The sequence below is a fragment of the Ascaphus truei genome, chromosome 4, assembly GCF_040206685.1.
Source record: "Ascaphus truei isolate aAscTru1 chromosome 4, aAscTru1.hap1, whole genome shotgun sequence".
Classification (NCBI taxonomy): Eukaryota; Metazoa; Chordata; class Amphibia; order Anura; family Ascaphidae; genus Ascaphus; species Ascaphus truei.
In genome coordinates, this window is record NC_134486.1 from 313,608,517 (window position 1) to 313,726,016 (window position 117,500).

Here is a 117,500-nt window from a genome sequence, read left to right on the forward strand (position 1 = left end):
TCCGAAACGAAAAATTACATTCGTTTTACTTTTGTTCCCGTTTAATAAAAATAAAATCAGTTTGTGAGAAAAAAAAGTTTAATCTTAAACCAAAACTTTGAAAATCAAAAATGCAAATTAGAAAGTTAGTGGCAATCATACTGTAAATGCATGTTTGTTTTTGTTTTTTTTAACTTAAAGCATATATTTTAATGCCAGGCATGCTATTAATTTATATTGATATCTTGTTTTTTTTTTGTTTTTTATTTGTTACTATTGTCTAATTGATACCTTTTGTTACCTGGCTAGCAGGGAAAAGGGGTCGAGGCCGGTCCTGACCTGTTACAATGAAGACTGACTTGCTATGTGGGATTACACCAGAAGCTTGCAGTGGATTAATGGTAAGAAAATCAAGCAACCTTAAAATATCTCAGCTGTATAGGAGCGTATTCTATTGCAGAAGACCTTCCATCGAAGATCATGGATTCTGATATGGGACATTTGAACTAATATGTGGACTTTGATATGAATTCCTTTAACAGTTATTTTTTTTTTTTTTTTTTTTTCTGCAGTGCAAGTTATTAAATTTCAGTTACCCTATTTCCCCAATGTGTTCAACAAAATTACTTCATGACTTCCAGCATGGTATCTTAATAAAGTTTATTCTCTATAAACACAAAATAAAAAATCTGCATTAAGTAGGTTTTTCCCTGTTTTCTTAATGTGGGGGTTCCAATTGTGCTTACTGTGCCATTTTGAGAGAACTATGTAGCTGCTTTTGCCATCTCTAGCTGTGAATATTGGTCCACATGTAATGTGATTTCTCTTACAATGCAGCAATCCTGCTTTCCCTGAGCCTGACTTTTTGAATAGGTCATTCCCAGGAATTGTTCCTGTTGGTTACTGAGGTTCAAATTTTAGCTTGAGGGCATGCAGTTTTGGGGCTAATTAACTCTGAAAGGAATATATTCTTTTGTGTTACAGCTGTTTTAGATGGTCCAAAGTAGCAGTACATAATTTCTTGCCTCAGAGTGGCACAGTGACTGCTGCATTTTGAAGCCTGTTGTTGATGGAGAGAATGTTCCTTCAGCAAAAGGAGATAAAACTTCTATTGTAAAATGTGTGAGGGGGGGTATGTATATCATTATTGATACCCTTATTTTTTTTGTGCTCCCGAAGGTTAATCATGATTGTCTATATCACTTGAATTGTGTTGAAATACAGAAGTTTCGGGTGTAATCATCAGAGCCGGTTAGTCAGGCATTCCAGATAGTGGTTCTTTTCAGAACTTTTTTTTTTTTTTTTTTTTTTTTTTAAAGGGTTGGTTAACTACCTCAATAGCAGAGGATTGAACTTTACCCTGTGTGTACTGTACATAGAAAATCTTTGTTGATAAAAGCCAGACTTGTTCACTGCCATGAGGGAAGCCATTTTAAAACGTACCAAATGTAACATTCTTATGCTGCCTTTAGTGCCCAAAGGCTGGTAAGATTTCCTCATGAGCTCAACAACGAGGCTAGCTTTTGTCGTATTTCGTGGCTGAAAAAGCAGCCTTTGCTTCTTCAGATATTGTAGTTATTTGGATGTAAAATAGTTTAGCAAGATGTTACTTTTCTAAAACATCAAATGTTCCAAAAAGTACATCCGCAACTTGTACTAAATACTGCAGTGTCCCTTTTTTTTTGTCAGACTCAAATTGGCAAGTGTACAGTAATAACTGACATTTGGATATTTGACACTTTTCATAAATTATAGTAATTAGCATATCAGCTGTAGTTTTGCTTTTTAGGTAAAAGGTATATTTTCATTAGTGCATTTCTCATTGCTGATCACGTGCATCAGTATTCAATTTCTCTAAAAGCAGATCATGATAACCAGTAGCGTGCAGTACAAATAATGTTGTGGTATGTTTTTTTTATAATTTTCATTAGCACCTTGATAAGTGAGTGTTTTAGTGGTAAAACATGCTTTAATGGAGCCTATTTTTCACAATACAGCAAAAAATGCCTTTGCCCCAACAATTCACCCTAAAGGGATACTGCAGTTGAACTACATACTCATTAGGCACCACATTAGCTGATCAAACCTGTTAACACAGTAGTTTCATACACTTATTTTCCCCAGTAAATGCAAATTTTAACCAGAATAATTAGATCTGTCATCTGTTCAAAATGCTCATGACAAACAATCATTTTGCATTCCTGCAAATAAAATTGTTTTATACTGTAAGCTGGAGGCGAGTAACTTATTTTTGTAATAAAGTTTTTATTTTTTTTAAGTGTCATTAATACAAGTGTGTGTTTAGTACAGAGATCACTTTGATTTATATTCACACACCTTGCATTATGTTTACGTGTACTGAACATTACTTTTAGTGTAGTGGTTGCCAATAATAAGCCTGTATGTTTAACGTTTTAATTGAACATTTTGTTATCCCAATAAATCATTTTAGTGTATTAAGTAAAGTCGGTTCCTGGGATTGCCATGATTAAATGTCATCAAGGTGTTATTCTCCAGAGTACTTGTTAACAGGGCCTTCTAAATTACATTCAGACAATTATAGATGTTAGTACATTATTTCCCATTCATTCTTTTTAGAATAATTTCATTAGCTAAAGTGTTATTTGGCATTGCAAACTATTACTTCTTGTAGCACATTGATACTTTAATATTACTATTATATAGTATTAAAATTGGAGGTTCTTAATTACTGAACACTTTCTCCTTTTTGCTGTGTTTTACCCAAATATATATGGTTAATACTAGTTGTGATAATTCATTGTCAAAGCCTGTTTCTGTGGTGTTTATCCTTCTAATGCTGCCACTGTTTCTTCAATGCTTAGGTGCCCTTTCTTATGAGTTTCAATCTCATGGGCTCCCAGGTTTTTTTTTAACTGAAAAACACAAGAAGATAAAAGCAGGAAAATGTCATCAAAATATTCTACAGAAGCACACTCATTTATTTTCCCACTTCCACTAGCAATATGTATTAATGTTTTATATGTATTACTTAGATATCAGAGTAAAGCTGTAGAACACATGCAAACCAAAAAAATATTTTGCAAAATGAAATTTTAATTGTTGCATTGAGGTCTAAAATTGCACCAAAAAAATTGGTGACTTCAAAAGAAAAAGTACAGCTGCTCTTACCTTAAATACATTAAGTCTTTAACATGCAAGACCAAAATAATTGGTAAAAATCCTTTTTTCAGTCTTTTGACAAAAGAATAATTTACATCAATAGCCGGCCTCTTCCACAGACTCTAATTCGGTTCACCATAGAGGCACAGTCACAATTTACCTCTAACCAGATGTGCTACAGAGAAATAACTTAATATTAAAGGTAATTATTAGTTCTCATGTAGGGAGCCACACGTAAAATGTCTCATTTTTGTGCTTGCCTGCTGTGTCCATTTGTTCACTCTTGTGCATTATAGTAAACCACTTCATATTACAATTGGAAGAATTCAACACTTAACCAAATTGAAATAGATTTGGGGTTGAATTATTTAAGATTTCAAATTTCAGAATATCAGTTCATTTTGCTTCTTAAATCCACAATTACCTGAACTCTCAAGTCTGGATCTTGTAAATCCTCTTAATTTCGCTTCTAGGTATTCTTGTCGAATATCAAGTTGTGAAGGTTACGACATTGAAAGTCACTATGAGAGAAATAAATGTATATCTTTCTGCCATCACAATGTCCTGGTTAAAACCTAATGCTCAACTTCTGTTCTACTGAAGCAGTGAATCTTCATATTTTTTTTTATATATATAAATATATAAATATACAATGGTTTGGCAGAATATGTAAACTGGATGATTGATAGGTTTATAAATCTCCAAAAAGATTTTACTAGCTGCCTTTTGCCAATGGGGTTGTACAAGTTTATAACATTCATTTGGTTTTGGGATTGCACCAGTGATTTGCATTTTACTGGCTTTGGATTTTCCAGACATATTTTTAAATGTATATAAATAAAGTGATTTACAAATACATAAAGTGTCGTGTGAGTATTTTCTTAGATAGTGATGCTACTTTACAGTTCGTGGACAAGTTCTCCATGGATTGTTCATTTCTGGAGGTCTCCTCTCCAGAGACACCAGAACAATGGAGATGGTAAGGAGTTTACTATACTATTGTAAGGCTTAACATGTAAAGGATTGCAGAGCCTAAACCAAGGGTGGCAAACTCCAGTCTTCAAGTGCTACCAACAGGTCAGGTTTTCAGTGTATCTCTACTTCAACACATGGCTCAATTAGTGGGTCAGTCATAATGACTGACTACTGATGGAGCCACCTGTGCTGAAACAGTTATATCCTGAAAACCTGAACTGCTGGTGGCACTTGAAGACTGGAGTTTGCCACTTCTGGCCTAAACCATACGAAAGTGGACATGTTATACGCTATAAATTATCCTGTGGAATTAACTAACCTACAAAGGAAAGCATATTTCAACAAAGCAACTGTTCATTCTCTGAAGCTAGTGAGTGGGACGTGTTGTAAGTGAGAGGTTTTCAACCTTAAAATGCTTGCGATGGATATGGTTTTCGTTAAAGTTAACTTTGAGTCTGGTTTTCTAGCAAATCGCCCTGTGCTGTCCTTTTCTGTTTCTATATTTTAAGATCATTTTTCTCAAGTTAGATATGGTAAGATGATTTTTTTTGTTTTTGCCTGTTCTTGCAAAGATAGAGATAGATGGCTGTGGTGTCACTCCGTCCGTTTCTACGATGTCTTCTCACAATGTCACTGCTTTCTATTGACTGCCATAGTGAGTCAGACTGCTGGTCATATAGTTTCACCCAACAAGAACTTTTGCAAGCAAATTTGAAAATGAAATCCCCGGAACTGGGAGTGCACTGTTGCCTGGAGAGCTATTGTTCAGCTGCTAATTCGGTTTTAACAAAATTAAAATATATATTAACAATGCAGAATGGTTCTCTTGCATGTAGCTAACTGCTTCTTTATTAAATTATAGCCTAACTAAATCTGCAACGGAGTACCACGGTACCTCCTGAATGGATCACATTATTGCAACTTGCCGATCATGATCAGCAAGTTGCAATCTCCAATAGGCTGCAATAGATCAATTGTTTTGTAGACTTGTGCCTTAAAGCAGGAGTGGCTAACTCGGTCCTCCAAGGACCGCCTGTGCTAAAGCAGGGATTTCCTGACCTGTTGACTCTTGATGACCGGAGTTGGCCACCACTGCCTTAAAGTATAACTGAAAAAATGACAATATCGCACCATGCACACATATATGCTTCATCAATTTATAGTATATATTTGTACACGTATGGCATGTATTAACATTCATTTTCTGTGTGTTTCTAGATGTGTGTAATAGTGTTTCTGTATACAGGCATACCCCACATTAACGTACGTAATGGCTCCAGAGCATGTATGTAAAGAGAAAATGTACTTAAAGTGAAGCACTACCTTTTTCCCCACTTATCGATGCATGTACTGTACTGCAATCGTCATTTACGTGCATAACTGATGTAAATAACGCATGTGTAACAGGCTCTATAGTCTCCCCGCTTGCGCACAGCTTCGGTACAGGTAGGGAGCCGGTATTGCTGTTCAGGATATGCTGACAGGCGCATGCGTGAGCTGCCGTTTGCCTATTGGGCGATATGTCCTTACTTGCGAGTGTACTTAAAGTGAGTGTCCTTAAACCGGCGTATGCCTGTATAGAGTTGACACAGGCACACTCCACATTGAAAAAATAGACCTCTATTCAAGGCTTTGAGGTCATGTTGGGACTTGCATCCTATGACTACTTTTAATGCAGCCACCAAAAGCATATATTTTGCATTAAAAGTAGTCATAGGATTAAAATCCCAACAGGACCTCAAAGCTTTGAATTGAGGTCCATTTTTTCAATGTGGAGTGTGCCTTTGTCAACTCTATACAGTATACACAAATGTGGAAAAAAATTCAAACAAAATTAAGGGGCACTGTAGCGAAGACCACTTGTTGCAACCACCAAAAGGATATTTTTTTGCAACAAGTGTCCCTTATTTTTGTTTGAATTTCTCTTCACATTTGTGTATATAAAGTGCTGTACCCATGCATTTGTTTGTTTTTTTGGAGGGAAGAATGCAGCATATTTTTTAGGGATCAACAAGGAATTCCATATAGTGATTTTGAAGTTGAGCAATGCGATGGTGATAACTGGGACGCTTTAAGTGGTTTTAACCACACTTTATAGTGGAACTTTTTATTGTAATTTAAAATGTTTTTCCTTTTGGTATGTTTGAAAAGGGAACACTGTTTATATGATCAATAAAGACACACATGCAATGAAGAGATTAACTTCTGGTCCTCCAATTTGTAAATCAAATGTTAATAATGTGGGAGGAGAAAGTTGGCTTCTGTTTGTGCAAATAAATTCCCCAATGGGATGTTAATTGTATGTCTTTATATAGCGCCATTAATGTACACAGTGCTTCACAGTAGTAATAATACACGTGACAATCATAAATAACAAATAGATCATGGGAATAAGTCCTTCAGACAAAAATTACCATTTAGGAAGAGGTGTCCCTGCTCCAAAGAGCTTACAATCGAATTGGTAGGAAGAACGCACAGAAAGTAGGTCGGCATTCTGGTAAGTGCATCTGCAGGGGGCCAAGCTTTATGTATCAGGTAAATAGTATTAGCCATGGAGCTACTCATATGCTTCGTTAAGCAGATGTGTTTTTAAGGTGTGTCTTAAAGGTGGATAGAGGGTGCTAGTCGGGTATAGAGGGGAAGTGCATTCCAGAGGAGTGGGGCAGTCAGTAAGAAAGGTTTAAGGCGGGAGAGGGCTTTAGATACAATGGGGGTAGAGAAGACATCCACGAGCGGAATGCAAGTCGGGATGATATAGCGAGAAATTAGGGATGAGATGTAAGGAGGGGCAGAAGAGTGTAAAGCTTTAAAAGTGAGCAGGCAAGTTGAGTGCGAGGTGCGGGATTTGATGGGAAGCCAGGAGAGTGATTTCAGCAGGGGTATACACAGAGACAGATTTAGGAAAGAGTAGAGTGATTCTGGCAGCAGCGTTTAGGATAGATTGTAGGGGAGGCAGGCTGGCTGGACAGCAGGAGGTTCCAGTAATTGAGACGGGAGAGAATAAGGGCCTGTCGGTTTTAGCAGTCGAGCAACAGGGGAAGGGGTGTATCTTTGTAATATTGCAGCGGAAAAAGCAATAGGTTTTAGATACGTTTTTAATGTGAGAGGAGTCGAGTGTTACCCCCTAGGCAACGTGCTTGCGCTACTGAGTGTATGACCGAACTTCCAACAGTAATGTGGAAGGAGGTAGTGGAGCCAGGTTTGGGATGAAATAGGAGGATCTCTGTTTTTGACATGTTGAGTGTGTCTGCGGAGGGCCATTCGGAAACTTTTTGGTCTGTACAGCAGGTGTAAGGTCGGTTTGAAAAGCACATTTGTGTCATCAGCATAGAGGTGATATTTGAACCCAAGAGATGTGATTAAATCATCTAGAAAGTGTACAGAAAAGAGAACAGGTCCCAGGACAGAGCCCTTGGGTACCCCCACAGAGATCGATAGAGGAGGTGTTAGCTGAAGTGACACTGAAAGTACGGTGGGAGAGGTAAGAGGATATCCAGGATAGAGCTTTGATACTAATACTAAGAGTGTAGAGAATGTGAAGAGGGTGGTCCACGGTATCAAATGCTGCAGAAAGGTAAGTAATATAAGTAGCGTCTAAATGACCTCTGTCTTTGGCATTAATTGATGGGTGTCCATTGGTAACACTTTTATGGTCATTAGTAAACTCCTCAGTCTTAAATGCCCAAATAAATTATTCTGTCATAAATCTGATCAGACATGTAAGTAAATGACCAGGCTGAGAGCTATTGCATATGGGTAAAACATAGAATCTAGCGCTATTTTAAAACCACCATGCCTATGCTTTTAAAATTATTTTTTATTGTATGTGTATCTTCTATAGCAGGGGTGCGCAAACTTCTTGAGCTGTGCCCCACCCCTGCCCGGAACCGCAGCGTTCGCGCCCCTCCAATCACTGTGTCAAATTGTCATTTGATGCGTGTTGCCATGGTGACGCATGACGTCATATGGCCCGCGGCGTTATTTGATGCTGCATTGCCATAGCAACGTGTCGCTGAAGGCCTGGCTGGCAGCAGGTAAGTGAGTTTCAGAGGCCTCACGCCTCCCCTGACATTTAATTTAAATACTGGGGAAGAGCTCGGGGCCTCTAACCGCCCGCGCCCCCTTAGATATTCTCCTGCCCCCAGTTTGTGCAGCGCTGTTCTATAGCTCCATCCAAATACATAGCGCATAATAAAGACTTCGATCTGGGGAGTCATTCATAGCTGAACCACGTGCCTTTCTCAGCACCCCCTGGTTCCTCAGATTCTTACAGTTTTAGTTGCCAGTGTTAAAGCTCCTGTTTGGGAAATCAAAATGGCCATCACATCAGCGTGTAACATGGTAAATTGGGAAGTTGTATTGGGTGATGCAGTATTCTATTGGCTGACTGAGTGCCATCGTTGAAAATTAAGGCAGTGAACCGATAAGGTATGTATCATGTACCTGGGTCGCATCCCCAGTCCATAAAATAATTAACATTGGTTCAGTTCTGAGGACCCCACAGTTCAAATTCTGTAATCAAAACAAAAAAAATACATGGAACGCACCAAACTTTTCAAATAGCCAATGAAAAGCAAAGGTCTGCTCAGTTTACATGTGACTACAATAGACTTTAATCGTGCGGTGTGTTCTGAAGACGGGTTAGAGTTGTTGGCCAGTAAAGGTGTCATCTCACCATCGGAGATTATGTAATTCTATTGAGTCATAATTGAGGTTTTGTTTCTCCCTCTATGGATCCTATTGAAATAGTTCCCCTCTATTTCTAACCCCTTCGTAGAGGGGCCTGCTAGGAAATGCATGAATGCATCGTTGGGTCTTTCTGGCAGCGAAGGGGTTATAAAAAAAATTTAAGTTTTTTTTCCCCCCCTTCATTTTGAAAATGCATTTCTTATGTTCTTGCTAGCCCCTACAAAACATATTTAAGTAGGAAAGTCCTTAAAATCAGCTGGAAGACCAGAGAAATCTTTTTAACCCTAGTCTGATAAATCATACTCCTCTATGAAGGAGAACAGGACAAACTGGGAGAATATAGTAGGTAGGTTTGGTCAAAGATGACCAACAGAAAGCAATCCCATTAGTTTGCACTCAACTAAATTATAATGAGTATAAACAAATATGTATCAAACCATATGGGTGCCAGAAGGTTTAAAAACACAAAATTATTTATTACTATATATATATATATATATATATATATATATATATACACACACACACATCTAATTGATAATTACTAAACTAATTTAAAACTAATATAAAATCTCTAAAGATAGCGGTGACGGAGCAGGTCGGCAAACCCCCAAATATGGGTGTATATATGTAAAACCAGTGTGGTATTCAATATACTGTCAGGGCGGTCCTGTAATTAGATAAATGTGCATATATTCAGAACTAATCAATATACGTCTGTATATGGTTAATCCGCTATATGCCAAAGGGCTTGGGTAATCCCGGCTGATTATATTGCATGCACTGACATATATGTGCCCAGGACCGTCTAATATGCGTCACTATACAAATTGCATATATATGCCCTTTAAAGTGTATGCTCCTCAAAGATAGGGCATAGTACTCCATGAGAGTGCAAGTGTCTATAGTGCGCTAAATATCACCCGTTTCCGAGATGTAACTCGTGAGTAGGTGGGGATGCCTCACGCTCCGTCTTCAAGCTCCAAAGAACTGGCTGACGTCATCGGTCTGCGCGTCGCCTTACACCCAACGATCGTTTCACGCCGCTTGGCGCTTCTTCAAGGGGGGAGGAGTGTATCATTACTCCTCTTTTTATGTATTTATACACCTCCTGGGGGTGGGATTAGGGCGTTTTTAAATGAACGCAGAGTACCTATTCGTTAGGTAAACTGATTAGATGGCTCATATTATTGTAGCCATTTCGATTGGTAATGAATAGCAAATCACAGGATTCAGAATGATTGGGTATTACATATGACTCTTAGTGCAGGTGACGTGATAGGTAAGTATAGGAGTGCTACGTGCTTACATGCATATAGATATCTTGGGTCTAATATCTGTGATAGCTATTTGGTTAATCCACAGATATATTTGCAATTTATTAAGTCTATATTGTTGAGATGTATCTCTATCTCTGTTGCGGTTTATATACATAGAAAATATGTGGGTAAGTCTGCAAGCTGGCTAAAATAAGTATGTAATGTCATAATACCATAATTACATACTGGTAGAAATGGAATAAGACATATAGTGGTATACTGTTTGGGGTACATACATATGTCCCTTAATGTAGGGTGTAGGAATGACCTCTAGCTGGTTAGACCGCCCAAAAGGGTCAATGCGGTCTAGCTAGTACTTAAAATATATTTAAGCTAACTACCGAATGGTATATTAATCAGTTTTCCACTATATGTCTAACTGCAATAGCAAAGGAGTTGCATACATCATTACGTGCTCATCTAAATATTTACCTTAACAGCCCCATACTATCATAGAATGCATGCATTTGGAGGGTCTGTTTCTTGATCCCTTTTTGATCATTTTCTGCAACCATACATTTTTCCTCTATTGCACCTTGATTTATCATTACCCTAAGTAATAGGAGAGCAGAATAGAATATATGTTTTCGTTTAGGAATCTAAAGATGCTCCGTATGTTAAACTCATTAAAAATGGCATTACGTTGAGTTTTTAAATACAAAAAGGCAGTAAGTATTACAACAGAACTGATTTATTTAAAAAAAAAAAAAAAAAAAAAACTTGGATATTTCTGGTATTGCTCATATATAGGCTCTTGGTTCTAACTCCAAGAACTCACTGATTTTGGTCCTTGGATGCACACACATCACTGTGATTGTGATAAAAATAAACCAGTAGGCCTTAATATACTGTGACAAAGTCACCACCCCCTACTGGGGAGAAAAATCTGCTAAATTCAAATGCATAGGAATAAAGTAGTTTCCAGTACTGAGCAGTAGTTTCACAGCATGTTGATTAAGTGCCTAATGGGTTATTGTATATTAGGAGTGGCCAACTCAAGGGCCACCAACAGGTCAGGTTTCAAGGATATGCCTGCTTCACCACATGTGCCTTAGTCAAAATCATTGAGCCACCTGTGCTGAAGCAGCCTTAAAACCTGGCCCTCACGGTGGCCACCCCTGGTTCTATATTGTCCATATCGGCTGTTTTGGGGGAGCAAATTGCCATAAATGTGGTTGGGAATATTCAGCAGAAAAGTCCCTCGTCGGCTACTTCGCCATACATAGAATAAGGCCCGTAAAATGCATAAACCAACAGTTGGCAACAGACCAAAGAATTCATTAATAGACCGCCATAAAACAAATAAACGATACCAAGAACATATGAACGCAATTTTTTGTTTTACACTTGCAATAAGCAATGTTATTGTAAATAAAATAACCAAAAAAAAACATTTTTCATTTTTTTATGTATTAAAATGTTTTCAGCTGTTGCTATTTTTAATCTAAAGAAAAAAAAGTAGATCCAGTGCACTACGGGTTTGCTGAACAAGAGAATGTATTTAAAACACACAACGTTTCGACCGTGAATGTCTTTATCTATGACAAGCATGCCTTGTTCAGCAAACACGTAGTGCGCTGGATATACGTTTTTCTAAAGCTCAGACCTGGATAACCATGACAGGCGCCCACTGACCCAACAGCACCGGTAAATTGTATGTATATTCTCCTTATTTGGTGTGCAGCATACCACCTTTTTGTTAAGATATTTTTAATTTGACATGACTGTGGTTAGGATGACAAAGGGCTCTCAGCATGTGTTTAAGGTAGAGACTGCCAATATATAATCTCGGGCATCGCTGCCTCTCCTGTGAGGGAAAGATGCACAGCAGCGCCATTACGTCATAGGTGTCGCCGGCTAACCCAGCCTCCATGTTACTGGGGGTTTGGCCTTAAGCCCCTATGTCCCATAGTAGTTACAGGCGAGAATTATATTCAAATTCCGCTCCCAGCCGGCGCTTCCATGCAGATTACATTGGTAGAGTAGCCGACACTTCGCTAAGGAAATCCGGTCTCCCATTCCTGTCCCTTGCTCTGTATCTGCCCCCCACCAAGATGGCGGCGGCGCGTCACGCAGTGACGTAGATTGTTGTGGTTGCCGGGCCCTGTGTGGCAGTGACAGGGAGAGAGCCCGGGTCAGGGAGCCGCCGCCTCTCACTCGCGGCTCAGTCATGTCCGCGGCCTGGGAGCAGTGGCTGGGCCTAAAGCTGAGGATGGGAGCGCTGCGGGAGACCTGCCGCCAGTACCCGCTCATCTGCTGCTTCCTGGTCTCCCTCACCATGTCCACCATCCTGCTGAACAGGTACTGGGGAGGCAGCTGTGCTAGGGACAGCGGTCACATCTCACTGGCACGCAGCCCCCCCCTCTCTCTCACTTGCACGCAGTCCCCCCCCCCCTCTCTCACTGGCACTCAGTCCTCCCCCCTTCTCTCACTGGCACTCAGTCCCCCCCCCACTCTCAATGGCACGCAGTGTGCCCCCCCCTCTCTCACTGGCACGCAGTGCCCCCCCCTTTCTCTCTCTCACTGGCACGCAGTGCCCCCCCCCTTTCTCTCACTGGCACGCACTGTGCCCCCCCCTTTCTCTCACTGGCACGCAGTGTGTCCCCCCCTTTCTCTCTCTCACTGGCACGCAGTGTGTGTCCCCCTTTCTCACTGGCATGCAGTGTCCCCCCCCCCCTTTTTCACTGGCACGCAGTGTGTCCCCCTTTCTCTCTCTCACTGGCACGCAGTGTGTCCCACTTTCTCTCTCTCACTGGCACGCAGTGTGTCCCACTTTCTCTCTCTCACTGGCACGCAGTGTGTCCCCCTTTCTCTCTCTCACTGGCACGCAGTGTGTCCCCCTTTCTCTCTCTCACTGGCACGCAGTGTGTCCCCCTTTCTCTCTCTCACTGGCACGCAGTGTGTCCCCCCTCTCTCTCACTGGCACGCAGTGTGTCCCCCCCTCTCTCTCACTGGCACGCAGTGTGTCCCCCCCTCTCTCTCACTGGCACTCAGTGTGTCCCCCCCCTCTCTCACTGGCACGCAGTGTGTCCCCCCCTCTCTCTCACTGGCACGCAGTGTGTCCCCCCCTCTCTCTCTCACTGGCACACAGTGTGTCCCCCCCTCTCTCTCTCACTGGCACGCAGTGTGTGTGTCCCCCTCTCTCTCTCACTGGCACGCAGTGTGTGTCCCCTCTCTCTCACTGGCACGCAGTGTGTCCCCTCCTCTCACTGGCACGCAGTGTGTCCCCTCCTCTCACTGGCACGCAGTGTGTCCCCCCCTCTCGCTGGCACGCAGTGTGTCCCCCCTCTCGCTGGCACGCAGTGTGTCCCCCCCCCTCTCGCTGGCACGCAGTGTGTCCCCCCCTCTCGCTGGCACGCAGTGTGTGTCCCCCCCCTCTCGCTGGCACGCAGTGTGTGTCCCCCCCCTCTCGCTGGCACGCAGTGTGTCCCCCCTCTCGCTGGCACGCAGTGTGTCCCCCCCTCTCGCTGGCACGCAGTGTCGCCCCCTCTCGCTGGCACGCAGTGTGTCGCCCCCTCTCGCTGGCACGCAGTGTGTCGCCCCCTCTCGCTGGCACGCAGTGTGTGTCCCCCCTCTCGCTGGCACGTAGTGTGTGTCCCCCCTCTCGCTGGCACGCAGTGTGTGTCCCCCCTCTCTCTTTCTCTCGCTGGCACGCAGTGTGTCCCCCCTCTCGCTGGCACGCAGTGTGTGTCCCCCCTCTCGCTGGCACGCAGTGTGTGTCCCCCCTCTCGCTGGCACGCAGTGTGTGTCCCCCCTCTCGCTGGCACGCAGTGTGTGTCCCCCCTCTCTCTTTCTCTCGCTGGCACGCAGTGTGTCCCCCCTCTCGCTGGCACGCAGTGTGTGTCCCCCCTCTCGCTGGCACGCAGTGTGTGTCCCCTCTCTCTCTCTCTCTCACTGGCACGCAGTTTTCCCCCCCCCCCCCCCTCTCACTGGCACGCAGTGTCCCCAACCCTCTCTCTCACTGGCACGCAGTCGTCCCCTCCCCACCCTCTCTCACTGGCATGCTCTCTCCCTCTGATGCTGACATGCAGTTACCCTGTCACACTCATGCAGTCCCCCTCTGATGCTGACACGCTGCCATGCAGTCTAATAAAGTAGTCATAAATAGTTGTGCTGTGCCTGACAGTATTGAACATTCGGGATAAACTGTGTTTACCATATTTTAAAAAGCTTTATGCGAAATTTATTTTTCAAAATCAGAAATGGAGTGGAGCCTTCTTTAAATAAATCCACTTTCAATGTTAAGAAAATCAGAATTGTCAGTGCGTAAATAAAAATATATTGGCTCTCCTTATGCATGGTTAGTGCAATCAAACTTCAGCCACTGGTATTATTAACTAAACCCCAGACCCAATATCGGGATATAGTATTGTGTTTTTGCCTTGTTTCGGGCCGTCTGTTTGACTTCCCCAATGAATAACCGGCGCAAGCCCCTTTTGCGCACGTAGATATCATTTACGTTGACCACGTGGGCACAAGCAAAAGGGAATGTGCCTGTCCATGGAGCAGCGGGACATATTTCTCCTGTAGTTGCTATTGATAATGTATGTGTATTTACAGAATGGCTAGAACCCTTTTGAATTCATACACTCACAATGTTAGAAAAAATGTACAGTAAAAAAGACCTAATCACCGTTCCTTACGGTGTTTTTTTTTTTTATTTTATCCTGATCAATGCAGTTAATTGTATCTAGAAATATGTGCTGGTAGCATTTACATTTTTGTGGGACGACAAAAAAAAAAAAGGCTTGTGTTTGCTTCAAAGACAATAATGACCTTGCTCGATTAAGGCTTGTTTGAGCGAATGGAATTGGCATGTTCAATAGGTTTAATGCAAGTAATTGACACTGCATATACCATGTGACTTATATTACAAGGCCTTCTAATGACAACTTTATGGCTTAGTACGTCTTTATAAATATGGCCCATAATGTAAATAGCATGATGCTAATGGTTAACTCCGGATCCTCCCTGGATACTGACGTCGAAGCTGGTATTGACGGTCACTTGACGAGAGTTGACTAATTACCATGCGCATTGCACAGATTGCAACTTTTCATGTAAAATGTACTCTTTCAGCTGCATGTAGCATGCATGTTTAGTACAACTCGTACGTACCCAGTTTGGCGGAAAAACTATTTGCTAAGAGTTTGGTTTGGATGAATACGCTTTGTGCAGCTGTATTTCCTGGTGCAATCGCATTGCCATGAATGTATCAAGTCATCGCTAAAATGTCACGCCGTTGATCAGATACTCCAAATATACGGGGTATTAATCAAACAGATTTTATTCAAGAAAGCTAAATCATCCTTCCTTACAATTCAGTAAATAACCCATTTCTGCACCATAACATTGCCACATTTTCTACATTCATCTGCTATTTTGGTTACGGGTAGATGCTGCTGTTTGATACATGGGCTCCTACCAGTTGGCGGTAATTTCTTTTCGAAGCTGCAATCGGCAAATACCTATGTGTGATCGAGGAGCAATCGGCCCCTTTCAACAATATTGAATTACCCCCTTAGTATGTGGCTTTTGTATTAGTAATGTCTTTATGCCAATCTAATGAAGGAAAGTTAAATATAGGGGAAATCTAAATGGAGAATAACTGGTTATTGTGATACATCAGCGGTTGGCAACTCCAGTCCTAAGAGCCGCCAACTGGTCAAGTTTTAAAAAATATCCCAGGTTCAGCACACGTGGCTCAATTACCTTGAGCCACCTGTGCTGAAGCCGAGATCTCTTTAAAACTTGGCCTGTTGGTGGCCTTTGTGAACAAGAGTTGCCCACCGCAGTTGTACATGGAAGGGTTCACATCACGTAAAAATGAAGCCAAGTACAATCTGCTCAAGTTCCAGACCACACGATGGTGTAAATGTAGCACTTTGTGTTTATTGTCTGCAATGATTTGCATCCTTTTTAAATGAGTTGGAGCTGACAGGAAGTAGCTGAACTCGGTCACTTTTGATAGAAATACAGCCTTCCCATAATGCTCTGTCCTTATTGTGATTAACTCTTATGTTCTTGAGTTGCTATTTTGTGGTGTGGAAGGTGATTCTGCCGGCAAAACCCAACCATCCTGTCTTTTTTTCATTGTCTACAGCTTTTCCTGCTGATCAAAGATCTCAAATTGCGCTACTCCATTTGTTTAAAAAAAATATGAATGTGAAGAAAGTTGTGGGTTCTCCTGAACTGTCATCTATCAAATAACATCTTTAAAAATCAACCCTGATCACTGCAAGTTTGACACTGCTGCTGCAGTTCCCTCAGTTGGGAATTGACCTCTAATGCAGGGATTTCCAACTGTTTTTTTTGGTTAAGGAACACTATGTAATATTCTGTGGAGCCCCAACTTTCCCTAGCAGGACGTCTGTGAGCAGATGCATTGTAAGGAACCCCAACCCTCTGTAATAGCACGCCTGAGATCAGATGCATTGTAAGGAACCCCAACCCTCTGTAATAGCATACCTGAGATCAGATGCATTGAGAGAAACCCCAACCCTCTGTAATAGCACGCCTGAGATCAGATGCATTGTAAGGAACCCCAACCCTCTGTAATAGCGTGCCTGAGATCAGATGCATTGAGAGAAACCCCAACCCTCTGTAATAGCATGCCTGAGATCAGATGCATTGTAAGGAACCCCAACCCTCTGTAATAGCATGCCTGAGATCAGATGCATTGTAAGAAACCCCAACCCTCTGTAATAGCATGCCTGAGATCAGATGCATTGTAAGGAACCCCAACCCTCTGTAATAGCATGCCTGAGATCAGATGCATTGTAAGGAACCCCAACCCTCTGTAATAGCATGCCTGAGATCAGATGCATTGTAAGAAACCCCAACCCTCTGTAATAGCGCGTCTGAGATCAGATGCATTGTAAGGAACCCCAATCCTCTCTAATAGTGCATCTGAGAATGGATGCATTGCAAATTCTCTGTGTTTGTTACAATTTTGAAATGACCTGAAAATTGCAGTGAAGCCTTTAGAGATGCCCACGGAACCCAAGTGTACCTAGAAACCTGGTTAAAAAACACTGCTCTAAAATAGCTCTATATTCTGTAATATTTGTTATGCTTCTGACAGCTTTCAGGTGTAAACTTGTAAAGGTGAAAATGGTGGGAAGTGTTCCATGGATGAGTGCCTTCCATTGAATTCATCTCCATTATATGTTGCTACCTTGCACTGCTGCGCTTGTAAGATCATTTATTTACCATTTCTTTTTTACTTGCAGATACCTTCACATACTTATGATCTTCTGGTCATTCGTTGCTGGAGTTGTTACGTTCTACTTCTCACTGGGACCCGATTCTCTTCTGCCAAATATTCTATTTAACATAAAGTACAAGCCAAAGGTAGGAACTCATTTAAAAATGGTGACTTATTTTTGATCTGAAGACCTCAGAGATCACCATGTTGTAGCACTGAGAAACTGACCTCTTCTGCACAGGTCTTTAAATCTGCATCTAAACTATAAATGGCTTATCTTTGGCAGGATTTAAAAAACACAAAGACGGCTTCGGACAGCATATATGAGTATACTAGTGGGTGCCATTCTGAATATAGCCGATGCACAAAATTACCCCAGTATAATGACGTTCAGAGCACATCAAAAAAAATCCATGAAAAGTCATTGCAGGGCGCAAAGTTTCAGTCCACAGAGACCATACATGGTCATGGTTCATACCAAACACGGTGCCAGCTTACATTCTTTTAATCTATATCTTAATTTAATGCTGCAAAAAAAATCTTTCTTATTTCTATATATTCTGCAGAACTTTGCTTAAATTCGACGTTTAGAACTGTCACTAATGTTTTCGTATTTTCCAAAGGTTCTACAATTACACATTTTGACCAAAAACAATGACTTGTCAATACATACAAGACAAACCCAAAAGCACTTTTAACACAAATGTAAAATGTGTACCACATTTAATGCGCTCCTCTGTTTGCATGCTTTATGCAGAATATTATAGGGGAATTAGAAATGAGTTAAATTATAATGAATTGCAGTGTTTTTTATTTTTTAGACAGTATACAGCATTACATTTGGAGTTCAAACGATGTGTGGGTTCAATGTTGCTTTTGTACATGGTTACACCACAGCAGATCTATAGAAATGAGGAAGTTTAAAATTACTATTGAGTGAGATTACAAAAAACAATGGTGTCCTGTTTCCTAGTGCCTCCAGAAAATAACTTTTGTCCTTTGCTTTTTTTGGGGGGGGGGGGGTTGCTATCCACAATGCGGTTTCACAATCATAATCGAGCGCTAGTTTACCCACGAACTGTCAGTTCAGTTACCTGTATTTAATATTCATATTTATGGTGCAAACGACTAAAATGTTGTGTAAGCATCATTCAATCCACCCCAAATACTAGCACGGGGGAAATAATAAAATTCAAATTAAATAAATAATAAAATCTGCCTCTGACCGCATTTTTTATTTTCTATATTTGTGCATGTGGACTATTGAGAAACTGTGGATTTATACTGTATAATTTGCTAACAATTACAGCAGCCCATTTCTACTACATGATTCTAGCAAAATAGAAAGATTGTAGTGGGATGTTTAAGTGACCAGCTCCCCTTTTACATTAAACAATCATAAAACAGGATCATATATTTAAATTCTAAAAGCACTTTAAAGCAGCAGTCTGCACTGATCACCAATTTGTAATTTCACTTAAATTTCTTTTTGCCCTTTCCATCACTGTTTTTATTTATTTTTAAACGACTTGGTTCAGGATATATGTATATTCCATTAATGATTCACCCCATTATAAGCCTTAATAAATTGGTTATTTTAGGAGCCATCTTAAAACGCAAACCGTTTTAAGATGGCTCCTAAAATAATGAATTTATTAGTGTGTGTGTGTGTGTGTGTGTGTGTGTGTGTGTGTGTGTGTGTGTGTGTGTGTGTGTGTGTGTGTGTGTGTGTGTGTGTGTGTGTGTGTGTGTGTGTGTGTGTGTGTGTGTGTGTTAGGTGTCTGGGAGATTAAGGTGCTCCTCGGAGCCTAGTGCAATCTAAAAGTTACCATGGGAACATCAGAAGCTAGAAATGAAGAAAATCAGTATTTTTACTACATTTTTCTCTCCTTTTTTAAACAGCAGGACATGCTTGGGTCAATATACTAACATATCAGTTAAACTGATGGGCTTTTGTTGTAGGAGGGGATTGCTGCTTTAAAGAGCAGTTTATATAGGATTTGATGCACTATGTATTGATGCTTTTACAGCATTGCCTTCCCCAAAACTTCTCAAACACACATGCCTCACATGCAGGGTTACCACCACTCTGGGTTTGAGCCAGTGACTACAGGTTTTGGCCACGTATCTCCGGGCTATGGGTTAACCTTGTGAAAGTGTGGGTGGTGGCGGCGCCTCCCAGAATTCTCTGGCATCTTCCTGCATCTCCCCCTGCAACTCCCGTAAACATGGCTGCACGGCGTCATATGGTGCCACATTGCCATAACGGGACACTATGTGGCGTCACGCTGTGTCACATTGCCATGACAATGTGGCGTCACATGATGCTTCGGCACCATAAGGCATCCCTTTGTCCCGGCAACGTAACACTGCATAACATTGTGACGCATCCCATTGTCATGGAAACGCGATGTCATTTGACGCCCGTGCAGCCATGTTGACGGAACATGCAGAAGGATGCTGGGAGGCGCCGCCGCCGGTAAGCGATTTACATTTTTTCACATTTTTCTCCTGATTAGTTTTCAGTAGAAGATGCCAAGCCTACTCCATGTTCATTTTATGTAAGACCAATTCCTCCTCACCAGTAAACACCGGAATAACCAGGAAAGTAATTTTCCGTGGTAGAAGTTTCTATGTTTGAGATTACAGTGAGAGTTAGCAGAGAAATACTGGTAAGGACTGGAGCCTGGAAGGTATTCTGAGCATTATCTGGTGACTCTTATCTCCACATATTTGACTAATTTTATTTCAACCTGCAGTTCACTGAGCTAACATACAAGTTTCTCCTGGGTGATACTGTTATGCATAATGTGGACAGATTTTTGGCCAATTCAACCCATGTTTTCTCGACTTTGACACATGGTTTGTATGTTTCATTGCTATTACATATTTTACCTCTGTACATACAAATAATTCACTGTCTTTAAATCAGACCTCAAATAAAGCAATATATTGTATGTTCTAAGAAGATTAATTTCAAGATTACCTTATAACCACACGTGTTCAGTAATTGTCATCTTCTCCCCAGCAGCTGGAACTGCAAGAGCTTTTCCCACAAGGTCATAGCTGTGCTGTGTGTGGGAAGGTTAAATGCAAAAGGCACAGGTAAATTAAGCTCAATATATTAAGCAAATATCAGAGTGATTTTGAATGCATTGCATCTAATTAAAACAATAATCCAATATACTGCATTTTGCAGGCCTACCTTGCAGTTGGAAAACTATCAGCCGTGGCTGGATCTGAAGGTGCCATCTAAGGTTGATGCATCTCTGTCAGAGGTAACTCTTGTTTTTTTTGTTTTTTTTTCCTCTTCCTGCACTTTTAATTTAAAGGTCCTCTTCACTCTAAATAGAGAAGTCATGACATTTTAGCCTGCAATATTTACTTACATGTAAACGTCAAACTTTGCTTTCAGTTCAAGAATGTAGCAGCACTAGCCCCAAGGTGCATTTAAATAAATACATTAATTGTTTACATTCTGACTTTCAAAACCTTTCAAAAACCTCTCCCACTGTTTTTGGGGAAAAAAAAGAAAAGAAAGATCCGTGTTCATGTGATTTTGAGCTTCTGCTCACGGACGGATGGCCCTACATTCTCCTCTAGAATCTTCTGATACAATGCAAAATTCATGGTTGTGTCAATGATGGCAAGCCGTCCAGGTCCTGAGGCAGCAAAGCAGCCCCAAGCCATCACAGTCCCACCTCCATGCTTGACAGTTGGGGTGAGGTTCTTTTGTTCGAATGCAGTATTTGATTTTCGCCAAACATAACGTTTCCCATTGAGGCCAAAAAGTTCTTCCATTGACTCGTCTGTCCAGAGAACATTGTTCCTGAAGTCTTGTGGATCATCTATGTGCTCTTTGGCGAACTTCAGATGAGAAGCACTATTCTTGTGGTCTCCTACTGACTATCCTTCCATGAACACCATTCTTGTTCTGTCTTTTTTTGGTAGTCATGAACACTCACATTAGCTAAGACGAGAGTGGCCTGCAGATCCTTGGATGTTACTCTGGGGTTCTTTGTGACTTCCTGGATGATTTGCTTGTTTGTTCTTGGAGATATTTTGGTAGGATGACCGCTCCTGGGTAGAGGGACCGGGGTCTTGAACTTTCTTCATTTGTAGATTATCTGTCTGACAGTGAATTGGTGGAGCCCCCAAATCCTTAGAAATGTTTTTGTAACCCTTTTGTAGTCTGATGAGCATTAATAGCTGCTTTTCTGAGGTCCTCAGAGATATATATGTATCTGTATATGTATGTATGTATGTATCTGTATGTGTATATACAGTGTTCGACAAACCTATACATTTGCTCACCCCGGGCGAGTGGATTTAACCCCCGGGCGAGTATATATATATATATATATATATATATATATATATATATATTATATATATTATATATATTATATATATTATATATATATATATATATATATATATATATATATATATATATATATATATATATATATATATATATATATATATATATATATATATATATATATATATATATATATATAATTTTTTTTTTTTTTTTTTTTTTTATAGTGGCATGACCTGTTTCTACACACCTGTATGGTGAAGACCAAACTCACAAAGTTTCTGATATTTATATAGAGTGGGGCCTCCCAAACTCATCCCTGAAGATCTACCTAATTATTTAAACACCTGATTCTATTCCCTTTAATTCAGCTGATAAAACCAGGGTTTCACTTACTTTTGCACAGACCCTGACTCTTAATTACTCATTGTTTGTCTAATTCATACACCATTTTGTTTCAAAAGACATAGAATTGATTAATATAAACCATATTGAATATTTAGACTAGTTTTGATTCAAGATTATCCTGGGAAAACTATGGAATTTCAGTAATTATCATTGGGGTTTTCCATATTTTTTTAAATTTGGGTCCCCTGCAGGAGACGTTAGATAACAACATCTATACATAAAAAAAAAAGTGTTTACCAAATAATGAGTTAACCTTAATGTTATGGTATTTTGTGTTCTGTATTAAAATCCTGACTAGATAGCCTGATTTACATAGTTGAGATTGTAAGGCCTGCAGGTGACTTCTGTGCTGACCGGAGTACAAGTTTAGATGCAAACATAGTTTTGTGCCCTCAATCTTCTGTTCTTCCTTTTTTAGTTGAGAAGTCATCTTGTTTAATTGATCAATGGTAATTATTCTGTTGTATTCCCAGAAAGCAGTTTCTGGCATGCAGGGGTGCCTAAAAGTGACTTTGCATTATAAATCGACCCCCAAATCCTATAATTTAATGTAGTGCACCCAGAAAATTCATGTGCAGCCCCTCCTGGCTTTGACTGTGCAAGCAGTTGCTGAACATTAGACAAGTGAGTAGCCAGATTAAATTGAACCCATCTCAAGTCTCCGCTCACCATGTTTGCAAACTAACTTGAACACAATGATTTTAAAAGACTTCTAGTTGTCACCAAGATGTAACCCTTTAAACATGTCTGACATTAGTTCACTTTTGTCTTTGGAAGATAAACCTGGCAATAGTAAAACAAGCAGCAGTGTATTTTTTCGCATGGGTTTCTGTCGGTTTACTTGGTACAGTGAAACCAAAGGTATGGTGGATCCCACCTCTACAATACACACTCTTCTTTTCACTACTTGGCTTTGACAAGGTTAAAAGGCTTAGAAAATGGTCTTCTTAATAGAATGATAAAAAGTATTGCTTGAACGTGTATATTGTGTAATTATTTTTATTGCAACATTACCGTAAGCATATTGGGAATTAGCAGAGAACAGTATGATTTCCCTCTTTCTATTTTCTAGGTTTCTAATTTTAACATAAATCCTATTCTGTACAGGTACTTGAATTGGTGCTGGAAAACTTTGTTTATCCATGGTATCGGTAAGTAATTATCTTAATGTAGCATAATGCTGTATTGTGAAGCGAATGTGCTTGAATACTTTTACAAGGCCTTAATTTGTCCAAACCTATTGAAACTAAAGTATGATTAAAAAAATCACAGTATTTTAGAAAAATTATTTCCCCAACATTTTAAAGAGAAATTTAGCTGTAGAAGAAGTCGAATAATTACATTGCAAGATACATTTCTCTCCCTAAATTGAATGTATATTGGAAATTGGTATTTAACAAGTTATTAAATGTAATTTCTGACATCTTAAAATAGTTTAGTTTCTCTCCCTAAATTGAATGTATATTGGAAATTGGTATTTAACAAGTTATTAAATGTAATTTCTGACATCTTAAAATAGTTTAGTATCAGAATACCCTTTCCACTAAAATTCTCCTCTTTATCCAACAAGAGCTGAAAGCTATACAATGTAATACTATGCAATGAAGTATGAAGCCGCAGAAAACACGGTTTTACTCATACAAGTATTGAACTGGAATAAATTATATTTAGTTCTATTTCTAAAATACCTTTTCTGAATTACTTCACATGCTGGATCCCTAAATCTCAACAAGATGTACTTTATTTTGTTGCATAATCCTGTTGTTGGATTCACCAACCAGAAGAGCATTTATCAATTGCTTGAGGAGAGCTTATTTTAGGAGATCTGAGTTGAAGTCAGTAAAAATAAGATTGTATGGTAATGCAACAGGGGATGCTATATTGCTTTTTAAGTACAATTAGGTATCTTAGGGGGTCATTTGTATATTCCCGAAGCACATGCAAATCCCTAAAGAGCCATTGGCTGCTTTGGCAGATATAGAATAGGGGCCAATCTGGGCACTAGCACAACAAGACTCCCATTGACTTTAATAAGAATTTCAGCATGATGGCACCCAGTTGGCACTATTGCAGTTTAATGGCCTGGACCAGACACACTGTAGAGCACATGTTAAAGAAACACTCTCTTAAACGTGTGGTACAAATAAATCCAAGACTCCTTTCAGCTTGTTTTCCTATTTCTTTTTCATTTTTTAATATCCGTGCCTTTTATAATGAATAACAGCCTTTGAATGTAACTCTCACCAGGCCGGAATTGGTTATTTCTGTGACTTAAATAAACTAGACCAATGACTGTAACAAGTAGATCTTTGTCATGGGCAAAGAGCTGTGAAATATAACTGAAATAAAATGCCATATCATTTGTAAATTCATAATGGTTGTAGATATTTTTGCTTAAATTAACAATTTCAACAATTTCAACAATTACTACGGGCAGACTGAAAAGGTATTTTATTCACTATGGGCAATGGAAGCCATTTTCAGAAACGTGTTAATTGGTGCTTCTCTTTTTTTATATATATATTTTATTTAATATTTATTCACCATTAATAGTATAACATTCTATTTTCACCACTAGTTGTTTCCCTGCTCACTGGTTTTTTTTTTAGTAGTGTTTTTTCATACCAAAAAATGAGCACAAGATAACATGGTTTCCAGGCCCCGCTCACTTGGTGACATTAGTAGACCGTAAAGAAACTTATCTAAAAAGACTAAGATAAGATGGTTTGAAGTCTGTATGAGTAACAGCTTTGTGCTACCTGGTGGAATGGGTAAAGTGAGAATAAACAGCAGGAATTGCCATATGAACAGTACAGAAATCTGGGGGGGGAAATAAAGTTGCTGATATGCGTTAATTGGCATCACATGGAACTTACTTTCAGAATAGGGCATATTGGGTGGTAATGAACCTTTAGGATCTACGTATTGTCTCTGTCTTGGACATAGGAACATTGTGGTACATGGACCACAGACCTGTAAACTCTCACTGATTTTCTGAGAGCCTCGCTTAATTTTTTAGCACAAGCACTCCTTTGACTGCAAATGAGTCTCACTGACATAAAAATGGCAATTTCCGACCCGCAACTCTTGAAGCTGACTGATGTCAACCCTCGGAGGTTGATATCTCTGTGAGCAGTAAGGACTGGGGATGCTCCTCTGTGTGTCCTTGGCAGAGTAGGCGCAGCAGTTCTCTCTCCTAGGCCTGGTTCAATGTTGTCCAAAGTGGCTGATCGAACAAAAACTACCATTTATTTGAATGGCTGTTTTCCTGCAATTTGCCGCTTTAGATAATATGTAATCAGGACCTTGGAGAGCAGCCATTCTTAAACCACTCAATGTTGTCAAACAGCCAGTTTGGGTTGCAATTTATACAGCTTGGGGTAACCTGCACATATTTTGATATACAATTCTTAACAAATGTGTGGAAATCTGTTTGTGCACAAGCTGTTTTCTTACTCCTAAATATCAATTTTTTTGTTTTACCTGCGGCAGGGATATAACGGAAGATGAGTCTTTTGTAGACGAGCTGAGAGTAACATTGCGTTTTTTTGCCTCAGTTCTAGTACGAAGAATACAAAAGGTGGGTGTTTTATTTCAAATTTGTTTTTGTCTACAGCTGCTGTCTGCTCTCCGTTTAAAAAAAAAAAAATGTTCAATCCTTGACAGAGATGGGGAAAAAAAATCATAGTGGCTGTTGCTGTCCTAATCCATATTTAAAAAGACATCCTCAACACACGTGGTATTTTAAACCTGCCACTTTAAATTAAAAATGGGAAATGAGATCACCTCACTGATTTTCTGGTTATATCAGTGGCGAGTAAGCGAAGAGAGGAACCTCGCTCTAAGTCTCAAAAATGTTTATAGATAGGGGCGGTACTTCCTAGCTCGGAAGAAGCCAGCAAGCACGGAGAAATGTACATTTGGTCCGCACCGGCTGATTGCCACTCAGCAGTGTTCACTCCTGTAGACCGCCACCCTGTTCCTATACTTCCGAGCTAACTATAACGGTGAACCTCCCCACATAACCCGGTTCTGATCCGGGTCTAGATTTAGTACTCTCCTAAACGAGGTACCGGGTCCGCACCGGCTGATCTCCACCTGGCGATTCACTCCAGCTGACTGCCGCCCTGTGTATATACCTCTGAGCTAACTATAGCGGTGGCCCCCTCTCACAAAACCTGGTCCTGTTCCGAATCTCGACCTCTGCGAGCCACCTCTTCAGCCGTAAGGTACCTTTGCAGCGCTACTTAAATTATACTATATATGCACGGCTTCCTGACCTATCGGTTGATTCCTACATTTAATCACTGTAGGTGACCCTAGAACTGTCAGCTCAGGTCCGGTGAGTATTCCTCCGAAACCGCCAATAATAGGAACCATTATTACAGCACCGGTACTGATCCGGTTAAATCGCAGCCACCCACCCACTCTTGTACGTCCATTTTGAGAAATGCTCCAGCTGCTCACTGCTAATGATAGAGAACAGCCCTGCTAATCCTAAACCACAGACGTGCAGATCGTCACGCAGCACTCACCTGCCAAAGAGTCTAACCCACGCTTAGTATAACTTTCCCAGAGTATACCATGAGAAATTAAAAGTACTCTGTACCAATAAAAACCATAAACAGAGACTAAATAACTTGTTGTCTGTACCCCTGGAGGACCAATTCAGTGCCTTAGGCTGCGCTTATAGTGCCGGTTACGTCAGGCTGCGGACGCTGGAAAAATCAAAGTGACTTGACTTCCATCGATTGCGACCAAGCCGTCACACCATCGCGTCGCTTCTACTATAAGCGCACGCGACGGCGGTAATACATTTGTTTTGCCGCAGCGTCGCCGGCACTATATAAGCACAGCCTAATTAATACATAACAGCTAACGATTCACAGCAAAGTAAATATACCATCAAATAGCAACACTGTTGCTATTCCCACTTTAGAAACATAGATACATAGTATCAACGCTTGGATACAGTCCAGCATTTCCAACTGAATCTGTATCCACTGGATCTGCAGCCAACCTATCACCAAACTACAGGGGACATTTGCTGAACATTAGGGCTCCAACCCAAGCCGCCCCCACCCTCTCTGTCTAATAGGACAGTGAGTATTTAATAGCCAGCAATCAAGCTTTGCTCATATGGAGATGAACACCCCCTGTTTTGAACCACATAGATATTTTGTGTCTAGGAGTACCAGCTATTTTTTGCTCCCTATTGCATTTATTTTAACTGGCTATTAAAATGTGATTTTATTATTTATATTGCACTCATATGTTGCGGTGGGGTGCACCGAACGGGACCTCTGCATTCTCTATACACCCTAGTACAATTTTGAATATATTATCAGTGGCCATGCTAAAGCCATGAATAGAGGAACTTCTCTTCTGTTTAGTGCACATACTGTAGGCAAGTAGAAAATATTGTTTGTCTAATATTACATATTCGCTACATAAAAACATTTAGTTGATTTTAGCCGGTATACCTAGGAAAATGACTTATTTTACTCAGCTGGGTCAAATAATTTACGGATGTAGATTCCTCATTTACGTTTCAGCAAAACATTGTGTGAAGGTAGTTTTAAGTCGATTTTCCGTTTTATTAATCTTGGAAAGGCCTTTTATCAATGCAGTTTTACAGGATTTATAAACACAATCCTGGATATTCATCGCTAAATAATTAATTACTGGTAAGTAAACTTGTCAAGTGTCCTTATTGTCCTGTAATCTGGACAAAAATTGGTCAAAATAAATACTGATGTTTTTACTCCTGTTTAATTTTTAATAAGAATTGTAAAATGGGATGCTGTAAGGGTGGCTGTTCAATGAGTTATATATAATTTGATTTATTTTCAATATTTAATTTCTAGGTTGACATCCCTTCAGTTATTACAAAGAAATTGTTAAAAGCTGCTATGAAGCATATCGAAGTCATAGCAAAAGCAAGACAAAAAGGTAACCCCTAATCCCCCATTAAATAGCTTGGTCAGGATTAGGGTTGGGATATATACCGGCATCATAGTAATACCGTGGTAATATAAATTGATGGTAAGCTGATATGTGAGCTTTTGTTTCCACATTATTGGTGCTAGCTTGTAGGGTCAGAAGAGCAGCTTTGAAACTACAACATGTGGAGTCTCTGTCATAATCACTCACCTCCTCATCATCATCATGTCTTTATTCAGTGTCTTTCTGCGAAACTGACTAGATCCGGAACTTTCTCCCACCAAAGGGAGCATCGTTGGACCCTGACACCAGGTTAAAAAAAAATTGTTAAATCAAAACGGAAAAATACCTAGTAAACAAAATAGAATAACACAATTCGAGAAAATCTAAATGAAAGTCTTGCACTGTCCGCGTCTTGCACTGGGTTCCAAAGTGCACCAAACGCTGTGCATTCCAGACATCCGGTGGTAAGGAGGTTCTAAGGGCCACCCTCAAAAAGGCTTAACCTTCCATGGGTGGATGGTAAATCCTTGGAGAGAACAGTCAAGCCGATTCTTCTTACCTCAGGGTGTATTTATACCAGCAAGTGGGGAGCAAGTGGGGAGTAAGGCGGTGGCGCAAATACTCGGGGCCCATCCATGCAATGCTTTATACGTCATAAGGGCAATTTTGTTCTCCATACAGAAGGTCACAGGAAGTTAGTGCAAATCGCGGAGAGTGGGTATAACATGCTCAAAATGGCCAACACGTTGAAGCATGCAAGTGGCCACATTCTGCACTAGCTGGAGCCTCCTAATCAGCACGAGGCATTCCTGCATAAAGGGCATGACCGTAGTCAAATCGTGTATAGTTACAAAGGTGTGGACAAGGGATTCCAGATCAGGCATTGAGAAAAGCGGACTTCTCGGAGTATCCTTACCCAATAATTATTAGGTAACAAAATATCCAATAATTAATGGGTAATAAAATCTGGTTGTAAGTGTAGGCCAGAAACTGCGCCCACTTGTTCAGTCTAGAGTCAAACAGGACTCCTAATTGCGCAACTCTGACACAGGGAGGGGTCTGACACAATTAATTAGTGGTGTGTCGATTTCACCCTGCCACACACTCTTTGCTCTGACCCAATAATCATGACTTCAGTCTTGTCTGGATTAAGCTTCAACCATTACTGACCTAACTGGCTACCTCCGATGCATTAAGACAGTGCAGCAACAGACGCCCCGGGGTTTGATGTAAATCTGGGTGTCATCAGCATACTGGTGGCACAACATATCATGTCTCCCTGGATGATTTAATCTAAAGGCCTCATGAACACATTAAACAACGAGGGTGACCGTACGGAAACCTGAGGAACCCTGTGCCGGGCCAATAGGAGATACAGGGTTTACCATGATCACTTGCTGGGTCCTGTCCGTCAGGAAGTAGGTGATCCACTCCAGATCTGATCCCTCCGAGACCCATCAGGCGTCCCAGCAGTATCTCGTGGTCAATAATGTCGAAGGCTGCTGACAAAATCTGTAGTGCTACCCCTCCTAAAAATTTTGATTTTTTTTTTTCATAGTTATCTTTCCTCTATCATCTTGCATCTTGTTCTTTTTCACTGGGGCGGGTGTCATAAGCATGCAATGCTGGTCTGAACCTGATGAACCTCCTAGCTGAGCAAATTGCTGGTGTTCACATATAGATATGGAAGGGACTTTAGAGGGAAATGTACCGCCTTTATCCTTTAATGCCCAATGTTATGTATTACATTTAACTTTTTGTAATCTACTGTATTTAATGAAGTTCCTGTTTTACACTTGCCTCCTATTGAGTATAAATGCATATAAATGTTTTCTGATCAAACATCCCTGATTGTCTTTGCTTGTGGATGTAAGTTGTAATACTAAACCTGTGCAACCTTTAAATGAATTCTGCGTTCCCATTAGTAAAAAACTCAGAGTACCTGCAGCAGGCGGCTTTAGAGGAATATGGACCTGATCTTCATGTTGCTTTGAGAAGCCGTAGAGATGAAATGTTATACCTCAGAAAACTTACAGAGCTCCTGCTCCCCTTCATTCTACCCCCGAAAGCAACGGATAGCAGGTGAACTATTTTGTGTTGCACTTGTGTGTGTTTATATTCAACGTATGCAGAATTTTACAAAATGGACATGAGAATACAGGGAAATACAATAAGTAAAAGAAACATACAACACAGCTCAACAGGATTTGGTAGTGTTCATATACTTAACGTAGTCCAAATTATCAGTCCAAGAATAAAGGACGGACTGCGGATTCAAATTTTGAAATGTCCCAAAATTCACAGACGAATGGAAGTGACCCTGTGGATGACTCCGTGGGTGATCCTAGGAATTAAACAAAGGACACACCATTGCGCAGTACACTGAACAGGGACAATTAACTAAAACTATAAAAAACCTACTTACAAGAATATATCTTGCTCAGGTGAGGGATAGAATCTGTGCTTGTGCCACGTCTTCACCTCGATCATTCACGGAACCCACGTTTTCAGACCGGATGGAGTTCCCTCGGTTGGTAATCAACGCTCCCACAACGGATCAATACCGGTGGCACCGATGGGGAAGGGACAGAGACACAGCACTAGTGCAATACGTAGCAACAATTTAATAGAAATAAAAGACCAACTAAACACACAATGTGTCAGCAGTGTACATACGACTCCCGAATGCCGTCCGCAGCCTGTATCCCACCCGAAGTACCCGGAAATCAACTAGCCAGCATACACGCGATCTCTCACGGCTCACTGGTGGTGACGTCACTATCCGGCGTCTCAGTACTAGCGTCGGGCGGTAACAGCGTCAGATGTGGCACACACAATACTAAGCTCCTCCCTAAGTGTTTCGTGACCGTGAGTCACTTCCTCAGGGGATATGGAGCCTAGTAGAACTGACTGAATTTGTAGGGGAAGGAGAACACTTCCCACAATGGGGGCGGGTACTGCTGAGTGATTGACAGGGGATCTAAAGTACACGTACAACAGCAGTCTGATGGCAGGCTGCTGGTGGGGTCAAACAATGACCTAAAGCCTCTCTGTCTCATAACTCAGCAGGACGAACAGTGGATAAAACATATATTAAAACATTGTTATAATATAATATAAAACAACATGAGAAATGTATCATAAACAATAAAATTAATGGAATTTATACTATGTCAATGATCGTTAAGGAAAGCTGCCAAATCGAAATCTATGTTGAGACCCAGGGGGGATAAGATTTTTAACACATAAATCCAGTAGCTTTCGCGTCTGGAAACTGTGTTCAACCTATCACCTCCACGCCAACTAATTTTTGGATTATCAATGCCCATGCAGACAAGGCCGTCAGGATTTTGATAGTGTCTCCAACCATTTAAAGTTAAAACACAATGTGTCTCCAAACCTCTTTTAATGTTAAACACATGTTCAGCGAAATGTCGCTTCAAAGGTCTCCCGGTCCTGCCGACATACTGTAGTCCGCATGGGCATTCTAAAAGGTAGACACAGAAATTGGTTTTACAATTGATAAAGGTTTTAATATCAAAATGGGTACTAGTTGCATTTGATTTGAATTGTTTTCTCTTTTTACTTTGTCTACACCCAATACAGTTATGACAGATGTAGTACCCTTTGAGGTCATTGAGCCATGTGACATGGCGATCCCGAAGGTTATCAATGGGACAACTTTGGGCCAGTGCGGATTTGAGGTTCTTTGCTCGCCTATATACTATTTTTGGTTGAGCGGGGAGACAAGTTTTTAGTACTGGATCTCTTTGAAGAATCCTCCAATGTTTCCTAAATACTTTGGATATAGTGGGAGCTAAACCACTATATTAAGTAATAAACATGGGAAATTGACCACACAGCACATCGTCGATATATCTTTTCCAGATAAATTTGCATAGCTTGTGCAAATCTGGTCCCATCGCGGTGCCGCATGTCTGGATATCTCCAGACATGCGGCACCACGATGGACACAGTGTTTGCACCGAGCTATGCGAATTTATTCATGTCCATTTGGGAGGAGGACCATATTTGGAATGCCAATCCGTTCGGTGCAAACCTGGTGCTCTGGAAAAGATATATCGACGATGTGCTGTGTGTCTGGAGGGGGTCATCTGCTGAACTTGAGCAGTTTCAGGAGTATCTTAATGACAATACTCTTAATTTGAGGTTCACTTTCAATCACAACAAAATAAGTATTCATTTCCTTGATCTCTCTTTATATATAGACAACAATACTATACAAACGAAAACTTACCTTAAAGAAGTAGACGCCAATACCTATTTGTTGGCGTCTAGCCACCATCACCCTAAGTGGCTAAAAAATATCCCTAGAGGTCAAGCCTTACGGATCAAAAGAAATTTTTCTAATGATCTAATATATAAAGAGCAAGTAAATGAATTGAAAGAAAAATTCTTAGAAAGAGAATACAAAAGGCGAGATGTAGATTTAGCGATCTCTACAGTAGATAGTGTCGATAGAAACACCATTGTCTCAAAAAGGGCAACTACTAAAAGAAAGAACAAGCAGGATCATGGTCAATTTCCCATGTTTATTACTCAATATAGTGGTTTAGCTCCCACTATATCCAAAGTATTTAGGAAACATTGGGGGATTCTTCAAAGAGATCCAGTACTAAAAACTTGTCTCCCCGCTCAACCAAAAATAGTATATAGACGAGCAAAGAACCTCAAATCCACACTGGCCCCCAGTTGTCCCATTGATTACCTTCGGGATCGCCATGTCACATGGCTCAATGACCTCAAAGGGTACTATATAGTGTCTCCAACCATTTGAAGTTAAAACACAATCAAAATCCTGACAGCCTTGTCTGCATGGGCATTGATAATCCCAAAACTAGTTGGTGTGGAGGTGATAGGTTGAACACAGTTTCCAGACGCGAAATCTACTGGATTTATGTGTTAAAAACCTTATCCCCCTGGGTCGCAACATAGATTTCGATTTGGCAGCTTTCCTTAACGATCCTTGACATTATAGTATAAATTCCATTCATTTTATTGTTTATGATACATTTCTCAAGTTGTTTTATATTATGTTATAACAATGTTTTAATATATGTTTTATCCACTGTTCGTCCTGCTGAGTTATGAGACAAAGAGGCTTTAGGTCATTGTTGGACCCCACCAGCAGCCTGCTATCAGACTGCTGTTGTACGTGTACTTTAGATACCCTGTCAATCACTCAGCAGTACCCGCCCCCATTGTGGGAAGTGTTCTCCTTCACCTACATATTCAGTCAGTTCTACTAGGCTCCATATCCCCTGAGGAGGTAACGCACGGTTACGAAACGCGTAGGGAGGAGGATCTTAGTATTGTGTGTGCCAGTCCTTACTCTGTTACCGCTGACGCTAGTACTGAGACGCCGGATAGTGACGTCACCACCAGCGAGCCGTGAGAGATCACTTGCATGCTGGCTAGTTGATTTCCGGGTACTTCGGGTGGGATACATGCTGCGGACGTCATTTGGGAGTTGTATGTACACTGCTGACACATTGTAAGTGTGTTTAGTTGGTCTTTTATTTCTATTAAATTGTTGCTATGTATTGCACTAGTGCTGTCTCTGTCCCTTCCCCATCGGTGCCACCGGTATTGATCCGTTGTGGGAGCGTTGATTACCAACCGAGGGAACTCCATCCGGTCTGAACACGTGGGTTCCGTGAATGATCGAGGTGAAGACGTGGCACAAGCACAGATTCTATCCCTCACCTGAGCAAGATATATTCTTGTAAGTAGGTTTTTTATAGTTTTAGTTAAGTGTCCCTGTTCAGTGTACTGCGCAATGGTGTGTCCTTTGTTTAATTCCTAGGATCACCCACAGAGTCATCCACAGGGTCACTTCCATTCGTCTGAATTTTGGGACATTTCATCATTTGAATCCGCAGTCCGTCCTTTATTCTTGGACTGATAATTTGGACTACCAACCAATTTTTAGCGCCGGGGAACGCATATTTTGTGTCTGTTGTTCTGTTTAACAGGTCCTGGGAGTATCTGTTTTATGAGGTTCCCCTTGGAAGCTCATCTCTTCTAGTCACTTGTTTATTATTTGTACACTGGTTGTTTCACATATCACTTAACACGGTTTAGATTTATATTTTATTCACATTTATTCGCACGTCACGTTGTTTAGTTTAGGTTAGCGCTTGTAGGGAGTTTAGTTTATTTGTTTGTGATTAGTGTTCATATACTTGCCTAATACACACCAAATGAGGTGTGTGGGGGCAACCTACACAATGAAGGGAAATGCAAGGACTGGAAAGAGGGTAGGATATCGCGATATCACAAATCCTCCAAAAAGAATTGCGTTTGTGGTGCCCTCCTTCGTAACGTATACCATAACTTTTGGTCGTAATATTTAAAATATGATGGCAAAAGTAAAATAATATCAATCGAAACAGTGTGACAATAGTGCAGTAACTGGATTGACAGTATAAAAATTATATAAAAAAAACAGGATAGGTGTTGAGATCAGATGATGCCTGATGTAGGCTGAACTGGCTACTACTGTACATTGATATACCAGTGGTAGAAATGCCTAAGATAGCATCAGGGGCAGAAGCAAAGGCATGATTGACTTTATTGATGTAAAATATACCATAATAGGCGTAATATCTGAATGGTTGACACCCTAAGAGTGGGTACCATTATATGGAATCATCTTAGTAGGGAGATTAAGTGGATATAAATTGAGATAACAAGTAAAGACAGACAGGCTCTGACTGTAAAAAAAAAAACTGTCTGAGAGAGCAAGCAGTGTAGTTACTGCCCGAAATAGTATGATTGAGGATAGTGTAACATTAGTAACTGCCCTATAGGCTAATATTACCAATTATCAAAAAGCAGGGAAACAATGTACTTAATGGTCTATTTTGTAGCAAGCTTTCATATTGCAGCAGCTCTGCTTACATTATTACCATTACAACTATGTTATCTATGGAAACTACCTATAAGCTTATATTGTCATTGGTGGGAAAGCGGAGATGAAAAGTAGCGAGCATGTAAAGAAAATATATTCAATTCCTGTGTCTACCACGAGTTGCTCAGGAGCAACTCGTTTTGGACACGGTAATTGCATATATTTGTGTGTATTTAACGTTTAAAGCAATGCATGTGTAGTTTATGAAATGAAAAAAAAGAATATCATACTGTTAACTGCTTCTTGCCACATGGGCTTGCCATGCCTTGTAGGGTAATCTTTCTTAGGCTGGTTTTATAGTAAGCGCTGGCGGACATGGAGCGTGCACGTGATGCGTGCGTTTTGTGTCTATAGTCCAAACAGTGAAGCGGGGGGCGTGGTTATGACGTCAGAAGGGTAGGCCCACTGTGGTGCGCCAACAGCGTGAAACTAGAAATGATATGTCTTTCATCAGATCTGCCGCGCCAACGCTCATGGGCGCGCACGCGTTTCAACTAGATCAACGTCAGACTCACACATGCAATTGTCATTGACGCGCTCGCGCACGGTAGCTCACTATATTGCAGGCCTTACTTGCACCACTGGAGACGGAATTTGCTCAAGATTGATAACAGCTGTTGACATTCCTAATGATAGGAACAGCTCCATTTTGAATCCTGTGGGGAGGTGCAAAAAATAGTAGGTAATTACCATATTTACCTACTATTTTTTTGCACCTCCCCACATGATTCAAAGTGGCCCTGTTCCTATCATTTAGAATGAATGTCGTCTGGTGTTATCAATCTTGAGCAGATAAAAAAATATATATATTATACATAGCCTCATCAAATCAGAAACAAACTAATTTTTTAATAACATTTTTAGCTGAGTATTTTTGCATATGCAGATGTTCTTCTCGAGTTGAAACCTGAAAACGTTTGTTTTTCAGCCCGCTGACCCTGTTGGTTAGAGAGATTCTGTCTGGTTCTGTGTTCCTGCCGTCAATGGACTTCCTAGCTGATCCAGTATGTGTAGGATCAGTATTAGCAGAAACTAATACGCTGTAGTAGTGACTTGTTGTGTACTGTAGGATAATGTGAATTCCTCGATCAAATTGCTATGCAATCTTTCCTCAAACATTTGTATCATAAAGATAATACTCCTTTGGACGCTATTTGCTTTGTCTACCTTAATTGTACTCCAATCTAAGTACCTCACACCTCTGTATCGCTTTATTGACACATTTTGAAGAGAGTACAGGGAAAACGGCGGTGCATCTGCTGCTGCTGCTGAAGATTGGAAACCACAAACTGCAAACCACAAAATATCCTAGGTGCAAAAATTTATTTTAGGGCATAGTAACAGCCAAAAAGAACACTCTGACGCGTTTCCCGTGGTATCCCACACTTTATCAAAGAGTTGATTGACACATTTTGGAAATCTAGAGAATACATCCAGTAGCAGATGGTCCCAGCAGAAAAGGTTAGATTAGGTTACTCTGCAGTGTGTTGCAGCAGCAGTCCTAAACACTCCTTAGATTAATTATTACCTAGCAAAAATTTGTAGAAATTGACCCAATCTAGTCACTAAATCACCATTTCCCACATGCTGCTGCTGCTGCTCCGTGGCCAGTGTTTTAGTTTTGCAGTCTTACTTACCTAGTGATGGTAAACTAGTAATAACAGTAATATGGTTGCTATTACTTTGACTGTTTGCATATTTACTACTTTCTCTAATTATAACTTTGCTTCATTTTACTTTTCTTCACAGTATACGGTGAATCGTCTGCTCCTTATTTTCATAGACAATACTCCTGTGAGTACTATATTCATTTAAAAATACTTTTTTTTTTTTCTGCAATAAAAATCTCTTTGGTTCCTTTGTTATTCTTTTAGTTTCTCAGTGTTGTTTGTTTCAGCCCGAGCAAGCAACTGAACCGGCTTCCAATTTGGTCCCATTCCTACAGAAATTTGCAGAGCCTAAAAACAAGACTCCCTCTGTAAGTTTCCCCTATACATATACCCATATTATAGTGCTTTTCAACCCCAGTCAAGTGGAGCATTACTTAATCCCTTTTGGTAGGCGAGCGGTAATTGCATTATGTAATCGTTTGCAGTCAACAAGTATACTGTGCAACTTTCACTGAGCTTAACCAAGGAGGATATATATTCTGCTCATCTTTTTTTTGTTTAAGGTGCTGAAGCTTGAACTGAAGGAGATCCGGGAAGAGCAGGACCTTTTATTCCGCTTCATGAACTTCCTAAAGCAGGAGGGAGCAGTGCACGTGTTGCAGTTTTGTCTGACCGTGGGTAAGTCCTGTTATATATGATATTTCCATGCATATTTTATTAATTAAAAGTTAATGAGGGCAGATTATGGTGAGGAATAAGTACCTGAAAACTTACATGTAACAACATCGCTCAAACATCCTATCATACCCAACATTTTATTCCAGTTGAATAAATTCATAACTTTCATAAATGGGGTCTTTAAAAATGATAATGCTTAGGGAGTATGTGTTCTTTAAAATAAAAATAAGCACTTTCCTAGAGGGTATACGTAACCCAGTATCTAATGACTGATGTCCACCCATTTAAGTCTCAAAAGGAGACGTACGTCTCTAAAGTTTGAAGATGATTCTAAAGACAGCCCCTTCCTATGATGCAACTCAGTGTTTCTCAACCAGGCTTTAGTGGAACCCTGGTGTGCCCTGACTCTTTGCCCAGGGTGCTGTGGCCTCAGGGGAAACCCCCAAATGGTGTCCCTGGAGTCTCTGTTTTGTGTGACCTTTGTTACTGCCGCAGCTGGTCACAGCGCGCCCCGTCCTGCTTCACCAGCGAGACAAAGATACAGCCGTGACGGACAGGTCACTCGGCTCAGCTTAGCGTGTACTGCTGGGGAGGGGGGGAGGACCATAGAACGGGTGACAGAGGTTTGCAATGGTTGGGGGAGGTAGAGAAGCAGAGATCTCCAGCACTCTGCCTCCCTCTGTTCTCCATTAGGTCAGTGAGGGAGGGGGGCAGTGCGAGTCAGAGAGAGAGGTGTGTGTGTGTGTGTGTGTGTCACAGATACACACTGACATACAGATCCACTGCCGGGTGCCATCAGCAAGGCTATGTGCTAGAATTAATTCCCATTTCAGAGCAGAAGCTCTTAATTACTTTAAGGGTACCCACGAGATGAACAAGGCATATTGTGCTTCCATGGAAGATTTCCTGCAGCAGAACATGATTGTTGAGGTTACTGCTAGCCAGAGATTTTCTGGAATGTGTTCTGTTCTTTTGCTGGCCACAAAGAATTCAGGCGGCTACAGGCCAGTGCTGGACCTCTAACCAAGATGGACTCCCTTTGAACAGTCACAGGTGTAGAAGCCGGAGGTTTCCTGACATCTGATAGATTTAAAGGGTTCATATTCCCATTGCAAGGTACTACAAAAAGTTCCTGACATTCAGTGAGTAATTTCCAGTTCGCTGCTATTCACTTTGATGCAGCTAATTTGTAGGGACACCACCTCTTTTAGAAATAAATCCAAGGCAATGGTGGAAGAGTTTAAGCTTCTCAAAGGGATTTTCAATGCAGCAGTGGAAGTAATCCTGTGGGGGCAGGTTTCATCTCAGAGAGATTCAAGGTACAGGAAATATGTCATTAAAGACAAGAAAGTCTAAGTTTATGGACAAAGGTAAAGAACCTGTGCAAGTGGAAGCCTTTGGAGAAACCCCTTTGGAAGCATATGAAGACAGATGGCAGTCTCCAGCAGTCTCTAGAGTTGGGGCACACTCTCAGGATTGCTTCACACATGGAAAGTTGACTAAATGGATCAAGGATCCAATCATTGTGCTGGAAAGAGCCATCTTTCAAGGGGCTCCAGGCATTTTCACACCTGCTAATAGGTCATCACACAAGGTGGATTCAGACAATGTCACGGCAGTAACTTATGTTAACTAACAAGGAGGCCCAAGGAGTACCAAAGCCTGGCAATAAGTCTCAAAAATCTTCAGGTGGGCTGAAAGAAATGCAGCTGGAATCTTGGCTACTTATGTCTGGGAAATGTCTTATTTTTCACATTCTCTCTCTCGTGCTCTCTCGTGCTCTCTCGCGCTCTCTCGCGCTCTCTCGCGCTCTCTCGTGCTCTCTCACTCTCTCGTACTCTCTCACTCTCTCGTACTCTCCGCTCATCTTCTCATCTTCTCTTGGCTTCTCCCTGTCCCCCATGTACTTCCTCATTTCCATTCTTTTCTTCTTCTTGCTCCTCTTCATTGTAATGCATTGTATTGTATGTCTTTATTTATATAGTGCCATTAATGTACATAGCACGTCACAGTAGTAATACACGTGGTAATCATATAAAGCAAATAATATAAATATCAGGTCATGGGAATAAGTGCTTCAGACATAAAAGTAACATTAAGGAAGTGGAGTCCCTGCTCCGAGGAGCTTACAATCTAATTGGTAGGTAGGGAGAACGTACAGAGACAGTAGGAGGGAGTTCTGGTAAGTTCGTCCAGGGAGCCAAGCTTTATGTATCGTGTCCAGTATTATCCACATTGCTATTCATATGCTTTAAGCAAGTGCGTCTTAAGGTGGGTCTTAAAGGTGGATAGAGAGGGTGCTAGTCGGGTATTGAGGGGAAGGAAGAAAGAAGACATCCTTGAGAAGAACGCAAGAGTCGGGATGGTGCATAGCGAAAAATTAGGGCTGAGATGTAAGAAGGGGCAGAAGAGTGTAAAGCTTTAAAAATGAGGAGGAGAATTGAGTGAGAGATGCAGGATTTGATCGGAAGCCAGGAGAGGGATTTCAGGAGGGAGACGCGGAGACATATTTAGGAAAGAGTAGAGCGATTCTGGCAGCAGCGTTTAAGATAGATTGTAAGGGAGACAGGTGAGAGGCAGGAAGGCCGGACAGCAGGAGGTTACAGTAATCAAGACGGGAGAGAATGAGGGCCTGAGTCAGAGTTTTAGCAGTCAAGCAACAGAGGAAAGGGCGTATCTTTGTGATATTGCGGATGAAAAAGCGTCAGGTTTTAGAAACATTTTGAATGTGAGAGGAGTCAAGTGTTACCCCTAAGCAGCGTGCTTCGGCTACTGGGTAATTGATCGTACTTCCAATAATAATGTGGAAGGAGGTAGTAGGGCCAGGTTTGGGAAGAAGTATGAGGAGCTCTGTTTTTGCCATGTTAAGTTTAAGGCGGCGGAGGGCCATCCGGGATGATATCGCAGAGAGACATTCAGAAACTTTGGTTTGTACAGCAGATGTAAGGTCGGTAGTTGAAAAGTAAATTTGTGTGTCGTCGGCATAGAGGGGCTATTTAAACCCAAGTGATGTGATTTAGGTCACCTAGAGAGAGTGTGTACAGAGAAAAGAGAAGAGGTCCCAGGACAGAGCCCTGGGGTACCCCCACAGAGAGATTGATAGAGGAGGTGTTGGCAGAAGAGACACTGAAAGTACAGTACTACGGGAGAGGTAAGAGGAGATCCAGGATAGAGCTTTGTTCCGAATACCAAGAGTATGGAGAACGTGAAGGAGAAGAGGGTAGGTGGTCCACGGTGTTAAATGCTGCAGAGAGGTTGAGTTATATGAGCATAGTGTAATGACCTCTGTCTTTGGCAGCATAGAGGTCATCATTTATTTTAGTGAGGGTTGTTTCAGTGGAGTTAGCAGTGCGGAAGCCAGATTGTAGAGGGTCTAGGAGAGATCCTTGATGCCCTTTGATATCCGTCTTTCTTCCTTCCTTTCCATATTCATTCAGAAGCTTAAAACTCATCTTTCCTTCTCTTTAATTTCCATTAATTTTTTTTCTCTTTGGGCTCCTTGTTATTCATCTGCATCTATTCAGTTATTCTTCATATTTAAGTTGATTTTGGTGTATTATTCTGTATTTGTATTTGCGCTTTGGATTAAAGCGCTATGAAAATGTAAAATAAATAAGAGGACTTTCTCAGCAGAACTAAAGCAGTTACAGGAGAATGTGCTCTGAACATCAAGGCTTTTGCAGACCTGGTACATCTCTGGGGTCAGCTGGAGATGGCTTTAGCAGGAAACTGATCCTTCCATCTGGCCTGCACGTTTCCTTTAATTCTGGTAATTCGGAAGGTGATCAAGAAGATCAAGCTACAGTGGATCCTTATAGTAGCCAATTAGCCCAGAAAGCATTGGCATGCAGACTAAAAAGTCAATCCTTTTAAAATCACAGCCTCAAAAGTTACAAGCTGTCCCCAACTACTGCATCAGGATCCCATTGTTCATCCCTAGCATCAGATCTTTCAATTTACTACATGGAGATTGAGTGAGCTTCGTTATGCAAATTAAATCCATCGCATACGGTCATTGACACTAGTCTTCTGTCACGGAAACCAGTAATGTCTCACATTAATTCCAGAATTTGGAAGATATTTTTAAACTAATGAAGGGCTCAATATTAGAGGAGACCATGTTCCTCATATTTGGATTTCCTGCAACACTGTCCAGGCACCAGTAGCTTCACATGACCTCGTGAGGTGCTTCTTTAGAGCCATTGCTACATTAAGACCTGCAATTAAGGTTCCTCTGCCCCCTTGGGATCTCTCACTGATGCTCAAGACTTTGACGTCAAGTCCCTTAAAACTCTTGGAGGAAAGTCTGCTAAAGTTTTAACAGAAAAAGTATCATCTTTTTTGTAGCCCTAATCATGGCCAGGACAGAGGGAGGAATCTAGCCATTGTCACACACACAGCCCTATCTAAAGTTCTATCAATACACTGGGTAGGTTTGAGACTTACATTTTTTTTTTTTGTCCCACGGTAGTCTTAAAATTCCATCTGAATTAGGAGATCTTGGTTCCGTGTTTTGTCTGAATCCCTCTGAGAAGTAGAGTGCTCCATAATCTGTGTGGTCAGAGCACTCGGCTAATATGTGAACTGAATGGCGGTATTCAGATTATCGGACATCCGTTTTCATGTCCTTGTAGGGTCAGACCGCTTCCTTCTCCCATTTTCAAAATATGGTGAGCTTTGGTATATTTCGCTATTTTACGTTGCCATGAGAACGTCGAAAAAATGGAGAACTGTACTTAAGATATTTCCTTTCTTTCCAGTCCTTCATGGTAGTGTATATTTGTTGTTTTTTTTCTGTTCCATTGTTATAGCATTGCAAGTGTGAATAACTGGCCGTGATGAAAGGTAAATAAACTACATTAGCGCTTATATGCAGTTATTTGAGTGAAGAACTTCATTAACAATTCATACGAGTTTATATTGCCCCGATGTTGTACATTCTGTTTGCGCCATTTCCATGCACTTTGAAATTACCAAGCTTTATTTTTTTCTTTCTTTTTTTTTTTCCGTCCAGAGGAATTTAATGACAAAATTTTAAGACCAGAGTTAGCTGAGGAGGAAATGACATCTCTTCATGAAGAGGTGCAGAAGATTTACCGGACCTACTGCCTGGAAGAAAGCATTGATAAAATTCGATTTGATCCTTTCATTGTGGACGAAATTCAAAGAAGTAAGTTTGTATGTATGTGTTCAAACGATGACCTAAGTGCAAATAAATACATTTTTATAAAAAAAATAAATGTGTATCCGTGTGAGGTTTCAGTTCTTCAACATCATCCAATTAGGGAGAGTTGTATGATACAGCATTTCATATTTCATTGTCTTGTTTGTGTATATTATATGTTGTATTTCGTGTGTGTGTGTGTGTGTGTGTGTGTGTGTGTGTGTGTGTGTGTGTGTGTGTGTGTGTGTGTGTGTGTGTGTGTGTGTGTTTTGCAGCACTCCTGACTCAAGGAATCCCCTCTCTCCACAATGTTGATATATTAAAAAATGTACTTTAGCAGCAATGTCATCTCACGATAATGTCATGGCTGTCTATTGGCTATCCATAGGTGAGGCTGCTCCTAGTGGGATATTGTTTTTCTTTGACAAGAATTCTTATAAGGAAATTCCAAAATTACACATCTCAGGAACCCCATAGGGTCCCTGTAACCTGGAGTGCAACCGTGCTGCTCGGTGAAAAATAAAAAGCAAGGATTACTTCTTTAAGACTAGATTCATTGTAATAATACACTGGGGACTCTACTTATTAGGACTCTCTCTGTCTGGATGTTGTTTGAATTTAGATTCTCTGGCGAAATTCAACAATTTTGCTAGAAATTGTTAAAGATAGAGCGAAAGATGTCAAATGTTGCTTGAACTTTACCAATGTCTCCCAAACTGTTTTGGCTAAAAAGTTTGAGCAAATGTTTTAGCAAATTTACTAGCTTTTTAAAAGTTCAACAATATACGCTGGTACACCAAATGTTGGTAAGCTCACACATCTTTAACACACATACAAATTGTAATATAGCATCCATCATCAATGTTGGCAAGGATTTCTGAATCCCAGATAAGGATGAATTTAGTGTCTTATTTAAAGCAGCATTTCAAGCAACAAAAAGTCTGTAGCCGGGGGTCTCCAGAGCTGATCCTTGTTCATTTCAGCTCCGGGGACCCCTGGCTTCCAGAGATGCCTCCATAGGTGTTGCAAGTGCTTCCAGGTTCCTAAAACCGCTGAGGTGCACAGGTCATTTAGCAGCAATGTCATCTCACGATAATGTCATGGCTGTCTATTGGCTATCCATAGGTGAGGCTGCTCCTAGTGGGATATTGTTTTTCCTTGACAAGAATTCTTATAAGGAAATTCCAAAATTACACATCTCAGGAACCCCATAGGGTCCCTGTAACCTGGAGTGCAACCGTGCTGCTCGGTGAAAAATAAAAAGCAAGGATTACTTCTTTAAGACTAGATTCATTGTAATAATACACTGGGGACTCTACTTATTAGGACTCTCTCTGTCTGGATGTTGTTTGAATTTAGATTCTCTGGCGAAATTCAACAATTTTGCTAGAAATTGTTAAAGATAGAGCGAAAGATGTCAAATGTTGCTTGAACTTTACCAATGTCTCCCAAACTGTTTTGGCTAAAAAGTTTGAGCAAATGTTTTAGCAAATTTACTAGCTTTTTAAAAGTTCAACAATATACGCTGGTACACCAAATGTTGGTAAGCTCACACATCTTTAACACACATACAAATTGTAATATAGCATCCATCATCAATGTTGGCAAGGATTTCTGAATCCCAGATAAGGATGAATTTAGTGTCTTATTTAAAGCAGCATTTCAAGCAACAAAAAGTCTGTAGCCGGGGGTCTCCAGAGCTGATCCTTGTTCATTTCAGCTCCGGGGACCCCCGGCTTCCAGAGATGCCTCCATAGGTGTTGCAAGTGCTTCCAGGTTCCTAAAACCGCTGAGGTGCACAGGTCATTTAGCAGCAATGTCATCTCACGATAATGTCATGGCTGTCTATTGGCTATCCATAGGTGAGGCTGCTCCTAGTGGGATATTGTTTTTCCTTGACAAGAATTCTTATAAGGAAATTCCAAAATTACACATCTCAGGAACCCCATAGGGTCCCTGTAACCTGGAGTGCAACCGTGCTGCTCGGTGAAAAATAAAAAGCAAGGATTACTTCTTTAAGACTAGATTCATTGTAATAATACACTGGGGACTCTACTTATTAGGACTCTCTCTGTCTGGATGTTGTTTGAATTTAGATTCTCTGGCGAAATTCAACAATTTTGCTAGAAATTGTTAAAGATAGAGCGAAAGATGTCAAATGTTGCTTGAACTTTACCAATGTCTCCCAAACTGTTTTGGCTAAAAAGTTTGAGCAAATGTTTTAGCAAATTTACTAGCTTTTTAAAAGTTCAACAATATACGCTGGTACACCAAATGTTGGTAAGCTCACACATCTTTAACACACATACAAATTGTAATATAGCATCCATCATCAATGTTGGCAAGGATTTCTGAATCCCAGATAAGGATGAATTTAGTGTCTTATTTAAAGCAGCATTTCAAGCAACAAAAAGTCTGTAGCCGGGGGTCTCCAGAGCTGATCCTTGTTCATTTCAGCTCCGGGGACCCCCGGCTTCCAGAGATGCCTCCATAGGTGTTGCAAGTGCTTCCAGGTTCCTAAAACCGCTGAGGTGCACAGGTCATTTTTTGCAACTTTCTACTATTGGCTCCTGTATCACGGAAGATTTAAACCTCCATATTGTTTAACCAGCCATGGATGGTACCGGTGGCACCTTTGGAGGTACTGTAAGTATCTCTGGAAGCACAGGGTCCCTGGAGCTGAAATCTATGCAGTTCAGCACAAACGTACCCCTGCTTCCCGCCTGGAAAAAAAATATATAGTGGAAACGCACTTTTAATTTAGTGTCTTGGGTACATGTATATACCCATTTTAATATATCAATTTCTTTTTCTAGTTGCTGAAGGCCCTTACACCGATGTGGTGAAGTTACAAACCATGCGTTGCCTTTTTGAAGCTTATGAACATGTTCTTTCCCTCTTGGAGAATGTTTTTACACCAATGTTTTGTCACAGCGATGAGGTAAACATTAATAAGGGCAACAAAAATGTAATATAATCGAATGTGTTCCTAATACTAATGCAATGTGCGAGAATAAATGCAGCGAATGGTGGAATCCTGATGACAATTTTAACGTTTTTGTACAAATCCTATCCTGGCTCAAGCATCTAAACATATTGAGGAAAGGTAATACCATAATTGGTTTACCATCCGTTCCCTGATCATGCATATTGCATTGCACACAACTTACTGTAAGTTCTAAAATAATATAAAGTCACATTGCAGCTCTTTGATTTACTCTTTTTGAGAGGGAGAAAAAGCTGGCAAGACGTTTCTCTTAAACAGGACTGTAATGTTGAGTTTGCAAAATGAAGGTGCAATCATGCCTTTCTATAAATTCCACCTTCTTTCTTTTCTAATACTTAAACATTAGTTTGTCTCAATTACAGCCTTTTTTTACATGTCAAATACTGAATTATAGAGTGGAACCTTGATAGCTGTTTTTAGCGTTTCCAACATCAAGTTCTACAATAGTATTGACAAGCATTGGTCGTAAATATTTGGGGAGATTAGTTAGGATTTTGGATTAGAATGCTATCTTTAGGCCACATGAAAATTAATGATTTTAATGAGCTGATTGTATAGTAAATGTTTTTAGGATTTCAGTTTTCCAATAATTTTCTTCATTTAATCCAGAATAATTCTTGACATTTTATAATATAAACAGAATGGAATAATAGCATTTTAATTTGTGTGACGTCAATGCAAGATCTGCACCTTGTAGGGAATAATGCAATATGTGTGCCGATTATCGGCCGATAACTCCCACTGACTTCAGTGGAATCTTTCGGCCGATAACGAACCCAACAACCGCGTTGGAGTAGCTTGAATTATGGCCGTATAGTTTTACTGAGTAAGTCTAAAATATTTGGTCCTTAAAAGCATGAAAGCTCTGTAGCCTACATTATAATTCAATCTATGAGCTCTAGTGGTGGGCCCCTAAAATGTATCACAACCTCTGATGGATCTAGATTATTGTTATTTAAGCAGCACTTTATAGGAAAGTATACAATCACAAGGCATAGAAGTAAGTACAAAAGAATTCCTGCCACATAGAGCTTATGGTCCGAGATCTCTTGTGTGTGAAGCCGTATGCACAAGTAACAATGCACTCCCTTCCATTCAGTTAATGCGTGGTTTCATGCTATCATACAGATGGACAATCATTATTAATTGTATTGCAATCTTTTGGTGATAATTTAACCCACAATACAGTTTGTAAAAGTTGTATATGTTTTAACTTTTTAAAAATGTATTTTTTAGTATTTTAGGCAGCTGTTGAAAGGTGCCGAATCTCCTACACGTAACTCAAAATTTAACAGGTATGTTTATCCATTTAAGTAATTCTGTCAATCCCATGTTTGGAGAATTCTGATAAATATATTTTTTTTGTAACAGGCTAATTTTTTTTCATATTCAAGTAGATGGTTTTCCTGTAAGTGTAATTAGATTATATGAAAATGTAAGTAATTATACAGGATAAAAAGGAAATTAATAATGGTAGTTCTCTTGATTAACAGTATAATTAAACCATACGAGAAGTGAAAAGTGGAAAAGACCGATTTGTGCTGTTCAATAGCATTGAATTAGTGCCTTTCTGATAAATGTAGTGTCATAAATGACACCTCAAATGTAAAGTAGCTTAAAATCAGAAGAAAGGATATCCCTATTTTTGGTGTACATTTAAAGCAGCAGGCCAAGCTGCTTTTTTTTTTCTTTTTCTTTTTCCTCTCCCTCTTTAATATGTGCATCAGTACAATCCACACAATAAGTAATTAGCTACGTTTCCGATTGATCCATTCTCCTGGGATCGATCAGTGAAGATTCGGCTGGGGTTCACTAAATGGCTGTCAGTGCAGCAGAAGAGGACCCAAGATGCAAAGTTCTGTGTGGAAGATCATGTGACTAGGCAGTCACTAGATACAATTTGGTGCATTGCTAGAGAGAGGGCAGGGCTCAAAAAAGGGTGTGCCAGAGCCTGTTTCAGAAGAGGAAGGGGATGTGACTATAGAAACACAAAATGCTTGTTACATTAAAATTAAATTTTTAATGTATTGGAGTGGATTAAAAAAAAAATGCTACAACTATAATCTCATAGTACAGAACTAATTTATTTAAAAAAAAAAAACCACATGTAGGATATTGCTTGGTCTGCAGCTTTAATATGTACAGATGGTGCTATTGCAACCCGTGGCTTGCTTCCACAGGTGAAATAGCATGATAGCCCAGCCCTCTTCCTGCACAAGGGTGATTCAAAACTCCCTCTGGTGCGCTGTGTATGTCCCGCTGCAATAACATTGGCTACATATGTATATCTTTGTTATAGCGCCCACAGTGTACTCTGGGCTTTACAAAAGAGACAATACAATAAGCGCAGCAAACAAAATCATAAAATAGGAAAATAAATCCTTACACACTAAGTGGTATGTTGGGAGACTTGGAGACAGCAAGTGAGGGAGTTAGTGCAGTAGATGGCAGTGCTTGGTCACAATGGTTGGTAGGTGCAACTGTGGGTGTGGGCCACTACACATGACAACAGGCTATTGAAATGCTTCGGTTAAGAGGTGTTTTGGTTTTAAAGGTGGGGAGAGAAAGTGCTTGGCATATACTGAGTGTGAATGAGTTCCACAGGTAAGGGGCAGTGAGGGAAAAGCATTTAAGGTGAGAGAGAGCAGTAGAGGTGGATGGGGTGGAAAGGAGACAGTTATGAGCAGAGCGCAGGAGACAAGCATGGGCATAGCGAGAGGTTAAAGCTTCTATATAAACAGGAGCAGGCAAATGGAGAGGCTTGGAGGTGTGGAGGAGAACATTGTAGGTGGTCGGAAATTTGATGGGAATCCAGGAGAGGAATTTAAGGCGATGAGCCAAGACTGTTCTGGTTCTTTTTACTACTCGTAACTTTGTGTGTTTTCATATTTTGAGGCATTTTAAATGTTTCAACCTGCCTTCCAGCAGAATTTCTTATGTGTAGGCCCTGACCAGCACAGTGGTAATAGAGGAGAGGGCTAAACTGTCTATAACTTGAAGAGTTTAAGACGTCCTGCGAGAGTGCGGATTAAATATGGTTTATTGTCTCCTCCTAAAAAGTAACATGCTGCAGTATTGACTATAACTGCAAACGTCCAATTCTATGAAGTTTCTAGTTAGAGGAAGCACTCCCAAATACAGAATAGTAAAGCAACTCCTCCGTTATTATCACTGATTTAGAGACCCGCTGCAAGGCGCATGTTGCAAACCTACATCACAGATCGGGTTGAAAACTGTGTTGGTAACTTTGGTGCACTTTGAATTGCCTAGAATTGCTTAGTGTTATTCTTTGCCGCATGTTCATTTTCAAGGGGATGGGAAGCTTTGTTTTTGATTTATTGATTAAAATGTTGTTGACCCTGAACTGTATTTCCATATACCTGTTGCAGAAATAGCCTGAGTTTGGATGATTTTCGGTAAGTTTTCGGACAGCATGTCAGAATTACTATGCTGTGTGGTTACGTTGTTTGCCTTTATGTTCTTCAGCATCTTTGTGTCAACTACATTGTCTGTTAAGAAAAGCAAAATACTGCCTTTACTGTTTCAGTTACAATTATTCCAGTTCTGTTATTGAATACCAAGACATTTAACTTAATTCAACACCATTTCCATATATTAAATATAGATATTTGCCATATTTATTCAACCTTTTCTCTTGTTAATCAATTGGTTTGGTTCAGCCATTACAAAGCAACTTTAGCTTTGTAGTTTCCACCCACCATGTCTGATATCTTGGCTGAACATTTTCATTCAATTCCTTTCATTTGCTTTTTATACATGTGTAGACTATATTTATTTTCAAATTTTGTACCCAACATATTTAAATGAAATAGTCTGGAGGAGGAAATGTGTTGCCTCTCTCCAGGACTGTATTGTAAAGGCAGTATGCCTGGCTGCCTGAGCTAAGGACATTATTAAACTGAAAGCATGAGTGTCAAAAAACAAACGCTGTATGCTGGAGAATGCCGAAATCATATGTTATGTCTGTATTTCTTCTTACCATTGCTGCCTTGTGGATTATTCTTTTATTTTTTTTTCTCTTAACATACATCCTTCTAGCTGTGAGCCAGATTGTAATTGTGACTTCGAGGGTGCACCTTTAGACCCTGCTGCATTTTCAAATGAGGGGCCCTCTTCATCTTCTTTGCCTTATTCTCATTCAGTACTAACAACCCCTTCTGGCACTATGCCTACTCTCCCTTCTGCTTTAAAGTAAGTCAGGGTCCATCATGCACATCACGCCTCTTGTGTAAATGTGTTAACCTTAAGGAACATGTATTTGTGATTAGGCATGCAAACCTGTTTCCCATTAATTATGAGTGTAGCATTGTAAACTTTGTAGTGAAGAAGCAAATGATATACTGTTCTTCCTCGTCCCCACAGTAGTGCACAGCAGTGGGTTGATCCTCTCATCTGATCCTGGGAGGCAGATCCAAATATGTTTTACCTCTGAACAATATCCGTCTTACTTTTTTCTTTGAGAAGACGACGATATGACACTGTACAAGTCACAGATTGCATGGCTGTTTGGGTGTATGGATATTGATTGGTTGCCTAATGTTTGCACTTCTGTTAATTTCCTCAGAAGTTGACCAGATTAAGTGTGTAATGTTAATTAATGCAAAGGACACTTATAGCTGCGTCATGATTAGGAACACGGAGCACTTATTTTAGCAGCCAGAACTCTTTTCTGGCAGTTCTGCAGGAGCCCAGGGGAGAACAGGCAACAAAAACTAGCAGGCTTCTGCTTTGCAGCTCAGTTCTTGTGACCTCGAGCCCACCGTAAAATGGCCGCCTCGATTGGCACATTTCCCTTGGCTACACGTGTCACAGGGACGTCATCAGAAAGAGCTGCCGCTTAGCTGACAGCTCTGTAAACTGCTTATTGTGTCGATTACTGCAGAAGGTGATGAGTGAATCGCGGGCAGACTCCGGACACCAGGAGATCCTGCATAATAACTTCTCACACCACACACACTGCACTGCCCCACTTTACTAACATCATGGAGACCTCGAACTCAGTGCCCTGAGGGGGGAGGGAGCGAGATGAGGGGATAGATGAGTGAGAGAGGGGGTGGAGTGAGAGAGATGGAGGGAGGAGTTTTTAAGGGCTGTTTATAACCGCTCTCAGGAGTAGATCATAAAAGGAATGAATAGTGGCTGCATCACCTCTAAAGTAAGAAGACACGTGGCTGGTTGTTGTTAGACCTGTCCAGTATTTAGATGGCTCATAAAAGCTTCATACAGAGAAGGATTGGAAAGGCAATCCATGCATTTTCAAATGTTTCAAGATCATGGACAGCTGAAAAATAGGCTCAAGTGTCGTATTGAACTTCTGAAGGAACACATTTAAACTGCCACGTGATTAAAAAGGTGAAAATAAATCTTGAAGATTCAAGCGTTAACAAAACCCATGCGTGTTTAATCTTGGACTGTATGAAAGCATGCGAGCAGCTATCGAGGCAGTTAAATGCAGTGTGTCCTTATTAACATCTCTCAAACCATTTTTTTTCTGGAATCCTATGACCGGGTAGGAGACCTTAGCAAATCTGTGAATGGGCCATCCTCTTTAAGCATACTTTTGGATATTATTGACAACAAACATGGGCAAAATTTAATCATAATATTTGTTTCTTATGTAGTGTAGACCATGTACGCAGTACTGAATATAGTAGTTTTTTAAGGCCCAATAGGTTCCTGCCCTGAAAAGTTTACAATCTAATTTTAGTGCCCAAGACAGAAACATAAAGTGACTCTAAGGTTACAAGTAGCTGGCATAGTGATTTTAAACTAGGTTGACCTGTTTCAAAGGCAGCGTTCTTACCACTAAGCTACTCCAAGCTTCCGGACAATTATTGACTCCTGCAATCTGGACAAGGCAGGAAATATACAAGTTAGTAGTATTATACGAGTTAAATTCATATAGGCCTCTAGAGGCGATTACTGATCTAACACAAAGTCTCATCAGACTTTAGTTACATAGTAGATGAGGTTGAAAAAGACATACGTCCATCAAAGTTCAACCTATGCTAAATTTAGACGACTGATACTTATCCTGTATTTGTACTTACAGTATATTGATCCAGAGGAAGGCAAACAAAAAAACCCCAGTGAAATATCATCTAATGATCTCTCATAAAGGGAAAAATCCTTCCTGTCTACAAGTATTGGCAATCGGATTACTCCCTGGATCAGCATCCTTCCCATGTTTTACTTATTTGGTATATCCCTGTATACCTTTCCTTTCTAAAAAAAAAAAAAAAAAAGACCCTTTTTTTGAAGATACCTAATGTATCTGCCATGGGTAATGAATTCCAACATTTTAACTGCCCTTACTGTAAAGAACCCTTTCCTTTGTTGTTGGCGAAATCTCCTTTCCTCCACCCTGCAAGGGATGTCCCTGTGTCGTTTGTTCTGTCCTTGGGATGAATAGTTGACTTTAATTACTGTATGGAAACCCGCTCCTCACAACGTGTATGAATATAGTATATTTTGAAAAACATATTTATTTTTTTCGTGCAGTAATGTGTTGGATACACAAATTGCTTTCTTTAAGAAACGTTTTGTTTTTTTAAACCAACTGGTGCACCCTTCAGCCATCGCCATCTTTGAAGTCAATCTATTGCAACAATCTATCTTTTTATAACAATATTCTTTAATGCAGTAGAGAAAGTTATAAAATTGCTGGTTCCTTCAAGGAATCTAAATATAGGGTTGAAATCTTTGTCATCTACTCTTGTGTATTTGCAGATTATCTTATAAAAACGCATTACCGTGGCAACTATTTTCAATAACAATAACTTCCTCCAAGTAATCTGTGAAATTGTAATATGCAATATACAGAGGCTTTGAAGGTTATCTTATATTCAAATAATTCAGAAGCAGGTTCTTCCATATGAACCAGGAAATTGTGCACGCCCCTTAATACATTGAGTTCCAAAGCAAATAAATTACTCTGCTTAGATGTTTTTCGACGGAGCAAAGAATTATTGCCAGAAGGTACGCTGATTAGACAGGTATTGTCATTCTAGATTTAGATAGAGAGCAATCGTGAAGCAGCCTTTAAAATCTTACATCTCAACAAGGTTATAAATGGCCTTGACAGCAGCATTTATTGAAGCCTGAAAAGCTCATTCATGAAACTCTAGCAACATTATGGACAAAGCAGCCCAAGCATCAAATATTGAAGTCTAAAGTAGCTACCTATGTTAGTGTTTTTGGACAGCACTGTGTCTTGGATGCTAAAGCTTCTACAGGGCTTCTGGAAGAAATGTACTGCATGAGGTTTTTATTTATTCCTTGTAACACTGACCACCTTTTGCAGCCGATCTGTTTTTATTCCTGCCTTTTAAGGAACATAGTTTAATCTTAATTACCACAGATGGGAGGAACAACTATCCACAGTTGTTTTCTGCTTTGAGGGAACAGGACATATTTACCTTGTGTTTAAATATATATATTTTTCCACATGATGTAGTAGGAATATATTTTATTTAAATCAATTATATATGAAGAAATATACATGTGTATTCCACGAGCTTTGAAGAAACACCTTCATGTGGTGCCCTTATTTTTTTTTTAACTACAGAAGCTGTTCAAAGCTGATAATTGCTCTCATAAAGCTGGCTTGCTTAACTCTCTCCAGCCATCCACCTTACAGTATTTTTGTGACCACTACATCTGGCTTTAGTCATAATCAGTCATATAGGATTTCAAGAAGCACTGTAACATTTTCTACTATTGTCTTCCATTACCGCTTTTATGGAAATGAATAGATATCTTTGATGTTATCTTTGTTTAGCCGCACTCTTTGTAGATCAGCATAATTCCTTACGGTCTAATAGGTGTTAACAGGGGGCTAAAGTTTTCATACAAAATTGGGCACACCAAAATTATAATTATTTTGGTGTGCCCAATTTTGTATAAAAACATGATAGAATTCAATAGAATCTCCATGCTGACAGTTCTAAGCAGATCGATCCGGCTGATGTGTCCTTTAGAGATTGGTTACGTTGACCCGATTTAATTGTTTAAGCAATGAACACAGAGACATACAGTTTGAAGAAAAACTATATATAACACATTTTTCAGGGATATAGATAATTATAAGTTTCACAAGTGTTGTACAGTAGGTTGATACGTTTCAGGTCCCATATGGACCTTTCAAACCTGAAACGTTGTTTTTTCCAGTGTTCTTGGCTGTCACATTAAATGGAGAATTTCATTATGAACTTGTGAGTAGAGCTCTACTTTGTACCTCTGTCTTAGAGGAGACCTGCACTTTGAAGAAAGTGTTGTCTATGTTGTGTTGGCTGCACAAGCAGGATTTTCCTCCCCTGTAACGGTTTCCCCGCACTTTGGAACTGTGATATAGAATGCAGAAAGTTGCTTATGCACAAATAACAAAATTCTGAAGTTATATTTTGTCATGGGAACTCAGCTTATTTTAGCTATGTTCATAAAAAATAATAAACTGGGTTTACAATGTAATGTTAATCTGCTTTGGAGTTGAATTTTAAGTACAACTGAATTCATATCCATCCTGAAGTACGTGAAATCATATCAATTTTGGGGATTCATATTTTGGCTGCAAATTGTAGACTCATCACAATTTTCTAAACTAATGATGTGGGTGTAAAAACATTTTTTTCATTTATTGTAGTCAGACTTCAAATGGCTAGAAACTGTATGCCGGTATAATTGTGATGGCTTATATTGACCTTTTAGCTGTTTAGTTCACTGTGTATGATCCTGCTTATCCATGAGCCATGTGGATGTTGGTTTGGATGTAAGAAAGGTGTTTGACTACTTTTTACATGTGCTTTGCAGATTTTCACAACTTAACTTTTTCTAGTTGTATAAGGCCTTATTGTGCTAATGTTTAATGTATGTATGTTAAAAATATTTGTTTAAAGTAGCAATCGCCCCAGAAGTCTATATGAGTTAACTCCTATAATGTTAGTATCCTGCCGCCTGAGCATGTTCCGGTCTTTTTGTAATATTTTTTTAATGGGTTTCTAGTGTTTTAAAAAAAAAAAAGAGCTTAATTTTAACCTCCTTAATATTTCAAACAATTAAACTGTTTCCCAAACAAACCATCATAATTAAAAAAAAAAAAAAAAAAAAGCTTTGAAAATTTCCATAAGTGATTTGGTGTACTTTAAATGCTTGTTTTTTTCGATTTTTTTTATTGTAGAACACATTTTATTATGAGTGGCATGTATTGCCAACATGTGACAGTACTTCTTTTAGACACCCCATAGTGTTTAAAATATATATTTATTTTTTAACCTAGATTTTTTTTAACCTTTTATGTTTCTATATTGTAGCTAGATTTTTACTACTAATGTCCCTCCATAAGTTAAGTCAGACAATTATATATGAAATATGTATTCACCACATCATTCTCCTTCACCAATATTTTCACATTGAAAAGTAGGCTCCACAATTTATTTTGCATTGTTCATGTTATTTTTCACATTTCAGGAACACCCAAAAGAAAGGAGAATCCTTTGGAATCGGCAAAATAGGCAGTAAAATAAAAGGAGTGTTTAAGAGTACAACAATGGAGGGAGCTATGCTGCCTAACGCTGGAACGACAGAAAGAGATGATTATGCGGTAGGTAAAAAAAATAGTTGGCTGCCAATTGAACCATGTGCCAGCCATGTATACCGTAGCAAAAAGACCATTTCAAATGCGTTAAATATGGATGCAATACATTTCATACTGTTTTTGTGGAGGCAATACTCTTTTGGAGAGCTTAGAAATTAAATTTAGAAACATACCGGAACCATAGTATTAAATTTAAGTGTAATACATAATAAAAGAATATGTGCATTTGGTGATAGAACGGTTTTTGTTCAATTGAGCTTAAAACTTGTAGAGACACTTATTGGAGTACTGTACAAGAAAATAGGTGGAAAGAAGTGGAATGGATTCCTTTTTTAAGATGGTGACAAAAAACAATTGGCCTGAAATTAGATAAACGGATAATGTGGGAGATCAGTGCCAAGATATTATGTTGTATAGATCAGTGCAGATCATTGACAGAGGAGGAGAATCTTGTAAGATATCAATTGAAGTGAAGATTAGTTCTAGAAAGGAATAGGCAGGCATTGGAGGATAGTGAAATGATTGTGGGTAGCAGCATTTTGAATAGACACTTAGATGAATCTTGGAATCAGGGTAAATAGGGGATTACAACAGCCAATACTTTATGGCTGCGAAACATGTTTGGTTTGTTCTGGATCTTATCACTTACTCACATTGAAAGTTCAGATATTAACCTGGCATATGGGAAATCTGATGCCAGATTGATATCATATGAGAGTGGTAACTCTTCTTTATGGGTCAGACTTTGGTATTTATAGTTTTTGCTACTACAAGCACTTTCATCACAAATATAATACTCATTCCTGGATATGATTATTACATGTTAAACCTAGTTTAAAGTTCTAGTAGTCGTATTGGTCCTGGAGATATGTAGGTTGTGATATCTTTTAGGGGAGCAACATTATTGTTTCTCATAGATGGAATTATAGTACACAGAGGTTTGAACACCTCACAGGTTTCTTCAAGTGTATATGAACAAGATACTGATGAGATTTTGAAAGCTGTGGACACTATAAATGTATGCATAAAGAACTCTAATATTGGTCCCCTACAAAGTATAGTAGCAGACAACGAACCTACAGATTTGAATCTGTATTTTGACTAATCAGGGTTATATATTAACTACATATATATTTAGGCACTGTACCGTGTATAAGTTTCACTGGATGTGCACTGAGCTCTGTCTGTGTTTCATGTTCTGTCTCTGGTTTTAAATATATATTGCCATGCTCAGTTGCACTCCTCTGTGACACTTATATGCTTACAGTATATATATATGTTGTGGTTAATTTGGGGGTTTAATATGAGCTTGCAGGTGTCCTGTATGTTATATATTAACTACAGTACTTGTTATTTTAACATAGAAATAGGTATTTTTTTAGAAAATGTGGGCTAAACTATAACCATCTGTTTTTTTTACTAGGTGTGCATTAGGGCTACGTTGTCAGATTTTCTATCTTTATTTTGTACAGTGTTGCATGATACACATACAAGTGTGGCAGATGTTGGTACACGTGGAATAGCACAAGAAAACCGCTGGATATATTGCATGCATTAAGGAGATTACACACAAATTGCCATTATTTTCAATGGCAGTTGGGGGAACAATGCAGTACCATTAATGCATTGCATCCAGTTTGCGGGAGTAATAACAGCTGCTGTAAATTAATAATCTAAATAATAGAAATACCTTAAAGTCATATAATCAGATTCAATGTAGGATGCGATTCTTTTTAGCAGACCAACATTAGAGGATTTTTCAGGTGTACTGTTTCAGCACATCTTCTACATAACTTAAGTGAGGCGTAGAGGTAGAGATCAACTCTTTAGGGAGTCTTCAAGTGGAGCGCTGAGCAAAATTAGCATTTGCAAGAGCCAAGTTTGATACGTGTCAGAGGTACATTCATCTGTGAAAATAAGTTTTAGTGTTATAGTAGATGAGGTTGATAAAAGACAAATGTCCAGCGAGTTTAATCTGTTAAATTCAGTTGACTGAGATGCTCATCTTTTATTTGTATTTATATTGATCCAGATGAAGGGAAAAACCCCAGTGAAACTTTATCCAATCATGTCTCTTACGGGGGAAAAAAAAATATTTCCTGGCAATCCGCTTTCTCCAAAGATGAATATCCTTCCTATATTTAACTTATTTGGTATATTCCTTGTATAACTTTCCTTTGTAAAAAGATGTCTAACCCTTTCATAAACATATCTATTGTATCTACCACCACAGTCTCTGTCATTAGTAAATGGCATTTTAACTGCCCTTACTGTAAATAACCCTTTCCTTTGCCATTGGTGAAATCCCCTTTACTCCAATCTCAAGGATGACCATGTGCCTTTTGTACAGCTTTTGGGATGAAAAGTTCCCTCAATAGACCCTTGTATTGATGCTGAAAAAAATCACCATATCAGACATCAATACAAGAACTGCTGTGGGACAGCACTTTTCCCAAACCGGACACACTGTAGGATGTACCAGTAATATTTCTCAAAGGAAATGATAGCAATACACAGGAGAGAAGAACATGGGACATTACAATATGGGACTAAAAAGAATGGCGTAAATCAAGAATCTGGATTTATGACACATGGCAACATTTAGCCCACTTCCTGCTCCACAGTTTAGTGAAGGTGTGAGCATAACGGCTAGACTACCTCTGACGCCTATCAATTAACTGCTGTTAATTTTGTCATAATCCTATGACCGCTCTAGTTAAAGACACCCCACAGAGTTGATCTCACTTTTACTCATCGCATTAGGATAGATATGTTTCCTTCTAGCTGTAATGCCACTGTGCACTTGAAGACAAAACCTATGAGGTTTTGAAAGATCAGTACATTATAATTGCATCCATGAAGAACTGTAATGTTGGGTTGCTAAAAAGTATAATAACATGTTATCAAATCTGCTTTTCTGCAGAACAAACACGGCTACTAGAACTTTGAACAGCAGCCATATAATCTAGTGATTTGTGTATTTCCCCATTATGTCCTTGTGAAAGCAAAATGCACTTGCCTTTTCTTTATCCCAAATAGTAATTCGAGGCACACAAAAAAAATGATTTAAAAAAAAAAAAAAAGGACTTGGCTAAATAGACTGCCAGCGTTATTAAGGTCTCCTAGACTTGGATTCTTTTATTTGTTTTATTGACCCTGGAGTAGAAATAATGTGATGAGGCAGGCTGTCAAGTGCATCAAAAGCAGGTAGCAGGTAAATCTTGTGTTTAGCAGCAGTGAGATCATGGACTACTTCGGTGAGGAAAATGTGAATATAAGTATCATAGAAGCCTGATTGGGAAAAATGTAGAAAGCATAGGAGTTGATGAAACAGCATACTTCCTTAACCCTCTATCTGCCAGAATGGCATGCTTTGTAATGGGTAGACCCCTCACAAGCAGATAACACAAGTTCTCTCTCTCTGTTAATGTTTGTTTAGCTTGGATTCTGCATTCTTAAAGACTTGGGGTGATAAAATGGTATGTCCGTGTGGCATTGTTGCGAACATTCAAACACATGCATTTGTATGGAGCACAAACAATGGTTCTAAGGTGGCGCTCCCACCGCAGTGATTTAAAATAAAAGAAGATACATTCGGTGACTTAACACGTTTTGCATGCGTCTTAAAATAGTGCAAGTCAAAAAGTGATCAGTGCAAATAAATCAAAACTAATATATTGTGATAAAAGAAATACAGCGCAACTCTTATAACATGAAGAAATATCAAATATAAAAATGAGTTGAATCCTTGCCGCTAAGACCGAAGGAAGAACTTTTCTTCCAGTCCTTCCAAACAGTACTATTTTTTTCCCAGGGTGCTGTAGGGGAGCACAGGGAATCCAGGAATAATGAAAAATAGTCACAGTAGTGTAGTAGAGTGTCTCTACTGTATGTAGAAAAATATTGGTGAAATGGGTACGTTTCTTACTCGCATGTTCACAATTAAAACGGGACGTATTAACCAATCTGTGGCAATCTTGATATCGGTGTTTTCACAGTTTCGGGCAGTTTCAGGAGAGATGGAATAGATATACAATAGTGCAGAATATCTGACAAAGGTTTTTATGTATCAAAAGTTAAAACTTTAAGTGTGCACTCGCATATTGAATGTTCTTTTAAAACGTTTAGCTATAAAGCATCAGAGTTCTCGAGCTGGGATCTCACTGCTCCACCTCGCATCGGCGTCTGCGGCGTCCCACGTGCTAGTGACGCAGTCGAAGCCTACCAACAGAGAGACGCGGAGTTGCAAAGTTCTATTTTCCATCCGGGCACAGCATTTGGTGATGCACCCATTTCACCAATATTTTTCTACATAGAGACATATTATTATTATACTATTTTGTGTTCCTTTATTTTTCATTTATTCGTGGATTCCCTGTGCTCTCCTACCTTTTGGAAAAAAACATATGCATTTGTATTAGATAATTGACTAGTGAGGCAGAAAAACCTTAAAAAATATATATATATTGTTTCATTATAAAGTGCTGCATAGATGGATGCTGCCATATGAATAAAAATCCAATCCAATGTTGCATACATTCTTTTTCAGATTGAAGAAGGTACAGTGGTATTGGAAGATGATTCCCCAGTGGAAGTGGATGCTGCAACCACCCCCAACACACCTCGTAATCTCTCAGCATGGAAAATTAGTATCCCATATGTGGACTTTATTGATGATTCTTACCCTGAAAAGAGAGAGAGGAAAGAGCGAATTCCTGTCTATTGTATAGATGTGGAGAGGAACGATAGAAAAGCAGGTACAAAACTGTGTGATTAACTCTTAATTATTCATTGTTTATGCAATGTCCAAATTTAGTAACCATAGGGACAGTGATGTATGTTTCTTAAATGGAAAATTAGCTTCTCCATGTATGAGGGTTATTATGCAAGATTAAATGTAAACCTAATGCAAAAACTCCATAATTCATTGGGCTCCAGAATTTTCTCTGATCAGTTCAAACATTCATCCACACAACTACATGTGCATAGAGCTACGTATAGTAGGTTGACTGGCATGACTACATGTACCTACTACGGTAGGTTGACTACATGTACCTACTAGGTGTAGTAGGTTGACTGGTAAGATGTCCATTTTGTGAACAAACTTTTCCAAGTGTTCCTTTTGGATACTGATATTTTAAAAAGGACATTGAAACCACTGTGTGTTGTGCAGAGGTTTCTGAGAATGTCTTGGTGAATGTCTGTGCTCTATAGCGCTTGTCCTTTTCATAGTTAATGTAGAGTTTCTGGTCCCAATGTAGGACAAGCTTGGGGACGATAGCCTCTTTGAAAGTGGACTCTTTCTATAAACGTATTGAGCGCTTTTACACACACAAAAAGACAGCGTTGACCGCGTTTTCCCTTAAAGTCTTTGCTGGCAGAGGGCTTTGCAATATTCCTCTGGCAGCAGCAGATAATTAACAAGACATATAGGGAGTTAGAACTGCAGTGTTTAATTTTCTGTTGGTTGTAGAGTAGTAGAGACACGACAGCCTAATTTATTCCACACTGAAAAGTGATACTGTAATTATGAAAAAGCGGACTGTCATTGGTTATGAATTGTTTAGATACATTTAGTCTGCAATTGAGTTTATAGGTATTGTGTTGTTTTTTTTATTGTAGTGGGCCATGACACTGAACATTGGTCTGTATGCAGAAAATACTTAGAATTTTATGTTCTGGAATCAAAACTCACTGAATTTCATGGTAAGCTCTTCATTTAATTAATGTTTATTAATTCTGTCTGATGACCTAGGCCTGCATTTATTTTTTAACAGAAACTTAGATATTGCCTATTGGGCTCTTATCGTATGGAAACTTCCATTGACTGCAATAGGAGTTTCTGAGTGATAGTGCACCTATCAGCAATATTGCAGTTTAATGATTAACTCCATAGAGCATCAAAGCTTTTTTTTTTTTTTTTCCAAAAATGTTAATGGACACGTAATTTTAGTCTAACAGCTATTTTTGTTTAATTAAACTCTGAAATTATTTTTTACGGTTTATTATCTTAAGCCAGTGATTTTTTAACAGGAACGCCGAGTTCCCCGAGAGCTACCCTGTAATTTCCAGGTCATTTGAAATTTAGACCAAATAAAGAAGAACTTACAATGCATCTGATCTCAGACGCGCTATTAGAGAGGACTGGGGTTCCTCAGAATTTCACAATATAAATATAGGGTTAAAAAAAAAACCTGCCTTAAGCAATTCGGCATTGCTAAATGATTATGTATTGAATGAAAAGTTGAACTCGCACAAATGTTTAATTGTATTTAGAAACATTTTTACCACCAGGTGGCAGCCCGGGAGTGGCCTAGGGTTTGTTTCACAATGGAACTACTGTAATTATGTAACATGCCGTTTAACAAAACATGTTACATTGTCTTTGATTAGAGGTGTGTGAACTCTGCAAAATTTTCAAAATTTTGCAAAGAAAAGTCTATGTTCTCCCCAAAAAATGTCATGGAAATATGTGCAAGGTCACATGACCAATGTGTGCAGGTGAATTTGGTTATGTGATTTGCATTTTTGTGAAATAAAATGAACGAAAAGTATGGTAAATACAGAAATCTCGCAATTTGGGAAATTTTTGTACATTTCATAATATCAACATTTTACACCCTTTTTTAATTGCAGAAACCAACCTGCTATATTTTTGTTAAATTGCGAAGACTTGTGAACCAAATCCTGGACAGTCAGCACATCTTTGACTGTTCATAGAACCTATACATGGGGATACTGTAAGGTTGAAAGATAATTTTCTAATGTAATACTATTTAAATTTCCTAAAAAAAGGTACATTTCCGGATGCCCAACTTCCATCAAAAAGACTCATTGGACCAAAGAACTATGAATTTTTAAAATCGAAAAGAGAAGAATTTCAAGAATATCTACAGGTATGAGATATTTAATTGCTCGACTTATGTAACACATTTTATAAGTGGTATATGTTTATTTATGGGGTTTTTTGTAAGGTAAGTGTAGGATGTATTTGGTTTATCTCTTTTGGTTTATCTCTTTATCTTAAAATTGCTTTTGTTACAACTCTACAGAAACTTTTACAGCATCCAGAGCTAAGTAACAGCCAATTGTTAGCAGATTTCTTATCGCCTAACAGTTTGGAAACTCAGTTTCACGACAAGATCCTGCCAGACGTGAATCTCGGTATGTGGAAAATGTCATGTTAAAGTAGTGAATATAATGCAGAGTGAACTAAATTGACACGGGTATATATAGCACACAGAAGAAATGGAGAGGACCACGAATAGGGCTGTTAAACTTCTGATTGAGAACTCGCTATTGGAGCATATTAAGTTACAATATTTTCGGAACGGTTTCCTAGTCCCTGGGCAGTACACGTGGTAATCTTTATTTTCTTCTTTAGATATTGTTGTATGAAGGCATTGATCGGCTAAGCATTTTTTTTTAACATGATTAAATCACATGCTTTTTAATGAGACCTATGACTCGTGGAGAGTCATCTTTTGTTTCTTGGCTTCCTCCAGCCAGCCGTCCTTTTATTTTAACTGGACAACCTCTCAGGAAAAAAATGTGTATGTATATACACACACACACACACACACACACACACACATACATGTGTGTGTTTTACAGATATTATGCGCTGACATTCTGCACCTGTACTCGTTTGCTGTGTAGAATTATGAATATAAAATGGAGGTAATGAGAGGATTTTTTTATTTTTTTTTAAAGAAGTTAAAGCATTTTTGGAAAGCTAGTGTTATAGTTAGTAAATTAAGTTCTACTTCCACTGGTGTTCCATCAAGTAGGATATATTTACATCAGTTGAAACACACGTACAATTATGCAGTAGCTACTTAACACTTATTAAGAATATTAACTATAATATGTACAGAGTACACCATGGTTCTTGAAGCAGCATTACAGATATATGCAAAAGTGAACCTAAACCCTTTTGTTATCATATATTTAAGTAATAATCCCCTCAGAACAGGGCATTACTGGCCAATAATGCCCTGGCTGGAAGAGTTGAAGGCCCCACGCGCGCACACACTCTGCAGCTCTATACACACACTCTGCAGCTCTATACACACACACTCTGCAGCTCTATACACACACACTCTGCAGCTCTACACACACACACTCTGCAGCTCTACACACACATACAAAACAGCACACCACGCGCGCGTACGCGCACATACTTCTGCTACACCCATAAACACTGCTGCTGCTGACACACACAAATGCTGCTGCTGCTGACAAACACAAATGCTGCTGCTGCTGACACACACAAATGCTGCTGCTGCTGACACACACAAATGCTGCTGCTGCTGACACACACAAATGCTGCTGCTGCTGCTGACACACAAATGCTGCTGCTGCTGACACACACAAATGCTGCTGCTGCTGCTGACACACACAAATGCTGCTGCTGCTGCTGACACACACAAATGCTGCTGCTGCTGACACACACACACTGCTAATGACACGCACACATACTTCTGCTACACCCATAAACACTGCTGCTGCTGACACACACAAATGCTGCTGCTGCTGCTGCTGCTGACACACACAAATGCTGCTGCTGCTGACACACACAAATGCTGCTGCTGCTGACACACACAAATGCTGCTGCTGCTGCTGCTGACACACACAAATGCTGCTGCTGCTGCTGCTGACACACACAAATGCTGCTGCTGCTGCTGCTGACACACACAAATGCTGCTGCTGCTGCTGCTGACACACACAAATGCTGCTGCTGCTGCTGCTGACACACACAAATGCTGCTGCTGCTGCTGCTGACACACACAAATGCTGCTGCTGCTGCTGCTGACACACACACACTGCTAATGACACTGACGCGCACACACACACTGCTGCTGACACACACTGCTGTTGCAGACACACTGACACACACACACACACACACACACACACACTAGACAGAAACGGCAGACACACTTACTTTGCAGCTACATACACTCTCTCTCCTTCCTTAACTCAACTGAGTCTGTTCGCTCTTCACGGAGGCAGGGGGAGGAGTCACAGCCTGCTGCTGCCTCCTGATTTATCCCCTACCCTGTCTCAGAGCTGTTCCTACCTCCTGACCAATCCCCTGCCCTGTCTCTGAGCTTTTCTGACCAAATGAAAAGTTGATTGGCTGGAAATAAACACTTGGCAGGCTGCCAAATTTTCCGGGCATTACTGAATGACTAATGCCCGGAATTTTAACCAATCAGAGAGAAGGGATTTCAGTAATGCCCGGAATTTACCAGCCTTAGCCCATAATATAGGATAAACTTTTTTCATCTCTTACATTGGTCTTATGTTTTTATTTGGCAGAGTAAATTAAATCATTGGGATTGGCAGTGGGGTGAAGATTGCATACCACCCCTAACATAAGGGATGGCTTTACAAAAACTGAGTAATAGTACAGAGACTGCTAAAGAGAGCTCTTCTTCTATTGGTAGGAAGTAAAGGCAAGCACAGTGAGGTGTATAAATACAGCACTTTCTCCGGCAGATATGTTTATTGTAGCCACATCTTTGGATATTTTGCTATTAGATTGTCAACTGAGAAACTTGGATAGTTGTGGCCGGGATGTCTGACCCTCTACAAACACGATGATAAATAAATGTTAATAAAACTTGCAATATATAATTTACAAGACCTCTTTGCCCATACTCACTTTCCCATGTCTGTCCATTCTTAAAACTACATAGAAACCTATTAAAATATAGGGGATCGATTACATTCAAAAATGTTGTTGTATTTTATAATTTGCAGGAAAAATTATCAAGTCCGTCCCAGGAAAGCTAATTAAAGAGGTGAGTATGGCCTTTTCTGGTATGTATCTCGTATGTATCTGTTTTTAGGGGGGGGGTGGTTTGTTCCTAAATCGTTTAATGTGTTCTAAACTACAGAAAGGACAACATCTGGAGCTCTTCATCATGAATTTTATAAACTCCTGTGAATCACCAAAACCCAAGCCAAGTAGACCTGAACTGACTATTCTGAGTCCCACTTCAGAAAACAATAAGAAGGTATGATGTAAGAATGGACAGTTGCTTTATGATATTTTACCAATAGGTTGCACGACAAGGATTAATGCATATGGTACAGCTACATAAACGTTAACGAACTTTTAGAGAGCACTGACCATGTATTCACTTATTTACAATCTAAGCATACAAAAAAAATTAAATGCATGAAAGTGAGAGAGGATCCCAGCATTGGAGATCTTCCAGTTTGGGCAAGTACAAGAAGTCATTTTATCTCTTTAACATATTTGTGTTTGTTGTACATTGAGGATCTGGCTTTCAGTGAAGCTTGAGATATTTTATATATATATATATATATATATATATATATATATATATATATATATATATATATATATATATATATATATATATATATTGTACCTAATTCTCACCCCAAGTTCAAACTGTTCAGTTTTCCAGTCCTTTTTCTCTTGTGAGCTTGCACCTATTATTGAAGTGTTTTAACTTAATTTTTTTGTTTCATAATGCCGATAGTCTTGAGCCGAGATTTGTATGTGCATTTCTATGCTAAATAATATTTTCTACTACCTCCCAAAGATTGGAAGATTAGAATAGCATAACATTCAAAAGGTACTGCATGGCACATTGCAAAGCAATGTGTTGCTTGTCCCTCTGGCTGTCAATGGGGAAGAATCTTTTAATCCAAAAAAGAAAAAAAATGATACATCCTTGGTTTCCTAACAATGCACGATTATTTGTGCTCTTGTTCCAGCTTTTCAGTGATCTGTACATGAACAATGGCAACCGCTCTGAGAACGCAGAGCGAAAGCATAATCAGAACTATTTTATGGAGGTGATGACTGTAGAGGGTGTTTATGACTACCTAATGTATGTAGGTAAGTCATTTGATCCCTTTTTCAATGTGCACCTAACACAGAAGAAAGTGGCATGTCACCAAAATGTAAACTTAGTTGCAACTCAATATTTACCAAGCATATGAGTAAATATAAGGTAACCCAAGAGTTTTCTGTAGAATAATTATAGTGTATCGAGTTTTCGAAGCCTAACATCATTTTTCTTCACGTGCACACTACAATTGAATCTAATAACTCATGTTGGTTTCCTAAAGGTAATACAATTTAGGATGAATCTACATTTCTCCAGGACTAATCTGGCTACTTGAACATTGAGCTACTAAGGTCAACCAAAAATTAGTGCCCCAAAAAAAGTTAAAATCCGTCCCCTACCTTCTTCTAAAGCAGTGCAAATGCAGACACCTGCGATAGGTCACAAAATATTAGTATGCAAAAAAATCCACTGTACTGTTATAAGAATTTTGCTTGACCAACTGTGGTATAGATGCCACGTCATCATTTTTGGATTTTGGTTCTGATGATATGTTGGTGTCCACCAATGTTACAGATATATTCGATGTAGTGAATGCTTTGTATAATACTACACATTTGTTATGCCCCGCAGACTGTATAAACCAAATTGTCCATGTAATCTTGTTGCCAGAGGAATGCATAGACTGTTTTTGCAGAGGTGGAAGGAGGTCACATGCTCCCTGCCTGGACAATTAATAAGGGAGAGACAAAGAAAATTATCTTCTTTTATTTTTATTTTTTTGGAAGGTATCCCTTTTCTCAAAACTTCCCTGTGCTGAGGTACTAATAAACACAATAATTCACAAACCAAGCTCTTGAAGTTGCTCAAGTTTGCAAGGACTTGAAGTCCCAGGTGTGAGGTAATTAAAAAAGTAAATCTAGTTTTGTTATTGGATACAGGAACAGCTGCAGATGGTGTATTCAGTTGGCAATTGCCTGTGTTGAGTTGAATAAGTTTCTCATATAATATAACATGCTTGATGCGAATGTGGAGTTAACGCTTTCTATCCATATTATTCTGTCATTTTCAGGGCGTGTTGTCTTCCACATTTCTGATTGGTTGCATCACCTGTTGATGGGTGGACGAATCCTTTTAAAAAACACCCTTGAGACATACACTGACTACTACTTACATTATAAACTGGAACACCTATTTCAGGAGCATCGTTTGGTTTCCCTCATTACACTTCTTAGAGGTCTGTGTTTAATGCTCTCTCCATGTTTCTTAACTTGGTAACATTAACTGATTAACTGATTAACTAATGGACCTAATTGAGGTTAAATGATTTGACTGTGTAGAAATAAGTCGTTGGTAAAGTCCTGCCAGTCAATGTTGTGCTTTTTGTTTTTTGTCTGCTACAGTAGAGCCATGTCATTGTTTCCCTTCTAACACCCTGCCTTGCATGTACAGCCCCATATTACACAAAGTAGTTAGCCGTGATTTAATTAGAACCGTTTCAGATAAAGCACTTACAGGAGCAGAGAATACAGTGACAAGCTCCATTCATTTTATTTGCAAATTCAGCCACTTTGAACCCCAACAGATGGGTCTTTTGGTAGGTATATTAAGAAAATGATTATAACCATATGGAAAAATAAGGCCTATCCTTCACACAGTTAATGATATCTGTTTGACATATATAGTAAATTGAAGAAAATGTACTGAATATTATTACAAAAATGTAACTAACTTATGGCCCCAAATTAGAATTGCTTGCTGCATTACATTGTTGTGGCATTTTTTTCAAGCTAATCTTGCATTTGCTGGAACTAGTGTAATGGAGAATGTACAAAATGTACACCATAATTTTGTTTGTTTTGGATTCGCTTATATTTTAGATGCTTTGTTCTGTGAGAACACAGAACCCCGATCATCTCAGGATAAGCAGAAGCGGGCTAAGCTGACCTTTGATGAAATGATGCGTTACATTCCAGGTATGTGTTTTACGTAGTGTTTATGAAAAGGAAGAAAGGGCTTTGTAGATTTACAGTATATGTGTAACTGCTACTTGTAATTGTTTCAAACATTGGTGTATAATTGTCACTTGGTTTTAGCGACTCAACCTTTTTTGCCCAAGTTGCCTTGACTTTTTTTTCCCGTTATGATTTATATCTTGATCACCAATAGTGAAGAAAAGCGGTATGATTTTGTATATTCTGTGGAGATATGATATTAGAGAATTTACATTTGAGTAACAGGTTTATTTGCAATCCAGTGTGATGACAATAATATTTTTGTTTAAATGATCGCTTATTTTGGATGTTAACGCTGTGTTTAGGCATACACTTTGGAGGGCTTATATCTTGCGGAGTTATAAGAAAATCATAATTTTTTTCCTTCATGTTCTGCAAAAAAATTAAATAATGTAACAAATAAGCGAAGTTTATGAATAGACATTTAGACGGTATAAGTTTGAAGTGCATCCTTACAGGACAAGGTTAGATTGTTTTGTGTATGTCGTAATAAGTGTAAAATCCTTACTGTATCAATGTATTTTATCTGTGTTGTCTCATCTCTCCTTTTCTATTGTGTTTAGATTTAATAGGAAAGTGTATTGGAGATGAAGCAAAATACGAAGGCATCAGGCTTCTTTTTGATGGACTACAGCAACCTGTGCTTAACAAACAAGTAAAGATATATATTTTGGTTGATTCACAATCATTTACATGTACCAGTGTTTTTGGATTCTGCCGAGTGCTAGGGGATCCAATAATATGGGACAAAACAAAAATGTTAACATGCTGCATCAGGCATTGGACATTTAGAGAGTACAAGGCAAACAAACCGGTTCTTGAATCATTTACAAACTGCACAATTGCATTTAGAAATCGGGTCCTAGTACGTTATAGGTCTCATCAAGTTGTAACCAGCATGAAATAAACAATTGCTTGCCAGAAAAAAAGATTGTGCAACTCTGGCTTGTATATATGCTTGTAGTGACAGATTCTGGAATGTGCTTTGTGTTTGCACCATACTGCATCATTTTGCCAAAATCAAAAGCATCTCCTTGGAGTTCACACCTTTCTTTGTGCTCCGCTGGGGGTTTGCCTGACATTTTTGCCCTTTTCTCTCCTGCATTGTTACATAGTGGTAGATGGTGAAAATATAGGTAATAGAAAGCACTCAATTTGGAATTATGAAAAAATGGTGGTAACTAAACGGAGAAGTAACCGGTGCACGAGAACAAGGAGGGGAACCCTAATCCCTCCACATAAACCAAATAAAAAAGAAGGGAAGTTCCCAGCACTCATAAATAAAGAATAAAGATAATGGGAATAAGCCAAATTAGTTTTAATGCGTTGAATACAAAAAATACATATCAACCAAATGAAGCACAATGAGGATAAATGTTTAACCTGCAAAAAGGTATACTCTTGTGTAAAGACAACACTAGAGGCAAGCAGTCAGTAGTGGATCATCAGGGACAGAATCCCTGCACCAGACGTAACTCTTTTTTGCTTTATTGCTTTTTCCATATCAACTTTAAAAACAGTATCTGTAATAGGTGCTTTTCACACTGGACTTTAGACTTGTGTTTCCCTGTTGTTGCTAGTTTGCTCCGTGGAGATGGCTTGACCACTTTCACTTGTGGAGCCAGTTATCATTGCCTCAGTAGGGTGCTATTTGTGGAACCTATCATTAAACTGCGGCCACGCTGTCGCTGAGCTCGCTCATGCTTGGGCGGTGACGTCACCAACTCTCCAAGCATGAGCGTTCGGCTGTCCTGCAATAATTTCAGAGCAGGAGTGGGCGGCGTGGCTATTAAGGGAGGTGGAGTGTCATTGGCTGAATCGGGGCTGTGTGTGTGTGTGTGTGTGTGCGCGTGTCCCTCCATTCTTCCTCTTCTCGTTCTTTAATCATTTACAAATTGCACAATTGCATTTAGAAATCGAGTCCTAGTACTTTATAGGTCTCAGCAAGTTTCCCCCCCTTCACCTCCCTCTGCTCCCCCTCCCCTCCACACTTTCCGCTAAATGTTGTGGGGATCTTAGGGGGGCACCCCTGTAAATGTGGTTGCGATCTGGGGGGCGCCCCTGTGATTCTCTCGCTGTAATCCACTCAGTGTTTATTCCATGTTCAGTTTGCTCCTCACAGACAAATCCACGGAGCTGAAAGTGACAGCACACCCTCTCTCCCCCCCCCATTGAAGCTCAGAGCAGGGTCACATGACCCTGCTCTGACCAAAGACAAATTCCCTTGTCTCCCAAAGCACCAAGCTTGGGAGATCTTACGTGCCTGCGCGCGCCGTGTGAGCAGGGGCGTAAGGATTACTATTGCAATAAGTAAACTCGGCAAGCGCTGCGCGCTCAGCATTAGCATGGATGCAGCCTTAGCAGCACGGTGCTCAGCCAGGCTTCCTTTGCCCAATGAGTACATATTCTGTTCCTCATCAGAGTAGTGTTAAGGGATTGCTCCTCCATGGTATACTGCCCATTTAGGCTTAAACTAATGTTCATGCTTACAGAAGGGGTTTTCCCACTATAAACTAAATTTTCTGATTTTGTTTTAGAGAGTTTTTTGTCCACAAGGGTAAGGGAAGTACCTTGGCTCGTCTAGATCTTTGGTAACGGGCTTGAAGAAGGGTCTCACCCCCCGAAATGTTGCCTCCCCTATTCCCCTGCATCCCCGCTGTGTTACTCGTCTTTCCCTTCCGCCTCCTTACCCTACCTCGTGTTTCTCCCTCCCCACATGTTACGTTTCAGACCACATTGGCCCTGTACACAAGAGTATACCTTTTTGCAGGTTAAACATTATTCTCATTGTGGTTCATTTGATTGATATGTATTTTTTGTATTCACCACATTAAAACTAATTTGGATTATTCCCATTATCTTTATTCTCTATTTATGAGGGCTGGGAACTGCCCTTCTTTTTTATAGTAGTAGATGGCATTATTGCTCCTCTTTTCACCCAGATGCAATTAAGTTAACGCACAACTGATTAACTACATTTGTATGAACTACTCCTCATCCTTTGCACTCGTTTTCTTGGTCCATCCAAGAAAGAAAATAGACCTTTTTGCTTTCTGATTTAGCTTTAGTGTTATTTTCCATCATATTCCTGTTTTTGTTCCTGGATCTCTTTAAGGCTCAGATTTACCAAGGTCTGTTAAATCCCTGCAATGAATGTGCAGTTGCCTACAACAAGAGCGGCTGTTAGTTTCCTTAACGCCTGATTGCCTGCAAAAATAACAGGCGTAATTGAGCTCATTAGCACAGGGTGAACACTACATTATTTAGAGAGAACACTGCATTATTTTAAAATAGCCACGCATCATTTTTGTCAAAGGGAGAGAGTTACAGTAGTAAAGGGCACATATACGTTACATGCATAGCTACAAAACGATGAACCTACAGTATACTACATGGAATGAGACAAAAAATACCCGGGAAATATGCAAATAAAAAAATATGTAACCTGTATTTCAATTCTTTATTTGCATATTTCCCCTGATAGGTTTCCAAACAAAAAGGGGATGTGGGAAACCGCTACTGGCTGCATATAAACCTGGCTAGAAATATTAGTCGGTGGGGCAACTCCTAAAACCAAAAAGTTATGTGCAGAGTTTTATATAATGAGGCACTACATCTGCAAAATTACATATTTTTATTCATTAAAAAAAATGACAATTCTATCATACAAAGGCAAACAAGACAACATGTAGTTTATAGGGATAAGAAAACTGATACATACGTGTGACCTTCAAAAAGTACATTTCATTAAGAGCAACAGCAATATTAATTAAATCTCAAAAGAGGAACCCAAGTCCATAGGGTATTGAATAGATAAGAGGCCTAAGTATTTACAATATTTAGTGCAGTGTGATAAATGCGCTCAAATATCATTTGCAAAATTAATTATTTTCAAAAAACACTGCAATACTATTTATCTTAATCCACACCTAGCCCATATACAAATAAAATTCATAGAAGTCCTCTTCCTCCAACACATTTACTTCATGTAATGAATCAGCAATCTGCCCATACTCCTGTAATCCGCGCTGGTATCTTTCGCCTCCTCGCGTGGAGCATAAATTAATCATTTTGGAGGTATACAAGTAAATATGACCTCTCTGTGCCATCTCTCTCTAATGGCGTTTATGGGATGCTATTGCTCCCCCAAAGGCAGTTTAGAGCTATCTAACGCTCCTTTCTTAGTGTTAGTGCACTGCCTGCTGCTGTACTCTGATGGCACATTCTTTTGCAGTGACCTGGGAGACTTGTAACCGTAATATTGCCCCATATTTCACTATCTTTTGGTACAGTAGTGGGACATAATTGTGGCTTGTTGTCATCTCTTACATCAGCATAGTGATAGTTTCCTCGGGTACCCAAATAAATAGATTGCAAAGTTATATATACGTACTGTATCAGAATGAGGGCTTTCAGGGGGCAGCACTTTCCCAGATAAAATAGCTCCTCTTTTAGCTTGGATACACCATCTTTACATCATTGGTGGGACAAATTGTTGCTGGTTTAGTTGGTTTAGCTTATGAGCTACAGGAACTCTTTGTTTACACAGTGTAGCCAGACATGGTTCTGCATTATATGCAACTTAAAAACTTTAGTGTTTAAAGGAGCAATCCATGCAATATCCTACATGTATTTTTAAAAATAAATCGGTTCTGTAATATTAGATCTGTTACTAATTTTTGTTTTTATATTCCACTCTTAATGCCTTTTAATGAGTTTTAATATTCTGAGCATGCCTTGATGTGTATAGCAGGTTTTAGCCCACCTCCCCAGCAGGGCAAGATCTTTGCAACACTTTCCAGGTTGTGATTTATTTTTTGCCAATATTCCTAGCAGTTTGAGCAGCAAAAAATAAAAAAAAATATAAACAAACTTTTATAGACTTATTTTAAAATATTAAATGGTGGTTCCTACCTTTCTTTTTATGGTGTTGGTACATAGTATGATTTGTTACACTTAGGGGATGGTGACCTGGGGGAGGAGCGCAAAGTTGTTGGAGGGGCAGCGGCGGTTGCAGAGGTACCACGATCTTCCCAAAGCATTTAAATTAACTGCCGGGGAGCGCGCAAGGCCTCTGTAACTCACTTACCTTCTCTCCAACGGCTTCGGGCGATGAAATGACGCTGCGGGCTCATGTGATGTAATGTGACGTCACATGACCCCGTGGCGTCATTTGACGCCGCGTTGCCAGGTAGGTAGGACGCGAGCACTGGGGCTGAGCATGCATGGGGGCGCAGTGCCAAAAGTTTGCGCACCGCTGACCTGGAGGGCTGTCCTCAGGAGCTGGGCCACGCTCTTTCACTACAGGGATACTGCACATTGGTCCTCAAGATACTTACTGGTAAAGTTTCTGGTTTCAAATTCCCCTCCAGGGTAAACAAAATGGCAGCCAAATTTAGCAGATCCACAGGCCAAATATTAAGTAATTGGTTCTTGCTTAATATTGGCCATTTAAATCTACTTTTAAAAGCGGTAAGTATTTTTTAAACCATGGGTCCCCAAAACTGAAAATAGCATGGGTTCAGTTCTGGAGGACGCCCGCCTCCAAAAACTGAGGGTTAGGATGGCTGGAGTGTTGCTTTAAATGTATTTGATTTTAAATGGAAAAATAAAAGGGAAAAAATCTTTGTACAAATTTTTATAGAAAAAACATTTTAGAGTATTTAAACGAGTATTGTTAAGTGATGTTTTCAAATGTGAACTCTAAATCCATTAAAAAAAAAACACACACACTACATTTGCCTTTTTCCTGTGCTTGTCCCAGACATTATCTTGGAGTAACTTCCACTAACATATAAAGAACTCCCTCCCTGAGTGCACGTCAACATATAGACCTATATGGTGCATGAAGACCTTACAGCCGAATTCAAGCAGAAGACTGCTTGGTTAATCTGGCGCACAATGTTTTCATTTAATAGAGATTAGTTTGTAATTTTTAATGCTTTTTTTTGTGGAGAAGCTTCGATTAAATGCATTAACTTGTAACATTTCATTTTGTTTCAGCTCTCTTACATTCTTCTGGATATTGTCATACAGGAAATATTCCCAGAACTAAATAAGGTAGTATACATTGTCTATGCTTAATGAATCAGATGATACAACGCTATCTTACGGCTTCTAATGTGTCACAAATGTAGCAACAATATTGGGTGCATTTTTCTGCTGGAGAGAACAGTAAACCTACATTACTAAATCGGTTTCCTGCATTATTTAATCATAATATTGTCCTTTCTACAGTAGAGATGTTTGTCACAACATTTTCTCTGTATAGTTTGCTTTCTTTTTTTAAATTATTGAAGTTCATACTTGAATTTTTATTAAGGAATTATTAGTGTTGTATAATAATAATAATAATAATAATAATAATAATGTATTGCTATTTTTATGGCGACTTAACCATGGCATTGCTTTTGTGATTTTTGTACTTGTCACAGAAAGAGGCTTTGTCTGCATCATCCTGGATTTGAAAGTCGAGAATGTGAACTCATCTGGAAAATTTGTATTGATACCTCGGCAAGAGCTTCCAAAGCCTGCATTTCTATCAAAGAAATTATTACCAACTGGACCTTTGTGCTTCAGCCATTACCAACACTATCCTCATTGAAAGAAAGAAGATTACTGGGAACAGAAATATAATACTTTTTGCTGTCTGTCAAAGAGTAATAAAATAAAACAAAACACACCTCTTAGTTATTTTACCATGTTGGGACATGCACTTATTCCTTTCAGTGTGATATTCTGTGTCACCAAGTGTACATATTCTGTAAATATTTCTGCTGTGAAAATCAGATTTACTTCTGAAAAAAGAAAAATAAACTTGTAATCAACAAGGCGTACCTTTGCCCTCTTTCTTACTGTTTATTTACCAATTTAACAAGCATGCCTGTGTGCAGACACAGAAGTAAATAAATGACAAAACATGGGAAATGCAGTCCTTAGAGGTTTTACACAGGTGCTGTATAGTCAGCTCCCACTAAATAGCTGAGAATAGGAAATACTCTTTGCTTCACCAGCAGGGCTGAGTTTCCACCGCAACGAAATGTTAGTGACGCAACCCAACACGTTGAATGATATAACTCCCAGATCACCCAATGATTAGTCTATAGAAAAAGTTAAAACGTAAGGAATATGACAGCCCCCAGCACACTAAAGGGAGATGTGACTGTTGGGAAACCAGGGAAAGCACATGTGGTGCTTTAAATGCAATGCTGGCAGATGTCTAACCTGTCAATTCATTGATAAAAAAAAGATTAAAAAAGTATTCTCAAAGTATGGGTTGGAAATTTAAGATTAAGGACTTGATTTAGCTGCAATACGACATGTAGTGAACATACTAGCGTTCCCCTGTGGCAAACAATATGTGGGACAAACTGGGAAGCCGAAAAATAACTCTTCTTTGAACAGAAGAGAAACATCTGGAGAAGGAGTGGCTCAGTGAGTAAAGACACTGAGGGCACTGAGTTTGCAGCAGGGGAACCTGGTGCCTCAGGCACCAAAAACATAGATTGTAAGCTCCACGGGGCAGGGACCTGTGCCTGCAAAATGTCTCTGAGAAGCGCTACATAAAACTAGCAGCGCTATACAAGAACATGCTATTATTATTTATTATCTACAATGGCTTTATGAAACATGATGCTTCAAGACACTTGAAAATCATAACTTACCCACCAGGGCTGAAATATGCATAGAAGTGATAAAGAGAAGAAAGAGGTGGGGACACATTTAAGAGACTGAGGCAGAGAGCTTCTGGATCTACACACTGAAAACTCCCAACATGGTCTCAATTTAGACTTGGGCCTGACTGCATTTCTCTAAATACAACCATATTCTTCAATAGAATTATAAAATCTCCTACTATATGCTTTTTACTACTCCATATTTTTTATATTTTTATGTTAATTTATGTTTTCCTGCAACGTTTTACTTTCTAACAAATCTACGTAAGTACCAGCACTCACTGTCTAATAGCTAAATGATGAAAACAGTTGTAATGCAGAATAAACATTTAATAAAAAAATGAACCAGAAATAAATCAAATGTGTTTGCAGAAACCAGTATCACAAATGGGCATGTCACAAAGTGAGGGGTGGGGGGGGGGAAAGAAGGAAAAGGGGAAAAAACATGAAACACAAGGAATATACACAAAAAAAACGGAGAACGGAAAGTATGCTAGGGGGGCGACGTTTCGAGGGACTACCTCTTCATCTGGCCCATTCCCCCTGGTCCAAAAGGACCGAGAGTACTTCCCTAAGCCTCCCTTCCCCTATACCTGGTCAAATCAGACACCCCTGAAAATAGCTAGTAAACATATAGTGTAAGCTAAATACAGCTAAACAGCTAATAGCAGGGCAGCAAGAATCCACTAATGGTACAGTTAAAGCTGAACACAGCTTGCAAGAAAGCAGCTTGCAAATGAGCACCAAGAGTCCACACAGTCAGTGAAAGGTTAATGAGAAAAATAAATGAAGTGGTCAAACCCTCAGTGGCTCTGCTCCTTCAGCTGCTCGTGTGGAGTTTTACTTTCTACATTTTTCCAAATAATAAACATTGCTTTACACTTGTAATCAGTATTTCATTTTATAATATTACTGTTTGTTTTTAACTTGTGAGTTTCTATATGAGTGTTCATAATATTATTATTCACATGTAGCAGGGTCATACCTGACTACTATTCTGCCCAATGGGCTGGCACTAAACCCTGGTACTATCAGGTTGCCAGTAGTCATCATGGTATTTTCCCCCTCACCTTTGATACTGCATTTGAGTGACAGCAGGGGGTGGTACATCCTTTTGTAGCTGGGACAACGGAGTGCCCACTTCCTGGCTGTATTTAAGGGCAGGACCGCCCTAAAGTGGAGGTTGTTCCTTCCCTCTGAGGAAGGCAGGGAGCCTGAGATTGGGGCTTTCCGATGTGCTTTTCCCTCTGGGGAGAGCGAGTGTGGACCATACCTCCACCTCCACTAGGGAGGTGGGGAAGAGCTAGAGCAGCTGTGGGTGCCCTTGGCCTGTAGTGGAGGTCCAGAGACCATCATCCAGTGAATATGGACTGACCTGTATACGGCAGAAGACTGCTTTGTAACTGTTACTGCAGAGTGTAGTAATAAACCCGTTTCTGTTTCCAATATACCTCATGCCTGGTGCGTGACCTTACTGGGGGAGAGGTAATAAGTTCTACTGTGGAAGATCACCTTCAGTTCCTGGAGTCCACGGCAGATGGAGGCGCTGCACTGCTAAGTAGATACTGCTGCGACACACTTTATTCGAGCAAATACCCAGTATGTACCCTGCAGATACCTGGAATGCGCCGCTCCTCACCTCTGACAAGCCCCGTTGCGTTTGCCTTCCCAGCCATGGTTCATGCCTGGCTGATGGGCGGCTGATCTGTTAAATGATAATGATTAGGATTTAATAGGCTGCAATGCTTCGCGTGTCTACCAGATGGCATAAATTCATGAATTGCAATGCAGTATATATATATATATACTGTGCAGTATTGCAGCCAGCGGGAATAAAATGCTTCAATCCCTGCCTGGAAAATAACGCAATGCACTCGGGCAGAAAACAGTCACAAACCTCAATACACCCGAGTATACCCGAATTCGTGGGACTAGCCGAGCTCGAATAAAGTGTGTCGCCAGTGTATGTGGGATATGAACCTCAGAAGCCTGTTCCTGTGTCCCCACTAACATCGGCGGACGACTCGGCCCTCCTGTTGCCAGCAGATATGCACCATACACCCTGTAATGGCCCCTATCCGCGATTGGGTGGGGAAACACTGTTACACACATTCCTGGAATGTGCACTTTTGTTTTTATGTTTCGATGCAGGATGTGCTTAATTCTTTAAGGAGCAGTCACTTTTTCCTGGATTCTTTCACTTTTTTTGTTAATACTACTCCATTCTTGGGCTATTTCTATTTATTACACTAGTTTGTCACATTTCAATATTTTTTTTTCTGTTGTCACATTTGATCACTTTTTTGATTATTTTTCACCATCACATTCACAGCTGAGATTTAATAATACAGCTTTTAGATTGGCACTGATTATCTGTTTTTCTTATATATATTTATAACTATTGCCATTTTCCTAGTACTTGTTCATGCCACATTGTTTTGTTTTTTTAATCACTCATGGCATGTAGTTCCATTGATCAATTAACTAATCAGATGGGTACTTAATTGCCAATTAGGTGCATTTCTAAACCCTGTCATGAGGTCCAAATCACTACCTCTTATGAAGTGACATATAATTCGTGAAACGCGTTAGGTGCTGTGCAGGCCAAGCTTCCACCCAGAGAGCGACGCCTTTGCTGATGTCAATGAACTGCAACTTGGGACACCAAAGTGGAAGCAGCAACTGATAGTGGATGGAACAACCCCCCTTCCAATACATACAGTACAATAATGGGCAAAATGCCTATTATCCAGATCTGGATAATAGCGCATTTGCCCATTTAAAAATAAAACAGCCAGCCTGAATATATAAATTAAAGTTGGACTTACCCCTGCCAGGATGAAGGCTGGCCTCGTCTTCCTCCGCGGGCTGATACATTACAATACAAAACAAACTACGGGTCACTAACCCCTAAATCACCTTAGCGCTTAGAAACCAATCAATTATGTTCCACTTTTGTTCTCTATTGGGTCACATAGATAAGTTCATCTTTAGCTTAATTGATCCAAGTCTCAAATCAGTTCATGGACATACAGCTGATGTCCTGAAAGATCAATTAGTTCTCTGTTTGACTATTCGCTTTGGAAGGCCAATACATTTTTTTGGCTCCATAGACCCCCACTAATAGATATAACTTTTAGTAATATATGTGGATACATTAGATGGTTGTTCATTTTGATCCTAATGTCCCCTTACACACAGCATTCTCAGTTGAATGTAGATAGTATAGTTATGGTAAGATGTGACCCTCAAAATAAAGAGTCTTAGTAGATTCACTAGATGAATTTAGGGTGATATAATTAGTGTTGGGTTTAGATACAGCCTATATTAATACTTTTGAATATAAGGAATTGTTTTATTAATGTCATATCTATTTTATTCTTACTTTACATATTTAAATGTATTTATTAAAAAATGTTTATTGATGAATTGCTAAATGTTTGATATACGTAAGGTATTTCACTTTTTAGAATATCGTTTTGATATGGAGTATGTTGCAGTAACTTGATTGTCTATCATGACTAGAGATGGTACATTTCAATAAGATACGACTATCGGTAGCCAATTTGTAGCTAACATATGGACTTTATTCTGATTGGATTGACTATCAAATTAGGGTATGAAAGGGTTAGTAATATTAGAAAAAAAATTACCCCTGAAGAAGCCATTCAGAGAAATTCATAGGGAGAGAGCAAGTCGGACCGCACCTGATGGATTTGTGAGTAAGACACCAATCCAGGTCTCAAGACATTCCATCTGGGTCCTCGACGACATCAGAGAGAGATGTGCGGAGGGGGTCAGCATCTAGGGAACATCGTTACTACCTCCAGCAAATCACTACAAGGCTTACCTTTTTTATTATTGATGTTGGTGCAATACCACTTTTTAAGGAAATCTACTATAGAAAATGCACACTGTTTACTTCTATTTCTTCCTGAGAGGTGAACCTTTTGGTCATTTGAAGACTAGATAGAATTGCTGAATTCGTTCCAGAATTCTATGCCTTTGATGGGAGACGCTTGACACGCTTGCTAAAATAAATTATTATATAAGTGCTATACTTGCCACGTGGAGGAGGTTGACGCACTGGAAACAAATGACGCTATGTTTCTTTATTTTTTCTTTTCTTGAAACTTTGCGCCTAGGAACTTTTGCTAAATAACTTTTGCACTTCAACTTGTGGGGTTGGATTCCTGAAGGCAGCATTCATGAGGGAAAGTTTAGTATATTTTACAAATATTAATATGTGAGTTAAAACTTGTTTGTACTGCACTGGATATATATATATATATATATATATATATATATATATATATATATATATATATATATATATATATATGTACGTTCTTTCTTTTTTTCCACAAATATATACACATGCCCCTGATGAAGTCACATGATTGTGATGAAACGCGTTGGGACATTGGTGGCTGGTGTGACGTCATCACGCAGAGGAGTAACGGGAAGCAATGTAGAGGTTGGGGTATGCTTTGCAGAGAACCTAGCTGATTTCCAAACAGACTGCACGTTTAAGGTTACAGGTACCGCTTCACATAGTGAGGACATCCAACCGCTGGTAGAAGCAGACACTTAGGGTGACAAGGTCCCCATGTTACAGGCTACAGGATCCCAGTCCTCACACTCCCATGGTGAAGACGTCTCCAGCACTGAGTAATAACTCTTCGTGCTTTTACCTTTTTACTCTCTTGTAAGTGTAGGTCATATCGATTGTCTATTCTTTTTTTGTAATAAATACTCTATATTTTCATATTTATGCTATGGAGCTTGTGCTTTTTGTCTACACGTATGTATGCATGTATGTATGTATATATATTTTATCAAGTTTTTTTGTTGGTTTTGTTTAAGAATCAGACAATTGTTTAATGGTAGCCAATGAAGGTTTTCATTTAACATCTTCACATGACACACATTTTTTCATTTTAAGATGAACTGCATCTTGAGAAGCTAGATACAATAGTAAGATATTTACATTTGTTTTTGTCTCATATGAGACCACCCCTTTGCAAAAGTGAAAAACATGCAACATTTGAAAGACACGTGAAACCTCTAGAAAGGTAAAATACTAAACATGTTGGCCTTCATGGCGTCCATATTCAGAATTTCATGTATTACCGTTTGAGATTATTTTAATTCTCCTCAAAAAGTCTTAATAGGAAAAACAAACAACTGAATTTACAGCTTAGCAAACTATTGACATCTTAAAATCAAATGTAGTGAAATAGGACAGAACACAATTGCCTATATTTACGATAGATGCTTAATTAGATATGGAATCCATATACTGTATACTTATAAGACTGCTTTGCTGCCTCAGGACCTGGACGACTTGCCATCATTTATTTTACACAACCATTAATTATGCCTTGTATCAGACGGTTCAAGGAGTGTGAGACCATACGTCCATGAGCTGAAGCTGAAGCAAAAGTGGGTAATATAGCGAAACAATGATCCCAAACATACAAGCAGATCTACAAAAGAATAGCTGCAGAAGAAGATATTCCACGTTTTAGAATGGCCTAGTCAAAGTCCAGACCTAAACCCCATCAAAATGTTGTGGCAGGACCTGAAGCGAGCTGTCCATGAAAGGAAGCCCTCACATGTCAAAGTTTAAGCAGTTCTGTAAGGAGCAATGAGCCAAAACGCCTAAAAGCCGATGTGAGAAACTGATCAGCAGTTTAAGGAAACGCTTAGTTGAAGTCATTGCTGCTCAAGGGGGTTCCACCATGTACTGAATCTAATTGTTCACATACTTTTTCACTCATGGATATTGAATGTAGAATAATTTGTAGATAAATAAAAGGTTGAAAGAGTCATGTTTTTGTGACATTTGTTTGATCATTTTAGTTTTCAAATATGTGAAAATCCTAAGGCGTTCGCAAACCTTTTCTTGCCACTATACTGTTTATACATTTACTCATTTTCCCTCCCCCTTATGACTTAGATTGTAAATTCCAGTTTCAATAAATGTTTTGCAGCCTGTTGCTATAATTTCTGCATTGCATCAGCATTACCATGCATTTTGATCTGTCTGCATGATTCTCTTATATATATATATATATATATATATATATATATATATATATATATATATATATATATATATATATATATATATATATATATATAAATAAATAAATGAGAGAGAGAGATATAAAAAGCACTCCGTAATAAGTCACTGGTGTGGGTGCAGATCCTATAATGAAGAATAAGCAATATGATACCGTTTGGAAACAAAATCAGCAGGCAGCACTCCAGAATTGAACAAACAAGTGTATTGAAAAAATAAACACAAAACCTATTTTTTCCAATACACTTGTTTGTTCAATTCTGGAGTGCTGCCTGCTGATTTCGTTACCAAACGGTATCGTATTGCACATATATATATATATATATATATTTTTTTTAAATAATATATACACAGTATGTGTGTTTGTACCATTGTCCTTTAGTTTCCAAGACATATAATACATGTTTTTGTGACTGGTGGTTAGGGCCTGGATATTTTTTCCCTAAACTGTTCCTGTCTGTTGCATATTTCAGTTTACTAAATTTGGACATGCAGAGCTATGCCAACCAGCTATGCGAGCATCCTTCCAAAGCAGAGTTCTGTTAGTCGACAATAACAAATTCGCAGAGCAGAAAGGCTCAATTATATCAATCCTGGATTGCTTAAAATAAGTAGGAAAAGAGCAAGTAAAATCCTACAGGATTTCTGATACATGAACAATGTGGAAAGTACCTGGTTCCCGCATTAACTGATGGTGGGAATGACGACACAGCTCCCTATCACACGAGTGAGTTGTCAAATATGGGAGAGATGCATTTGATTGCCTAATTGGTTTTTTATTACTCAACTAGTTTTGTCACAGACTAGTGAGAGACTTCTGATTCACATTTTTGCACATTAAGTTCTACAGGTGAAATATACAAGCCATAATGACATTTTGGAATTTTTATTTATATCAACACATTTATGGTTTTTTTTACATCTTTTGATATTAAGGTTTTTTTTTTGTTGTTGTGATGTTTGATGTGTATTTAATGATAGCTTGTCTTTAATAAATTGCTAATATTTAGGGTAATCAGATGTCTCAGTTTTTAAGGGACTGTCCCGGTGTCCTGACAACCTGTATAATATCTCAGTTTTGCTGGAAGCAGAGAGAGGAGCAGGGTCTGCGTAGTGCAATTACTCCTCCGGCCCCGAGATGGCGCTGTGCTGCTCACGCAGCTTCTCTTCCCAGCTACAGTGAGCTGTCACTGATACGGTAAGCGAGTGTATTTGTGGGTAAGAGTGTGTGTAAGTTAGGGATGGGTGAACCAGTCCAAATCAGTTTCCCGGATTTTCCTGAGTTTTCAATTGAAAATTCGTTCTGTGGTGTAAAATCCGCTGACAGATTTTTACAGTTTCTATCCATGCAAAGAGAGACAGGGGAGAGAGAAGAGAGGGAGGAGGATAGGAAGGGGGAGAGGGAAGAGCGGAAAAAGATAGGGGGGGGGGTGGGGCAGGGGAGAGGCTGAAGGTGTAACATTGCTGACTGCAAGACAGGATATGGACCCACAGGGCAGAGGTAGGGAGTAATACACCGACCTTGGCCTGCAGGGGTAGTCAGGTACGGTTGTAGGGTTGAGGCAGGCGGCAGGCAAAGGGTAGTCAGGTCCGGTTCCGAGGTCAAGGCAGGTGACAGGCAAAGAGTAGTGAGGTCCGGTTCCGAGGTCATGGTGGGCAGCAGGCAAGGGGTAGTCAGGCTCAGTTCCAAGGTCTAGACAGGCAGCAGGCAAACAAAGGCAAGGCAGAGCTCAGACAGGACAAGGTAACAAGTACTTTGCACGAGCACTGACAGGGAGCAACTGCCTGCTATTTAAGGTCAGAAGCAGCTGCTGGCAATGAGGGCCAGAGAGAGGCTGACTTCCTGTCAGGAAGTGAGGAGCAGGAATTGCCAGGAAGCAAGATGGCCATGGTAGCTACAGTGAGGGTGAGGTCTCTTCCTGTCAGCAGCCTTCTTAGATATCTGGACAGATCCCTTATAGTATCCCACCTCTCTTCAGGGTTTAACTCCAGGGCAACCAGATCCTGGTTTGTCTGGATGTCTTTAGTGGGGGAGGTCAGGATGTATCTGGATGAGTACTCGGGGAAGGTTGAGGTGTACTCTGGGGAACTGGGGCTAGCTGGGGTGTATCTAGGGCAGGTCAGGGAATAACTGTGCGAGCTTGAACTGTAACTGGGACTGGTAGGGCAGGGAATAACTGGGACTGATCAGGCTGTAACTAGGACTGGTGGGGTAGTAACTGGGACTGGTGGGGCAGGGCGGGGAGTGACTGGTCGGGGAGTAACTGGGACTGGTGGGGCTGTGGCATGTCTGTGAGGAGGAGGGGAAGGTGGGAGAGGTGGGCAACTTGGCCTGGGATTTCTGGATGCATTGGAGCATGGTAATGACAGACACGATCTTAGATGGAGGAAAGATGGGAACCTTATCCATAGTGTCTATGTCATCCGTGGACAACTGGCAGGATAGGGCTTCAGCCTTCAAGTGCTTGGATCCTGGATGATAGGAGACCCTGACAGGGTGGACCCCCAAGTTAGTATCTGTCCAGAAGTCCAGTCAATCCGGGGGTTATGAACGTGTAGCCAAGGAAGCCCTAGAAGGACATTGATGATCGGGGAATGGATAATATCCAGCTGAAGAAGCTCGTGAGACAAACCACCAATTGTGACTTTGAGCTGTGTCATCTCTTGCAAAATGACCCCAGATCCCAACGGTCTACTATCAATAGAGGAGATACCCAAGGGCATGTCCTTTCTCAGGAGGGGAATATTGACTCGCTGAGTGAAGGTTTTATCCACGAACATACCGGTGGCTCTAGAATCTACGAAGGCCTTGGTAGTAACCGAATGGTTCTGCCAAGATAAACAGATGGGCTCATCAGGCGACTGGGATATGTGCATATGCCCAGAGACAACTCCCCTGTTTGTGCTGGGCACTGACCGTCTCCCGATTTCTTCGGACAGACCCGTACCATATGGCCTCTCACCACAGTAGAGGCACAATCCCAAGGAGCGACGGTGCTGATTCTCCCATTTAGTGAGATGCATATGCATGGGTTATGCCGATTCTTTGGAGGCTTCATTAGGAGGAACCACAAGAGGTGGGATCAAAGGAACAGACCGGACCCTGTGATAACGGCCCTGCTCCTGACGTCTCTCCCTCATCCGAAGATCGAGGGAAATGCAACGGTGATCAGGCCTTCTAGATCAGTGGGAATGTTCCCGTAAGTTAAGTGATCCTTCAGTTTCTCCTCAATGTCTTGACAGAAAGACGACTTCAGGGCCCCCTCGTTCTTATCGGTCTCCACTGCCAGGTCATAAACTCAATTGTATATTGTCCCATGGTGCGAGAGCCTTGTTTAATCTGCAGAATCGAAGATCGTCCCATGATCGTCCCATCGTCTACATGAAAGCACCGGAGTCATCCAACAAGGGGGAGCCTTTTTCATAAAGGGGGGGATGCCCAGGCTAACGCTTCATCCGTGTGGAAGTAGAAGATGAATGCCACCCGAGAGCGGTGAGTAGAGAAGGATGATGGTTGCGTGTCAAACTGAACCTGGCACTGATTCAGGAATCCTCTGCAAGCTGATGGAAGGCCTCCATAGCGGCTGGCAGTAGGGATACGTGGTTCCTGTAAGACCACAGGTACTGGTGCAACTTGACCATCAGAAGGCGAGGACGGAGACAGAGCTACCCTGGGAGGGCTGAGGTGACTGCACACGGTATGTAGCATAGAGGAGATTGAGTGCAGTCTTTGATCAATCTTAGCCAACAATTGCCATCCGTACGCTTTCAGATAATGACTCCATCACGGTAAAAAATGTTGACAAAGGGGGTGCTGTCGTTGTTCTTGACAGCGAGTACTACAAAGGAGAAGTGATCAGACAACTTAATGACGTCACCTCATATTCTGAACTCAGGTATGATCCCACAGTTACTTACAATCTTGAGCTCTCAGAGCTCATTGAAGAAGGTATTATACTACAGATACTGTCAAAAAATGAATGCGATTACCTCAATATCACACATCCGGTTACACCTTTATTTCACCATCTACCAAAAATACACAAGTCACTCATTGCACCACCGGGTAGACCTATAGTTTCTAGTATTGGGTCCATAGGTGAGCACTTGTCTATTTATGTTGATCACTACCTCCAACCACTTGTTTGCACTTTACCATCTTTTTTACTTGACACCAAGCACGTATGATCACTTTTTCAAGATTTCTCATGGCAATCAGATTTTCTTTGGGTCACATTAGATGTGGCCTCATTATATACCATCATTTCACATACACATCACTTATTAGCTGTCAGACATTACCTGGAAAACACATCCACATTATTACCAGCACATACCACGTTTTTGTTAGACAGCATTCACTGTCTTCTTCATCACAATTATTTTCAGTTTGATGGACAGTACTATCTCCAAACACGTGGGACCGCGATGGGGACTTGCTTTGCCCTATCCTACACCAACCTGTTCATGGGTTGGTGGGAAATGCCCCACGTGTTTGTAGATAGGAATCCATTTCGTCACAATGTAGTACTATACAAGCGCTACATTGACGACTTCCTCATTGTATGGAGAGGTTCCGTCCAGGATCTCATGCTCTTCTTTGAATATCATAGTAACAATACACTCAATTTACAGTTCACGCTTGAGCTACACATTCATTTTTTTAGATCTCTGTTTATTCATAGATTTGAACAAAACTGTTCAAAGCGATATCTATTGCAAAGACAACTCTCGAAATGCACTGCTATATGCCAAGAGTGGTCATAATAGATCCGTCTTAAAGGGCATACCTAGAGGACAATGTTTGCGACTTCGCAGAAATTGTTCCTCTATAGAGGATTTTAACATTAGATCTAGCGAATTATATGATCGCTTCTTACAAAGAGGCTATAAAAGTAAAGATTTGGATGATGCTTAAGTACTCGCTGTCAAGAAACAGGACTGATCTCATTGCCACAACACATATTGGTATAGATACAAATAGGGGTTTTGGTGACAGCGATCAAGCCTATATGACTACAAATGATCCACCCTATTTCATAACCCAATACAGTGGCCAAGCTACAGCTATATCGGCTAGCATCAGAAAACATTGTTCTATTCTTTCCGTAGATCTGGTTATCCATGATATGGCATTTGGTGATCCCAAAATAGTGTTTTCTAAATTGCAAACTTTGGGTAACCGCATTTCCCCAAGTATGTTTCTAACGAGCAATGCGGTTAGATACAGGGGATTTTTTCCATTGCTTAAAGGTTCACACAAATGTGGACAGTATAACATTTGTCCTTTTCTCCAAAAAACCATGACCTTTCAAAATAAGGATCAAACAAACAAATATATCACCAAGTCATTTATCTCATGCCAGACCAATCATGTTGTATACTTACTTATTTGTGGATGTTTAAAACAATATGTGGGGCTTACCACACGAGCACTCAAAGTGCATATACAGGAACACCTTAGGTTAATTTCTATAAAAGACACTAACCAACCTGTTTCCAAGCATTTTGTTGACTGTCTGTCTGGATCTCTCGGATCATTTAAATGTATTGCATTGGAACATATTCCTGCTCCTACGAGAGGGGGCAACAGAGCTAGGATGCTGCATCAGAGAGAGGCATTCTGGATCTTTACTCTGGGTACATTCCAACCTCATAGACTCAACTCCGAGTGGGATCTGGGATGCTTCCTCTGATGCACCGTCAGGCCAAGTAATATATCATGAGATATCTTGAGTTTTATTGTTGGTAGCAAAATCCTTTTGAATATAGATTCAAATGAACATTATTATATCTATGTCATATGATTACCCTTTTCCATATAAAGGACTTTATTAAATTCATTGTGTTAAATGGGTTTCTTTTTGCCCCTTACAGGGTTAAAGTATACTACATAGGTTTTTGTCATATGATTTTGAACCTGAATTTATATTCAGACATACTATGTTTGACATTTGAGAGATTGTTCAGGATTATATGCATATCTATACAATATACAATGTGTAATTGTTTATTTACATTTCATTTACAGTAACATACAGTATGGAGCATTTAGCTATACTATCGGTTATCATAACCCTGATTATAGGTTATATTTATGTGCTGTATAAGGTTATATTTATGTGCTGACTAGTTTATACCATCTCTCTCTTTTCTGTCAAACATGGATTGTCTATTCTAGCAAAATGTTTCATACATTGTTTGTAACATAAACATTTTAGATTAGTCTAGCTTAATTCTAGCAGCAAGTTACAACTAGCATTATATACAGTCTAAATCAATTCAAGCAAGAACTAAGTTGCTTTTGAAGTAAATAACTACAGACTTTTTTTATAGTCTAATACAATATATAGTATATATCTTTAATTAGATTGAATACTTTAATATATCTTTCTATTTTCTATCATAAAGGTCTTAGTATCTGTGAAATGCACAAGTAATTTTATTCAACTGGTGTGTCAGTATGACCTCAGCATTAATCAGCTGTGTCTGATTTAGGTTTTTCTTTTAATCAGTGAGCACATTTAAATGTGCACTCTTCCTGTTAGTCTCATGCTCCTTGAGAAAGCGCAAACACTTGCGTGAAACGAGTGGGAGGACTATTTTGTCTATTTTTTGTCATTTATCTATGCCCCTATAAAGCCTTTTGTATTTTTCCATATATTGGTACCTATTTTTTTTTTTTACATTTTTCTACTATTCCTGGCCAAGGATTGTCCGTTCTACATTGAGTGCTCTGAATACACTCTACCTGTCTGCTGCTATTTCATTTATTCCGGAAGCACCAACCAGGGGGGAGGAGGAGGCTCCGTGCACTCGGTATACCGCTGATGTGTGGTTTGTGTACTACTGAAGCCAGCGAGACCAGGAGGATTCATAAGGAGGTGACCCTGTACATAGCCCCTTGAGGGTGTCCATGTATGTCTGGTACCGTGAGAGCCGCTTCGGTGTCAAGTAGGAGCCCGGCCGCCGTACCGGCTGTCACTCCAGGATACCCTGCTCCTCTCTGATATATCTTCAAAGCACTATCCCCCCTCCCTCGCCTCTACACGGACTCATTCATTTACTCATTCAAGCAGACGCCCTACCAAAGCGCATGACAGCCGCACTATCTACTTTGATCAATCTTAGCCAGGTGAGTGGTATGGGCTCCCAGGAGCTGGGCATGAGAGGTCACGGTGTTCGCTACCTCTGCAAGGTCCATTGCGTGGCTCATGAAACGTGTAATGTTGCTGACTGCAAGACAGGATACGGACCCGCAGGGCAGAGATAGGGAGTAATACACCGACCTTGGCCTGGGATGCAGGGGTAGTCAGGTACGGTTCCGGATTTGAGACAGGCAGCAAGCAAGGGGTAGTCAGGTTCAGTTCCAAAGTCATGACAGGCAGCAAGCAAACAAAGACAAGGCAGCGCTCAGACAGGACAAGGTAACTTTGCACAAGCATGACAGGGAGCAACTGCCTGCTATTTAAAGGCCGGAAGCAGCTGCTGGCAATGAGGGCCAGAGAGAGGTTGATTTCCTGTCAGGAAGTGAGGAGCAGGAATTGCCAGGAAGCAAGATGGCCACGGTAGCTTCAGTGAGGGTAAGGTCACTTCCTCTCGGCAGCCATCTTAGGTATCTGAACAGATCCCTTATAGAAGGGGAGTGGGAGGGGGAGACAGAGAGGACGAGAGAGGGAGGATAATAGGGGGTGGATGAGGGAGGGGGAGAGGAAGAAAAGACAGGGGGAAGGGATAGGGAGAAGGGAAGCGGGAAGAAGGAAGGGGGAGTGGGAAGGGGGGAGTGGGGAAGGGGGAGTGGGAAGGGGGGAGTGGGGAAGGGGGAGTGGGAAGGGGGGAGTGGGAACGGGGAAGGGGGGAGTGGGAAGGGGGGAGTGGGGAAGGGGGAGTGGGAAGGGGGGAGTGGGAACAGGGAAGGGGGGAGTGGGAAGGGGGGAGTGGGAAGGTTAGAGCTTCGCTTTGTAATGTGTTGCATTCACCTCTGTCAACGATGTGTTTAATGCGACCAATTACAAGGTTACAGTAGGATGTTTTCACCATGTTTGTTTTGGTGGCTAATTGTGACTGCACCATTAAATGTATACATTGATTTTTACAGCTAGAGATCAAGCTCCCGCAATGTGGTGTGTTAATACTATTGGGATATTTAAGGCAAACAGGCATTATCTCTTTAAAACACATTATTTTCTGTTTTATTTATTTGTTAACCCACGTAAATTGGGGGTAATACCACTTGTTCAACAAAGCCATTGACTAGTTCATGCTCTCTCTCTCTCGAGCACCTGAATGAATCCCATGAACCATAACATTCATCTAAGAAGCATTTTATTTAGCAGAAGTAAAGGAGCGCACAGAAACCATTGAATCCGTCACTCAGATTATGTTTGAAGTGAAAGACTTCATATAACACAATCAAATCAGTGTTCCAGCTTTTAATTGCAAAGTTTTCTTTAAGCAATTTATCTCCTGGGTCCTTTGTGTCCGTCTCATTAATATAGTCTATCCAAGTGTTGATAATGGTGCATCAATCATAATAAATCGTAGGAAACATTTTTGGCTTTGTATACAATATGACAACAGTTGGTAATGGAGTTTAATTGAAGTGCCTTAGATCGCTAGCCAAGCATTTCTCCAATACAGTTTTGGTATTTATGGAAATATATACAAAATGAGAAGTATTATCTTATGGGCAGTTTCTCATGTTAGTTTTCACTGTTAGAGCTCTTAATCAAAGTCTTAACCATTCTCAATGAAATAAAAACATACAGAAGAGAAAATTGTGTCCTTTTCTTAATTATACATTATATCAACCTCAAAACGAGAGACACCTGTAAGTACGTCTGCTATTGTTCCTGAAAGGTTTTATCTTGTGACCGCTATGAAATTCCTCCAGAAGTACTGTAGTGCGTGATTGGAGCCTTGTCAAATAGATTTGTCAAATCTGATACATTTAAGTGAATACCTGTCTGACTAGAATGGAGTAGAGGTTTGTATTTATACAAGTTAAAGATATCGCTGAGTGGTGATGCCGTAAATCAGAGATTTATCAAATCATATTTCACAAACTGAAAATATTAATCTGTATCCTGTTCTTAGTGGAATATCTCAATAGTTAATACTTTTGTGTCTGAAATAAAATAGTGTGTGTGTGTGTGTGTGTGTGTGTGTGTGTGTGTGTGTGTGTGTGTGTGTGTGTGTGTGTGTGTGTGTGTGTGTGTGTGTGTGTGTGTGTGTGTGTGTGTGTGTGTGTGTGTGTGTGTGTGTGTGTGTGTGTGTGTGTGTGTGTGTGTGTGTGTGTGTGTGTGTGTGTGTGTGTGTGTGTGTGTGTGTGTGTGTGTGTGTGTGTGTGTGTGTGTGTGTGTGTGTGTGTGTGTGTGTGTGTGTGTGTATATATATATATATAATACTGAGTTAAGTTATGGTGAGTAAAAAAAGTGACAAAAACCCTCCACAGGAAAGCAAATATGCAAATATAACTGTATGCTCATCTGCATGTCTTAGGCAGGTCTGCAACCCCGCCTTTCCCCATTATCACCCAGCATACAGCACTTCCACTGCAGCAAGGGATTCTGGGAAATGACATGCATGTCATTTCCCAGAATCCCTTGCTGCAGTGGAAGTGCTGTATGCTGGGTGATAATGGGGAAAGGCGGGGTTGCAGACCTGCCTTAAGACATGCAGATGAGCATACAGTTATATTTGCATATATATATATATATATATATATATATATATATATATTATATAGCAAATAAAAAAATCACGTGAGCACATTCATATGTCATATATATATATACACCATACACATTTTAAGGTGACACGGTGTGCTCATTTTCATGTCATTTCCCAGAATCCCTTGCTGCAGTGGAAGCACTGTATGCTACGTGATAATGGTGAAAGGCAGGGTTGCAGACCTGTCTAAGACATGTGAATGTGCTCACAAGTGATCTTTTTATTTGCTACTGTACTGTATATAATAATAATAGCATGTTCTTGTATAGCGCTGCTAGTTTTACGTAGCGCTTTACAGAGACATTTTGCAGGCACAGGTCCCTGCCCCGTGGAGTTTACAATCTATGTTTTTGGTGCCTGAGGCACAGGGAGATAAAGTGACTTGCCCAAGGTCACAAGAAGCCGACACCGGGAATTGAACTAGGCTCCCCTGCTAAAAACTCGGTGCCAGTCAATGTCTTTATGCACTGAGCCACTCCTTCTCCCTTTATTACATACATAGATACATATCCTAAATACGCTGCTACCTTATGATCTGTTGCACATGTAGTGTCAAATAATGACCAGTGATATTTGAATATATCAAAGTGATTTGCCAAATGTTTGACATATTTTCTGTACATTTTGCTAAGCTCTCAAAATTTAAAACCAGAGAATGTGCAGAACATGCCACCACATTTATAAAGGGGATGGATAATCTGATGTATGAAGAGAGGCTAGCTAAATTAGATCTGTTTACATTAGAAAGTAGGTTATGAACACAAATGACTATCCGACGCTTCCAGAAATATTAAAGTCCAGAACTTATTAATAGAGTTCAAGGCAATATATGAATTCAGCAAATATAAATATTCAAACCATATAGTAATGTCCTGACAAAAACATCCGTGGTTGTAGGATTCTCCAAATGGCAGTCAGATGGACGTCAGGACATGAAAAGGGGAAAATAACTGAAAAAACATAGTGTGGTACTGTATAAGATGTGCGATTGTGACAGAAAAGGTGAGAACAGGAAGGGGATGGGGAACAGACCACGATTGATACAAACTAACAATAGACACAAAACAAATGGACAAACAGATAAGTGAAATGGTAATAACTAAAAATACAATGACAGTTTATTCTATTCAAATAGACAATACAAATTGAATTGATAAAGTAAAGTAGCGCAGGTCGTCTTCAAGTGGAAAAATTGACATACTACTTACAAGACATAGGACAAATAGGGACATTGAGTACTATCAGTACACTGGTGATGTTCAGAGTGGGCAGGAAGGCTGCTGCTATAGAAATTTATTTATTTTACCAGGAAGTAATACATTGAGAGTTACCTCTCCTTTTCAAGTATGTCCTGGGCACAGAGATGGATCCCTCTGGTCGAAAAATCGCTGCAGTATAGGCTCGCCCATCGGGTGGATATACGTCTGTCTCTGTATCCCAATGAGGAAGGATTAGATTGGGAGACGCCGGCCTCTCCCCTGTCTGTAAAGACATCACAGAGGCGTCCACATGTTCGCCTCTGGGCCTCTGGTACTCTGCTCGTGCGCTGGAAACAACCTTTAACCCAACGCATTTTGTTGACCGGCGTCACTTACGTAGTGCTTTACAGAGACATTTTGCAGGCACTAGTCTCTGCCCCGTGGAGCTTACAATCTATGTTTTGGTCCCTAGGGCACAGGGAGATAAGGTGACTTGTCCAGGCTCCCCTGCTTCAAACTCTGTGCCAGTCAGTGTCTTTACACACTGAGCCGCTCCTTCTCCCATGTAAATGTGCTCCTTTGTAATGATCTACCCACCCTTCCCATGTATTGCAGACCACAAGGACATTGTAGGACATAGATGACAAATTGACTTTTGCAATTGATAGGAGTGGTAATGTTGTATATTTTAGATGTGTAGTTGGAGTTGTGCTACTAAGAGTATACGGACATGCTGTGCTTCTGGAGCACGTGTAGTAACCCTCGTTTGTTTTATTGATGTGAATCTGTCTAGAATTGGACTGTAGTGGGCACCAACTTAAACTGTAGATTTGCCACCTTTTTAAAAATAATTACCGGTTGATCTAGGATTTGACAGAATAGTATCTTTTCTCAAATTAGGCCAGTGTTTGTTAAAGATTTTTCAAATACCTAGAGCCATTTGATTAGATTGAGTGGTAAAAAGTATATTGTCAGTAAAGTTTGTATTTTTGTTTATTTCAAAAGTGACACTTTGTCCATTTCCTGAACCTGTGAGATGATACTGTATGTTATAAATCTTGTATTGGATATTAGTGATGTACCGGGTACTACCCGGTATCCGGCGGCTTTTCAGCTACCCGGAAATTACCCGGACCCGGCAGCTGGAAAGTGGACCCGGCGCCGGGTATCCGGGTAATGTCAGGGTAGTTGAAAAGTATCTCTTACTTACCTGCTGGAAGCCCCCGCGGACATCTGAACAGGTAAGCAGAGGTGCGGGGGCGGTGGGGCAGCATCACAGTCATGTGGAGCCCGCACGGGAGCTGCAGGACTCCATACTGCACTGTGAGCTGGGACCATGTGACCGGAGCAGGAGAAGAAGCTTTCCTATTGGACAGCTGTACATATAGATACACCTCTCCGCTGAAGAAATATGCAGATTTATTTATCTGAAGTTGTTTGTGAAACAGCCTGGAAACCATTCTAATAGAGTTTGATCATGAAATGTAGCTTTTGGGATTTTTGTTTTTCTCCAAAACAATGACTTCCTTTATTAAGCAGATGCTGCATTCCTTGAAATCTTCCAGTTTACATTAGCCATACCACTGTGTAGATATGCACAGCCCGTTTCCTTCCTTGAAAACATAGGTTTGACATACAGTATGGTTAGACAATATTATCACTAGCAACAGAACTGTGAAGGGAAGTGAGTATCTCGGTGTCAAAAGCTTTCCAACTAGGTGGTTGCTCTGGTCCTGTCAATATACTGTAATTAAATCTAGTGATAACAGTGGGGCTAAATTGTGCATCTTTGACTTTTGTTTCCCAATGATAACATTTCGGCCAAAGATGTGGCTGTGTATCCCTCTGCTCAATGCCTACTGTTATATGGAAACTGTGGGCCCTGAAACTCTTGGACTCCGTTGTGGAGAAGCTTTCCCTGAGGGGCTAATGGTTTGTGCAAACACTGAAGTGTGGCTGACTTCTCTCTTGGCGACATACTATATATTAAAGTGATCCAGATTTTCGTATACTGCTGTTGCTCATGACTCGGCACAGATCCTCGGTCCAGCACAGTTTTTATCTAGTGGTTGGGTGTTACAACAATTGAGATTCATCCTCGTGCCCTATCATTACATGATGAATCCAGAAAAATGCACTATGACAAAGTAGAAATTCAGAATACCATTCTTTGGCTCAACAAATTGCCACTCAAGTCCTGGAGAGGTTTAAACGCACCACATGATACCTCTATGAAAGCTAAAAATGTAATATCTTTATTTGGGTTAGACGATGCTCATATTTCAAGATTATTCAATCGATAACACAAAAATGAGACAATTCTCTCTAAAATGGTCTTTGCAGTTTAAAATAGGCATGTATCATCAATTTACTTTATAGACAGCTAAGCTCAGAGTGATTGAAAAACATGGCCCAGTGGTCTCTGACAATCTCTTGGAGGCTCAAGGCTTGTTGGAATCTAGAAACACTCAAAAACGTCTCTTCAGAATAACAGATCTCCTCGATATTCTGGAGCTAAAGATCTTTAAAGGCTACAGTTTACAGATGATGTTTGTAATTTGTTTGTCAATAATAAGTTGTGTCAATGTGTTTAATACCTTTCTTCCTGCAAGCTGTAGTGGTGGTTTCCTTTCCACATTGCCCACATGAAGAAAGTAACATCTTCTTAAACAAGACAAAGTGTAGACCTTTTTCAATAGAAATATTTTTTTTAGAAGATCAGCAGACGTTTTAGTAATCCCAAAACAATGCATTATTAGTTGATACATTTTGGCAACACTTTTTATTTAGTGTATTTATTACCAGATAGGCTTTTGGAGAAAAGGAAGATGACTGAAGTTCACTTTAATGAAGCATCTGCATAATCACTCAGAAACATCTGTAGAAACAAAATCTGTCATCTCATGCCATGCTTTCCCAAACAGAAAGGGTATGTTCTAAATAACAATACAAACTGGTAGAACACACACTGAAAAAAGCAGAATAGATCGAAAAAGCGAAGGAAAAAATAAGACAAATATGCGACATAAAGCAAATACTGCTGAAAATATTTTTATTTGTAAATCTACAAAAAGGGTGTAAACTGAGCACAATGACCACATAGTGCAGCATTAAAAAGATTTTTCTTAAAATATATTTCACTTTTTTTAAAAAAAAAAACAAATTCATGGACACCCGCTAGTCGAGTTTTGATTCAGTCTATGAAGAAATATACATGTTTCTTTGGTAGATTGACAGAAACTGAGGTATATACAATGTGTGGATATAGAGAGAACATTGAGGTACACGGTCCCCTCAATAAACAATGTGTGGATAGCCTGTGGATGAAAATCATGAGCACCACTGTATTCCTAATAATAAACAAAAATATATTTTTTACTGTCTTCTTCACTTATGAATGCCCAGTGTTTTCTTTGCTTTTCTGATAAATTTGGCCGTCTTGAATTACCTCTAACTAGCAGTTATTAAATTTATGTTACTAATAGTGACTCTGTCCTAGTTATATATATATATATAAATCTTACGGGGTATATTTCAATAAATGTAAAAGAAAGCACCAGTGCAACATAATGAGGCATATCCACACGTGTGTGATGGATGGATATATATAAAGCAGAGGGTCTCCTGAGATGAACCCCATTAATTTAGGCTCTGGGGACCCTGTGCTACTTAGCTCTGAAGGGCTGACAGTAGCAGCTCCAGCTGAGCACGCAATATGGCAGATTAAAGTTCCTGCGGCCCAATAGGAAGCCACTAGGGATGACGTTGCAGCTTCCTCTGGCCCATCTGACCCGAGACTGTTAAACCAGCACGTGTAGAGGTAAGTATTTCAGGAAGCAGGGGGTCCCAGTGGTTGAAATGAATGTGGTTCAGCTACGGAGACCCGCTGCTTCATACCTAGGAGGGAAATCGGTTATTTTCTTTACAAGGAAATGCTTCTTTAATGGGTGAGTAATGTACAGATGTAGCAGACGTTATTCCCCGTTAGATCGATTTAATGCACAAAACACATGAAACATGTATGTTATCTTCTTAACCATTATTGGCAATAGCAGTACTGTTACATAAGGCGTCGGCGTTTACAGAATGCATGAACAGGTATAATAACTTCTGCTACATCTGTATGAGCTCCTGCTTAGGAGTAAACATTTTAATAGACCAGAACATACATGGGGATTTTATGGTTTGTTTCATGTTAGACATTTAACAATAATAGCAATACTATACATATCATTACATTATAAGTACACTTAGAAAGACAATGCTCTGCTAAGTAATTTAAAACATTTACACATTTTTCAGACACTTTCTGAGATGACTGATCCAAAACAGCAGTTTAGACAGAAAATAATAAAACTATATAAACACCCAGATTAATGAAGATAATTGAAGCATGCAGGTTAAAAAAAGTGTTTTTATCGTTTCACATGAATGGCAGTGGTTTGTAAACTTTTCCTAGGGGATCACCAGCCACACCAGGTTTTTAGGAATAACCAGTGCACTAGCACACAGTTGAAAGCACATTATTTATAAATGATTAGGACATTGGGCGATTGCCTCAGAAACCTGCTCTGACTTTGGATCCTGACGAAACATTTGTGATCCATGGATCAATAACCCATGATATGACTTATGAAGTTACGCTGAAGTTTCAAAATAAGCAACAAAAAAACTCCAAGACAATTGCTTAGAAAATGCAATAAAACATTTCAGAGTCGGTACTGCAGTGATAGAATTAGCGCAATGAACACAACCAGTGCAAAGCTTCCATGAGAAGAATGTGCAGACCCGCTGCAAGCTTCTTCATCTGAAAACCTAACCCGTCCTTCAACCGCAGTGTAGACTCTCTTCATTTGGCTAATGTAATTGGAAACTACGGACAGATCGAGATCACCTAGATAGAAACACAATTGAAACGTGGCGAGAGAAAAAAATAAATAAAAGTTAAAATCAATCCGTTTGCTTTGGGAGTTTGGCACATAATTATTGCATTTCACTGTAATTTACTTATTATACATATCATTTGCATCAGTGGTTGAATTTTAATGGTACTAGAAAGGTACAGTATGGAGTACCGCTACTCATTTCTTTTTACAGATCTAGTGTACGACTACTTTTTGGGATTGCTTTCTTTCTTTCTTTCCCCCACATAGACCAAATGGCCCAGCCATTTAGTCACTATTTTGGTGTTCCTTTGGCCACCTCCCTATTCTTCTCTGTGCACACACACACGTTCAAAATCTTGTGATTTCTTCCTGCACACAATAGCCAAGATATGCACCTTCCTATCACAACCTACTGCCCAAACGTTTGTCCATGCCCTCATCCTTTCTTGGACTACTGTAAATACGTACTAACTGTCCTTCCTGCTGCATGTTTCCTTCCCTTCAATCTATTCTATGGTAAATGTTGTAGCTAGGATAATCTTTGCCTCTCCCAAGTTCACTTCCACCTCCAAAAATTCCTTGGCTCCCAATGAAATCCAGTATTTTCTTCAATCTTCTACTCGTCTTTGAAGATGCTATATAATCTGCTTCACTCTATATTTAGTGAATTGGCCATTAAAGCCATTTTCATACAAATATCCCTATAGACTTAACGGCCACTACATCATATACATAGAATGATCCCCTTTCTCGCTCTCATCTCTAACCGCTCGCTATATACATTTGCGCCTTCTCCTCTCTGCACCAGCATGCCACCTTTTCACTCCACCCGACTCTACTTCAGTCCCATCGAAAAGCATTCTTTCATGCAGCAACTTGTATCTCATGAATGTTCAATAAACCTCTATTCAGCAGGCACCTACTCTCCCTATCTTCAAAACCCAACTGAAATACAGCCTTTTAGAGTAAGCTTTTCAACAGAAGTTATACAAATATTAGCTTCCCTCTTACAACTCTGTATTCATCTATTGTATTCTCTTAGTCTTATCATATCCTGGCCTCTTTCATTTTGTACACTGCTATACCATATTCACTTATATATCTTATTGTATCTGTTTGTCTCCAACGACACTGCTTAGATGGTCAGCTCTTCAGGGCAGTTGCCCCCCCACCATCTTATTTCTATTAATGTTAGTAATATTCGTCCTTGTATTGTCTTCTTCAGGCTAGTTTTTTTGCGTACGTAACGAGTAAATGTTCAGAGCTATGTAACTATAAAGAATCATTTTTGTTAAATAGGAGAAGCACTAATACTCTTTTTAAAACATTTAAACTTACTTAAACTATTACCCATCCACAGACTTTCCATAATTTCTAATGATATTTTGATTGATCTCTAAAGCGCTTAGTTTATCTTTCATAAGATCAGTGTATACTGAATAAACTAAGCATTTTGTGTATTCCCTTCATAGCTGAATCATCCCTTGTGTATAGTAACATACATAATATAATTCTCTATAATTCTCTGAGCAATCCAAGCCGTTTATATTTTATTATTTTTACATAGGATAAAAGCAAGGGGTCTCTGGAGCTAAACCCCATTATAATGTCAGCTCCGGGGTCGCCCTGCTTCCCGAGATACAGACCTCCAACTGTAGTGTCGTATCTCGGCAAAGTTGAACGCACTCGTGTCCCGCAGGCCAATAGGAAACTTGATGATGTCACTGCTTCTTATTGGCCCGTAGGGTGCGGGAGCTTCGAAACTCTGCCACTACATGAGCCCTGTACAATTGACATCCAATTTATATGATATACGCACATGTACGTACATGTGTCGTTTCAAAAAACTTACCGCTGTCATGTTTCAAACTTTCATTTTTCAGTACTGCAAAGCCATCTCCCCCTGTAGCAATGTAGGAAGGAAGAACAACTTTGTAGACTTGGTCCATTTTCACAGGAACATATCTTGGTACACGGCACTCAGTGCAAAGGACTTCTAATTTGACAACTCTTTCTCCTGGCTTGTTGGCTATATTGAACACAACACGAATGCCTAGAAAAAAAAAATATCAGAATATATTGTCAACTTTACAGCAAAAAATCAATAAAATGTGTAAAAATAAAAAAGTCAGAAATCATTCAAAGAAAGCAAAAACAAATTGTGAAAATTAGAAAAGATATAATTAGCTGAAACTAAACACACACACACAAGAAATGTTTATGATATTTAATTACATACCATCTCAACTAAGTGTTTATTATGTTGTTTGAGTTCTATGATACACGTTGTAGCATTATTTTGTTTAGATTTGTTTGTCTGTCATTGAATTGAATTGTCTGTCAAAAATAATTAACAGTTAAGAGAAGGCAATAACATACAAATATAAAACAGAACTTTTTTCCCCAATAGCTGTTTTATATTTGTGTGCAACGTTTATTAATACTAATGTAATAGACCAACTAAATATATTAAATTACTATTTAGGCACATACAGTAGTTACCATTTCATATGGCAATTCCTACAATGCATAAGCCTTGTATTACATATTTCTAATCTCCACATTATGTCACACACAGTATATTGTATTTCTCTAAACTACTTTCACCTCATTAATTTGCCTTAAACCAGTAATTATTACACTATTTGTGTTTAATAATGTTTGCGATATAGAGCAGTGTCTGACAGAACACATACTGCACCGACACACTTTATTCGAGCAAATACCCGGTATGTACCTGGCAGATACCTGGAATGCGCCGCTCCTCACCTCTGACAAGCCCCGTTGCATTTGCCTTCCCAGCCTGGGTTCATGCCTGGCTGACGGGCGGCTGATCTGTTAAATGATAATGATTAGGATTTAATAGGCTGCAATGCTTCGCGTGTCTACCAGATGGCATAAATTCATGAATTGTAATGCAGTATATATATATATACTGTGCAGTATTGCAGCCAGCGGGAATAAAATGCTTCAATCCCTGCCTGGAAAATACCTCAATGTACTCGGGCAGAAAACAGTCACAAACCTCAATACACCCGGGTATACCCGAATTCGTGGGACTAGCCGAGCTCGAATAAAGTGTGTCGCCAGTGTATAGCTGGAACCTTAGTTGCTTTTGGAGAGCTACCAATGCAGGGATTTATTAACTGCAACAAGGCATCGCAGCTCCAACCAGCGTTAACCTCCATTGATTTGTATAGCAGTTAATACCAGATCAAGCTCTGATAACCTTTATATGGGCTTAGTAAGAGATTCCCCCCTAAGTGTTAAAAATAGCTATTATCTATGAGCAGAAATAGAGAGCGGTCCGTGGGGTCCAGAAGCGGAGCACAGTTGCAGTGAAGAAATCTTCACTGCAGCTGTGCTCCGCTTCTGAACCCCACGGACCGCTCTCTCTTCCTGCATTTGGCGTGAAGCTCGCTCATCATGGGGATTACATTGCTGCATTTGTGAGTACTCTGCCTGCTATGTTTCCATTCATATCATAGTTGTGGATTTATCCATCTGTCTCATTGAATTTGCTGATTTGCCCATTATAGTATATATAGAGGACAGTCAGCCTTTCATAGAGACTTGCATATGGTCCTACTTCACTTACAGGCATTACCAATAGAGTCTCACGCAGCGTTCACTTCTTGATCATCCCCAACACCAGTGAATATTATGCTTTACTATTTTACATAGTCTAGCTGTTACTGAGCCCTGAACACTGGGACTAGTGCCCAAAAACTCTATGAGCAGAAATAGCACAGCTCCACCTAAACTTTCTTTTGTAGCAGACTATTGTATAGAGGCCACCAGCCTGCAACACTGTGAGCAGCTCCATCTATATTTACTGGACTCCTGTCTTTGCTCATGAGCATTCCACCATCCTCCTTTCTTCAGCTCTTTCCTTACCTTTCAAACCAAATAAAAGCCATTCCTCCTGGGCAAAAGATTGTAACATTGGTGGGAATGATTACTGTAGGTCAGACCGGATAAAACATTTCTAACTTAAACCCAGACTAAGTTAATTGAAAAAAATAATAATATATAAATGGGGTTTCCCCTTTAGGTTGATAGTAACCAACAAGGGCCAGCAAAGATCGGCAAAAACAGTAAAGGAAGGACGCGCCATGCTGCAAGATACGAACCTGATCACAACTCCACCTAAAGACACTTGACCTGGATTACTGCCTCCTACAGAGTCTCTTCAATCAATGTGGCAGAAAGTGCAGAGTACAAAATCCACCCCACAACAGGGCAACAAGACCAGCCCAGATCGAGAGACAGAGACATTACGACTCATCAGATGTGAACCTTATGTCTGCTAAGGACTTCCTGTCCGACCTGGAGCATACCTGTGCGAGGTTGTCCTTTGTAAATGGACGCTTTGAAACCCACGACCAGAGGGTGACAGCCAACACTGGATGGCTCTGTTCTTGTGCCCCAACACAGGCTTGTGTACTACTGTGACAGGTTTTCTGATGGACACAGGAGCTCTTTAGTTCTGGAGCTTCTATAAAGTTATTATAGATTTAGATTTAACTCCTGTTTAAAGTTTATAAGTCAAGTTTTCCATTTGCAACAAGTTGTGTGCACTGTTATATTTGTGACGGAGGTCTCCTTTGTTCCCACCGATCGTGAGAGGTCGGTGGTGCGATGCACCTCACCAGATTAGACCACTCTGCTCCGGCGTTCAGCTGGCGCCGTACTGGTACATATTGTTTACTGTATACAGTACTAAAAAGTTTCTCAAGGTTTGAATATTTTTCTGTTTTTTTTCTTCTTTCCTCTGACTCTAAAACCAAAAAGGAAATCCTAAAGAAAGAATAGATGGTCACATTAACCAAAAACTCCAATATTGCCTAATTGTTTTAAAAAAACAAAAACGACCATAGCCAATTTCCTAACCCAGGCCGTAACACGGCCGCCTTCAGAAAAGACGCTGTACAATGCTCACCCCGGATTACACCCACCCAGATATTCCCAGATTCCACTCCCACCCCTCTAGATCTGGGATCAAAGGTCTGGTGCCCCTCACCACCAAATCTTATTACTATCCCCCCCCTCCTTCCCATCTTAACCCCTTCTACCCCCATTTAGGCACACCCTAGAAATATGGTTCAAATCAATATGGCAGTCTCTGTAGCACATCACACACACCACAATAAGAATGATCTATGAAATAGTAACACAAAAATGTCTTAGTAGTCCTAGAAAGTGTAGGATAGCGTTTACCGATTATAGAAAATGAAAGGCTGATATACTTTTTCTTCAAGAAACGCATTTCAGCTCCACATCTTTCCCGAGCTAATCTGGACAAACATTTTGCTCAAGTTTATCTGTCATCAGCTAGGACGAAAAACAATGGAGCGGCGATTATTTTTAGCAATAATAAACCCTTTTCAATTAGAATAAAAAGTATGCGATAAACAGGGAAGATATATCATTTTGAAAGGCTCCATTTACAACACCCCAATAATTCTAGCAAATGTCTATGCCCCTAACGGACCCTCCAAACTTTTTATTGCCGAGTTTTTTAATAAGTTGAGAGGTAAAAAAAAAGGAAGATTTTTTGTAGTGGGAGATATGAATCATCTAATAGATAACACCATAGATAGATCCTGCTCAATTCAACCAGGATTATTGCTGGGAAGCGAGACAAAGAAAGAAAAATAATAGTAATAATTTCTTAACTAAACACCTAAAATATTTTTTTCTATTAGATGCATGTACCCGTTGAGGAGGGACTAAACGTTCTTCTCTAACCCTCACAAGACATACTCGAGGATGGATTATATTTTTATAGACTCCAGTATGTTTTCTCAGATTCACACTGCTAATATACTCCCAATTCCTTGGTCGGACCATGCACAAGTTTAAATTATTTTAAATTCCTGGTACAGACCTCCTGCTCTTCACTCCTGTAGACTTAATAGTTCATTGCTGGTAGTCCCTGAGATTGTACAAGAAATTAATGAGGAATTAGAATGTTATTTTTCCATAAACGCTAACAAAGACACAACTTCAAGTATTTTATGGACAGCACATAAGGCATTTATTAGGGGTTTGATAATAAAAAGAGCGTCATACAGGAAAAAAGAGCAAGGCTAGCAAAAAAAGTAAAATTAACAAAGGAACCGTCAGAACTAGAAACCTGCAACAAACAAAAATTTGATACAATAGTTAATGACAGAATCCAAAGTATCAGATGAGAGCTATGTATACTTTTGGCGGATCAAGCTGAAAAGGCTTTAAAGCTGCAGTTCAGTCAATATCCTGCATGTGTGTTTTTTTTTAATAAATCAGTTCTGTAGTAAGAAAAAATACTTTTAGCATTTTCTGTTTTTAAAAAAACAACTTTTAAAGACCAATTTTCTTGTATTCTATTTTAACAGCCATTTGCTAAGTCACTGCCCCTTCATGTCCTGTCACAAGCCCTGGCACACCCCTTTGTCAGCCCTGCCCTCCCTCTAGCACATGTCAATGCAGAATTGCTCATGAATATTCATGAGCTTCCACTGACAGACAAGCAGAATATAAACAGATCCCTTCAGTAATTATGTCACCAAATTTCGACCTATCAATACATGGAGAACTAATTGACCTGCAGCTATACAGTTCTTTAGGTAATTAGAGATTGCACACATGAAACTATTGAAGTAAAAAAATAAATTAAAAATAAAAATAAAAAGACTGAACTGCAGCTTTAAGCTGGACAGGACAACTTTTCTACCAAAAAGGTAATAACACGGACACTATGCTAGCACGGGGGTGGGGGTGGGGGGGGGCAAGGATAATTGATACGAATATAGAGCCTCTCAATTGACAACCCTACCTTCACGTGGTGCCCCACGTTTCTAACAAAATGGGCTCTGTCGACCCTTGGGCCTAGCGTCCACTTGGGTATATCCAGCTAAACAACTTCCATTGATCTTTTTAAAGTGAAGTTTTCCGTGGAAGTCGCCTATAACCATCCGTGGGTGAGGAGGCAGAAAGTAATGTAAGTATTCTGGCACGTAAATAGAGAAATAAACAAAGTCAACAATATATTTCAGCTATCAAACGAGACCCTTACACATAACACTGAAATCATATCAGAGTTCCATACATGTTATACGGAACTATATGATGGACAAAAAACCCAGATAAAAAAACCAACAACAAAAGATAGAATAGATTTTTTAAAAGAATGTAATTTACCAAGGGTGACCCCAGTGGAACTAGAGTGTCTGAATGGTCTTGTTACAGAGGAAGAGGTCTCCACTACAATAAAATCACCAAAATCAAACAAAGCTCCGGGACCGGATGGTTTCCCAGGTTTATATTATAAAAAATTCTCTGAAAAATGAACCCCACATCTAACAAAGTTATTCAATAGCTTAATTGAAAGTAAGACTAGCCCAAATTAAATGTTAAAAGCTATGATTACGCTTATACATAAGCCAGGGAAAGACCCAACAGAATGCAGCAGCTACCGACCGATAACTCTCATGAAAACTGATGTTAAGATTCTGGCCAAAATGTTACCAACCAGATTAAATAAATTGCTTCCTAGACTTGTTCATTCCGACCAAGTGGGATTTATTCCACAAAGACAAGAACCAGATAATATCCATAGAGTGACCAATCTAATACATATTGCACAAACAAATACGATACCAACAATGCTACTTACTCTAGATTTGGAAAAAGTTTTTGACAGGGTAGATTGGTTGTATCTATTTACAACAGTACAGGCTTTTGGTTTCAAGGGAAATTTCCTCAGCTGGGTACAACTTCTCTATGCATCATCAGAAGCAGTGATACGTAGTGCAGGATGCACCTCAGGGTTGATACCAATTAAAAATGACACGAGACAAGGTTGCCCCCTTTTGCCCTTTTATTTGTACAGGCAATCGAGCCCCTGGATTCAGGCATACCCCAAATATAGCTGGAATGATGGTAGGCACACAGGAATATAAAATTAGTCTTTTCGCCGATGATACTTTACTCACTATAAATAAAGTTAGGACTTCACTACCAAATTTATTTAGTCTTCTAAATAGTTTTGAAAAATATCTGGCCTAAAAATAAATAAGAGTAAATCAGAGGCTTTCAATATAAATCTGCCAGCAAAAGTAACTAAACTCCTTTCACTCAATTTCGATTTTGAATGAAAAAAAAAATAGTTTAACTTACTCAGGAGTTCAAATTATGAACTCATACCACACATTGTATCAGCCAAATTTTTCCTCAATGTATAATAAATTTTAAAAAAAGATCTCGAGTCCTGGTCGAAATACTCAATATCCTGGTTCGGTAGAATATCAGCGGTCAAACTGACCCTCCTTTCCAGAATTTTATATCTCTATAGGACCCTGCCGATACCACTTAAGAATAACGATATCTCTAGTCTTCAGATCTGTAATACCAGACCTAGTCTTCAGAGCTGGTCTCAACACCCTAATGAGACCAAAGCATGGGGAGGCCTGGCAGTACCACATATAAAATCCTACAGTCAGGCGGCCCAGCTGGCTCAGCTGAAGCTGTAGCATACTCCTCCAGGCTTGGTAAGATGGGTAGATATAGAGGACTCCAGTTATGGGTTGGTGCCGTTGGGATCTCTCCTGTGGATACCCAAGGCTCATAGAGTAGTGGGTGATACTGTCGTTCCTACAACCATCCACTTTACAGTTGTGGAACACAATAAGTTTAAATGTAATTTGACAACCTCGAACTCCACCATGTTACCTCTATTTAAAAAAGTTGTGTGTGTGCTGATTACGCGCATTTTAAGTGAAACTTCCTTGTCTTTTGTCATTGTTTTGTCACAGAAATTGTAATTGTAACGGTGATGATTTTAATTAATCAATCAAAACACAATTTTAGTGCCACAACGCAAAGAAGTTTGACTTAGAACGCGTGTTTTAGCTATTTGTACTTCTATATTTATAGTAACTGAATTCCTTGTGTGTGTGTCAGTGTTTGTGTGTGTGTGTGTGTGTGTATATATGTTATTCTCAGGGTCCTGCCACCCTATCTCCTGACTTCCCTCCCCCAGCCCCCGGAGCAGCCCCTCCCCTCACTTTCCCCCCCGACGGAGCTGTGTCCTGCTGCTGGTGCAAGCCCTCCGGCAGAGGTACAGTGACACGGACGCAGCTCATGGGGGGGAGGGGTGTACGCGGCAGCTCACTTTGGGGGGGGGGAAGAGTGTGTACTCGGCGGCTCACTGGGCGGGAAGAGGGTGTACTCGGTGGCTCACTATGGGGGGGGGGAGAAAGGGTGTGATCGGCGGCTCATTGGGGGGGTGATCGGCGGCTCACATGGGGGTTGCTCGGTTGCTCATGGGGGATGTTGCGCATGCTCTGCGGGTCAATGGGAGGGGGGTAAGAGGGTGTACTCGGCGGCTCACTGGGAGGGGGTGGAAGAGGCTGTGCACTGTGGCTCACTTGGCGGGGGGTGCTCCGCGGCTAACTGTGGGGGCGTTTGGCGGCTCACGGGTGTGTGTGGCGGCTCACGGGTGTGTGTATGCTCTGCCTGCTGCTGGAAGCTGGCAAAATTCAGTGGCAGCGAATGTTGCTGATGGCCTCTTCTGCCAGCAGTGACGTCACTTCCGTCACCACTGACTTCCGTTCCCATCAACTCCATTCACTGCCACTGAATTTTGCTCATGTGGTAAGTGCCGCGAAAGAAGTTTCACTTCAATAATCCAATGTTTGGACTGGGCCGTGATTCTCCGAGTCATTATTGTGGATAGAACAGGGTTTGAGTAGAGTTGGAGATTTTATGGTGAAAGATAAGGTTATGACCCTCACCCAGATGCAGGAGAGACATCTGCTGCCCAACTCGGAACTATTCAGGTATATGCAGTTGAGACATTTTGGCATGCAACAAGCAAATTAAAAATGTGTCCATCCACAGAACTAAATTTGAGGCGATCTGTCTGTCAAATCCATTTGCAAAAGACCAGATAACCATATTCTAATCAACCAATTACCCTGCCTCTACTAGACTAGGATAAAGTTTATATTAGACGGTGGGTTGAGGATTTGGGGGAACCCCAGGACCCCTCCACTTGGGAGGATATATGGGAAGCAACTTCCTCTATATCTATAAATACTAATATAAAAGAAAACGCGTATAAAGTGTTATACCGCTGGTATTTGACCCCAGACAGATTACACAGAATTTATAGGAACATCTCCCCAGATTGTTTTTGGGGCTGTGGTCAGAGAGGAATGATGGTGCATATCTGGTGGAACTGCACATTGATAGCTGGCCTCTGGTCGGAGATCGCTGGCCTTATAAATAGAGTTTTATATATAACAATACAACTGAGTCCATGGACAGCCCTGCTAAATGAGCCCCCCATTAAACATACCATATTATGAGTATAAACTCATTCTGTATATTCTGTCAGCAACTAGATGCGCTATAGCTGTCTCCTGGAAGGGTCATACGCCAAATTTAACCAAAATAATAAACATTCTGGCTAACACTTCACTACAAAAAAAATTACAGCATATTTAACAGACTCCATGGACAAATTTAGAAATATTTGGGGACCTTGGCTAGACAGAATGGCAGAACCAGGGTTTGTAGGACAAGATCTGGAACTCTAGACTGTGTTGATTTGTGGCTGGCAGCCCTGGGATGCTTATCAGGAATTATGTGTTGTAATGAGGTTTTCTGTGTACTCCGATGATGTTTTGTAATGAGGTTTTCTGATGCTGTTTTGGAGGAACCGATTAAAATAGTGTTGTATTGATAATACTGGAAAATAAAAAAGTACTGAGCCGAATATTGTAACCATGAAACTGTTGTGCCATGTCCCTATCAACCCTCCCCCTTACCCTCCCTCCCTTTTTTGTTTTTGTATCCCTCAACTCCCCCCCATGTTATATGTATATTTCAAAATTCTGTAATGTTATCATGTTGTTTTATAAAAGAAATACAAATGTAAAGTTGAAAAAAAATAATGTTCTTTTTTTCCTTCTACAGTCATACCAAAACCTTGTGTTACTCCCATTGAGACACTAAAAAAGGGCAAAAGCAATAGATAAAGTCCTATTTCAGTGTGTGGTCTGGGTGTAACGCCAGTTTTTGGTATGACTTAAATTGCGCAGTGTTCTTTCGGACTCCTCTACTTAACTCCAAAAGCCTGATTTCACTGTATGTTTGCGAGTAGCACCAAGACTGAAATAAAATTATACCAAGATAATTAGAATTATTCGGAAATAACTTGATGCAAACTATATGATAATACTACAGCTGTTATTTTTTCATATTTGGTTTGCGAGTTCACCAATAAACACAGGTTCTTGATTTAGGCTATGTCAAGTTATTAGCAATGACTTTACAAAGTTTTGTTAGTACGGACCTAATAACACTATAATTGCTTGTTATGCTGGCATCCTCTCTAAATTATTAAAAAATAATAAATGTTCCCAGCACACAAAAGAAGGAAAATGGGGGAATGGTGAACCAAAAAGTTTAATGAGCAAAACACAAAGTGAGTGAAAAAAATCACAATACAAAAAGGGGGAGGGAGGGAAGGGGTGGGATGAACAAACGTAAAAGTATAGGGGAAAGGAGAAAATTTAAACAACTTACCGTAATTTTCTTTTCCTGGAACCATGGCAGTGGGCACCATTGGGTTAATCCCTTCTCACTCTAGGTAGGACAGGAAATAGACTTTTGCAGGTAGGCCATATAAGGCCCCTCCCTCTACCTGCACACCAGTCTTACGATTCTTCCATAGCTGAAAAATATAACTGATAGGCATTAGACATACATAGGGAGGGTAACTATGTGCCCACTGCCATGGTTCCAGGAAAAGAAAATTACGGTAAGTTGTTTAAATTTTCTCCTTTCCTGATCACCCTGGCAGTGGGCACCATTGGGACATACCCAAGCAGTGCAAATTTTAGGGAGGGATACATCAGAATAGACAACACCAGTTTAATGCCTTATCAGTTTGACCTTTATTAATACACTTTACACTTTATTTCACTACAGTTTCTAACACTCTACGCCCAAAGCTTGCGTCAGCTGATGATTGTACATCTAGTCTGTAGTATTTCAAGAATGTATTGAATGAGGACCAGACAGCTGCTTTGCATATTTGTCCTGGTGTAGCCTGGGCCTTAAATGCCCATGAAGTAGCCATGACCCTTGTAGAATGAGTTTTAATGTTCAAGGGTTTATCTTGTCCTTTGCTTTCATAAGCTTTTTTAATACAAGACACAATCCACTGGGAAATTGTTGTCTTTGATGCTGCTTGTCCTTTCTTTGGTCCCTCTGGAATGACGAATAATTTGTCTGACTTTCTGATATCTCGCATCCTTTCCAGGTACACTTTAAGACATCTTACCACGTCTAACTTGTGTAGTCTTTCTTCTTTCTTATTTTTTGGTTCTGGACAAAATGACAGAATCACAATTTCTTGATTCATGTGGAACTGTGATACCACCTTTGGCAGGAATTGATGTACTAGTCTGAGAACTGCCTTGTCTTGATGTATGACTAGGAATGGTTCCTTGGTAGATAGAGCCTGTAGTTCTCCCACTCTTCTTGCTGAGGTCATTGCTATCAAAAACGCCATCCTCCATGATAACCATTTAAAGCCAATCTCCTGTATAGGTTCAAATGGAGGTGCTGTTAGTACATCAGATACTAGGGACAAGTCCCATGTAGGTACCCTGTTTTTGATTTGAGGTTTTAACCTTTAACTGCTTGAAAAAAACCTGATTACCAATCTTTCCATTGCCATATTTCTTTCCAACAAAGCTGATAGTGCAGACAACTGTACTTTCAATGAGCTGAGACTGAGACCTTTCTCAAATCCTTTATGCAGGAACTCCACTATAGATACAATTCTTGGTGAAAGGAAATTTTGTTTCTCTTTTTCACACCAATCGCAAAAGCAAAGCCAGATTCTATGGTATACTCTTGATGTGGAACTTTTCCTTGCTTGTAACAGGGTTTGAATTGTTTTGTCTGAACAACCTTTCAGTCTCAATGTTTCCCGCTCAATCGCCATGCCGTCAAAGCCCATTGTTTGGCATTCGGATGACATATTGGCCCCTGTCGCATCAACCCTTTGCGATCTGGTATGTGCCATGGTGTATCTACTGCCATATTTACCAAGTGTGTGAACCAAAGCCTTCTTGGCCCGTAGGGTGCTACGAATATCACCTCTGCTTGGTCTTCCCTGATTTTCCTGATTGTTTCCGGAATTAAGGGAATTGGAGGGAACAGGTATACCAACTTGAAGTGGCATTTGAAACTGAGAGCATCTGTACCTTGTGCGCTTGGATGAAACTGTCTGGCACAGTAGTTCCTTACCTTGCGGTTTTGGTGTGTCGCCATGAGATCAATGTCTGGCTGACCCCATCGCTCTACCAGTTCTTGTAACACCTGTGGATATAATGCCCATTCTCCTGGGTGTATGATGTTCCGCCTTAGAAAGTCTGCTGTGACATTTTCTAGTCCTGGGATATGTATGGCTGTAATTTCCGACAAGTGGCACTCTGCCCAAAGAGGATTTCTGCTGTGAGGTTCATCAGCTTTCTGCTCCTGGTTCCTCCTTGTTCGGCTATATACTTGACAACTGACCTGTTGTTTGATTCTATTTTTATACAGCCACCTCTTATATGGTCTTGGAAAGCTTCTAAGGCCCTTGTACTGCTTTTAATTCCAGCAGATTTGATGGAAGATGCTTTTCCTGGTTTGTCCAGGTTCCTTGCACCAATGTTTCTCCCATCTGGGCACCCCGACCTGTGTTGCTCGCATCTGTTGTAATTCTTACCCAGTGCACTGGGTGTAGTGTTTGTCCTTTTTCCAGGTTTCGGGTATCTTCCCTCCACTTTAATTCCTGTTTTGTGTGTGGGTGTAACAAGATTCTTGGTCTCATATGTATTGCTGCACATTTTCTGACGCTTAATGTTGAAGCGAATTTCCCTAGGAGCTTCATGCATTCTTCTGCTGAAGTCCTGGTAGCTTTCCTGAGCTTCTTTGTTGCATGGCTATGTCTTGCCTCTTTGCGTCTGGTAGTCTCACTTCTCCTTTTGCTGTATCAAATTCTACCCCCAGAAATCTTAACAGCTGAGTGGGCATGAGATGGCTCTTGTTTCTGTTTATTAACCAACCGTGGTGTTCCAGGAAGGTTATTACCATCTTCTGGTCTTGCTGGAGTTTCTCCAGACTCCCTGATTTTACCCGGATGTCGTCCAGGTATGGGTATGTTTCTACCCCTCTTTCTCTCATTTCTGCCACTAGAGGGGCTAGAACCTTTGTAAACGTCCTTGGGGAAGTCGCCAGACCAAATGGCAGTGCTGTGTACTGATAATGATCTTGATTTACTGTAAACCTTAGGCATCTTTGGTGTCCCTTTGCTATGGGCACCTGTAGATAAGCATCTTCGAAGTCTATTGCCACCATCCAGTCTCCTGGTTGTACCTCTTGAATAATCAGGTTCAACGACACCATCTTGAATTCTCTTATTTTCAAGAATAAATTCACACTTCTTAGGTCTAGGATTGCTCTGTACTCCCCTGTAGGTTTATTTACTAGAAAATTCTGGAATAAATTCCACTTCCTCTTCCTGAGGTACCTTCTTTATTACTTCTACTTGTAATAATTTCTTTAAAGCCGAATTAATCTGCCTTCTTTTTTCCTTGGACTGTATCCATGTTACTAAGAACATATTTCTTTTTGGCATCTCTCTGAATTCTATACTGTACCCCTGACGAATGGTCTGTAATACCCAATTGTCCTGTATTGTTTGGGCCCATGTTGCAGAAACTGCTTCAGTCGCCCTCCTGCTGGCAACTGTCACGAAAAGCCGGTCCTGGCTGCCCCTCCATGTTGTTTGTCTTGGAGATGACCTGCCAGGTCTATATGCCTTTGCTTCCTTATATTGGTTTCTATTAGCCTGTTGGAAACCGAATCTTCTGCTTTCTTGAGGTAAAAAGTGCTCTTACCTCCTGATGCTTTTGTTATTATTGTATCCAGTTTGTTACCGAAGAGGAACTCACATTCAATGGTAATCCACACAAGTTGTTCTTTGATGCTGTGTCAGCCATCCACTGTCTGAGCCATAAAGCCCTTCTTGCTGATACCGCCAGCACCATAGATTTGCTGCTCATTTTACTTTGGACAGTGCTTTAAGAATAGCACTTCTTTCCACACCTTTGTATATTGCTTCTTCAATGTTGGCAATCCACACTCGCATAGCCCTTGCTGCTGACGTATTTGCTATGGCAGGTTTGAGGATGTTCCTGCGGTAACGTATGCTTTCTTCCATACGTATCCATCTTCCTATCCATAGCGTCCTCCAATGACGTAAGTTCCTCTATTGGAATTGTGGTCTTTTCTACTATTCTGGAAATAGCAGTATCCACCTTTTACCTCCTCTTGTGGGAATTGATACATCTTCCCAAACCTTAGGTGTAAATACTCTGGCGTCTGGTTGCGCCAACTCCACCTGAATGAGGTCCTTAACTACTTGATGGATAGTAAAGACTCTACCTTTTTAAAGCAGCAGCAGCAGCAGCAGCAGCAGACTGCCTAGCTCTGTCAAACAGCAGGCCAGTACAGAAACCCTTGAAGCAGCCAGGACACTCTTTGTCTCGCCCCAAAAAGTTTATCTTTTTTGTGGGTTAACTCCTCAGTGTCTTCCAGTTCCAAAGCCTGTATCATGGCTTTGATGAGTGGATCCACCCTTTCTACATCAAATTCAGATTCCTCTTCCTGAATATCTTGATCTGATGAATCCATTTCACTCTCTGACACATGAAAACAATCAATTTCAGACTCATATGATGAAAAAACCTTTCCCCTAATCCAGACTGGTCTGGGATTTAGATCTTTCCTGCGCAGGGTTAACAGCTTGCTGGACTGCCGCATCAACACTCTGTTTAACAGCCTCCTTCATCAATAAGGAAAGTGCTCATTTGTTCATTGGTATCACCTGCAGGTGCCTTAAGACAATCTTCACATAATTTCTTCCCTATTAGGGCTGGTTTCTCACAAGCTGAACACCATTTAGTTTTCTTAGCAACCTTTATTTATGTTGCAGGGATTCCCCCGTCCCTTTTGAAGATCCTGCTTCAGGGAGGGTAACCACCGAACTAAATTATAAAAACAAAATAAATACTAAACATACACCCTAATGTATATATATACAATCTCTCTTTCCCATGTAGCACTAAAACTAAGGACTCACCTAGCCTTGGGAACTGAAGTTTTGGGTGTTTCCATTTTTGAATCCATTTCCAGCACTTGGCTTCTCCCTGCTGAGCGTTCCATGCTGCAGCTCTCACTCACACATACACACAGTGTGCTCGTCGCTTCTATGACGTCATCAAGTGCTCGTGCACGGCTCGCGTGTCTGTGAACGAATCTGCCGGCTGATGTGACGCGCCGAGCGGCCGCGTGCACTGTACCCTTTACCGCAGTGTCCAGACACTAACGCGGTCAATATGAACCTTCCTCGTATAGCAGGGTTCCTGGGGTACTTTACCGCCACGTCCCAGACGCTAGCGCGGTCAATTTAGCATTTCCTCCGGCTCGCAGCTATGGCTGCTCCCCCCTCCGCGTGTAGCGGGCTCCTGGGTACTTTACCGCAGCGTACCAGACGCTAATGCGGCGAGTCTGGGCCTCCACGGCTCCCAGCTGCAGCTGCTGTGCGCCTTCAATTGGTCCTGGGGCTTTGCACCTAAGCTTCCCCGCCCGCGGCTGCAGCTGCTCCCCCCCCAACCAGGGGCTCCCCCGACTCTAAGGGGTCTCCGTCTTGCCACCCGTAGGGCGCGTCGACCGGAGCTTCAGAGCAGAGAGGCTGAGACCCTGGATATCTGCACAAGGTGCAGTAGGTGAGTCCTGTTAGAAAATAAAAAATCCTACTCCTAGCTGTGAGGACAGGAAAAAGACTAAGGTGCAGGTAGAGGGAGGGGCCTTATATGGCCTACCTGCAAAAGTCTACTTCCTGTCCTACCTAGAGTGAGAAGGGATTAACCCAATGGTGCCCACTGCCAGGGTGATCAGGAAAAGGGGGGCGGCAACGTTTCGGGGTATGAACCCCTTCTTCAGGCCTGTTCCCAAAAGACACAGGATATCTAATGGTACTTCCCTAGTCCCTATACACATCTCCCAAAGAAAGCACCAAAAACAAATGGGCAAGGAGACATGGATATATCCTAGTAGGGAATAATGTAACCAGGTAGTATCTTAACAAGGGTTAATAAGGCATGAATGAATCCAAATAGGGGTTAATGGGACATGAAAGCATCCTAGCAGGGGTTAACAAAAATAAACCACATTAATCTAGGTAATGTCCAAAGTACTCAAGCACACACAGTCCAGCAAGATACGCGTAGGAAAAAATGCTATAGTTGTATGGCTGTACAGACCAACATAGAGAACCTGACCACAGTCCAGCAAAGTCTACAAAAGACAAAATGATATGCTTAGAGTATTGTGGCTATACAGACCAAACGTGCAGTAGCATGTGTGCTGGAGAGATTGCATGGAAATCATTAACCCTTGTTAGGATACTACCTGGTTACATTATTCCCTACTAGGATACATGCATGTCTCATTGCCCATTTGTTTTTGGTGCTTTCTTTGGGAGACGTGTATATGGACTAGGGAAGTACCATTAGATACCCTGTGTCTTTTGGGAACGGGCCTGACGAAGGGGTTCATACCCCGAAACGTTGCCGCCTCCCTTTTCCCCTGTACTTTTATATCTTTAATCAAAGACGGCAAATTTTTTATATATATTTTTTTTTACCTTCGATTGTAAGCTCTTCAGGGCAGTGATTTCCTTTCCTATTGTCTGATTTTGCTGCACTTATTGAATATAATTCCCTGTACTGTATTCTTTGTGAAGCGCTGAGTACACGTTTGGCACTATATAAATAAAGACATACAATACAATATAGGATTCTGTAAATCCGGTAAATCTGTCAATTCAAAAACTCATACTTTCCATGCGATCTCTCTAGCACACATGCTACTGCACGTTTGGTCTGTATAGCCACAATACTCTAAGCATATCATTTTGTCTTTTGTAGACTTTGCTGGACTGTGGTCAGGTTCTCTATGTTGGTCTGTACAGCCATACAACTATAGCATTTTTTCCTAAGCGTATCTTGCTGGACTGTGTGTGCTTGAGTGCTTTGGACATTACCTAGATTAATGTGGTTTATTTTTGTTAACCCCTGCTAGGAGGCTTTTATGTCCCATTAACCCCTATTTGGATTCATTCATGCCTCATACTTTCCAAAAGCCAGTATTTTGATAAATATTACTGTGCATAACAATTCACTTTTTTTTTTTTTTTTTACACATTTTAAACACCAGAGATTAAAACGATTCATTTAAAGCCCAGTCCAATTTTGGTTCAAATGTTATAAGCAACAAAAACAAAAAACAAACAAAAAAAACAGATACTGTACAGAGCAGAAAGAAATGTGTGTGTGTGTGTGTGTGTGTATAAACCATATGTTCTACATAACTGCAACACGAGTTTTAAACTGGCTTCTCTTCAAAACAGCATTCTTTTTAGAATATGTTGTAGAATTTCTTGAAGGCAAAGACTGCAAAAATAGTATTGTGAGCCAAGTATCTTTTGGTTTCCCTTCCTGGGCTGATTAGTCATTAAGTGTATTGGTCACCAAAGGAAGACTGACTTTTATTTACATATGTACATATAACACATAATGTAGGGAACATACCACTAACTTGTAGGAACTCCCCAGTCCCAGAACCATATCGGTGTACACTGTGCTCAAATGCTGCTTTCATCGTGGATCCTTTAATTTCAATCAGATCAAACGTGCCTCCAAATGGAAGAACGGATATAAGGTCCTCCAGAGTGATGGTTCCTGTCAGCAGTCAAATTACACACACATATAAATATATATATATATATATATATATATATATATATATATATATATATATATATATATATATTAATTAGCCTATTTAAGAAAATCTATTCGCTCTTTCAGTTGTCTTGAAAACCAGCTCTGTTTTTTGAGACCAGGTAAGAGCAGTTTGAAAAATATATGACACTAAAGATATAGTGAGACTCTTCAACAACACACTGTTTAATGATAAATGTAGCAATTACTTTTGCATAAACTCATCAGCTCCATGAACATACAGTATTCAAAAGGTCATAAGAGTCAAAAGTACTTCAAGATTCTACAGTAAATCACACGGGGCCAGTTGGCCTAGAATTATTGATTGAAACATTAAACAGATGATTTGCATGAGCTTTACTCAACATTCTTCTTTAGTAAACAATATACAGCATCGCTAGAAAACAAGAACTGGATTCAAATGTCTTCATAACAGGGACATGTTGGAACTGGCAATTGTGAAATGATATTCATTGTAATTTGTGTCTCCACCCAGTTCATGCGTTGGTGGAACATTTTGTTTGGGAACAAAAACAATGGTAGTATATTTTAAAATATATGCATACTTGGGGGAGTTCAAAATCTGATCTGTACCAGAGTAGTTACTAGTTAGCAGTAACTTCCAATTAACTACTATTATTTCGGAGAAGTACTTTGCAACCATACTCCTTGGATTAAAAGTATTCTGCTAATAATTCTGACAGAACAAATATATATAAAAAAAACCAACACATGAAAATATATTTGGCCCTCAGACTGGAAACAAAATGATTCCCTGCTTTCGTGCAATTCAATATTCTAGACCAGGGGTCTCCAACCTTTTCTGAGAGTTACTTCGGATCAATGAAAATTATCCAGAACTACTAAAACATATACTGAAAATATGTGGATTAGGGTACATATAAGACAAGCAACTCCAACGCTGCCCATGGAGAACCTTCGTCCAGTAGGTTTTATACAGAAGGTCATCATTGAACCACCAATTTCCAAGAGCCTCAATTCTCTTAATTGAACAGAATACTTGGTGTTCCCGATCTTAGAAACAGATGACTTGTAAGACTAACACTGGATTGTGGCTCTTCAGGACCAGGGTTGGAGACCCTTGTATTAATTAATAACTTAAACCGAGATAATAATTAATAGCCGTTGCAGCTGAATTACAAAAAAATAGGTAAAATGAAG

The 117,500-nt window shown here is 40.0% G+C and overlaps 3 protein-coding genes across 33 annotated transcripts in view; 2 read left to right on the forward strand and 1 right to left on the reverse strand.

The window, feature by feature from the left end:
• The window catches only part of SYNCRIP (synaptotagmin binding cytoplasmic RNA interacting protein), a 25,122-nt gene extending 21,140 nt beyond the window's left edge, over window positions 1–3,982 (forward strand). For 5 of the 20 annotated variants that reach the window (XM_075597866.1, XM_075597868.1, XM_075597871.1 and 2 more), the window contains one exon: window positions 289–3,982. In XM_075597866.1, the coding sequence (XP_075453981.1) occupies window positions 289–317 (29 nt within the window). In that variant the 3' untranslated portion in view covers window positions 318–3,982. Of the gene's footprint in view, window positions 249–288 lie in introns of those variants that run through there. The other 15 variants (XM_075597867.1, XM_075597869.1, XM_075597872.1 and 12 more) reach the window with 7 other exon arrangements.
• Window positions 3,983–12,015: 8,033 nt separating this feature from the next.
• On the forward strand, window positions 12,016–74,673 carry SNX14 (sorting nexin 14). 11 transcript variants are annotated; one of them, XM_075597880.1, is made up of 30 exons: window positions 12,016–12,404; window positions 17,336–17,456; window positions 20,339–20,415; window positions 20,510–20,588; window positions 23,150–23,193; window positions 25,535–25,622; window positions 27,910–27,994; window positions 29,914–30,070; window positions 35,851–35,926; window positions 36,672–36,716; window positions 36,805–36,900; window positions 37,096–37,210; window positions 42,225–42,380; window positions 45,191–45,315; window positions 46,618–46,676; window positions 48,771–48,797; window positions 49,441–49,593; window positions 54,868–55,000; window positions 59,544–59,751; window positions 60,617–60,700; window positions 61,790–61,890; window positions 62,047–62,158; window positions 64,763–64,803; window positions 64,900–65,019; window positions 65,753–65,876; window positions 66,899–67,063; window positions 67,707–67,802; window positions 68,405–68,496; window positions 73,845–73,901; window positions 74,276–74,673. In XM_075597880.1, exons 1-30 carry the CDS (start codon window positions 12,274–12,276, stop codon window positions 74,306–74,308), a joined length of 3,000 nt encoding a protein of 999 aa, XP_075453995.1. In that variant the 5' UTR covers window positions 12,016–12,273; the 3' UTR covers window positions 74,309–74,673. The 11 variants fall into 11 exon arrangements, with proteins under 11 accessions (XP_075453995.1, XP_075453996.1, XP_075453997.1 ...); XM_075597881.1 differs by having other exon boundaries at window positions 20,342–20,415; XM_075597882.1 differs by having other exon boundaries at window positions 12,017–12,404; window positions 36,820–36,900.
• A 21,017-nt stretch (window positions 74,674–95,690) lies between these two features.
• NT5E (5'-nucleotidase ecto) overlaps window positions 95,691–117,500 on the reverse strand; it is a 93,135-nt gene continuing 71,325 nt past the window's right edge. The window contains exons 7-9 of one of the 2 annotated variants that reach the window (XM_075597891.1): window positions 116,127–116,276; window positions 99,275–99,475; window positions 95,691–97,430 (exon numbers count right to left, since the gene is read on the reverse strand). In XM_075597891.1, coding sequence (XP_075454006.1) covers window positions 97,246–97,430; window positions 99,275–99,475; window positions 116,127–116,276 — 536 coding nt within the window. In that variant the 3' untranslated portion in view covers window positions 95,691–97,245. The remainder of the gene's footprint in view (window positions 97,431–99,274; window positions 99,476–116,126; window positions 116,277–117,500) is intronic. The other variant, XM_075597892.1, reaches the window with a different exon arrangement.

Bases quoted from the DNA above. Each gene is read 5' to 3' on its own strand.
- SNX14 (XM_075597880.1), top strand. From the start codon at position 12,274: ATGTCCGCGGCCTGGGAGCAGTGGCTGGGCCTAAAGCTGAGGATGGGA. The intron at 20,416-20,509 runs GTAAATTAAGCT...TGCATTTTGCAG, and splicing joins GTTAAATGCAAAAGGCACAG to GCCTACCTTGCAGTTGGAAA. The intron at 36,717-36,804 runs GTGAGTACTATA...TTAGTTTCTCAG, and splicing joins TTTTCATAGACAATACTCCT to TGTTGTTTGTTTCAGCCCGA.